Genomic DNA, 144,179 nt, shown 5'->3' with positions numbered 1-144,179 from the left:
ATCTGCGCGCTACAATAGAATCGGGCTTTGTGCGGGCTCGCGGTCGGAAGCGCCTTGTTTGATGGAACTCTTGCAAAACTCATTTAATTTCCAGAAAAACGAGGTTTTCAGCTATCAAAGATCTGCAAACAACATCAAAAAGCTAGAGGCGTGTATGTGTGTATGATGTGTACAAGGGACGGGCTTCTGCTTGGCGTGGGGATGTAAACTAAACACCGTTATCTCCCGTCGGAACTATGCTCGTTTGGATTTTATCTAAAAGTAGTTTAAGACGCCACAATCGCTCGTTAAATGTTGTGAAATTGTAATCGTCTGCTATTGTTACGGCAGAAGGGTACAGAAACTTAAAATGACACGTAGCGGAATGCAAACTTAAACGGAACGAAGGCAAGTCTAAAAAGATTAAATTAAACATAACAAGTGAACTTTAATTAAGCGAAGTTACCTCTTACACACTTTCGTATACAATAACAAAATGCAACCAAAGCAACAAATCATAAAAACAATAATTCAGAATATCTACGTTGTCTGATAAATAGAATACTCGAAAAGCCTGACGTATAGCTGATGAAAATAAAGATCAGTACCACTGACTCTGAAGCGATTTAGTCCAATAGGTTCATGGGGATCATAAGCCTGTCTCAGTAGTCTAGGGTGCAAGACAGAGGCCAAACCTAAAAGACAAACTAGCGGACACTGTCACACTCTCCTTAGACAGGCACTTTTTAAAGGGGTAACGGAGTAATCGGAAGCAAGTGCACAGGAGCACAGGGAAACCATACAGTGGTGGACAGATTTCAGCAAAACTTTGTAATTTGGTGAGGGCTTTAGCGTGAACCTCTGCACATAGCTAAGCAGGATGCTGCCCCAGAGGACCATGAACCCAAATCTGATTCCCAGCCTGTTGGAATTTGCACAATTTGTACACTTGTGTTTTGCACAAGTACACAAATTCCACTTCTTAATTCCCAAGTCGTGCACATTAGGTTAATTATTGTGAATAAGTTTGAGGGTTTGTATTCTGCATTGGACTGGCAACCTGTCCAGATCTGGTTCCTCGAAAGACTTTGTTTTTCAGAATATAAGTAAATGAATATATAGTGTCTTGTGCAATTAGACTTACATAAGCTAACTAAAAAAAATAAAATTAAGCCCTATAGTCATGTAATAAATATTTGTGTGAAAAATAGCCAACATAAATAAGAATGAAATGGATATTAAAATAACTGAGAACAGAGTAGGTACAACCAAACAGAAGAGACAAATGCATAAGCAACAGAAAGGAACTGACACATGGCAACAGCCTCTTTGTATACCAAACCCATGATACACAAACCTTTAAAAAATTGATTCTCGGACATCAAATGTTGAATCAAATGCCACTTTTGGGAGTTACAGTAAGAAATTGAATAATAGCAGATAAAATGAGCTAAATTTTAATCGATTACAGCTTGAGCAGGGGGATGGGTTTGGAGCATTCATTCTTGATGTCTCAAGTGAGCAAGCTTTTAAGTTGTGTTAATTTTATTTGATTTCTTTATTTGGTTTTCTGGCCTGGAGCTTTTCTCTTTTTCTTCCACTGGCTCTGCCCCACCAGGACCTCCTTGCTTTCAGTCTAAAGCTTTCAGGTGTGCACCCCTAGCCCCTCCCCAACACCCCAGGCCTGATAAGGACAGTACTGACCGGAGGCCGACCCCTTGGATTAATCCCTGGGCCAAATAAGAAAAGCAGCTGGGGGAGGCAGGGTGCAAGAAAAAGAGAGATGACATGAAACAAACAGATGAGGAAAACTGAACCAATGACAGGAGAGAGAAAGAATAAAGATCTGTGGTAGATTACATGTGGAACTGAAGAAAGCTGAATAAATAGTTGCAGGGAAGGTGTAGCAGGTATTGAAAGGGTAAAAAAAAGGATTTCAAGATAAGAGAGGCACTCCTTGGAGGCTCTTGTGGGCCGATATTTTGAATTTTTTTTTAAAAAGGAGCAATCTCTGATTTACAATGCACAATCCCCTCCAGTATGCCAGGTCCATGCCAGGCTGCACCTTAAAACATTGTTCAACCAAGCAGCATTTTAAAGATTGCCTACAGAATACTCTGCAAAATTATTTGTGGTGCCAATTCAGAGAACAGGAACTGAGTTCTGAACAGGTAATGTATGTTGAAGTTGTCAATGACAAGCAGAGGCTGAGTGCTGATGGGATCAGCTATTTTAGAAGAGGTCCATGAGCATAGATGTAGAAAGATTCATCTTTGCCTTTGGATGAACTTTGCGCACCTGCAGTGTCAGACATGGTGCTGCGTAAATCATATTCCTCCCTCTCATTCCTGAAGCTCGAGGGCTCTGCAAACAAACAGACGTCCCAAAGTGAACGAAAGAACTGGGAGCTGCCGAAAACAATAATCAGAGCTGACCTAGGGTGGGGTGTTCCAGGAGAAGAAGAAGGAAAAAAAAAAGGCCTCACGTAATTTATGGCTCCTCTCTGACAATGTGTACTAGAGCCCCAGACTCGCCAGGAAAAGCACATCCATTTGAAATCTGATGCAATGAAGGTCTTGAAAAGTTTTGTCGGAGCTCCTTGACTTGTTGAACTTTCTTTCCTATTTGGAAGTTTCCTCAGATTTCAAGCTTAGCAGCGTCTCCCGGGTTAGTGAAGAGGTAGAACAGCGAGACCAGATCTCTCTGAGTGAGAGGCCCGCCTTCGGCTGGGATGTAGTGCAGGGAGACGAGCTTTGAGAGAAAACAGCTCCACTTCAGAGTTTTAGCAGATGGTCAGAGGTCAGGGGACTGACCTGAGTCGGCTTTCACACCGCAAGATGCACAAGGTCAGTTAAAGGATGGTGATTGGAGGTTCACAGTAGAATTAGAGTGCCTTCAGTGCCTCTTATTGTTGGTCTTCCGTGATCACCAAGACCCCATGGAAGATCCACCAGAATCAGGTTCTTCAGACACAGACACATAACGGCGGCCAGGCTGGAGGCCGTCAGTCCTGCATCTTCTTATTCCTTGGCTCTCTATCAAGCACAACTTTTCTTTCTCATTAAAGTAGTTTTAATACTCATCTTGATTTGTGGATGCAAAGTAAATAATGAAGTTTACTGTTTTTTTTTAAAATAGGAACCAAAAGTGACTAACAGAAACCAACCATGGAGGGGACACCACTTAGCAACAGGGCGCAGGGATGATCCTGAGTCACCCAATAACCTAACAAGCTCATCTTTGGAATGTGACAGACACATGACAGTGATAAGTCTGGGATTTGAGCTTTGACACCTGCATTTCTGGGATAGAGGACTAACCACTGCACCACCCCTGAAGTTCAGCCAGATCAAAAGTGAAAATAAAGTCAGAAATATGATCAAGAACTATGTGTATTGTATTGTATGAATATACAACTTACATATGTGTGTATATAATTGTTAGGCTTTGTGGCAGAAATATCTTCAAGTTAGGGGGATTATGGTGGAGATAGTAAATCCTGGTCTGGTCACTGTCTTTGGAGAGTTTTCATGTTCTCCCTTTGTCTGGGAGGGTTTTCAATCCTGCATCTAACAATCTCTTTATATTGTTTTATTTATTCAAAAATTTAGAGCTAGCTAGTTCATAAAGAGGTGCATGCAGTAGTCTAGGAAGAGTGAGCCATCAGGGGTGATTGGGAAGAGGCTGCAAGAATCTTGGCCAAAGTGGTAGAAAGCTGTGGAACTGAACTGTCTCATGTCCAGAACTCTTGAAAGCAGAGTAATACTTCATCCGGTTTTTGATCCAAGCAGTCAACCATCTTCTACGAAGCCCGTGTAACTTATTCTGCTAGGGGAACATAGACTTTGCCGCATGTCTGCTGTGGCTGAAAGTTGGTTCCCTGAATAATATTCTGAGCTGCTGTTCAGCAGCAGTGGGCAAAAGATGCTGCCGCTGGCGATATAACCAAATTCTGAAGGTCATAGTGGAAACTGTCAGTAGAGGAATGAGTCACTGCAAGTGCCTCCACCTAGTCAAGAACACCATCTCATTAATGTGAGCAGTGGAGCAACTTACAACTGCCAGGCATGTCGCCTCTGGCCTGCTTAGAATCACATGAGACTTGTAGTCTGACCTAGGGAAATAACATAAGTTCCCAAAATCTGTCATAACAACATTGCTGTGGCCAGACATGGTGCTGCAGTTCATGAACACCAAGCAGGTAATCCTCTTAGAAGTTACCATCCACTGGGAAGATTAATCTGAGAAGGCCCGTGAGAGAACTGGTAGAACTGGTGGAACAGTGTTGTAGTAAAGGGTAGCGGGCAAGGTGTGAGCTGATCAAAGTGGAGTTTGCTGTTCAGTCACTCTGTAGGGTTTACCACATGCTGTGTATCACAGTGACCAGCAGGAGAAGGGACATTAGGGAAGTGACAGAAACAGTTGCCTCCATGTGGTTGTGGATCTGTGGAAGGGATAGTACTACCTGGATATGAGCCAAGGCTTGATCGACTCTGGCTGGGTCACCTGGGTTATAGTGCTTGATGTTGTGAGACCCAAAACACCCACTGATGTCAGAAAATATCACTGATGATGTGCCCAGGTGCATTGTATGTTTAAACATCCATCCGTTTCACAAACATACTTCTAATTCAGGGTTATATACACAGGGCCAGGAGATGGAGAATTAGGCAGATTATGGGGGGTGGGGGAACCCAGTCGCACAGGTTAGCTACTGAACAGTCGGTTGGCACATTAATAAGCTTGGGCAAGGGTGCAAAATAACCTAGCACTGGCACTACATAGAGCACACAGGTTTTTTCAGTATACAGTATGAATATTATGATGCCTTTTAATACAGTATATTACATTGTTTCTATCTTGGAGACAATAATCTAAACGTAACAAAAACTAAAATAGCAATTTTACTGAGCAAGTTCAGTTATCGCTGTTGTTTTAAGGTTAGTGGCATAGTTATTTGTGTTGTTTTGAGGACTAGGGTTCAGTTCACATTTTGCTAACAGTCTGTGTGATGTTTGCATGCTTTCCCAGTGTCTGTATGGATTTTCTCTGTTTCCTGTGGTAGGTTATTTGGTCACTTAGTTAGATTGTGTGTGTGCCCTCTGGCTGACTGCTCTATACATTTTTTGTTCCTGCCTTGTTCCCAGTGCTGCTAATATAGGCTTCAACTCTCTGGAACCCTGTAACTGGGTTAGGTGGTGTTGATAAATAATTGAATAGATAGCATTGTTTGGAATTTTTGCCTCAAACTGGTTGGGCCATAGTTCATATGCAGGTACTGGTATTAGTATTAACATTGTCATGTGCACAAAGCACATTGAAATTCCCACTTGCTTCTCCAACCAATATGCATCACATTAGGAGCACCTCATGAGTGTAGTGTGAATGTTCTTATTGGACTTGTGTGTTTTTCCTCTGGTTAGTTCAGGGTCACGACTGATAAATGTAAACTGATCCCCTATGTGTCTATGAGAGCACCTCAAGATGACCATCTTTGTGTCCAGGACTGCTTTCTGCCTTCCAGGTTTTGTTGCCTGGAATGGGAAATAAGAACAGATTTGCTTAAAGTTACTTTAATGGCTTTTTAAGTATTATTTATGCCTCATTATATATTCAACTTTAGTGTGTATTAAGAAGGAAGCTATGTCATTTTTTCATTATTACTTTTGGAATTATTCATAAATTAATTCTGAGATATGGCTGCAGTTTAGGCTTGTTTGAGACAGCTGATTATTATTATGGTGAACTGAGTTTAAGTTTGAGTAAATGATGATGCTCATTGTAACAGGAGAGGCTCACCCTTTTGGCACCTCTTCGACCTCAAAAGGAAGCTGAAAGAACATTTAACAAACACAAAAGTGAAGGATAAACATATGGCAAAGGCAAGGTACAAAGTAAGTGATAAAGTAAGAAATTTGACTCCTCTCTCAATCTTCCCACACAAGTCTATGTCAGGTTCCACATTTCTTGTTTTTTTAATCATTTTTCAATTTATGGTTCATGACAAATTAATTTAATGTTACTATGTTTCTGTTTTTCCCCACATATTGTCATGTAATTTTTAACACATACTTTCTGGGTTGCTAGGTATGCAGTTGCTGTTGCCTAGTGAGTTCTGTGCATGTATGAGATGATTATGTAGTTGACACCATCTTATATAAGCAGCAGGATTAGATATGTTACTCATGAGAACTTTCTTCCGGACAAAGACTGAATAAAATAATTTTGGAATTACAGGATATGACATTATTTAGCTTCTGACTTTGAGTTTTGGTTTCCAGCCTTTTCCTGTTTATTGTCTGATCAATCCATCAACCTTTTCTGCTTGATGAATACCATATTGGTTTCTGTTTAATCTACCTCTGACACTTACACCCCTTGCCTCTGACTACTAATGTACAATGGATGAATATATTTGGATGTTGCAGCTTTGAGTTCTTGACTGCATGATGGGGTGGCTCGCCCTCTTGTGCACCTACCAAGTACCATCAAAGAAGTCCATCCCTTACCTTACATTCCTCTCTTTTTCTTCTTTCAACATCCTAACTTCTTCATCCTGTGTCCTTACCTCAACTAAGCTTCTAGCCTTTCACTCAGTAAGGGCTGTGCTATGAGAGTTTAACCTTCTAGTTGGAGTCACAGCTAATGATAGATAGATAGATAGATAGATAGATAGATAGATAGATAGATAGATAGATAGATAGATAGATAGATAGATAGATAGATAGATAGATAGATAGATAGATAGATAGATAGATAGATAGATAGATATCTCTTCGGTGGAGGCTCTGCTTATGTATGCACCTTCAGTAGGAATGACGCTCCAAATGTGCCCCTACTGTGTTCATCTTTCACAAGGCAACCCATTTCCATTTTCAGGAACTATTGCTGCTACCCATCAAGCAGCAGGCTAATGATTTGCCTACTGCCAGTTCCCACCTTTAAATAAACAAGTTGGGCTCATTTCTTCTTGAAAGGGACCACAAATCATCCCTTATTGGTCATTTCAATCCTCAATGGACTCTGTTTCTTTGCAGTGGGCGAGACATTATAGTACCTGCTGGGGTGCCTACCCTTTAACATCTTACGGAAGCATGACACCTTTTCTCCCAAGCCATAACTCATTGTGTCCTTTAGCACTGCCCCTGTTTATTAATCTCTCAAAGCACCCAGTTCATGTAAAGGGCATTAGACCTCTTAGTAGACTCAGTCATTAATACCATGGCATGGCCAGTTGCTCTGTTCTTGCCAGTGTGGGGTTCTCTCTTTCTAGTGAAAAATTATTGGTGGACTTTTACCTTTGACCTGTGGCAATGTGAAGGTGCCCTTGCTTGTGATGGCCTCCTGCTAGCCAGGCACCTGTTCGCATAATGAACAAGGCACCTTTGGCACCTTTTGACTTCTTTAACCACTATAATACAGATAGTTACTCCACACTGATTTCTGCAGCTTACACAGCTCTGGATCTTTAAGTTCTCTCCACTTATACAAGTGGATGCTGGTAATCCTGACAATCAGGATAATGTATGTGAAAAATATTTTTAGGCACTGTTCTGCAAAGCCTGAAAATAACACTGCCACTTATCACCACAGCAGCTAAAAGCAAGTCCCTGCAAACAGAGGCAGAGAACGAAGGAGCTCTCACATTGAGAGACAGCGGGGTGGATGCTGTATCTGATTCTGAATCAGAGATTGGATACATATTCCAAACTCAGCAGGCTAGTCACTCAAGTTTAGTGTAGGCTGTGTGGCTTAGCAGATGAAGAATTGGATTGTAAAGCACAAGGAGGTCAGGAACATGTCATTTAACTTTCCAGTGGTCTCATTGTAGAAAAAAAGAAAACAAGTGTGCTTTTGTGATGTAATATTTGATAGATAGATAGATAGATAGATAGATAGATAGATAGATAGATAGATAGATAGATAGATAGATAGATAGATAGATAGATAGATAGATAGATAGATAGATAGATAGATAGATAGATAACATAAAAACTGTGGCTTTATCCAGAAATGTTCATTCACAGAAATATCTGGATTGAGAAGGAGATTATTTAAAACAGAATTAATGGTATACAGAATCAGGGTGGGTTTCTAGAGAGATATGCTGCCTACCATAAGCAGAGATAAAAGTTTAATTCAATGATTTTTCTCTTCTTTTACTAGCAAGGCCTAGTGGTTAAGGCATTAGAGTGTAAGCCCAAAGGCTGCCCTTTCAATTTCTGCCATTACCTCAGTAAGTGACCAGGCAAATGGTGTAGCTGCAAAAATATGAATAAAAAGTTTCATTATGGACTTATGATTTGTAAGTTTCTTTGCATTAAAGCATAATCAAAATAAATACAATATCTGTTATTAAGCATATTTTAATTCAATACAATGCATGCAGATGGACTGGAGCTAATTCCTGAATCATTGAATGCAAGACATTAACCATCACTGGATAGTGCATGAGTTCCTTACAGATTCACTTTAGAATTGGAATTGAACGTAACATACAGCAGACATCTTTGGGAAATAAACAGGGCTATCCAGATGAAAACCAACGCAGACAGAGAGAGAACATGCACATTTCCTACAACAGCTTAATGATGGACTTGATCCATGGATGTTGAATCCTGAGGCCAGCAGGACTAAGCACTGTGCCACCTCACCTAAATGCCTATGTGTTCAGTTTTCTGTAGCACACTTTATAACTATGGCCACTATAAAATGTAAATATATTGATACAACTGATTAGATCAACTCAATCATTATTGAATGGCATTAAGCACAAAGCAGCAACCAAAAGATATTAATATGTGGTTACTACCTCACAAGCAGACTGAGGTAAACAGTAATATACAGTACAGAATAGGATATTAGATGGTGGCCATTCTTTAAAAAATATATATAACACCACTGTAAAGGTCTGTAAATTAATCATATTTTATTAATAATAATACTGTAGAACAACAGTCACAAACAAATAGACAATTATGTTAACATATAAGGGCCTTCAAAATTAAGTTAAAAGGTTATGTCATTTTTCAAATTTGAGAAATGCCCAATCTAACTGCAGGAATTGGAGTTACTCACAAAAGTCCTTTAGAAACAATGAAGTCCATTCCTGGTGATGAAAATGAAGCAACTATACAACAGATACTAGAAATGACAATCCTTGATAGAACCCACATGCTTAAAAATCAATATGAAACATTTACTAAATCCTAGGAGAAAGAATGTTCCTTATTAGAGATGACACTTGACATGCAATATCTGAAGATAGCTGTGCAAAGAAATGATAAGAATAACACCTCAAGGTGACACAGTGCTGTCTCATAGTTCCAGGAGTCCTGATCTGAATCTTAGGCCTGTGAGTCAAGGGTGCATTTTCTCAAGTGTCTGTATGGGCTTTTCTAGGGTGTAAGTCAGTCTTCAACACCAAGACAAGATTTGCAAATAGTATTAATTTGTCTAGATTTGAAATGTCATAATAATAATAACAGCGTGAGTGAGTGTGACAGATGCCAGGATAGACTCCTCTTCCTCCCTATTACCCTCAGTATATGAATACACAGATAAAAATACATTGACTTAATAGTTGGATTTCCTTTAAATCTGTTAAATGTCTCTTTCCTCTGTTTATTTTTCTAAAGTGCATAGCTCTTTGTAACATTTAAAACAATCTCATATGAATGCTAGACCTAGATATTATGTGTCAAGTACAGAGGCTGAGGTGTAGGGATGCAATCAGTGCTGCTTGACTTACAAAAGCAGAGGTGTGTGACAAATGAGTTCCACTGTGAACTTTTCCAAAGATGCACTGCAGAACTCTAAAACACATTCATTTAGTTGTCTGCTTCACCTAATTTTCCTTGAAACTAACTTAATTCCGTCACGCAACTGCTGTCTCAAAGTATTGCTTATAGTATTTCTCTTGCATTTTAAATGGGCTTTCTTGCATTCAGTCTTAGACACAACATTAGGGGGCTTGTTCTGCAATCAATGAATCGCTTTTGGCATGATTGCTATTTTCCTCATTTTTACTTATAATTCTTTGGAAAAACACTGTCTAAAATTTGTCACAAAGAAAAGAAACTTTACTGTGCTGGCAAACTTTCATATCTTGGAGTTTTTCTATGTAATTCCTATTTGGAGATGCTGTGTCATTTCCTCATTCACGTCAGAAGCTTGTCTATATTGTCCACAAGAACCAACTAAAAGATAATGTATTTATTTCTTGCTGTGGCGAAGTGAAAGGTTGATGATCAGGTGTCAGTTTTGCAGAACTGTATGTGGATTGAACCTTACCTTTTTCACTCATCACAAATTGTGCATATCACTCTATTTTCTTCACAGAAGCTGCTCCGCCTAAAAAATTTACCTAACAAATGCCCTTTCCTGTTTCTTGATTTCTACAGAAGAGGTTGAGGATAGGCATGCTCCAAGCGCCATCTGTCTCTGATGCATCTTTAGAATTACAATCTTCAATACTGAAATCGTAACTGGCGAAGTGGGAATGACTCCACCCAAACATATTGGGCAGCTCAGCAAAATGTCTGTGTCTGACAAGAAATGAGTTTACTGACTCTAGTTTTTTCACTAGGGATCTTTATTTAAATACTCAATCACAGGCAGATGTATACAAAATTAATGCATCTCAATCCTTCCATACAGGAACTAAATGGCTTTCTCCTTGTTTCATCAGCAGTAATTTTTCTGGAACTGAAACAACATTTGTTTTAAGAACATTTTTTGCGACACAAAACATTCAGCTTTGATGCAAATTCAATTTTGTATAAAAAAATTTGCTCATCACTAGTATGCAAGATGTGATCTCATGGGAAAAAAAAATCCTGCTGGATATCTATACTGATATGGACTGGGTAATGTGATAGGAATGAAAGGATGCAACATTGTTTGATGGAAGTGAAAATTATGAACCTACAGAGGGCTGAATTCAAAAACATCCCAAAAATCAAAGTGAAAAAATGATGCGGCAGGCTAGTCCATTTTGCTGAAATTTCATTGCAGCAACTCCAAATCGTACTCAGTAGTTTGTATGGCCCCCACATGCATGTATGCATCTGTGCGTCCTTCCATGGATATGCCTCCCCAGACATTTACTGACCCACCACCAAACCGGTCATGCTGAATGAAGTTACAGGCAGCATAACATTCTCCACAGCTTCTCCAGACCTTTTCATGTCTGTCATATATGTTCAGGGTGAACCTGCTCTCATCTGTGAAAAGCACAGGGCACCAGTGGTGGACCTGCCAATTCTGGTATTCTATGGCAAATGCCAGTCGAAGTCCACAGTGGAAGACAGTGAGCACACGGCCCACTAGAGGAAGTCAGGCCCTCAGGCCACCCTCATGAAGTCTGATTCTGAGTTTTTGGTCAGAGACATTCACACCAGTGGCCTGCTGGAGGTCATTTTGTAGGGCTCTGGCAGTGCTCATCCTGTTCCTCCTTGCTTAAAGGAGCAGATACCGGTCCTGCTGATGGGTTAAGGACATTCTATATTCCTGTCCAGCTCTCCAATAGTAACTGCCTGTCTCCTGGAATCTCCTCCATGCCCTTGAGACTGTGCTGGGAGACACAGCAAACCTTCTGGCAATGGTACATATTGATGTGCTATTCTGGAGAAGTTGGACTACCTGTGCAACCTGTGTAGGGTCCAGGTATTGCCTCATGCTACCAGTAGTGACACTGACCGTGGCCAAATACAGAACAAGTGAAAAAGCAGTCAGAAAACATGAGGAGGTAAAAATGTCAGTGGCCTCCACCTGTTAAACCATTCCTGTTTTGGGTGTCATCTCATTGTTGCCCCTGTAGTGCACCTGTTGTTAATTTCTTTAACACCAAAGCAGCTGAAACTGATTAACAACCCCTTCTGCTACTGAACTGACCAGATCAATATCCCAGACGTTTCATTGACTTGATGCTATACCCTGATTAAAAAGTGTTCCTTTAATTTTTTGAGCAATATATATGTATCTTTTGAAAATCTTGAGACGAGACAAGATTATTGCCAAGAGATTTTTTCTCAACCATTTCCAGTTGATGGCCCATGGCCTTGGTCCTCTCATCTCTCATTCGTGTGAATGCTTTTGTCACCTCTCATTTGTGTGAATGCTTTTGTCAGACAGAAACAAAAAGGAGTGTGGCATATTTTATCCCCAAAAGATATCGAACAGTTTTATTTAAAATTGTTGTTACGTGAAGCGAAAGGAGCAACTTCATGTAAAGATGTTCTAACTATAGATGGAACTATGTACGATACTTTTCAGGAAGCGTCATGAGCAGCTGGATAATGTAAATCGGACGACTATATGTTCAAAATGATGTCTGATGCTGCTTCTGTAATGATGCCTGACAAAGTAAGACACTTCTTCGTGTACTTAATTATGACGGGTGAAGTTTAATGCTTTAAAATTATGGGAAGCGTTCAAAGGACCATTATCCGAAATGTCTAATGAACAAACGGCTCTTTCGTTCATCAAACAATTGTTAAAACCAGAAGATTTAACGATGCAGCAATTTGGACTTCCAGAAGAAATAGATGAATCAGAGGTAAAGAAAGAGATAATAGCAGACGAAGATTTAACTGTGGAAAGCCATGGAAAATTATATTGGGAAATGTACTCACAATTAAACATTAATCAAACAGCAGTTTTCGACACAACTCAAAAATGTATTCTCGGTGAAATTTGTCAGCGGTTATTCTTCATAGATGGATCTGGCGGCACAGGTAAAACATTTTTGTATAAGTGTTTAGTCCATTATTGCAAACACTTATGCAAAAATATTGCATCGATAACGTGGACAGGTATAGCAGCAGTTCTTCTTCCATACGGTAAAGTGGCTCACAAAACTTTTAACTTGCCTTTAAATATCATGAATGAAAATGTTGCATTGAAATAGAAAAAGAAGATGAAACAAGAAATGCAAAAGACCGAAATATTTATTTGGGACAAAGCATCAATGATCCCACAAACAGTATTAAATGTAATTGACAAAAAGTTTCAGGACGTTTTTGGCTCCGATCAACCGTTTGCGGGTAAAACTTTTATACTGGGAGGCAACTTTTGTCAAGTTCTACCAGTAGTCAAGAAAGGAGGCCGAAGGCAAATTTACGATGCATGCCTAAAGAGTGGGCCTTTAAGGTCTTTGTTCCAACAATTCAAATTACAAAAGACTATGCGAGCATATCAAAATTAGGTTGATTTCGCTATCTAGCTATTAGACATTGGCAACTTTAAAATTAAAAATCTCCCAAAAAAAGAAGACTTATGTCCAAATCTTGTTGAAGAATTTTATCCCGAAGAGTTATCAACAGAAGAAATGAGTACACAGGCAATCCTAGCAGTGAGAAATGATGAAGTCAAACGAATTAACGCAAAAATTGTCAATCAGTTACAGGGCAAATTGATTAAATGCGTATCAATAGACTATGCTGAAGCAGTTGGTGGTGATAGTGTAGAAGATGAAAACATCAGTTTACAATATCCCGTAGAATATCTGCAAGTGTTAACACAATCTGGTCTTCCACTGGCTGAATTACTGTTTAAAGAAGGATGTATCATAATGTTACTGTGTAATTTATGTATGAGTGATAGGCTATGCAATGGGATATGATTAGTTGTATTCAAAATTGGTTGAACAATTCTAACATGAAAAATTTTAACAGGCGACAACAAAGGTAATGTAGTACATATTCCGTGGATAACATTAGACACCAAAGGAGATCTTGATATGCCATTTGCATTAAAACAGTTATATAGTTTCCCATTAGAATAGCTTTTGCTATAACAATTAACAAATCACAGGGGCAAACATTCCAAAAAGTTGGTTTATTTATTAGGAAGAAAGAAACGATATTCACTCATGGGCAGTTATACGTTATGTTGTCACGATGTAAGTCCAAACACGGAATCAAAATTCAATGCGATATTGAAGAAAAAAATAATTCCAAATATTGTTTTTACTGAAGTTTTACAGTAAAAGTGTAACTTTAAAAAGTATTTGCGTGTTAATTTCAAAGCCAAACGGAACAAAAACATGTAACTCAACAAATACCTCTAATGCAACATGAAACATAATTTTCTTTCAATTAATTACGTTTTACTATTTTTACTATGGTTAATTACTCGCTGTAATGTAAAACAGTTAGTTTTATTATGCATATGTAACAGTTCCCATAAAAATAACAATCTGTTTAAATTGTACATCTGCTTACCCATACACGAGCGTCAGAAATGCAAAGTGGCTGGTGCATAGCGCCTGCCCGAGGGTTGGTAAGCAAAGTCCCCCTAGTATATATATATATGTATATATCCATCCATCCATTTTCCAACCTGCTGAATCTGAACACAGGGTCACGGGGGTCCGCTGGAGCCAATCCCAGCCAACACAGGGCACAAGGCAGGAACCAATCCCGGGCAGGGTGCCAACCCACCACAGGACACACACAAACACACCCACACACCAAGCACACACTAGGGCCAATTTAGAATCTCCAATCCACCTAACCTGCATGTGTATATATATATATATATATATATATATATATATATATATATATATATATATATTACAGTTTTCTTACTGAAAAATGTAATTACTAGCTGATGATGACTCAAGAAAAAATATTCATCCATACTCTGACACTTTTCTAATACAGGTTTGCGGGAAACTTTTTCTAATATTAATTAGAAATTTGCCATGGAACCATCATGATCATGGTGTTCCTTGCTGAAGAACTTTAGCTGGTATTAACCTTACTTATTCCTTTCAAAATTTAAATATTTTAGTCAACTTTTTTTGAGCCCCAAAAATGTCAATGTTATCTGCAGTCTTAGCAATTCTTCTTTGAAATTTCCCCGGTGCTTTATATTCTCCTTGTATGATGATGACTAATGTTGCACACAGTATTCCCAAAATACCATCAGAGGGTCTCAACAGAGTTTAAGCAGGATATCTTTTGGTTTGTTACCCAGTTTCCAGGATGACTTCTTGCAGATACTGTCAGGTTGTGAGCAGTGGTGTGACCGCTTTGACCTCCAATGCTTCTTTATAAGGTGCTTCAATTTCCAGACCTCTGATTTTGTAGTTACATCTAATTATTTTCATTTCAATGTGTAATACTTTACATTTATTTATGTATTTACCATTTTCCATACATTGGTCTAAACTTAAGATTTGCCCAGGTCTAGCTGTAGGTACTTGGCAAACCAACTAATTTAATGTCATTTGGAAATCTGATGATCTTTCTTAATGTTTAGATCATTTATATAAATTACAAAAGCAGCTGTCCCAGACCTGAGCTTAAAGCCATTTTGGACATTTCTTAACTAAAAGGAGAAAAATGCCCCATCTTTGGTCACTTTCTATATTTACGATAATATGCTCCTGTTTGCCCACAACATCCTGGATACCCACTTGTGGCACTTTGATGATAGCCTTGAGTCAAAAAGTGCATGAAAAGCATTTTAACAGTGAAGGTAAATGCTGTAAAATCATTCACTTTACTGTTATCAGTATTTTCGGGTTGCTTCCTCGTACAGTTCTTCTAAATAAGTGAAAATGAATCTTCCACTTAAAACAATGCTGTATACTTCTTTTACTTTTAATTTTACTTCTTCCTCAAAATATGTAGCCTCTTTCCTTATCATCTTCAAATAACAAAAGCACTGCAAGCATGTTTTCTGTAAGCTTCTATGTTTTACCCGGCATTCTTCTAACATGGGCCATCTTCGTCCTCTTCAGGAAGTGTCTGCGCCCTACTCTCCCAGCTGTTCCAACTTTAGGCTCTGCCTTTTGAACACTCACTCCATCACTAACAATACCTCGCTGATTAATGACCTCATCTCATAGAAGCAAGTGGACATGTTTCTTCTTACAGAAACTTGGCAACAACCTGGTGACTGTTTACATTTAAACTTGCTGTCTCCTTCAGGCTATAGCCACATATCTAAACCCAGGTTATCAGGAAAAGGGGGTGGCCTGGCTGTGGTTTATAGATCTACCTTGACAATGAAGGAACTCTCCTTTTTATGAAGTCACATCTTTTGAATATATTGCTGTTAAAATGGTTTCCTCCCCTCCTGTACTGCTGTTGTTAGTTTATCGCCCTCCCAAATCTGTGGTGAACTTTCTGTCTGAATTTAATGAACTTCTCACTGTAATCTCATCTCTTTGCCGTGCTGTAATTTTACTTGGTGATTTTAATATTCATGTTGATATCAAATGCTCTCTTACAGCTGAATTTATCTCAACTTTGGATTGTTTTGACTTGACACAGCATGTGGATTTCCCCACTCATACTCAGGGTCATATTCTTGACTTGCTTTGTTCAAATGGCTTGAATAGTGTCTCTGTCTCAGGTTCACTCTCTGGTATTTCTGATCATAAGATTATTGAATGTAACTTTAGCATTACTACCACTACATCTGTCAAGAAAATGCCTGTCTCCTATCGCAACATTAGGTCTGTTAATTCTGATTTGTTTGTTGCTTCCTTTCTGTCTTTGTCTCTTTCTGAATTGCATAGTCTTCCCTCTCCTGAAAAAATGGTTTCCCTTTATAACAGCTGTGTTTCCCAACTGTTAGATAACTTTGCTCCCTTAAGGACTAGGCATGTTCCAGCCTCCCGCTCTTTTCCCTGGTACACCGGTGAGCTCAGAGCTATGAAAGCCACTAGCCAGCGTCTTGAACGGCTTTATAAGAAAACGGGCCTCATAGTTCATTCACAGCTTTACACTGAGCACATACTTAAATATAAGGATGCCCTTAACACTGTTCGCTCCAACTATTATTCCTCTGTCATAAATGGTGCTAAGTCTAGGCCTAGAACTCTTTTTAGAACTGTTAATAAACTCCTCCAACCCCCTCCTCTAGCATGCCCCAATACAGCTGAACAGTGTCAGGCTTTCTTACATTCCTTTAATACCAAAATTGATCAAATCTATCACAGTTTCCCCTCCACACCACAGTCACTCACTCATTCTGATCTGCCATCTCCATCATCAAGACTCAATTGTTTCTCACCTGTTGACTCTCTTGCCATCTCTGAACTTATTAATAAGTCTAATGCCTCCTCCTGTCTGCTTGATCCTGCCCCCACTTCTCTGCTAAAGACATGCTCATCCATAATTAGTATTCCTATTGCCTCATTGGTAAATGCATGTTTCAGTTCAGGTTCTGTCCCTACTGCCCTCAAAACTGCTGCAGTTACCCCAATCCTTAAAAAACCTGACCTGGATCCTTCTTCTCTCTCCAGTTACAGGCCTATCTCTGATCTCATTTTTGGGCTAAGGTGATGGAATGCGTGGTTGCTACACAACTCCATGTTTTTCTTGTAGGTTTGGTAGGTAATACACTCTATGAGCCTTTACAGTCTGGCTTTCGTACACAGCACAGCACTAAGACAGCTCTTCTCCGTGTAGTCAATGATCTTCTCCAGTCTGCAGATTGTGGTTCCCTTAATATTCTCCTCCTTCTTGACTTAAGTGCAGCATTTGACACTGTTAACCATGAAATCCTCCTGTCACGTCTCTCTGCTGTAGGCATCTCTGGCTTAGCCCTTCAATGTCTCACATCTTATCTTTCTAATAGGCAACAGTTTGTCACACTCGGCCGATATAAATCCTCCACCTCACCTGTGTCGCATGGTGTCCCTCAGGGTTCAGTCCTTGGGCCATTACTTTTTCTACTTTATATCCTTCCTTTGGGTCAGATTATTCACAGACATGGCCTTAACTTCCACTGTTATGCAGATGATATACAGTTATATCTTAGTACAGACTCCCCTACAGATTCACCTCCCAGCACACTCATGGAATGCATCACTGATCTTAAGCTATGGATGGAAAATAACTTTCTCAAACTTAATGCCAATAAAACCGAAGTGTTGCTGGTAGGTCCAAAATCCCAACTTTCTAAGGCATTCAATTTCTCTATTTCTGTTGATGGTTCACTTGTCAAACCTGCTCCTGCTGTCAGAAATCTTGGTGTTTTGTTTGATTCATCACTTAACTTTGAGTTACACATTAGGTCTCTTTCCAAAATTTAATTCTATCATCTCCGTAACATTGCCCACCTCTGTCCATTTCTGTCCTTGTCTGATGCTCAAACTCTGGTTCATTGTTTCATAATGTCTCGTATTGATTACTGTAATTCCCTCTTCATTGGCCTCCCTGCAAAATCTATACAGAAGCTACAGTATATTCAGAACTCTGCAGCTAGAGTCCTCACCCACACAAAGCATTTTGTTCACATGTCCCCTGTTTTCTCCCAGCTTCACTGGTTACCGGTTCCATCAAGGATTACATTCAAGATTCTGCTTCTCACCTTCAAAGCTCTCTCAGGTCCTCGAGCAGTAATCTCCTTACTGTCCCACGTACCAGACTCTCCACCTTGGGAGGCAGGTCCTTCAGTGCTATAGCACCTCAACTCTGGAACTCTCTTTCTCAGTCTCTCCGAGATTGCTCCTGTTTTCTGCACTTTTAAATCACAACTGAAAACTTTCCTCTTCTACGAACTTTTGTCATCTGTGTAATTTTTTTTTTTTTTTTACTCTGTATGTAAAGTGACCTTGGGTTTGTGAAAGGCACTCAATAAATGTAACCAATTATTATTATTATTATTACACAACATGTTCATACTTCTACTGTATGGTCTTTTTTAATCAATGGTCTTAGTAGTTTGCAGGGCTTTTTATTAATGATGCTAGCATTTTGTTATGATGTCAGTTTTAAATCTGTGCAATGCTCATGTCCTATGGATTGTTAATTATATTCAGTTTGCTGTTGATAAAAAAGGAGAGTAGATATAATATGAAGTCAGGACCATCTGTGTGCAGATGGTGCAGACCTATAAATACCTGGGAGTGCAGCTGGATAATAAATGGACTGGACTGCCAATACTGATTCTCTGTGCAAAAGAGGACAGAGCCAGATATACTTCCTTAGAAGACCGGCGTCTTTCAAAATCTGCAATAAGATGCTGCAGATGTTCTATCAGACGGTTGTGGCGAGCGCCCTCTTCTACACGGTGGTGTGCTGGGGAGGCAGCATTAAGAAGAAGGACGCCTCATGCCTGGACGCCTCACGCCTGGTGAGGAAGGAAGGCTCTATTGTAGGCATGGAGCTGGACAGTTTGACATCTGTGGCAGAGCGACGGGCGCTCAGCAGGCTCCTATCAATTATGGAGAATCCACTGCGTCCACTAAACAGTATCATCTCCAGACAGAGGAGCAGCTTCAGCGACAGACTGCTGTCACTGTCCTGCTCCACTGACAGACTGAGGAGATCGTTCCTCCCCCAAACTATGCAACTCTTCAATTCCACTGGGGGGGGGGGGGGGGGGTAGGGTAAACGCTGACATTATTCAAAGTTATTGTCTGTTTTTACCTGCATTTTTATTACTCTTTAATTAAATATTGTTTTTTGTATCAGTATACTGCTGCTGGCGTATGTGAATTTCCCCTTGGGATTAATAAAGTATCTATCTATCTATCTATCTATCTATCTATCTATCTATCTATCTATCTATCTATCTATCTATCTATCTATCTATCTATCTATCTATCTATCTATCTATCTATCTATCTATCTATCTATCCGGTGCTGTAAATAATAAGGCTAAGGCTGCACTTGGCTGATGAATAAAAAAGATTCCTGTTGGTCACAGCACTTTTTGGTAGTATTAGTAAGATCCTACTCACTCTGCTCTCAGCCCTTTTGCTTATGGTTCTTGCTCATTTTGTTATTGTACTCTGATGCTTTGTTTATTTGAGACACTTTGTTTGGGATTAATAGTGCTTATTGTTCAACCATCAATGAAAAACAGCAGACGCAAACACATTTTGCACCATGACAGGGAGAAAAACAGAGAATCGATCTTTGAAACAGGCCAAAATCAAAAGCTAGGAAATTTATTTAAACCAAAATATTAAAGACAAATATGCAAAACAAAAATCAACATCAAGAAACACACAAAGTCTCTTAGTTTTTGAGTAATTAATCACATTGATAACATTGATCCCAAATGGTATCTAGAAACTTGGATGATAAGAGTAGCTTGTTGCTATTTAAATAAACATTTCGGGGGTGGGTGATATAATATGTCATGTGACAAACAACAGGCTTAGCAACCATAAACAAAATAGCCACTTCCCTGCAAAAATTCACAAAATAGTAGTGACAGTAATAAAAAATAAAAATCCAAAACAGACATGCAATAACTTATTAAACATACTGATAAAAAATATTCAACAGATGAAAACAAACAGCTTCACAAAAATAAGTGCAGAACTGAAATCACAACGTGTCAAAATCCCATCTCATTATATTTGTGTCTTTTGAGAAATTTTGTAATTTTGAATTTTCTTATTTTGACTCTTGCTTTTGCATTCAGGCAATATTTCTTGAATTAATGGCTTATCGTATGTGAATCACCTTTTTGTTTGTCATTAATTAACCTCACCTTTTCCTTTTAAATCTCCCTTTCCCTTTTCTTTTTTCAGTTTAGCAATTGAGTTTCAATAATTTCTTTTATAGCTGTAACTAAGTTTTAGAAATTATTCATTGTTTAATTATTGCTTTCTTGTTTTGTATAATTAAAATAATAAGTAAATAGATCCTGTTATGTCTTTGTGAGGATTCTTTACAGTGTTAGCTTTTCCATTTTGGACGTTTCATAACATATTAATTGTAATAAAGTGTCAATTGTTAAATATTTCTTTCTGATCTCTACACTTACTTAATAACCTGTGTTATTCTCTTGCTTCTGTTTTTTGGTAGGTTTTTTTTGTACTGTCTTAAGTATTCTTTTCAATCTTATTCAATCTAACAATTTAAATCAATTGAGTCCTTTAACAACTTGAGGTGCCAAAACACTGAAATATGTAACATTATGAACACTGTAACCTAACAGTTCAATAACCTCTGTACTCTGAACTCTGTTTTAATTATTACAAATCAAATCAAGATGGGTTTTTGCTTATATTGGTACTCAACATACTGAGTCACAAAATCATATTTAATCACTACTATTAATTCTTGCCCCCAAAATCCACTATTATGATTTTATATTTTACAGAAAATTTCAACAGTGTTATTCACACCAATCTATACCCAAAAAACAAATGCTATACTGAGATTAAAATCTTTATAATAATACAAAACATAAAGAACATGTTATATCATTGTCTGTTTTCAAAGGATAAGCTATATTTATCAAATACAATTTAAAATGTAATATATGCAGCTAACATTCAGCATTATTTAGCAGTCATACCTAGCGACGGTTCTCCAATTGTTTCTTCTATTAATTGGTTCACTGAGTTAAAACATTGGATGAGTGATAACTAACAATCTTTAAACATGAAAAAACAGAAATTCCATTAGTTGGTGAGAATGAAGCTGACAGCAACAAGAAAGTGTCGATTTTTAACCCAGAGAGCCTGAATTTCAGTTTTGGTGAACCAGCATGCAACTTAGGTGCTGACTTTGACACTCTTCTATCAAATAAACTTCACATTGAATTAGACCTGCTTTTTACAACTCAGAAAAAAAGGGAACACTAAGATATTTCCTCACTATGCATGATGTAGAAAAGTTAATTTGGGAAGTTATTTCATGCAGTATTGACTACTGATGTGCTTTATTTATTAGCTATTCAAACCTTTCTAGTTGTAGCTTTTTAGTTAAATAAACATGCTGCCGTAAGATCATTCCTAGGGCTAAAATCATATGATGATGTAAGTTCCGTTTTTATGTCTCCTCATTGGATCACTGCTAAGTTAAGAGCTGATTTTTAAAAAATCTTCCATCTAACCTTTAATGCATTAAAAGGCATGAACCCTATTTATTTAATTCCGCTTATTAAGGCATACATCCTGCAGCACAGATTGCAATAACAAGATACTATCCTTCCCAAACTTTACAGCAAAATTAAACCTACTGTACACTGGGAGGCCAAACATTTAGCTAAAGGGCCACCAAACAGTGCCTGTTAATGTGTTAGCCCATTGGTCTCCACGTTTCAAACCAAACAGAAGACTCTTTAGTTTTATCTAGCACAACCTTGTTTAGCTTCTGATTAAGCAAAAAAATAAAAGTTTGGCAATTGTTACCATCTGTTACTAACCCTTCACCATTCTGTTTTTCTTTTTGGTTTTCTGCAGTGGCCCTTGATGCCACTGCTGCTTTAACCAACATACAACTCCTGCCCATGGAATGTGACGTCATTGTGACTGGGAACCTTTGAATTGAACAGTTGTAGCACAGGATCATTGTGTTACACCTGAGTTATTACCTTTGGAGCATGGTGTATGATATTGTAGAATGCTTGAAAGTGGAAAATGGCCAGTTGATCTGCATCAGCAGAACTGTTTCATTGGCCTGGTGTAAATGACCATGGACCCCCTACCCAGAGGTTTATTTTCTTCAGGAATGCTGTTGTCTTGAGGTTTTGTTTTTCTCTTCTCTAGCCTTATCTTTAGTTAACTGACACTTCTACTAGCATTTCTTCAAATACAATTTAAACAAAGAATGTGATCTATGTAGTACTGTTTACTTAACTAGATATGTGTGTTTATGCAGGTAAATTTTGTATAATCATAGACCACACAGTTGCTTTATTAAATTTGTAAATCTATGCATGTCATGTAAGTCTGGACTCAGTGAATAGCGTTTTGTAAGATTTAAGTGAATCGTGAATCATGTTACTATGATGTGCCCACCTATATTTATTGTAAATAACATATTAATATTACTGTTTATATTGAGGGGGTAATCTATTAAACACTCCTAATGCTGTATCACACTCTATACAACAAACCTCAATAAGATTTGTCTCATCTCCAGTTTAAACTAGAAGTACTTCAATATTCAATTAGGTTTTTAAAGACATCCCTCCAGTTTTCTAAACTTTCCGGTCTTTTCAAAATAAAAAGGAAGACATCTGTAGCATGATGATTCTCGATTATTACGTTCAGGCAAGTTTGTGTTATTGCCATAATGTCCTTTTGATATAAAACCATATTATTCAAATGCTCCTTGTCTTAAAATAACCATATTTGGACTATTACTGATTCCATTATTATTTCTGATTCCTCCTTGCTAATAAGTAATTTCATTCATTTGTTAATTTTCCTTACACCTACATTCAATTCAATGGCAGTGGTGGGAGGAAGACCCCATCTTGATATCATCAACCAAAATGTATGAACCAACCCTTCATAGCATGGCATATTCAAACACACCCACACTCTTTCATGCAGAATCACAATAGTGTGGTCAATTAACCTAACACAAGTTTTTGGGGAATGTGGGGCAAAAACAGACAAAGTTGAGTGAAAACATGCAAAGTCTACATAGACAGCGACCCAGCTAGGCGGGGATTTGAGCCCACTCTCCTCAAGCTGTGAGGCAGCATGGAAAAACACTGCACCACCATACATTATTATGTTTCATTCCATTGCTAGGTGTCTGTTTCTGCAGCTATTTATTAGTATTACTGACTAGTACACTACTTGAAATGATTAAACTTGGACTGTCCTAAACTTCTACGACTGCATTGCCATTTTAAACAGACTTCGTCTGAACAGTGCATTGGAAAGTGACTGTTGATAGTGCTCAGAAAGTGTGGCATTTAACTGATTGATTGATTGATTGATATGGGGTACAACCACAGAAAAAGAGACTGAAATAGACTGAGATGCACAGAAACAAAGACAATGATGCTGCCTACTCCACACACTTCATCTTTTACTTTACAAAATGAGTAAGCAAAGTAGCAAACATTATGACATTGGGTATGTATTTTATTAGTTTGTATCATATTGTCATTTGTTACTGTTACCACTTAATATACATTTGTTTAAACTGAAAAGGTTTGATTCTTTCAATCTCTTCTCATAGCTCAAACTTCTTATTCCTGGAATCAACCTAGGTGCTCATCTCTTAACTTTCTGTAGCTCTGTTGTGCTTTTTGCAAAATGGAGACCACACAATACTTCGGGTGAGGCCTCACTAGTAAGTTATATGGCCTATAAATAACTTCTTTTGACTTCTACTCTGCATATCATGATATATAACCTAACATCCTATTAGCTTTCTTGATTATTTCTGTACACTGTCTTGATATAGATAGCGATGAATCCACTCGTCATCCTTCTCAAAAAGAGGATACTTCCAAATTTCAGACCTAACACTGCAAATTCAAATGTAACATTTTCCCTTACTGTGTGTAATACACCACATTTACTTACATTAATTTTCATCTGCCATAAATCTGTCTGTTGTATATAATGTCAGTAATGTTGAATATTGTATGTGTGGTTGTTTTCTGTTAGTATCACGATTGTAAAACCAAAACAAACTCCTACCAGCTTTGTTGCAATGGAAAGTTTTCAGTACAAATGTTTCCTAAAATACAGCAGAGACTCTCTGATGTAAATTGACTCTGAGGAGTAATACCTCAGAGAAGAGATAATAGAGAGATTGGACTCAGAGATAGACAGAGAAGGAAGCAGACATGTTCTCTCAAAAGGGTAAGTTAGATAGATAGATAGATAGATAGATAGATAGATAGATAGATAGATAGATAGATAGATAGATAGATAGATAGATAGATAGATGTTCTCTGTACTTTACAGATAACAGCTTACAGTATCCTCCAACTCTCTGCCAATGGTGTGTTATTAAATTCTGAAATTCTTCATATTCTAAAATATAGAATTTAATGCCATGGTACACATTAGACTTTTGTCATTTCTTAACTACGCCTGTTTATTAGTCTATTATTGCTGTTTGAGACTGTTCTGCATGTTCTGTGGGCCTTTCTCTTGGTTTTCCTTTCCCACCCCAAAACACGTATATGAAGTTAGAGCGAATAAGTGCATGAGTGTGGCCAATGATTGACTAGCATTCGCTGTAGGGTTAGTTCCTTCCTTTTACCCTATGCTGTGTGGAATAAGCTCCAGCCTCACCTCAGATCCCAAAGTGAGTTTAGAAAATAGATGGATGGATAACGCAATCAAAAAAGTTTCCAGCTGCAAATGACATTAATTTCACTGCAATAAAAATAAAACACAGTATAACATATTAATTCAGCCAAACAGCCTCTTCTAAATTTTATGTTTCAAAAGACTTTAAATGCACATATTAAAAATAAAATGAACAATGATCTTCCATTGCTAAAATACTGAAAGCCATAAAAGCTGAAGCAAGTTCAAAAACTTTATTAACACCAGCGCATACAATCTTACTCACAAATCATTGCCAACAACAGACATTCAAGGTGTCAAGGTTATGGCTGCTAAGCTCCAATCTGTAGTGGAGAGTTTCTCATGCTTTCAAACTTTTGTTTAGCACCAGACCACCAACAAGCTTATCACTCACCCATCTATGAACTGGTAGTGCCTCAAAATGACCATGCACTTCCCAAATCGTACAGGCCATAATTTGTACAGGCCATTGATTTTATAACTGCTTTGCAAAAAAGGTAGAATCTAAACAGCAGTGCGTTAGCTTCATTTTTTCTTTTTTTTAGTTATTAACTACTGAATTTAAAAATAATTCTAGCAAGCTAGGGTTTCAGATATTCTCAAAATCTGTGTGCCTTCAGTATGCAGGTCCTTCATGCTGGGGTCATTTGATTGCTTATCTAAAGTTTGGTCACTTCATATGTAAAGTTTCAGCTTATAAAAATTATTTTGGATTTTATTTAAATAATGTAGAATTCAAAACCCCTCCTGGCACTGTGGTGCTTTACTTGCAGTGCTGGCTCATATCTCCAAGTATCTAGGTTCATTTCAATCCTGTTGTCTCTCTGTATTAGTTTCACAATGTTTTCTTCCTGCTTCCTCCAATATTATAAAGCTGAGAGTGTTAGATTAGCTCATGTCTCTTAAATGGATAACTGCAGCTGTTTGTCTCTTGGAATGGAGTGGCATCTTATCTGGGGTTGATTGCTGCCCTGATCATTGTGTTGTTAGAATAGGTTCCAGCTCCCTGAAACACTGAACTAGATGAAAGATGGATGGACTTTTAAATCCCACGTCTGACTCACTCCAGCTTGAAGCAAGTCCCTCATCTGAACTCAATTAACTCTGTCTGTGGGAATATGGATCTCAGTAAGCTGAACTGCTTTTTGAAAATGCTTTGGGATGGTGTGCCCCAATGAAAAGTGCTAGATAAAAAAGATTGATTGAAAAAACTCTTTGATGGGGTGGTAGACTGGTGCATTAGAAACCAAGCATGACAGGCTCGCAAATAATGTTTCCTTTTCCAGATGATTTCTTCTGTGACACTGAAAGCACCATCACCATTTTCGCACCATGTAAAGCACGTGATGTCAGCAGACCATAGAGTTTACACATGTTTTGCTTTGCTGGATGTTCAGGAGGTAGCTTCTGAAAAGCGTGCTTTTGGCTTTTTGATTCAAAGGAAGACTCGCAAAGCAAGGGTGGAGAGCTTCCTCACAAAAGCTGGCCGCAAGCTGCCCTCATTAAAAAATGGCCTTTCTTTCTCAAATGTTCCTGAGGGACATGGCCTGGCCCCAGGCATTGCCAGCAGCATCGAGCCCCCCTGAGTGTCCCAAAATCAAAGCACTAAGCATCTCCGCCATATCTAAACTCTGATTACAGTGAAGGTTGTGAGGTGAAGCAGGGAGTAGCTAAGAGGTTACCAGCTGTGGGCACAGATCTGCTCGGGTTCAAGGTGTGTTGAGGTGTAGCACAAGGAATATCCCTGTTTGAAGAATTGAATGTAGATTTGTGAACAAACGCATAACATCTAATCAGTGAGCTGTGCGACTTACATCACTTCTTAAGAAATTATTTTGAAGTGAAATTTACAACCAAATTGGCACACAAACAATAAGTGTCTAGTACAATTACTTCTACAGTTCTGCAGCTTGATGGCTGGCACATTAATGGTCTTCCTTATAGGTGTACTGCCTGCAACCTTATGATTTACATTCTTACACCTTAGCCACTAGGCCACAGTGTTTACTGTACAAACTGATCCAAGTGTAGCTACAACAATTTTAAGGAGACACACAAAGTTGTACATATAAGATCGATGTTATTTATACCTTTGAATAACGAGCTACCTATTATTACAATAACGTTATAAGGTTTTACAAAGTAGATCTCATAACCTTAAACCTCTAACCTCGAAAGCAACACAGAACCAACTGGATATCTGCTAAAGCACAGGAGGTGCCTTGATATCCGTAATCCTAACCGACGAGTCCTATTAACGGAATTAGAAGGAACCGAAACTGGATTTCTTTCTCACGAAAACTGGCTTCCTTGGTGAATATCCCAAAGTATAGAGAATGTAGGCTTTGGCTATGCTTCTTGATGTTCGGACACAGGGCTCCTGTAAGGCATGCCTGCTGTGTGTTTGTAGTTAGCGGGTTCCTCTGACATGCAAGCCGGATGCTAATGGCTTCTTTTGGTCTCCGTGAGCGGCTCTCAATGGGTTAAAAGGCTCGCTGCGTGTATATTAGGCGATTTGCAATGTATATGCTAATTGATGTGCCGACTCCTCGCAGCGTCCATGCTAATGCAACCGTCTGCTCTCCGGACCATGCGAGAGGCTGGCGTTGTTGGAGACGCGTTCGGCCCCTCACATATAAAAGCGCATCTGGGCTGTCAGCGGCAGACAAATGGTTAAGAAGCCGCGGCACTTCCGGATCTGCTCATTGCTGAGAAGTGGGAAAGAGAAAGAGAGGGAGAGGGAGAGAGAGGGAGCGAACGAACGAACGAGCGAGAGAGAGAGCGAGAAAGAGAGAGAGGGAGAGGAGGAGAGGTGAAGGAGCTTCTCAGTGAAGAGCCTGAGCCTGAGCTGGACCTCCTGGGCTGACCCGCTCCGCTCCGCAGTCGTGTTTGCGTCCGATCTGTCTGCCAAGGGGACCGCCACTGTCTCTTCGCTGACCAGTGCCGTCTCGCAGCCTCCGGATCATTTCAGCTCTGACAGATTCAAGCGGCTTGATGGACAGCACGAGCAGCCAAAAGGCGCACCGAGCATCTGTGTCCGTATCGCGGAGAGGAGACGGCGCTGAGGGAGCCGCGGCTGCAGGCTGTGGAAGCTGAGGGCGCCGCGCCGGACACTCGCCTCCACCTTCTTCCCCTCCTTCTGCTGATCCTCCTTCTCCTCGATCGGCTCCGTGTTTGCATTGCCTTTGCACCCTGCGCTTCTGGACACGACACATCGCCGTTGGATCTGTTTTCTTTTTTTCTTTTTTTTTCCCTTCAACCTATTGAAAGCCTCACTGAAACCTAACCGGCCCCTCGATGGCTCAGAGGGTACGTTTCTTTGCCTTTTTTTTATGCGTGTCTTCCTATCCCTTGTGCATCCTCCTGACCCTCACCCGATCTCACCCCTTTGGTTGCCGGGGCCGATCTGCGAGTTTTTCGCTGCCCGGGAGAGCCTGCGGAGGAGATGAACTGCCCATCAAACCAGCAATATATAGGTCAGCGATAGTCGGGATAGAGCGCTCCTTCCGCGACGTTACCCTTAAAAGTGCATTCATGTCACTTCGAGGTTCTCCGGTTCGGAAGTGTCAGGTTTGGAGTTGTTTTGGTGTTTATTATTATTATCTTTATAAAGGATAACGATACCTGGTGTAATGCTGCTTTACGATTCTATTTAATATTTACTATGTGCTGCCTACCATCTTCTTTTAGATAAAGTTTTCTTTTGCGACACTCAGTTGTTGACATTTTTGCAAAGTGTCTGCTGTACTTTTTTTAGTTTTTAAATTATCCCTTGTTTAAAATGAAACGCAAAGGGTCGCCTTCATTCCAACATTTTTCTTGCTTGAAATCTCGACATTTGGAATGCATAGAGGAAAGTTCCGTTAGATCAAAACACGGCAACTTTTACTCGTTACTTTTGCAGAATCTACTTTTAGTTTATTCACATCATAAATTCCAACATAAATAATACTCATATAAAACAGAAATTAACTGCTGGAAGTCAGATAAGTACTTTTAGAAATACAAAGTATATATTTAAACAGAACCTAATGAAACATGACAAACATGTAATTTTTTAAAAGCATAGAAAATCACCAAACACATGCAGCAGAGGTTTTTGATATTCAGAAATCAAAGAAATTATTTTTCCTATTGCTAGGCTTGTTACAAAATGCTTGAAATTCATACTTGAAATGCCTGAAATTCAAACTTCAGCTGTGCAGAATGGCTGTTAGCGGATTATTTTTCTGAGTTGTCAGAGAAAAGTTTGTAGTTTGCTGATTAGAATTGTCAGATTAAAGACTTATTTTTATAATTGTTTAAATACGTCCATATCATAAAAGTGTATTGAACAATACTATAATTGATCATTAATGATCTGAGTGCCTTTAAGAAAGCGTGTGGAGCAAAGAAGTAAATGTAAATAATAATATAAGGCAATAATAATTTAATTCATTTTTAATGAAGTTTTGATTTTTAAGGGAACCTTTTGCTTTACATATATATGTAAAATAAAGAAAATGTAATTCATATACTATATTATTATATAGATGGAGTCGTGTTTTACTATAATTTTAAATGACAACATTAAAAGTTTTCTTTTACTAAAAAAACAAATATTACACGTATTATATAAGAAATGAGACAAAGTAAGGGAATCATTAAATACACATAATTAACTGAAAAAGATGCATTACTTTAATAATTGAACTGGTATTTTTTGACATTACATTTATCTTGTATATGCCCTACACATTTTACAATATAAATACGTTCAAGCAATTAACATAAATTAATTGCATCGTGAAAAACGCAAATGATATTGTAAATAAATGTTTGGTCCTGATTCTCATTTATGTCTTCTTGTGACCTTTTCTTTCTTTATTTTTTTAAAATACTAGTAATGTTGTTAATGGTTTTGTTTGACCTCGAAAAGTTTATTTTAGTTTCTTGTTAGTTATGTTAAAAATAACCGACAAGCCCTCGCTTAACTTTATCCGGTCCTGCAGAGATCTAACGGGATAATCGCTAACCTAACAGTATTCTGAAGTTCATTTCGGAAGAGTCAGAGGGCAAGTGAACATCGGCTGTTTGTAAATAGCTATTTTGGAGATTGTTGGTATTATTATTTGTATAACTGATATCCTGATTATTATGAAGCAGAGTTGCTTCCCCGCGTCTCGGCTTCCTGCTCACTTTTTTCTTCTCCTCGAGCATTTATTGTCCTGCTGTGTGCTAATTTAATAACGCCTAAACATGCTGATTTTTTCTTGCAGAAATGTTATTTTATTTTGTGATTGCTGTCACGCCAATATCCTTATACGGTATTTACTTTAAAACCTGGCCTTTTCCTCGCGCCCTGTGAGATGAACCCTCTACCTCCTGATCATGGAGTATCCCCCGGATTCACAGGGGAGAGAAAATCACCCCGAGAGATGTGTAGTTTTCCTAATGTTTGTTTTCTCCTTTCTGTCTGTATAGTATGATGAGCTCGTTCACTATCCTGGAATGGATGGGGTGCCCGTGCCAGGCTTCGTAGATCCTCACGGGAACAGGGCTGTGGCGCATCACCCTCTGACTCAAGGCTCACCGTATGGACATGGTGGCGGTCCCCATAGAACCGGGCTGCCAACAGGTCTGGGAGCCAGCGATCTTCTCAAGAGAGAAAAGGACGAGATATACGGGTAAGATCCAGTTGTATGTAGCTGGCATGGAGTTCTGGGGTGTATTAGGGAAAAAAAAAGTAAGACAAGTTTAAGAGACTGGGTTCCTGACACCAACACCAATGAGGCTCATTTGGTTTGACTTTAATTCTGTTCAGTTTGGGTACAACAGCAGTTTTTGTGAATTCGCGGTCATCCTTTCATATTGCACGATTTTTAAGATAAAATCATTTTCACACACTCTGATATTATTTGAGATATGACTAGTAAACTAATATTGTGTTTAGATAAAAAAAATAGCTAAGTATAAGGCTACCACTTTATAAATAATTTAACACAATGCGCTGCAAATCGATTACTCAGTGCGATACAATAATTTTGGAACGCCTCTTATTATCATTTCTGTTATTACTAATTAATACATTTTTTTCAGAAGCACCAATCAGCATATATTTTATCATTATTTGAAATGGTAGTTATTGTATGAGACACAAAATGACCTTACGCAACATGGGCCCCGCTTTTATATGAATATTTACTAACATTCAAAAACTTAAAAAAAAATAGCATCCCCTTTCATTTTTTAATATGGCTTGTATTTTATTTTTGAGAGTAATTGGTCGTGGACGGATTTGTAGAGAATACGCTGTTAATATATCGAAGAAAAAGTAACATTTGGAGAAGTCACAGTATGTAATTTTTATAAGTCACAGATGGAGAACTCTTCATTTGAGATTTTATTACAGTGGACCTGTTCAGAGATCCAAAAAAGTATTACGTTTGTTTTTTAAGTGCTAATCCATATAATTAAAATTCTAGCTCAGAGTCGCCCTGATGGTGAAAAAAAAAGAAATTTTAAAAAGTACATTGAGTAGAACCCACAGGTAAATGTTTTGGAGAAACTCAGCATATGTGCCCATTTTATGTATATTTATGAATGTTTTTTTGGCCACCACAACTAAACATTTTTGAACACTTTCCAATAAAGGCTTAAGATCTGTTATCTGTTGAGAATGCAAACCTAGAAATTATACCGCCTGCCTCGCACAGAGCTGTAGGACGCTGGGCTTAAATAATAAAATCGGAAAACGTTTAATGACGTGGAACGTGGCGTTTCCAAAGAACCTTTCTTGATTTTAGCTCGCCGGGTATGTTTATTTTTAAATTATTAGGCGTAATCGGATAATTGGAGTCATTTCTCTCAATATCCTTTCCGCTGCCGCTGCCCCTTTTGGCTTACGCAGCGGAGGCAATACCAGGCATTTGGAAATGGAGTTACCGAGTTGTCACTTTGTGCAGCGCTCCGCACGTCCCGAATGTATTTTTGAGGGAGCGTCTGTTCTGCAGAAAACGTGGGTCCAAGCCGTTTGAACAGCTGCTTCAGGATGTACCCGGCGTAGGAGTTTGGCTAAGTCTCCATCAAGACATAACTCCCCTCTTTGTGTATGTATTAAGGTATATATAATGCAGTGAAGAAAAGTTGCGCGTCAGAATTATAAAACAAAATAAAGGTGGCCGGAGGGTGTAAAATAAATGCCCTTTAAGCATGTCATTATAGATTTAGAATATACTTGGGGTTAAAACAATATTTTGTGTCCTTCATAAGCGAAGCACATCTAGGATATGGAAATCACAGTTAAGCCTAACAACGAATTTTACAATTTGTTGAAAGATCACAAGTTTGAGCACAAAATAAAAGTTTGTAGGTTTTTGTCGATTTATTCAATGCATTTTTAGGGTCCTGGAGAGACGTGTGTAGTGTGTGTGTTCAGCATAATTTATGTGTATACGTTTTTAAATCATGTATGTTTTAATTATAATTTTATTATTTCTTTATATCTGGCAACTTGAGCTTGTACTTACCGAGAGGCGCTATAGAAAAATAAACTGAAGTGAAGTTAACTGAATATACGGCCACGACCCCCTCGTAGTTGCGCTATATTATACTCAAAATGAATTAGCTACAAAACACTATGTTTTCTGTTTTATTTATACGCTATTTAAACATTAACTACATCACGTTGTTCTTCTGAAGTGTTTTAATTTTCCATTGAGTATTTGTACAGCATGTTGAAATGTACAAACACATATATGTGAGGGTGTGTTCTTAATTTAAATCAATTTGTTCCGCACTTTGAATAATTTAGAGCTACTCTTTGATGACGTGTTTAAACAGCAAGGCACACACTACATTTTCTTATTTTGTCTTTATTTTGTGTCCAGCTTTTTGCAAAAGTCTACAAGTCGGCGGTTTCACGAATAATGGAGATTTGTTGAGCAAAGAAGATGGGCGATAAAACGTGCTTAATTAATTGTACAGGTTGGCAGCAAAGCGCTCAGTAGACTTCCGTTACTTCGGGGTCCTAATGTGTTCAGAATAAAAAATTATAAATACGTGTAATGCCGTTCACGTTTGATTTTTATCGTTATGACCCTATTAAACTACTTGCCTGTATTAACAGGCGATGAAGCGATTTCTTTGTAGCTGTCGCACTGAGCTCAATGAAATATGCCAACCGTTTCCAAAGTAACAGTTTGCATATTCGGTTACTTTTTTTTTTTTTTAACGACGTTCAATTTAATTTATAGTTGACGAGCCTCGGCTTCTTTAATACACGTTTTACGATCCTGGTTTTGTTTGAACTTGAGAGGGTCGCGGGAAACGTAAGGTGCAGGGGTTTAGTCAAAAGTAGAAGAAGAAGAAATTAATATATATATATATATATAAAAGAGATTTTTTTTTGTAATGAATTTTGGATTCACTGCAATTAGTGCCGTTGGAAAATGATGTGCAGAGTGTAGCAATTAACCAATCGTCCCGCCTTCATTTCAAATGATTACATTTTCGGAATTTGATATAACAGAACACAAAATAATTTCAAATAATAGTGTGCAAGATTCTCTAAATACAAGAAGCTGAACGCTGGTGTTGATCCTAAGCGCTTCCCCTTGTGATTCGCAGCCACCCGCTCTTTCCATTGCTGGCCCTTATCTTTGAGAAGTGCGAACTGGCCACATGCTCGCCCCGAGACGGCTCCGGGTCCTTTCCTGGCGGGGACGTCTGCTCTTCCGACTCCTTCAACGAAGATATTGCGGTGTTTGCCAAGCAGGTTAGTCATTTTACATATCGCCGACCGAGCTGTGAAGTTCAGGACAGGTGTGATTGCACTTTTTACGTATTGTATCTTGAACGGCATCTACCAAGCTGTTTTAGGTTGAATGGTCTGACCCTCTCAAAAGTTTTCTTGTGAGGATGATGGGTAGTCATTATATATAGTGATGTAAGAGCCTTAGTAATTTGGGATGAGGAAGCTGGATTTCCCTGTCAGTCTATGATAAGGACAATGCACTGCTCTTTCTTGTCTGGGAGGATAAAATTGTGACTTCCTGATCTAAACTGAGGCTACAAGGCATCCTTGATGTTTTTCAGTTAGGATATGGTGTTGTCAATGGAATCAGAGATAAGGACACTAGTCAGTCTAGTCAGGGATGTTGCCAGTGAAAACGCATCCTTGTCTAGTAAATAAAACACTGACTGGTATTTGGACAGTTTGCCATGTTTAAGATAAGTGTTTGGATATATTCCTCAAGTAGAAAAGGAGGAAATATGAGATAAGGATATAGGACTGCTTATTCTTGTTAAAAGTCATGACTCGAAATTTGCGTAAAGAATGGAAACCGGGTGTAGACATTGGTGTATCTATAGCACAACGAGGTAAAGTTACTGGGTCAAAATACTAAACAATCAAACTTTTCTAAGACAGATATTTTTATATGATTTATTGCCTTTTCACAGATCCGTTCAGAGAAACCATTATTTTCATCAAACCCTGAGATAGATAATCTGGTAAGAGCCCATTACCTCTTCCACAGACATTACATATACAGTATTTGCTTGTTTTCTTTCAATCAACTTTTATTTTTCCCTTCTTTCCACAGATGATTCAAGCCATACAAGTTCTGCGATTCCATCTTCTAGAGTTAGAAAAGGTAATAATACTGAGAGCAGTGAGGAGGACAGGTCTGCAGATGGCAGGAGACCTGTGATGGTGTGGGTAAACCGGCCTTTGGCAGAGCTCCTCCAGGTGGCCACTATCACATTCTCCATTTAGGCATAAAGTCCTAATTTCAGATAAGGATGATAACTGTTTATATTGAAAGTAATGTCATGATTACAGTATTAGTGAATCTTTTTTTTTTTTTTTTTTTTTTTGATATGGTAAAAAAATAAGCGTCCAGGATTTTGAGGGTCTTTGCTAAAGGGATACTAAAAAAATTGATGGCTCTTTATCAGAGTTCCCCCTGGGTGACCAGTATCACATTCTCCATTCAAGAGTAAAGCCTTAAATTCAGATAAGGATGATAATAGTTTACATTGAAAATAATGACACATTTATGACATTACTGAACCTTTTCGATTTTTGGATATGGTAAAAAAGAAAAAAAAATGTGTCCATGATTTTGGGGGTCATTGATATAGAACCATCAATTCTGTAGTATTTCAAGTTAACAACCCCTGTTCATCGTGGCCCAATTTATATATGCACACACAGTTTTACAGTATATGCAGTGTATTGTACCACATTTATATACCACATTTTCTCATAAGCAATACAAAATGTCATTTGCAATGCATTGGAGACCTTTGTGTATTGTTTGCCTGTAGTGTTTTCCTCTTGTCTCACTTAATACAATATAGAGGATGTGCCATTAGCTCACAGTATTGCAGTTTATTCTGGCATAGCCTTTGTAGACAATGGATTGCACAAGAGGTTGAAAATATGCTTCCCTGTAGTTTGCATTTTGTGAAACATATATCTGACCCATCCAGCTTTAGAGCAGGCACATGTAGTTTTGTGATGCATTTTTCTCCATGGACTTCTTTGGTCAAAGCAAGCTGTGCGGTATTAGAATGTGTCTTTTTTCCCTTTAATTATGGTGACATTTTGCCAGTGTTTCATTATATCTGTTTCATTATCTTTTTTAGCTGTTTTTAGTTTCTGTTTTTTAACTTGAAATGTCTTTCTAGATACTGGTTCAATTGCCATTTGAAGTGTTTTTTATGTGCAGTTTGCATGCTCACCCTGTGTTCATGTGCTTATCTTCCTGCCACTCTGATAACTGGTGAAAATGCAGACACTAAAATTGTCCTTGTCCCAAGCTGATATTTTATCAGTAGGATACATTTGACTCCCTGCTGTGATCCTCACTAGGAATATATATATATATATATATATATATATATATATATATATATATATATATGTATATATGTGTGTGTGTGTGTGTATGTATATAAAAATACTATATATATGGCAACTCAACCCTCCCCCCAATAGCTTGTTTTGCTCGCTGTCGGTCTATGGGTATATTCCAGTACGGTCTAAACTCTGGCTCTAAGATTTATTTATAGTTATAGCAAATGCTAAAACTATTGGAAATTGTCGTCTGTGTAAGATGAATGGTAACTAACTTGCTGAAGTACCGCCAGTATCTAACATTAATACGCAGAAGGAATACGACTTCTCCTGCATGATCACTGGTCATGATTTTGTTAGTAATTGAATGTTTATGCAGTTTTACAATTTGTAAGCGTGTGCCATTACATAGGCTTTATTTGTCAAACCGCTAACACACAAATGAACTACTACTGTTCTTAATAAAGTTTATGAATATAGGGTATTTTGTTTGATGAATGCATGTTAAATCGGTTGTATTAACTTGAGAGTATCATTGTGGTAGTCTCCTAATGAAGATGAAAAAAATGATACATAGATGTATACTATATGACGTACGGTTTTGATGAAAAATGAGCATTGTATGAAAATGTCACATGAAAACGTTGCAATCTTTTTATATGTAAAGAGTAGATGATATATATAAGTGTGTGTGTGTGTGTGTGTGTGCATATTTGTGTATATGTATCTTATGTATATAAAATATTTTGCAATCACTGCAAATTGTGGGTGTACTGAGCTGTGTGAGGGTCTGCAGCAGCTGGCTTAAAGGTGTTATGCTTCAGAGTAGTTTTGCTGCATGGTGATAGGCTGGTGGGTCCAGTTAAAACTCTGCCCTTAGAGTCAGTAAATCACAAAGGGAAATTCCAGGCTGTCTATTTCTCTGTCCCGCTATTTCTTTTCTTCTCACGGGATGACACTCCTCTCTCGCTTTCTTGTTTTCAATAAGTGATGAAGATGAGAGCAATGGAGACGGGCTTTCTTTTCACTGAAGAAGACGAGAGCTACTGAGCATTATCTGTGTAAATTGAGCGAGTTCTAATTGGGCGGCAGTTCTTTCCTTGTTTTGCTTTTGTTTATAGTCGAGTTGGCCAGTCTGGTTCAGGCATTAAGGTTGAACTGGGAATCACTTTATGATTTTTCCATTCACTGAGCCAACTGTGTGACGGAGGTGTAAGAGGGTAGCTTTCCCTCTCCCTATTGCTGTATATGTGAGATGGCTGGTCTGGCTAAGGTGTAAATTTTGAGACTGTTTCTTTCTTTTATTTTTGGCATCTCCAAGAGTTTCTTGGAGTGTAAATGGGAGGCATTCCCACTGCTTTTACCTATTAGAAGTGCACTGGTCAGTCTGCGTGAGTTGTTAAGGGTAGAATAGAAAATTACTGTATTTATCCATTCATTTTTAAGAACTCTATAGACTGTATCAGACAGCCCAAATAAAAAGCAGAAACCACCTCTAGACACCAGGCCATCACAATGCTGACCAACTCCTTCACCTATTCAGCTGTTTTCTGAATCAATTTTTTCCATTATAGAGTTGCAGAGAATTTGAACAACATGAAATGCAAATCAGGAACCACCATTTGATGGAAAGTCAGTCTATTGCAGAGCACATGCAAATATTCACACAGTCACTAATGTTACCTGCACATCTTTGTGACATAGTTAGAAACTAAAATGACAGTAGAGAAGGTTCAAACTTAGCACAGACAGTAATCAGCCTGGCAATCGATCCCAGGTCTTTTGGTGAGTGAAATTACAGGGATAATGATTACGTCACCACACCACCCTTCAACAGAAACCAAATAGATAATGTGCTGGTCTGACATGGTTTAACTGGGAGGCATTTGTCTCCGATATTTGCTGTGAGGTGTAACTAGGAGTCATTTTATTTGCTTGTGTTTTCAACGACTGAGATTGTCGTAGTGTTGTCAACTGGTAAGGTTTCCATCTTATAGCATCCCTTAAGGTTCAGGTGGTCAGGTTTATGTGAAGTTATTAAAGTGGACTAGGGACACAAAGGGTGCCACCTGGGATGGTTCAGGTGTAACCTGGTGTAATTTTTTTCTCTTGGTTGAGTTCATCAAGGTGTAACTGGGAAGCTTTCCCACATACGTTATCCTTTAGAGCTGAGCTGGCTACTCTTATATGAAGTATTAAAGCTGAACTGGGGCATGGTTCCTGTGTAGGATGTTAGCATATTTTAGACAAGATTATCCAGCTCAAGCCTAAAGGATACCATATGTGGGAAAGCCTCCCAGCCAGGGTGTAACTGGGAGGACTGTCCTCTGCCTTTTTTGTTTTACATTTCAGCTGACTGGTGTGGTTATGGTGTATATGGAAGTCATTTACTGTCCTGGTTGTACTTTTCAAACTGGAGCTGAATGGCTTTACCCCACAAATAGTCTCTTTTAGAAAAAGTTTGGCTGATCTTCCGTGAGCTGTTTCAGTGGAACTGGAACATAGTAAGTAAGTCTACTGGGATAGTTCTCAGTCTGGTCAGGCTTTTTCATCTGTGGCTGGGAGGCATTCCTACATATGGTACCCCTTAGAGCAAAGTTGGTTACTTTTGTCTGAAGTATTAAATTTGGATTTGGGTACAATTCTTGTTGTGGTCCATAACTAAGCTAATTGGACTTCTTAGAAAGGTAACTGCAAGGCCTACCTTCTACCTTGATGTCTAAGGTGTAACTGGGAGTTGTTTTGCTCTAAGTTAGAGTATTTTTGGGCTTCTTGACTAGTGTTACTGAGTGTACACTGCCATAGATAGATAGACAGATAAAATAAACTATTGTTTTTTAGAAAAAATTGCTTGCAAGAAGATTTTACTTGGTTAGTCTGCCACTGATTAAGTAAAAACATCTAGACAGAACAAATGAAAAATCTTGAAATAAGGAATTCTAACATATATATTAAGCAGTCTACAAGGGTCTAGTTATTGAAGCAAGAAAATCCACCCTGGTCTGCTCTTAATTACAGCAATTTCTGTCATAGAGGTGCTTTTTTTAAATTTTAAAAATTTTCTTGGAATTAATATCTAAATCAGATTGCTCAAGACCAGTTATCTTGAATTAAAGGAGTAATCTACCCAAAAATTATATTTTTTAAGATGTTACTTACCCCACAATGTTTGTAGTGATATCCGAGAAAGAGTTTTATTGTCATGTTTTCATGCAGTTTGGAGATAACAAAGTTTCTGATAGAATAAGCATTTATGGTGACCAGTGGTGGACTACAACGAGCAGTATGAAATACATCCATGAAAAAATTTGATGTTAGTTGTGTTGCATAATTCACATGTTAAGTCCTGCAGTCGTATCCTAATAATAGGAAAAATGCATTCATTTTTTGCTAAAATATTGTTAAATAAATACTGCCGGAAAATCTGAGCAGTGTTCTTAGATGAAACACTTTCACACAGAATCGAGCTTGTGAACTGAAGACAAGACTCTTGACCAGTGAATGAGGGGAAGAAGCAGGTCATTAATTAAAAATCTCGCTCCTGTGTGAATGTAACTCCTCTGCGTGCACTGCTATCATTTTCCAGAAGTATTTATTAAACAATATTTTAGCAAAAAATGTATGTGTTTTGCTTGTTGTGAGCATATAACTGGATGACTTCACGTAAGTAAAATGAGTAATGTGATATTTTTTATGGACATTTTTATATTGTTTGCTGTGCTCCAGCATGGGTCTCCATAGACACCCATACTATCAGAAGGTTTTCTATCTCTGTTTTCTCAATCATTACCACAAAACACATGGAGCAAGTAACATACAAAAAAAATACATCATTATCTTGCATGTACAATGCTAGATTAGATATTTAAACTCATGTGGGAAAACAGGAGATACATTCCTTCAAAATAAGAAATTTATCCTTGTTAAGATATAATTTTTGGCAATGTAAACATGCAATGGATACCATTGTCATATTCTGTTGAATTTTGTTGAGTACCATTTGCCATTGTTTTGGCCCATGACATCAGTGACTCTACAGACATCTGAAGTCCAAGCAATTTCCACTGCCTTACCCCTGTCCTCTGTGGTCCTGTTGTTTGCTTGCATGAATTTATTCAGAGTACCTCACCAAACTTTGTTGTCTCCTGCAGGTCCATGATTTGTGTGATAACTTCTGCCATCGCTACATCAGCTGTCTCAAAGGGAAGATGCCCATTGACTTAGTGATTGAAGACCGGGATAGTGGTTCCAAATCAGATGTGGAAGACTTCACGGGTTCCTGCACCAGCCTATCTGACCAGGTAGGTCAAGAACATGGTTTGGGTTCTAAATGTTGGAATGGGTGCACTCATAGGTGGTGGTGTATGAATCATATTTGTGTACAGCTCCCTCCCCTGCCTACTCCCATTATGTTAAAACCTGCATGAACGGAAGGTCCATTCTTGTGCCAGTACCGGTGTGCCTGCCTTCACCCCCGCACACACAGAACAAGCAGCGTCTGCTTCTGGAGGCTGAATTTGCTCTGCTGAGTCTCCGCTTCCAGGTCACTTCTAATGCCGCCTCGGGGCGAGTATTAAAAATGCAGGAGAGAGAGACGCTGTATGTCGAGCCAGGCTGGCTGCAGCAGAGCCCCAGGGGAGGGGGGTGATTTCGGGGAGAGCCTCTGCCTCAGCATGCCTGCACTCTTTCTTCTTTTTTGCTTCTGTCTTTTTTCCTTATTTTTTGGGGGGGGGGGGTTGGGGGTGTTTTGGGCTGCTTATATGTGGTAGAAAGTGGCTGTCGAGAAAGGTTTATGGACAACTGGGGAAACGATGGGGCTAAAAAACATACTGTTGCCATGGTAACCCCTCTTCCTCAGTTACTGTACCTCCTGGGTGCCCACCAAATGCTGCGTGGGTTTTGCTCTCATCTCTCCTCGTGGCGACCCCCCACCACCACTACTGCCTGCTGTGTCAGGAGATTTATCGCCACTTGAGCCACAGGGAGGTCAAGTGATGGTCAAGCATATTTTAATAATGACACTTGACAGGCCTCTTCAGACGAGCTCTGTCTGCACCAGTATTACTTGCTGCCTCTCTTTTAACCCTTTTCCAACCAGGGGGCTGAGGCGTGGCACGTGAGCCACCGAGCCCTAGGGAAAAGGGTGTTGGAAAACACAGTTTGTCATCTTGCCGGCTTCCTTCCCCGATCCCACCTGAGCAGATTGAAATCGCAGGCTGTTATTGGTCGTTGGCAGGGAAGAGCACGGGACAGTCTCACAGGTGGGCCACGTGCTTTAGTATGTTGTCGGTTAAACTGGGTTTATTGTACCTCTGTGATACTGGATCCAGGTTAATTAGAGGGGTCAGCCCCCAAGTGGGGATAGGTTTCCCAGAGGGCACTGGGGTAAACATTAGCTGAAAGGTGAGACGCTGCCAGCGAGCACAGATGCATTGACGTTATGGCTTACCGGGAGTAGTATGTGAGAGGCCCGGCCTCTTTCCTGCTGTGAGGGCAGTGCAGTTAGGTTTGTTGACAGCTCGTCCCCGTCACTTTACTGCTAATCACACTTATTCTTGCTCCCTCAGAATCACTCATGGATCCGAGATCACGAAGATGCCACGTCCACGCACTCGGGCACTCCCGGACCATCAAGCAGTGGCCTGGCATCACAAAGCGGAGACAACTGCAGCGAACAAGGTGAGTACTGTTTATTAGCTGTGCCTCGTGCACTCATAAATCTGCCTGCTCGCCTCCTGCCGGGAGAGGGAAACGCTGCCTCATTAAACAGCAGGGGGTCCTCTTAATCGCAGAGTGCCTCCCTCAGCGGGCAGGACACACACACACACACATACACACATACACGCATACATATAGAGACACTCAGGTGAATGCCACGTGTGCAAATGGGGGGGGGGGGTAGTGTCTGAGACCCCACCCTCTTCTCAATGAATTATTTAAGTTCCCCGAGGGCAAGGCTTTTAAGCCAAGCTTTTTTTGCCTGAGGACACGGCAGCATGCAAGCGAGCGGAGGGCTCCTGATTTATCCAGCATGGGCATTAAGGCTGGGGCCTGTGAGCAACGCTGTTTAAGTTCAGATCACATTTCGCTTTCCTCTCTACCTGTAGCTCTGTCTACCACTTGAGCGACATGTCAGTGAGGCCAGAGGCAGTGGGCAGGCTTTTGTGGATGGCCTTGGTGGGGTTTAATTCTTGTGATGTCTGAGAATAAGGTGCATGTATGAGGGAAGACTGAGGGAGTCGATTGGCATTCCTCTGTAGGGGCAGGTGTGGCAGGCAGTCTTTTATTGAGAGGAGCAGAGCAAGAGTCACAAATGAGAAGAAGAGTAACCTGGATATCATTGGGCTGAGAAGTCTGTGGCTAGATATGGGCATAGGTGGACAGTATGCATTCTGCTGCTTGAGAAGTTGCTCTGGTCAATGAGATGTGACTTAGCCCTGGCTGTGTAATTGCACAGCAACTCCATTGGCTCTAAGAAGGTTTAGGTAGATCTGGGTGTCAGGTACAGAAATTCATTAGGTCTCTATGATGCAGGTGATGGGCTGGATAATAGCGTGGCTTCCCCCAGCACAGGTGACGACGATGACCTTGACCGGGACAAGAAGCGCAACAAGAAACGAGGCATCTTCCCCAAGGTGGCCACCAACATCATGCGAGCCTGGCTCTTCCAGCATCTCTCGGTAAGCACCCCTGCTATTCCGATTGGCAGACTTTACTCGAATAAAGTCGGCAAGAAAAAAGTTTGCAAGTGGAGGCGCAGAAATGCAAATCTCTACTTGCCAAGTGCCTGAGGCAGAGTCTGCCGCTGAGGAGCTGAAACCAATTAGAGATGCGGGGGAGGAGGGGGCTGAGGTGGGCGCACAGGGGCACAGCCATTCTCCGCGCTTAGTTAGACAAAGCCTGGTTAATGAGCGCGCGCCAATTAGGGGCTAATTGTATTTAGAGGATGGTAAAGCATAATCAATTCCAGGCAATTACCCACTCAGTATACTGGGGCAGCGGAGCGCGAGGCCCAGCCCCTGAGATCTGGTGCTTAGGAAGGCCTCAGCTGTGAGTGGAAAGGGGTGCCACCTGGAAGTCGGCCTCAAGGGAACCTCTGTGGTTAATGTCCATCACTGGACTCTTCCACAGGCCTTTCCAACTTCTGTGTGAGCTCCCTACTGATGGCTGCTCTTGCTGCCTCAGAGAGCAGCAGGTGCCCTGAAATACAAGTGATTTGACTTACTCAACAGTTTGCAATATCATTTTCTACAATGGCCTAAGATGCTTGTATCGCGTAGTGTCCTATAAACCCAAATTGGTTTCCACTCACACTTTGACCTAATTTTACCACATGATCCTGCCTTGTGGTGTTCTCTTTTTTTATGCCTAATACTTTGTTGCCTACATCAGGCTTGTCCTGCCTTATCAATGCTGTTACATGGTTCTCCTCGGCACTGTCCTTCAGGTCATTCTTCATAAATGAAAATGTAAAATTATAAAGGATCTCAGTTCACCATTCACCTCCTTTAGCTCTCCTATTCTTCAACTCTCTGTGCTGCATCTGGCCTCAATACTTCCTCTTCTTATTGTTTTAGCACCCTTATCCATCTGAGGAGCAGAAGAAGCAACTTGCCCAGGACACTGGCCTGACTATCTTGCAGGTCAACAACTGGTGAGTAGGACACCTGCTGGAATAAATGGTGAAGGCCACTGAACACTGTACCTCACACCCTGTGATGTTTCTATTTTTTGGTCCCAGGTTTATCAATGCCCGGCGGCGTATTGTTCAGCCAATGATTGACCAGTCTAATCGCTCAGGTAAGATAAAGCAAGAAGGACAAATGTGATTGGTGGTGATGGGCTGAGATGAGTATGGCTTGGGGTGCTGATAATATGTTCCAGGTTGCTGAATTATCTCTTCCTTCAGGTCAGGGAACTCCATACAGTCCAGATGGCCAACCAATGGGGGGCTACGTGATGGATGGCCAGCAGCACATGGGCATCCGACCGCCAGGTATGAGTGGCTACAGTAGTACATGGAGTGGGGAGGAGACATTAACAAGGGGCTGGCTCCACTTCAGACTGCCCTTAATGGCAAGGGCACAGCCACCCCCCACCCCAACATTAGCATCTCTTGATGTGTTTGTGTGGGTTTATGTCTTTCTCTCCAGGGCCGCTGGGTAGCATGGGGATAGCGATGGGCATGGAAGGGCAGTGGCACTACATGTAGCTCCAACTGCCTGTAAGTAAAGACCGCCCCTCTGTGTTTCACCCTCATCCTTGTCTCCCAAGTTAACCCAGCTTCATGGCATGACACTGGGTTGGGGGTGGGGTGCAGATTCTGGTCTGTGCATTATGCTGACAGGCAGGTGGTGAGCACCCCCTCCCTAGCCCTGCCCGCCACCCTGTTTTCTGCTTGTTTGATATTTGTGCCATGATTGGTGCTACCATGACTCTCTATGCATGGGCTGCTGAATGAGGTGACATTTTGAGGGTCATGTCGCTTTACACTATCTAGGATAATAGGTAGCTTTTCCTTCATCACATGGCATGCAACGTGTGGTACGCAGGACTCTCTGTTGCCATCTTGTACAATCTGAGCATCAACTCAAACATTTCTGTTTTTTTGCAGGTCTTCAGGGGATGGCAAGCCTGGCTTCAGAGTACCCTGGTGGTACAATGGGTCTAGGCCTGGCCCAGCCTGGGTATCCACCTCATGGGGCACCTTCCCTGCGTCACCCCCCTTCCCTGCACACCTACCACCCTCCACATGCAGCGATGATGCTGCATGGAGCTCCTGGCGCTCACGGTGCACACCATGTTCTCACCACGGCAAATCCTGGTGAACCGTTACTGGGGGGCCAAGGCATGGACATACATGCCCATTAGCGGCACCTTGGGCACCCGCCTACATATTTGGTGCTTTTGCGACAAGGAAGAGCAATGCTCAAACTGGCATCAACGCTGCACTGGTGAATGGAATGGCACAGCTACCCCAGCAGGGAATCACAGAATGGTCACTCCATTTTGAAAGACGGGGATCTGCACTGAAAAGGATCTGGCATCTCCCTCCCAGCAGGCCGGGGGGGGGGGGGGGGGGGGGGGGGGGGGGGGAGGGGGAGAGAAAAATTTGTGGCCCAGTTTAAGATGATGAGCCTCATTGTGCCAAGCCAGTTAGGCTGTCAGTGCCCACCCCAAGAGACACTAGGAGAATGGACCCCCCGATAACCCAGACTTTGCTGCGCTGAAGCCACCTGGACTTGCGCCTGCACTTCCCAGTCTCTGACTATGGACTGGAACTGAACTTTTTGCCAGATTTTTTGGCATGGGCTAACCTTGTCCCGCCTGCCCTGGTGAAAGGGGAAGGGGAACCCAAAACACAAACTGAAGACACTATTGTTTCTTATTTAAACTGGTACCATTTGGCTGTTGTTGGTTGTATTGTTTTCTCTCTGATTTTTATGATAAAAACAAAAACACTTCATTTGAAAATGATGTCTGTTTGCTTGAAGAATGGCCAGTGTCCAGAACCCCCTGTTGGTGAAAGAGCACTGGGGACCGTATCTGTATTTGAACTGCCATGATCTGTAATTGTGTACGGGCCGCTGTGGTCCACACTGGTCTGTAAGTGGTGGGCTACCCTTAATATGCAACGTCCACTGCCTGCTACACTCTGCTTCCCAATGCTGGGCTTCCCTCTTTCCGATTGTGTGTCCGCTCCTAATCCTGCAACACAGAGGTCACGCTGGAGACATGGAGTCTTTAACCCCTTCTCCCCTGGGAGCGCGTCCAATCCACGCTTCTCTAATCCTGTTTTATTTGTCCAGGGATTTTTACTGACCTAATCGGCTGGAAATTTCCATTTTGGAAGTGGTCATCACGGTGGCAAGTATCTCTCAAGGAATCTGTTGGAAAGTACATTGTGAGTACACGGGTGAGTGCTACAAGGGACCACAGAATTTCAGAAAGAAGAATATACCTGTGCTTACTGCTAGTTGTGTCCCTTGCGCAGAGTGAAAAACCCATTTATGGAAAACCTGACCATCTGTGGGACCTTTATTTTCTCAAGTACATTTACATTTGAATGTCTTCTGAGCTCACATGACTCCAGTCTCTAAAGCAGGGTTCACAAGTGAGGAAAGGATGCCAGGGAGGATGACAGCTACTGATCAGTACTTAGGTCACATATTTTTATAGGAGGCCTTTTATTGGATCCTTTTAATAGGGAGCTTTTTCAAAGAAGTGGTCCAGGAACCCAAAACTACATTTATCAACACATGATAATCCTATGAAATCACAAGACTAGGGTATAGACTTAGCTTCTGATCAGCATGGCCATCGATGGCCAAGTTTACTACCCACATCAGAAGGAATGCTGCTTAATGTAAACCACCTGGAGGAAAAGTCTAGTCTGCCGGGCATGAATCAACCACCCCTTATGCCCCTATGCAGTTCCACCAGCTGAGCAGCAGGGTTATAACATTTGGCACCCATGGTTTCAGGCACCAGCCACACATGGCATAGGCAGGCCAGGATTGCATCTTCCCTCCATGGCAGCTGCCCTTATCAGCCCAGTTCTCTCCCTCACTCATTCACACAGCTTTCTTCTCAACCAGTGATGGATGCTGCCTGGGGCAAAGGGTCAGGGTTGACCCCAGGGTCAAAAGGAAGTCAGCCTCCCTTCAACAATGACCCCTTAGATAAGAGGTGACTGTGATCGATTGGGGGGGGGGGGAAGGGGGTGCTGGGTTTCTGTTCTTTTGCCAAAAAATGCAGCAGGATCTGGTGCCATGAGAGAGGGACACATTGAGGAGAGCGGGTGGAGAAATGGGTGCAATAGCAAAGCAAGGAATGAACCGCAGGGAAGTTTACATTTTGCCACCCTAATTCTGCCCAACTACTGTTGCCCATATCATCCCCTGCTGACACTCGCAGGGTGAAAGTATCCATACGGACACTCCCAACTTCACCATCCAAAATGAATAACTGGCCAGGGTGAAATGCGGAAAAATGTCCTCCCAACAGACCTCCTGGCGAGCTGCCTTGTTGCCAGGGACCAGGAAGAGCTCCAGTCCCCACGGACCCCCTCTCACTGCTGCATGATGGATGACCCTGGCTCAGCCCCCAAGGACCTGCATTCGTAATCAGGGCCATTCATCACTCCCTGACAGGTGCCATTCAGTTAAGCACCACAGCCGCCTGAGCCCCTCGAGCAGAACCACATGCCCCCCGCAGGAGCAGGAGAAGCAGCCCACTTGCCCATTGCAGGAAAGAGCAAAGCCAGGCGCCCCAAAAAATATCACTTGAGGCGGCTGAACTGTGTACAGCTCGGCCAGGCAGCTCCTGTGCATGGGCTCATGTGTGCGCAGGCGCGGCTCTCCATGGGGGAGGGGGCGCCGCTGTAAGCTGCCAGGGGATCGATGGGGGAGGAGGGGTGGGAAAAAGAGCACATTAATCATCTCATTACACACCTGTCAGGCCACGTACAATGACAGGGGGCTGCGGCAAAATGAGGGAGCTAGAGGCCTGGGTCCTGATGGCGCAACACACACACAAACACACACCAGTCCAACATCCCCCGCCCCCTGGGCTCCAGGTTAGCGGGTACGCACAAACACACACATGAAGTCACACATGAAGTAGACATCGGCAGGCCTGCACTCCTAGAAGCACACATAACCCAGCCTTGGAGGTATTCATGTCTGCGTCCAGTTAGATGTGGTTCCCGTGTGTGTGATGTAGGTGTACACACACACACACATATCAGCCTTTGACACAGAGACAGATATATGCATGTAGACAGACATACAGTTCTGGTTTAGGCGAAGCACACACAAACCAAAATCATGGAGGTATATCCACAAGTGGACACAGGATTGTAAATAAATCCTGTCTTGATGAAGCAGGAACCACAAAACAAATCTTAGGCCCATGTGGACACACCTACAAGTCCAGTGTCCAGTGATATGGATACACCCGTCCTGGTTTTGGAGACGCACCTACAGGCCAACATCCAGGTCAAGTAATGTGGACACATGCACACCCACTGATGTATTCACAAGGGCACAAATGTGTTCTTTTATTGTCCAGGGCGCATGGACACACTAGTCATAGTGACACATTCCCATGTGGACAATCCCAATCCCTCCCGGCAAGTCGCCTCTATGAATATAGCAACACTACTTATAAACACACACAAACAATTTAATTCGGGGCTTTTTCATTTTTATTTTCTCACAACCAGTTTGAATTCCAAAAAAAAAAACCACCTAAGAACAATAAAAATGTGATGTCATCCTTGGGATTCTTAAAAGAATGTCTTCTCCAGCCTTGGAGAGTACTGAGACAGGGCAGTGAGGCCCAACAGAAAGCCCTCCGAGACGCCACGGCCCTCGAGTGCTTGTCACTCCAGGTAACGCTGAGACGAAAGTGGCCGTGGAGATGAGTCCCGAGCAGGTGACGTCAAGGATCTGCAGCGTAGCTCCGTCTGATCCTCTCAACGGAACTAAAGGAACGAAAAGTGACAGGAGTGTTTGACAGCTGAGACTGCAAGTGGTGCCAACGCACAAAAACACTGGTCGGCAGTGGGCGAAATGAGGAACCGCAATTCTCGTTCAGTCGAATGCCGGAGTTCCGCGGAGGGACGGCAACACGGTGCGGCGCTGCCCTCTAGCGGCCAGAGTGTTCAATGCAGACGGAGAGCGCTAAAGAGCTAAAAGTCGGCTTCGTGGCACCTGCTGCTAAAACCTGTAAAAACTGGAGCCAAATGGCAGGCGTTTCTAGTGCTTCCTAGTCTTCTAGCAAGGTAGCAATGGTTTTGTAATGGAGACAGATCATGCTTGTGACTTCAAATTGCAATAAATAACATTGGAATAAAATATGGCCTCACCCAGAGCAGTCTAGGGGCCATGGCAAAAATAGTGAATGAATGCTTAATCATGCTAAATGAGTAATGTCATGGGTGAAAATCAAACCCAGATTTTTGTATTGAAAGAGAAGCACGGTAACCTTCTCACCACCATCACAACCTGTGTGACACCGATTCTCTTCCAATTGATCACATTGTAGTATTTTTTGCCACTCACTCACAGCGTGAGCCAACCAAATTGCACTCCGGGGTCAAGGCCAACTTTTTCCAACAATGTTCACATGCCTCAGAGTATTTCACTTTTTATTGACTCTTTCAAAATTCCAGTGGGTCACAAGTTTACATGAACTTTGTTAACTGTGCCTTTAAGCAGCTTGGGAAGTTCCAGAAAACAATGTCAAGCCTTTAAGCAATTAGACAATTCACTTCTGACAGCAAGTTATCCTAACTGGAATCAACATGTAGATGTAAGTTAAGGCCTATCATCAATCTCAATGCCTCTTTGCTTGACATAATGAAAAAATCAAGAGAAATCAACCAAGAACTCATAAAATAAAATATGGACCTCCACAAATATGGTTTATCCTTGGTAGCAATTTCCAAACGCCTGAAGGTTCCATGTTCATCTATATAAACAATACTACACAAGTATAAACACCATGGGACCACACAGCCATCATACCATTCAGGAAGGAGATGCATTCTGTCTCCTAGTGAAGAACGTACTTTGGCATCAAAAATGCAAATCAGTCCCAGAGCAACAGCAAAGGACCTTGTGAAGATGCTGGAGGAAACAGGTAGACAAGTATCTATATCCACAGTAAAACAAGTACTATATCAACATAACATTGAAAGGCTGCTCAGCAAGGTAGAAGTCATTGCTCCAAAGCCACCACAAAAAGGCCAGACTGCAGTTTGCAATGGCACATGGGGATAAAGATCTTACCTGCTGGAGAAATGTCCTCTGATCTGATGAATCCAAGATTGAACTGTTTGGCTATAATGACCATTGTTATGTTTGGAGAAAAAAGGGTGAGGGTTGCAAGCCAAAGAACACCATCCCAACTGTCAAGCATGAGGGGGGGGCCTCATGTTGTGGGGGTGTGTCTTGCCTCAGGAGGGACTGGTGCACTTCACAAAATAGAAGGCATCATGAGGAAGGAAAATTGTGTTGATATACTGCAGCAAAATCTCAAGAGCTGGGCAAGGAAATTGATGCTCAGTCACAAATGGGTCTTCCAAATGTACACTGACCCTAAGCATACCTCCAAAGTTTGGCAAAATGGCTTAAGGACAACAAGGTCAAGGTATTGGAGTGACCCTCAAAAGCCCTGACCTCAATCGGATTGAAAATTTGCGGGAAGAATTGAAAAAGTTTGTGAGAGCAAGGAGCCCTACGAACTTGTCCCAGTTACACCAGTACTGTCTAGGGGAATGGGCCAAAATTCATCCATCCATCCATCCATCCATCCATTAACCAACCCGCTATATCCTAACTACAGGGTCACGGGTGTCTGCTGGAGCCACTCCCAGCCAACACAGGGCGCAAGGCAGGAAACAAACCCCAGGCAGGGTGCCAGCCCACCGCAGGGTGGGCCAAAATTTCAGCCACTTATTATAAGTAGCTTGTGGGAAAAAAAAAATTAAAGGCAATGCTACCAAATATTAACAAAGTGTTGATAATCTTGTGACCCACTGGAATTGTGAGATAGTCAATAGAAAGTGAAATACTCTGTCTGTGAACATTGTTGGGAAAAATGATTTTAGCCCTGCACAAAGTAGATGTCTTAAACAATATGCCAAATTTATAGTTTGTTAGTATAAAAATCTGTGGAGGAGTTATAAAGTGAGTTTTAAAGAATTCACCCAAAGTGTATGTAAACTTCTGACTTCAACTGTAACAGGTGAATTGAGAAAGCTTTCAGGCCCACTTTCTGCACACTTTATTGTGTTGTAAATTTAATTTTAAATGGGTAAATTATCAATTTCTGGCCACAAATCTACACTCAATAACCCCTAATAACTGAACTCTCTCATTTATATATGTATGCAGACCCTTTGCATTTGCACTCCATATTGTGGTCAGGAGCACCCAACCAGTGTATAGAAGTCCCCACAATTGTCAGGACAAAAACCAAACCATGAAGTCTAAGGAACTCTCTTTAGATCTCTGCGATAAAATTATGCTGAGGTACAGATCAGGGCAAGGGGATAAAACTATTTCTAAAGATTTGAGTGTTCCCAGAAGCACAGTGTCTTCAGTAATTGTGAACTTAAAAAAGTTTAGAACCACTAGGACTCTTTCTAAAGTTGGTCATCCAGCCAAATAAGGTAACTGGGCAAAAAACGCTTTGCCAAATAAGGTAACTGGGCAAAAAACGCTTTGGTTAGGAAGGTGACAAAGAACTCAAAGGTCACTCCAACAGAGCTTTAGAGGTCCTATGTTGAGATGGAAACACTTGTCAGAAGGACAACTATCTCAGCAGCAGTCCATCAATCTGGTATTTATGATAGAGATGCTAGACAGAAGCCCTTCTTGAGTAAAAAGGCATATGACAATATTTAAAGGATTCTGAGAGCATGAAGAAAAAGAATTGCCTGATGAGACAAAAGTTGAACCCTTTGAGAAGAACTCCATGCTCTATGTCTGCTGATGACCAAGCACTGCTCATCACCTGCCTAATATCATCCTTACAGTAAAGCAGGGTGGTGGCAGCATCATGCTATTTGGGTGCTACTCAACGGCAGAGACAGACAGACTGGTCAGAATTAAGCAAAGGATAAATGTAGCCAAATGTAGATAGGTCCTTGAAGAAAACCTGCTCCAGTGTACATGCAACCTCAGACTGGGGCAGTGTGATGATAACCTTAAGCATACAGCCAAGACAAAATTGGAGTGGCCTTGGTACAAGTATTTGACTGTCCTTCAGTGGCCCAGGCGAAGCTCAGATTTAAACCCCATAGAATATGTGTGGAGAGATCTGATGGATCTTGAGAGGATCTGATAGGAAGAATGGGATAAATTAACCAAAGCCAGATGTGCAAAGCTTGTAGGCTTGCAATTGCTGCCATAGATGCTTCTACAAAGAACTGAATTAAGGGTCAGGATGCGTGTATAAATAAAAGATTGCAGTTTCTGATTTTTAATAAATCTGCAAACTTTTCTGAAATTGTTTTCACTTTGTGCAGACAGTGAAGAGGTCTGAATGCTTTTTGAATCCAATATACATAGAATAGAACAGAACAGAATAGAATATATGGTACCCTATGATGTATGTTTCACTTTTCTAACAAATCTGTTCATCTTTTCACTTTTTGGTGTACTTATACCAGCAGCATCAGGCTCAAGGCAGGAACCATACCTGGACACTCAGCTTGTTCATTGTTGGACATGCTCACTCACACAATGCCAATTTAGAGTCATCAATCAATCTAATTAATATGTCTTTGTAATGTAAGACGAACACACAACACACAAATTTTTAGGAAAAACATCATAACAGTAAGGGTAAAACAATGCAGACTTCTCCCAGATAAAGACTGGTCCAGGATTCAAACTCAGCTTGGAGTTGTGAGGCTGCAGTGCCTACTCTAGGTTCACGTTTGTGTCAGTTGTGCCTATTGGAAGGCATATCAGTATTTAATGATCTTCAGTTTCAAGCTAACAGCTCCCATTTGTTTCAATTGTTGTCAAGGAGTTGAGAATAAGCCAAAATTTTTTGTCCTGCAGAGTAGCAGACTTACAAAATGGCCTTAATGAGGAAACAAAATGAGGAAATCTTTTAAACAGAGGCATCTCTTTGGGCATCTATTAAACAGTTAATTCTATTTAAAAAGACCATAACAAACACTTGCTTGATATTAATAAAAGACTTAAAAGACACCGATGACAACTTTAAAATAAGACAACTAGTAGTGCACCAATTAGTCACTTAACAAAGGCTTTGCTTGGATTGTAAGTATAGCAGTAAGCGATTAATAGATGTACTAAAATGAGCCCTTACAGCCTTTATTAGAATGTTTTACATGAATATTGAAAGCCATTTCAGTCACTGATGAGTTCAAAGAGTGAAAAGGCCTGAAGTGCTCAGGAGAAAAAATGGAAGTGTTATTAAGTGAGGATCTCAGGTGAAAAACTGAATCAGTGGAACAGCAGATCTTCACAACTTAAGGCAGATAGATATGAGAAAACAGCTCACAATCCCAATTTTGAGTGTCTTTATTTAATGGATTGGCCTGCTATCCTAGCAGTTCATGACATCTGATCTTCCGAGCCCTGACTGGCATAGCATGCAATATATGGATAAATAGGCACCCGGAAGTGTAGAGTATCCTCTGTTTGGATAAGAGAATGACAGCTTACATTCATATCATAAATTTTACTTACATATAATACAGATTACAAGATTATGGAGGTTTGCCAAAGCACCCAGGAGAAGCCATAGTTGTGAAAGTAATTTAATGCATCACATTGCTTTTTCTGTTTCATGGACATAGTTGGCGAGTTGTCGTCTTGTGATATTTTGCCATCATAATTGGAATAATTTTCACTACATTGGAACACTTTAAAACACTGCTGAAAACACATTACTTTAACATGGCTTTCTCATAGCTTCATTTTAGTTTAATCCTGATGCTCTGTATATTCAATTAATTATCATTATTATTCATGGTGGCTCCAAAATCCGTACTAACCCCTACTCTCTCTTCTGTTCTTTTTCCGGCTTTCTGTGGTGGCCATCTGCGCCACCACCACCTGATCAAAGCACCGTGATGTCCCTACATCGATGGATTAAAGGCCAGAAGTCCACGTGACTGTCATCATCAAGTCCTTCCATGAGAACCCTGAATACAAAGAGGACTGATTGATGTCATTTATGTTAGGTAGAATGCCAAGAGGGGGCTGGGTGGTCTCATGGCCTGGAACCCCTGCAGATTTTATTTTTTCTCCAGCTATATGGAGTTTTTTTTTGGTTTATCTGTCCTTCCTGGCCATCGGACCTTACTTTGATTCTATGTTAATTAGTGTTCTGTTATTTTAATTCTTATTTTGTCTTTTTTTCTCTTTCTTCATCATGTTAAGCACTTTGAGCTACATTATTTGTATGAAAATGTGCTATATAAATAAATGTTGTTGTTGTTGTTTTGGTGGTCCTGTCATGATGAGAGTTAAATTATTTTGTTTCAATATTTATTTAAGCTACCTTCATCTAGGTCAACTTTAAGGATATCTTACACCCCCAACAAACCCCAGCAGTCAATGAAGAGTAGAGTAGATGTGTTCGGAAGAATTAGTGATTCCCTGACCCCTTGCTGCCAACATATTCCCTACCTTGTCTATCTCAATGGTGAAGTGTCAAGTAGTATTGTTGCAGAACAGATCAAGCAGTGACTAAAACTATTCCTGACTCTTTAGTGTACCCATCCTTCTCCCACATCACAGCCTCTACAGTTTGACAGACTTACCCTCAGCCTTCTGAAAATTCTGTTGAACTGACGTACAATTTTGGGGTACAGCATTGGTCCAAACAATTCATGTAAATAGGATATGAAGACAGAGGTCCACATGACTACATGTACCATCTGGCAGAAAGAAAGACCATGAGTGAGTACTCTTTAGATGCCCTGCCAATCTAGCTGACCACAATTAGATAGATAGATACTTTATTAATCCCAAGGGGAAATTACTATATTACTAGCACAATTACTTGGTAACCTATACTCACATTCGCCAGACTGAAAAGAAAGTTCTCTGATAAGGGGATCCCATGAAGGCGCAACACAAAATGTAAGGTGTGCTCACAGTAGGTGGTGTTGTCAAAGCCTCTAGAATCAGACAATGTAAGAGAAAGAAAGAGAGATATTACAGGTTTCTTGAAAGGAAATTTCCCGATCATGATTAGTTTCTAGATGCCTGCTGTGGGTGGAATTTGCAGTCAATTCCATTATTCTCTTGGATCAATAATGCAGCGTACCATTTTTCTATGTTGTTTGACGTAATTGAGAGAACCCCATACTCACCCCCAAGCCCATATTTCAAGGGTTTGGGGTTGCAGAGCTTCCTAGGTACTTATTTGTTCTGTAACCCATGCAGTCTCCACCAAATCCCAAATCTTTTTTCACCTTAGCTATTTGAAGTCAGGGACAGAAACCTGCTTCATTTAATGCTCACTCTGATAAATTAGGTCAGGTCAGGTTGTGGAGCTTGCTGTGGTACAGCACGTTGCTGCACCCATCACACAACAAAATAACTCAGAACCTCTGTTGGCAAGTCCCCAGGCAAACATGCGGTCCAGTCCAACCCTCAGGAAATGACCATCTATCTGTCACAGGCAGGTGTTATGTTGGCGTCCACTTGGCCTGGTCCAGCGGCTCGGGTCCTCAACAATGAGAATCCTTTGAGCTGGGTCACCCTCAGGGAATCGCGCCACATAGCCGTAGTGCCATAAATGATGTTCCCTCATAACACAGGTAATGTGCCTCATTCGGGACTCCATGAGCAACTGCTCGTTTGACACAAAGTCAAACCAGGGGTACCAAAGGATTCTCCGAAGAGACACAGTACTGAAGGAGCTCAGTCTTTGTCTCAGGCCACTGGATAGCATCTATGTCTCACAACCATATAGCAAAACAGGAAGCACTAGGACTCTAAAGATTTGGACCCTCGATCTTTTGCAGAGCTATCGAGGGTGCCACACACCGTTTTCCAGCGACCTTATGACCCCCCCATGCTTTCCCAATCCATCTACTGATTTAGAAAGAATCACCAGAGACACGAATGGACAACATTCTCTCCACAGACCAGGACGATGCTGATGGCTGTGCCAAGAGGTCATTAAAGGCCTAGATATTGGTTTGTATCCAGAACACTCATAAGGCCAGACACTCAGCTCCTCGCTCACTCTCAAGAGCCCCAATCAGAGCCTTCATTGACTCCTCGAAGATCACAGCATCGCAGCATCATTGTCAAAATCAAGATTGGTAAATCTTTCTTCATCAACAGATGCCCCACAACCGCTGGACTCCATGACCCTGCCCACAACCCAGTCCATGCAAGCACTGAACAGAGAAAGAGCAAGAACACACCTCTGACAAACCCCAGAATCAACTGGAAAAGCACAGAGGTTCTGCCTCCACTCTGCACAGCACTCACGTACCAGTGTACACGCCAGACATGATATCCAGCAACTTCAGAGGGATCCCACAAAGTCTCAGGATGTCTCACAGGGAAACTCGATCTACTGAGTTGAATGCTTTAGGAATATCAACAAAGGCTGCCAAGAAACTCTGCCAATATTTGCATTTGTACTCAATGAGAACCTGCAATGGTAGACTTCTTTGGCGTAAAACCAGACTACTCTGGTAGGTAAGCAAGTGATCACAGATCCTATTGAGGATAACCCTAGTGAGGACCTTAACTGGCACCAAGAGCAGTGCTATCCCCATGCAGTTGCCGCAATCCAGGCAATTGCCCTTCCCTGTCCTGTTTTCCAGTCAGTTGGGATATGCTGGTCACCCAGATGGAAGCAAAGATTGCTTGCAATGGCAGGAGGACAGCTTTATCACCAGCCCAGAGAAGTTCACCCCCGATACCAGAGATCCCTGCAGCCTTCCCTCAGCTGGTTCACCACCTGTGCAATCTCAGTGAGACTGAGTGGTTCACAGATAACTGGAGGATCAGCCTTATGAACCATGGACCTGGAGATGTACAACTTCTTAGATGGAGGATCAGATTTAAAAAGCTGCTCAATGTAACCAGCCCAGTGGGTCACAACTGCAGCATCATCTGTAACAACTGTTCCGTCACACACCCTAACTTCAACTCTCCGAGGAACAGATTCCTTTGTAAGCAGGACATGGGTCACTAGACCATAGATGGTGTGTCACTTGCTCACAGATTCCTCTAACAAACACCTCCTTATCTGCCCTCACAGCCTTCTCAGACCTTCTCTCATAAATTAGGTGAACATTTTATGAGGTTTCATTGGAGGTTTCAATGGAAAAGTCTTATTACCATTGTCAAAGAGCTCCTTACCTGGTTGACACTTCAATGACAAACAAAAACTCCAGTGGTTCTGTTCCTGTTGGAACAATATCCCCACATGGCGAGTGAGGCTGGCACAGCCACCTGCAGAGAACAGTAGTGTATTGAATGAAATAAGTAGTCAGGGTACCAGTGTTTTAAAGGGTGAAGCAAGAACAATTACCTCACAGTGTTGACAGTGTCCTTAAAAATGACAAATCCATCGTCAGTTGTGTTGATTTCATCAGGGCTTAGCGGTGTTTCCCAAATGACAGCTTGCTGAGCACTGGCAAGAAAGGGAAAAGGGCAATTTGTCACCACAGAACTGCAGTGTATTCTTAGACACTCATAAAAGAAAAGCAAAGACCAAAGGGTCTGGACAGTTGTTACATACCCTCCACTGTCAGTGTTATATAGCTTGATATGTTCAAGATCATAGTATACAATGTTCTCCTCATGATGGGGCCCTCCGCCTATCACTTTAAATGTGTAACTGCAGATGTCAAAAACAGTGTGTGAAAAAGCCCCAAAATGCCTCCTTCCACATTCTCCAGGACCCTGATACCAACCTGCCTAAATAGGGATCTGAACGGCTGAGCACTGTGTCCTGCACAATGAAGAAAGGCCAAAAGTCTGCAAAGGAAAGAAGGGTGCCCATGAAGATAAGATGTTCCTACCTATGCATTCTGATACAAATCCAATTCTGGAATGAGGTAGGCCTTACCATCCTTAAAATAAAAGCATGGCTTCAGAGGAGTTACGATAGGGCAATCCCGGTGTTGCTTCTTGTTCTCTTCCATGTACTGGACAGTGCGCTCAAAGTCAAATGCCAGTCTATGATCTGGACGGCAGCCCACATACAAGGGAACGGATATTTGGTTCTGGCATGAGAAAGAAATGCACATAGACCTTTTGATGCAATGAAGAAAAATGCGAGCAGCAGTCATTACAGAGCAAAGTGGCCTCCATAGAAAAGCAAAACATGAGTTAAGGTTGAGGGAGAGCAACATAAAGGTAGAAAAAGAGTCACAAATTTATCCACAGTCTGCCAAGCCTTGAGGGATTTAACCCTTCTTTTTCTGCTATCAACTTTCAAGACATTGCTTTTATTTTTAAATTTGATAGCAACTTTTTGAAATTTGATAACAACCTTTTAAATTTCATGTCAACTGTAACATTTTAGTTCAGCATAACAGACACCTGCTGCAGACAATCATAGAAAACTCTCAGATTTCTGTGCTTCTCGGGTTAAAGGCACAGTGGTGTTACAGATAGATATGTACATTAAAACATAAAGAAATCTGAGCATTTTAACAATTAACCATACGAGTCCACATTGAATTCTTATTCAGCAGTCATTACTGATAACTATAGGCAGAGTCAGCCTCTTCTGTATTTGTCTTGAGAAAGACAAATAGTCCCATGATTTTGAGTTGGATGATTTTGGGTTGTAGATTTTTTTTTTTTTTGCATTATCAGCTCCTATTTTATTACTTTATTAAATTAAGTGAAAAAAAAATAAAATGAAGCATTGTTAGTAATGTCAGACCAGAATGCACATATCCCAATGAAAATTTCATATATTTATTTTCATATTTTCACAAATTAAGAATCAGGATGATGTTCAGTTTCAGAGGTTGAACATATACCTGTTTCCTAAACCAGTTTCTTTATTACAAATCAACCAAAGTACCCAGTATTGTTCAGGTATATTTGTATAATAGGTTAAGGTATGAAAGGAAATATTGATTTATTTTTTTTATATGTCGACCCTTTTGTCATTGCTACCTGAAATGCACTTGTCCTATTCGTCGTCTGCACTACCTCCCTATCAATTTCTCTACTCCCTTTTTGAGTATAATTGGGTTCCATAATTCTGGTAACTCCTTGTTGGGTTAAAACCATGAACGTTACTTCTTTGAATTTTGTGGTTTAGTGTGATTTTTTGAATAGATGTTGAATCCCACATTACTAAACTGGATGGCTTGTTGAATCATTGATAAGGCATGTTGGCTGGGCAAAACTATCAGTTTCATGTTACTCCCTCTTTTGAACCCCTAATCATTATAAACTTTTGAAACTTCATAAACTCTATGTTGAGTTAACCGTAATGTAAGTGCAAACTTCAAGAACATTCAACCAGCTGTTTTGGACCAATGTATATTTTTTGAGCTTGCCATTACAACTATTCCAATGGTACTTTTGAAAGGACTTTTAGATTAGATTTTAAACTGCTTCAACAATAATATGCACGCAAAACTGTTTTGAAATGCCATTTAGCCTGCTATTGGTTTAGCTTTATTATACATGCAAAGTTTCATTATGATCAGCTCAGCTGTTATGAAATAATGCACAGTTTTTGGTTTGCCTATCCCTTCCTAATGATATTTTTAAAACACCATATAACCTGTCTTTTAAGTTGGACCAACAGTAAGCTACATGAAAAATTTCATGAAAATTGGTTAAGCCATTTTTGCATGATTGGTAAACCAACAGAAAAACAGCTAGACAAGAGGTAATGTAAAGGCTGAGTTAAGGTCCACAGTGTGCAAAACGGATAAGTAACATCAAATGAAGCTGAAGAATTCAAAAGACAGACACTGCAATTTTATTTATTTCACTCACACCATCTACTCACCTTTTGTGTCACACAGGGCTGTGCCTAACAGTTGTATTCAATGGGAAAAGGTCACATACAGTTTGTGTAGTGTCTTGTGATGGTTCACCGTGGGCATTTTAAGCAATCAACATTGTTCTGCTATGACTATTCACAGCATTTCTCCAAGGGGGAAGCGCTATGACTGAGGGTGGCGATTCTCTAGGGACTAGGCCTTGAAGACATTAATAAGGGCAAGATTAGGCCTTAAACAAAAAAAAAAGCTTAAGAACCACTGATATTGATAATGCAAAGCTTGAAGGAAACTAATACAAGAGAGAAACCAATCCTGTATGGGACGCCAGGGCATTCATACCCAGACAATTCAATTCAGAGTTGCTTATCAGCCTGACTGGTGCTAACTCCTGCCTTACTGTATGCCTGATTGTGCTATAATACATTCTTGTCTACTATGATTCTAAACAGGATTAAGCACGCATGTATCACACGAAGGAGGAAGCTGAAGAAAATAATGCATAGAAATAGGAGAATATGTAAACTCCATGTTGATATTCCAGGTCCTCCCTGCGTTGAGTTTGCATGTTCTCCCCGTGTCTGCGTGGATTTCCTCCGGGCGCTCCGGTTTCCTCCTACAGACCAAAGACATGCAGGTTAGGTGGATTGGCGATTCTAAATTGGCCCTAGTGTGTGCTTGGTGTGTGGGTGTGTTTGTGTGTGTCCTGCGGTGGGTTGGCACCCTGCCGGGGATTGGTTCCTGCCTTGTGCCCTGTGTTGGCTGGGATTGGCTCCAGCAGACCCCCGTGACCCTGTGTTCGGATTCAGCGGATTGGATAATGGATGGATGGATGTTGATATTTGTCTGGGTTGGACTCTGAAGCTATGAAGGAATGTCACTAACCAATGTGCTGGACTAGCTTAGCCATCTTGGTATCAAATTAATTAGTAACATTTTTTAAAATGTGGATTTTCATCATTTTGAAATCTGAGATAAAAATGAAGAATTATGCTAATATTACTTATTGTACCTGTCTGATATGTCTGTGGTTCATATTGTAGGTTGCAAAAATACAACTGGAAGAAAACAGTTTGTGGCAAAAGTGTCGTAGCACTCCAAAAAATAAATAAATGGAAGGAAAACTTTGAGGTGGAGACACCGGAAACAATTATGGAACAGGGCATGATGTGATTGTTTGTGTACATAGCTCCCCACAGCAGCATTTTAGTATTACTTCAGTTAAGTGACAAGTAACTATGATTTTCCCATCTGAAGTGTCTTGCACATCTCCAGACTGCATTGTAACTTATATTAGCGATCCAATCATTTATAAAAGTGGACTGACAACAGGATACAATACACCAAACAGGAAGATGGTATGGATGTCACAAATTAAAAGAGTTCCAAAACTGGTACTTGTAGTAACTGAATGTGACTGGGAGAGGTAGAGCAACAAAAAAAAAATACAGGAGAAAAACAGCTATGCGGTTGAAGAAGAGTGTGAGCTTACGGGAAGATAATTTCACTTCAGGCCAGATTGAAAGAAATTTCACCCTCCAATTCTCTGTATTTAAGGTAAAACTAAAACATTCCTTTCATTTCAAGACAAAAGACTATTTGGTAGAGAAAGCACTGAAGTCATAATAACCCTATGCTTGATAGAATCTCTAAGCTTTACAGGAGGATCTACCAATCATACGTTTCCTCCCTTTTCCAGTTGAAATACATTTTCTGCCATGTTTCACAGTCTCATGATTCCGAGTTTATTTTCCTCTTGCTTATTTTGTGTTCATATTGACAAATGATAATTTGGGGATTATGGTTTCAGAATTATTTTAAAATTATTTTGGTGATGTCATGATGGTGCCATTTTAAGTACACACTAGTGCAAACTACCATTATATTGTTTATGTCAGCAATACCCATTGTTAGTCACGTGATTACCGGTATAGCTACACATGACACCATCAGGTAATCAGTATTTAACGTTACAGTCTTGTATTTCAGACATCCTTGTTTTGTTACTTTTCTTGTAAAACTCATCTTTGCACAGCAATCATGTTTTAAATATATTTGTTCCTAGTTACTGAACACCCATGACTTTGATTTTTCACCTTTTACTTTTAGGATTTTTCATCTTCTGATCAAATCTTGCCATTCAGCATCTGTCCTTTTTGAAGAAAGCAAGATTTACTCTGAAAGATTTACTTTATACCACTCATTTTGCATTGTTTTAATGCATCTCTTCTACCATTCCCAGGGGTCCAAGATGGTCAGCACATCATTGCATCACAATGGATGTGCTTGCATGATGATGCTGCCATGGTTATTGAGTGGATGTAGTCACATGTTCTTCTTAGCAGATATAAGCAAGCATGGCTGCATCAGATTGTCAGATTTTCTGAATTTTCTCTTTGTCCTACTTTTGCTACTTTGAAGCACTTTTTTCCATCTATACCTGTGACTTTGCACATTACTTCCATTAGAGCTTTTGAGCAACCTTTTTTGTTTTGTGCTATTGTGTGTATGGTTTGTTTTAATGGTTTACAAAATTCTGCACTTCATTACGAGCTAGTTAGAGTAGGCAGACGCCCGCACTGATTGTATAGAAGGGTGTGTAGTAAGAGCTTGCAACTTCTATGAAGTTCTGTCATTTAGCTTTCTTTCCCTGGTTATTGAAAGGACCTTGTAGAACTTTTGTACTATGTGCTGTGTTTAGTATACTTTAATTACTGCTAATAAACCTTGACGAAATTGCTGCTGATCATAGTGTTTTCTTCCTTGTGTTAAAATCACATTTTTGTTTAATTTATTTTGAGTTACCGCAGCATTATTTTTGATTGTTTCTGGTCCATCAATATGGGGTATCTCTTCATACATTGACATTTTTTTCTACATGCATTAGGTTTATTTCTGAAATCATTTCATGTCATAGATGTTTTTATTATGGACATCACCATCTGTTACTAGAAGTGTGTGGCATATTACATTAGTTGCGCAGCAGCATGAAGGTCAGTGTCGTTTACTTCCTGGTATCTAAGACAGTGGATATTGAAAGAAAAAAAAAACTCTCTTTATTAGTGTGTGAAATGTCATGAAACTGATTTTACAATTCAACCCAAGCATTTTCAACTTTGATATTGCGGTTAATGTTTCGAATTTTTGTGAAAGTAGGACTGATTTTCTGGCAGCAACCTCTAGATTTGTTTAATAACTGTTGTGATGTTTTGAAGATAGAAACCACTGTCAGAAATGATTGAGGATGTCGGCAAAAATAATTAAACCAGGAAATTAACAGCTTTCTAAGGGAGAAACCAAAAGCAAAGTCATTTGTCAGGCATAGGTACATCAAAACTATACTCCACCTAAAGATATTTTTTAAATGTTATATACCAGTGTAGTTTGTAGGGTTGGGCAAGAAAAATTTTGGATCTTCAATTTAAAAAGCACAGTGTGATGGGAATGCACATTTCCTGTTTATGGTGTACACTGAATTTTCCAGAGATAAACATTTATAATATTTTAGCAAAAAAATAAATGTGTTTTGAATGAATTGACAATACAAATGCATAGTGGACATGTGCATTAAGACACGAGTTACATGAAAATGTCTTCTTTTTTGCTTGGACTTTTTCACATTGTTTGCTGTTGTACAATGTTGGCTCCCATTTTATATGATTATTTGCTATGTAATTTCTCCACAAAAACATGAAACTGAAAATTTTTCTCAGCCAACACTACAAACTGCATGAGATAATTTACATAATAAAATAATTTCCTGTCTTATGGAATGCATTTTTCGGGGCAATATTCCTTTAATGTTTTAGTCAAATAAGCCAATCAGCAATTCCAAAACAAAAATCAAAGTTTGTTGTCAAAAGAATGAAAAATCCTAACCCTGTCGATTGCCTTTCCCCATCTAGCCTGATCTGAAGACTATAGAAGTTTATGATGCATAATGCCACCTCGTATAATGGCTGTGTGATGACATCACACATTATGTCCATACAATGTCATGTACTACACCCACGGGATCAGGCACTGATGTCATAAGTAAGAACAATATTGATACATACATAAAATATACAAATAACACTGCCATTAAGTAAACTACAATCAATATAATGACGTGACCAACATGTTATCAACATAACATTAAATATAAATAAGTATAATAATACTGATAATAACATGTGCAAGTACAAAGGCAAATGTCACAGAGCCCCACATCCATCTGACCAGTCCCTGAAAATTTAGCTTGGGTAAATATTTCTCTTGGCATACAACACTGCTTAGGCTTCTATTTATTCCCGCATTTTCATTGCTCAACATATACCTGAGACAGCCAGCCTGCAGGTGAAGCAAGCATATATTTTCAATTGATTAAGCAGACTGGTTATTTTAAGGCATATCAAATCTAAATTATAGCAGGAGTAAAATCTAAAAGAAAAGAAGCTAATTCTAAGTATAAAGCAGTGTAAAGTGCCTTGAGATAATGTATTGCTGGTTGATCGAATGCTGGCGGGACAGTTTCATATACTGTGTCACACATGTGCATAGGGAGCAGTTTAAAGGCTCTGGTAATGGTAATTCTCCACTGCTCCTGGTGTTAGTACTCTGTGATGACACCTTTTCTTTTCCTCCCTCTGCAGACTGGAAGATTGATGGTCTGTTCATCAAGGACGACACTTCTGGTGTCGGTCCCACCTGGACCAGCCTCATCCTTTCACCAACCATCATAAGTGGAAGAACTGCCATCTTGATCAGTCAGAACCAGACTGAAAAGATGTAGCCCTCAATGCAATTTACTCACATTTTCCTTATCTGAATTAGCAATTTTTGCCTACAGGTGCCCCAACTCCCTTTACTGTCTCTGTTTTGTTACTGCAAGTAGTAAATCAAATGTTAATTATTTGTTTTCAAAAGAAAGATAGGTATGATCAGTTTGTTTATTAAGTATCAACTTTTTTTCTTAACTGCAATCTTCATTAAAAGATGTGTTGGCTCATTTGACTATTTTAAACTGAGAAAGTTGAGTTTCTACCACTTCACTGCACGCCTGGACTAAAGTTCATAACTCTCGATTAAAAAGCAAATAACAATCCATACAATCAAATCAAACTTAACAAAGTTCAACAACCACCCAAAAAAAAGAGAGAAGAGCCAAAGAACAAAGTAAAGCTTATAAAGCAGAAAGAAAGGAAGAGTATCCTTTTCCCTGATATAGGAGCTTACTCTAAAATGTTATTGATTATATCCTGCCATATATTTAAAAAGTTTTGAACAGATCCTCAGAGTAATAGTTTGATTTTCTCCAATTTCAAATAGTGTAGCACATCAGTTACCCACTGACATAAAATTGGTGGGGTGGTATTTTTCCAGTTGAGCAAGGTAAGTCTATGTGCTAGTAGTGAGGTAAACGACTTTACGTTCATCTGGGAGTCCACCAAACACAGCTGTTAGTGGGTTAGGAGTGATTGAGATGCCAAGGCTGTCTGATAGGCATTTAAAGTTTTTTGGCCAAAATGATGTTCATTTGGTGCAGGCACAAAACATGTGGCTCAGTAAGGCTAGAGATACATTGCAACATTCACAGGTTAAATTTTGCCTTTGATTAATGTTGGATAGTTTAAATCCAGATAAATGCACTCGATAGAAAATTTCAAGTTGAATGATTAAGTGCTTTGTGCCTATGGAACTACAGTGTATTCTGTGCATGGCTTCCTTCCACTCCTTTTTTGAAATATTAAGTGAAAGATCCTTTCCCCAATGTACTCTGGGAACTTTGAAATGAGGGGACTTTAAAATGTTTTTATAAATTGTAGAGATACTATCTGAGCCTTCAAGACTGGTCAATATTTCTCCTGGAATAGAAATAGGTAGAAGGTGAAGAAAATTGGGCAGGTTCTGTTTAGCAAAGTTTCTAGCTTGAAAGTAGTGGATTTTTTCCCATTACTTTCAAGTTTGGTTATAATTAAATGAAAAAAATTCTTCCCCAAAGTGTGATTAGCACTTATGCTCTAAAAATCTGCTTTGTGAAAAGGAAACATTTTATTACTGCTGAGTGATATCTGAACACCTGACAGTACAACATCTGTTGAAGGATCAAGAACAATTTGGTGTTTATACATTTGCTTAAAATGTTAAGCAAATTTCCCTTTAGCAGAGACAGTTTTTAGCTATCTCAGTGAAATTAAAAAATACACTTGAATATATTTTTAGGAGAACATTTCAGTGTTACACTGTTAAACACAGTAAACAGTATAAATATTTCTTCACAACATATGGTATGGCATGGTAAATGCAGAATGCTATATTATACATTATAAGGTGGCTTGTAACTATTACAAGAATTTATAGCCAACTTTTGCTCTAAATAAATGTTAATGGGATGAAAATTACGCCATGCATTTTCTTTCTAATTTCTCTAGGTGCATTCACAAAAACACATTTTCTTACTGGTATAAAGGGTCACTACTGTCACAGTGAGTACAGTGGAATTTTTGCTTGCATGTAAAAATATGCAACACATTGCCACTCTATGGTGCCATGATTAGAACTACCTTACCTTTCATCTTGAAATTAATTCCTTCTTTTTTGGATTTCATATTATTTGAGTTTACATCTGGTTAAAATGGTACTAGCACGTTACAACTAAAAGACAGACGTTATGAGAAGATTTGCATATTCAAGTGATCAAGGAAATATTAATCTTTTTAATACACAATCAAAAAACAGGCAATTATAAAAAATGTCAAAGAATTGAATTAGTACTAGTTGTCATACACATGTGAACCAGATGTGTCCACAGAGGCATGAGCACACAGTATGGCTCCCAAGATAGCACCAATCTGGGTGAGCTATAGAACACACAGACATGAGGATAAAGTAAACAATGTTTGTTTTAATAAGTCCTTGATCCGGAGGCTAGACCAAAAACCCATTGGGAAATAATACATAGAAAAGCAGTAGATAATGACACCAACCTAAACATAGGGCAAATTCAAAAACAGGAAAAATGTCATTAACAATCCAAACAAGAACCAAATCATTAAACAATATTTTGAAAATTGAATAATAAAGCCAAAGATCAAAAGGCAGAGACACTTGAAAAGAAACCATTACAACAAGGGGAACTTATAATAGTGGCTGTTGTATTTGCATATGCCATGCCCCTTCAGCATGTAATGGCTTCATCAGTAAAGTCACTACAAAATGAATACTGTCTTGGCTGCAGATCTCCAGCCACAGACCCCTCCTTGGTTGCTCCAGCCAGAGGTGTGAAGTGGAGAGTTTTGGCACAGGGCAATGTGTGCATGTAAAGGTAGATATGGATGTGAAGTATATATAAATAAATTAACGTAGCTGCCTTACACTAAAAAAGCCTAATATCATAAGTAACAGAGTGTGCAACTTCAATAACAATAGAGAGTTTACTTTTTCTGCATTTGTTACTCTTTATAGTTACATTGCATGTGAATCAAAAAGCTAATATCTAAAAGTACTTACTTGTTAAATATGCTATATTACTTTTGGGAGATGACAACACAATTTAATCCATTTATTTTAACATTTACATTGCATGATGATACAGTTTAAAACTTGCCTTGTAAAGTTTGGTGACTAATATTTTCATAATAAGGTGCTTTAAGAAATAATAGGCAAATGCTTCTCCGAAAAATAAATAAATAAATCAAGTTTAGCTAAAGTTAGGTCCATAAATATTTGGACAGATACAACTTTTTCTAATTTTGGTTCTGTACATTACCACAATGAATTTTAAACGAAACAACTCAGATGCAGTTAAAGTGCAGACTTTCAGCTTTAATTCAGTGGAGTGAACAAAACGGTTGCATAAAAATGTGAGGCAACTAAAGCATTTTTTAACACAATCCCTTCATTTCAGGTGCTCAATAGTAATTGGACACATTAAATAACTGGAAATAAAATGTTAATTTCTAATACTTGGTTGAAAACCCTTTGCTGGCAATGACAGCCTGGAGTCTTGAACTCATGGACATCACCAGATGCTGGGTTTCCTCCTTTTTGATGCTCTGCCAGGCCTTAACTGCAGCGGCTTTCAGGTGCTGTTTGTTTGTGGGCCTTTCTGTCCAAAGTTTAGTCTTCAACAAGTGAAATGTATGCTCAATTGGGTTAAGATCAGGTAACTGACTTGGCCATTCAAGAATTTTCCACTTCTTTGCTTTAATAAACTCCTGGGTTGCTTTGGCTGTATGTTTTGGGTCATTGTCCATCTGTATCATGAAACGCTGCCCAATCAATTTGACTGCATTTAGCTGGATTTGAGCAGACAGTATGTCTCTGAACACCTCAGAATTAATTTGGCTGCTTCTGTCCTGTGTCACATCACCAATAAACACTAGTGTCCCAGTGCCACTGGCAGCCATGCACGCCCAAGCCATCACACTGCCTCCACCGTATTTTACAGATGATGTGGTATGCTTTGGATAATAAGCTGTTCCACGCCTTTTCTATACATTTTTCTTGCCATCATTCTGGTAGAGGTTGATCTTGGTTTCATCTGTCCAAAGAATGTTTAGCCAGCACTGTGCTGGCTTTTTTAGATGTTCTTTAGCAAAGTCCAATCTAGCCTTTCTATTCTTGAGGCTTATGAGTGGCTTGCACCTTGCAGTGCACCCTCTGTATTTACTTTCATGCAGTCTTCTCTTTATGGTAGACTTGGATATCGATATGCCTACCCCCTGGAGAGTGTTGTTCACTTGGTTGGCTGTTGTGGAGGGGTTTCTCTTCACCATGGAAATGATTCTGCGATCATCCGCCACTGTTGTCTTCCGTGGACATCCAGGTCTTTTTGCGTTGCTGAGTTCACCAGTGCTTGCTTTCTTTCTCAGGATGTACCAAATTGTAAATTTTGCCACTCGTAATATTGTAGCAATTTCTCGGATGGGTTTTTTCTGTTTTCGCAGCTTAAGGATGGCTTCTTTCACCTGCATGGAGAGCTCCTTTGACTGCATGTTGTCTGTTGACAGCAAAATCTTCCACATGCAAGCACCACACCTCAAATCAACTCCAGGCCTTTTATCTGCTTAATTGATAATGACATAACGACGGACTAGCCCACACCTGCCCATAAAATAGCCTTTGAGTCAATTGTCCAATTACTTTTGAGCCCCTGAAATGAAGGGATTGTGTTAACAAAATCCTTTAGTTGCCTCACATTTTTATGCAATTGTTTTGTTCACCCCACTGAATTAAAGCTGAAAGTCTGCACTTCAACTGCATCTGAGTTGTTTCATTTAAAATTCATTGTGGTAATGTACAGAACCAAAATAAGAAAAAAGTTGTCTCTGTCCAAATATTTATTGACCTAACTGTACATATCTATACCTTCCATGTCTACTAAAGTTGCAGGAGCCTGACATTGCCACACTGAAATAATCACAGTATATTTAAGATAAGATTGTTTTTAGATATTAAATTGTGAAATTGGTGCAGGACCCTGGGATTGTCTCATTGACATAATCACATCCATCCATCCATCCATTTTCCAACCCGCTGAATCCGAACACAGGGTCACGGGGGTCTGCTGGAGCCAATCCCAGCCAACACAGGGCACAAGGCAGGAATCAATCCTGGGCAGGGTGCCAACCCACCGCAGGACACACACAAACACACCCACACACCAAGCACACACTAGGGCCAATTTAGAATCGCCAATCCACCTCACCTGCATGTCTTTATGTCTTTGGACTGTGGGAGGAAACCGGAGCGCCCGGAGGAAACCCACGCAGACACGGGGAGAACATGCAAACTCCACGCAGGGAGGACCCGGGAATTGAACCCAGGTCCCCAGATCTCTCAACTGCGAGGCAGCAGCGCTACCCACTGCGCCACCATGCCGCCCAGACATAATCACAGTATATTTAAATTATATGTTAAATTCTGCTCCGTACTGTTAAATTCTGCTCTGTACTTCTAAAGTTTTTATTTATTTATTTTTTTATTTTACTTCTAAAATAACTTTTTATTTTATACTGTATTGAGGATTTGTTCTGTTCTGTGTATTGTATTGTATTGTATTGACCCCCTTCTTTTGACACCCACTGCATGCCCAACCTACCTGGAAAGGGGTCTTTCTTTGAACTGCCTTTCCTAAGGTTTCTTCCATTTTTTCCTGCAAGGTTTTTTTTGGGAGTTTTTCCTTGTCTTCTTAGAGAGTCAAGGCTGGGGGGCTGTCAAGAGGCAGGGCCTGTTAAAGCCCATTGTGGCACTTCCTGTGTGATTTTGGGCTATACAAAAATAAACTGCATTGTATTGTATTGTATTTAATGTAAGTGTTTTTAAATATTAAATTGTGACATTGTTTCATGGAAATACAGCAACCAGCTGCCCAGCCGATAGTCACCTCTCACACATGCTACATGCAGCACTTAATAAGAAAAGTCTTGGGAAGGTTCATGCACTATGATGATTCAAGAACCAATGCAGGCAGATAAAAGAATAAATAGCAACTCTGTGTAGAAGATGAACATGAGAGTACAACAGTATAAAGGGCGACCAGAGGGTCTATACATCATGGGACAGGGAAATAGTAGTTCTATCAAGTGCCAAGTGTGCATTTATTATTTAATGAGGCATCTCCCATTGCCGAGAACAGCAGCAAAGTGTGACTAGTGATGTTTGGCATCTAAGGGTACATACAGTCAATTTGTCTTTGTAAAAAAACACTGCCTTTGCTGTGCTTAATTACTATGCAGTGGGTGTCTCAAACAAACAGACATGGATGGAGAAGCCTGAAGATAAAGACTGGCAAAATGAGTGTCTTGGCACTGGTGTGTTTGTTAGGAGCTTCTAGAAATTACTGTAGTTAATAAAAGTGTTACTTCACTTATCACTTTCCTTTATACAATGTAAACTATTGGTTGCATGCAATTTCAGTATAGAGAAAAGGACCCGTGATAACGGGTTATTAATTAACCCTGCCACAGGGGATGCACAAGCCAGTGTGTTTCTTCGTGCCAGTCCCAAGCTCGGATAAATGGGGAGTGTTACATCATGAAGGGCGTCCAGTGTAAAATTTTGCCAGATCAATATGCAGACGACAATAAACATTTCCATACCAGATCACTTGAGGTCTGGGTTAACAACAGCCACCAACAGTACTCTTAGCCAACAGGGTGCTGGCAAAAATTGGGCTACTGTTGGCCAAAGAAGGAGATGAAGAAAAGGGGGGAGACGTGACCGGAGGCAGGAGGAGAGGAGGAGGGGAGGATGGTAAAGAGAGTGGAACTGAGGGTAGGATCTTTGAATGTTGGTAGTATGACTAGTAAGGGGAGACAGTTAGCTGATGTTATGGAGAGAAGGAAGGTTGATATATTGTGCATGCAAGAGACTAAATGGAAGGGGAGTAAGGTCAGGTAGATCAGAGGTGGATTCAAATTGTTCTATCATGGTGTGGATAGGAGGAGAAATGGGGTAGGGGTTATTCTGAAGGAACAGTACGTCAAGAGTTTTTGTCGAGGTGAAAATAGACGATTATGAAGCTCGAAATTGAAGGTGTGGTAATGGATGTTGTTAGTGCATATGCCCCGCAAGTTGGGTGTGCGATGGATGAGAAAGAAGATTTCTGCAGTGAGTTGGATGAAGTGATGTGAAGTGACAGTGTACCCAAGGGACAGAGAGTGGTGATTGGAGTAGATTTCAATGGACATGTTGGAGAAGGGAACAGAGGGGATGAGGAGATGATGGGTAGGTATGGTGTCAAGGAGAGGAATGAAGAAGGTCAGATGACAGTGAATTGTGTGAAAAGGATGGACATGGCTGTGGTGAAAATATATTTTATGAAGAGGGAGGAACATAGGGTGATGTATAAGAGTGGAGGAAGATGTACACAGATAGATTATATCCTCTGCAGAAGGTATATTGAAGACTGCAAAGTGGTAGCAGGCGAAAGTGCAGTTAGGCAGCATAGGATGGTGGTCTGTAGGATGACATTGGAGATCAAAAAGAGGAGAAGAGTGAGGGCAGAGCCAAGAATCAAATGGTGGAAGTTGGAAAAGGAAAACTGCAAGGTTGAGATCAGGGAGGAGGTAAGACAGGCACTGGGTGGCAGTAAAGAGTTGCAAGATAGCTGGGAAACTGCAGCAGAAGTAGTAAGGATGACAGCAAGAAGGGTGCTTGACGTGACATCTGGACACAGGAAGGATGAAAAGGAAACCTGGTGATGGAATGGGGAAGTACTTGAGATTATACAGAAGAAGAGGTTGGTGAAGAAGAAGTAGAATAGTTCGAGAGATGCAGAAAGTAGACAAGAGTACAAGGAGATAAGGCACAAGGTGAAGAGAGAGGTGGTGAAGGCTAAAGAAAAGGCGTATGATGACTCGTATGAGAGGCTGGACACTAATGAGGGAGAAAAGGACCTGCACCAATTAGCTAGACAGAGGACCCGAGCAGAGAAAGATGTTCAACAGGTTAGGGTGATAAAGGATAAAGATGGAAACGTACTCACAAGTGTGTTGAGCAGATTGAAAGAGCACTTTGAGAGATAGTTGAATGAAAAGAAAGAGAGAGAGAGAGAGAGAGAGAGAGAAGGTTGGATGATGTAGTGATAGTGCAACAGATTAGCAAGGAGGAAGTAAGGTCGGCTATGAAGAGGATGACGAATGGAAAGGCCTTTGGTCCAGATGACATTCCTGTGGAAGCAAGGAGGTGTTTAGGAGAGATGGCAGTGGAGTTTTTAACCAGATTGTTTAATAGAATCTTGGAATGTGAGAGGATGCCTGAGGTGTGGAGAAGAAGTGTACTGGTACCGATTTTTAGGAATAAGGGGAATGTGCCGAGGTGTAGTAACTACAGGGGGATAAAATTGATGAGACTCAGCTTGTTATGGGAAAGAGCAGTGGAAGCTAGGTTAAGAAGGGATGTGATGATTAGTGAACAGCAATATGGTTTCATGTCAGGAAAGAGCACCACTGATGCAATGTTTTCTCTGTGGGTGTTAATGGAGAAGTATAGAGAAGGCCAGAAGGAGTTGCAGTTTGTCTTTCCAGACCTGGAGATAGCATATGACAGGGTGACTGGAGAGGAGTTGTGGTACTATATGAGGAAGTGGGGAGTAGCAGAGAAATATGTAAGAGATGTGCAGGATATATACCAGGGAAGTGTGACAGTGGTGAGGTCTATGGTAGGAGTGAAGAATACATTCAATGTGGAGGTGGGATTACATCAGGGGTCGGATCTGAGCCCTTTCTTATTTGCAATGGTGATGGACAAGTTGACAGATGAGATTAGACAGGAGCCCCCGTGGACTATGATGTTTGCTGATGACACTGTGATCTGTCTGAGAGTAGGGGACAGGTTGAGGAGACCCTGGAGAATTGGGAATATGCTCTAGAGAGGAGAGGATTGAAGATCAGTAGGAACAAGACAGAATATATGTGTGTAAATGAGTGGGAGGTCAGTGGAATGGTGAGGATGCAGGAAGTAGAGTTGGTGAAGGTGGATGAGTTTAAATACTTTGGGATCAACAGTACAGAGTAATGGGGATTGTGGAAGAGAGGTGAAAAAGAGAGTACAGGCAGGGTGGAATGGGTGGAGAAGAGTGTCATGAGTAATTTGTGACAGGCAGATATCAGCAAGAGTGAAAGGGAATGGCTACAGAACAATAGTGAGACTAGATATGTTATATGAGTTTGAGATGGTGGCACTCACCTTTAAAGAGGAGAACTGGAGGTGGCAGAGTTTAAGATGCAGAGGACAGGAAGATATGGAAAAAGATGATCTGCTGTGGCAACCTTTAACAGGAGCAGCAGAAAGAAGAAGAAGAAGAAGACAGTCAATTTTAGCTAATTTTAGCATGTGGAAATTGGGTTCAAAGAGTGGAACCATCCATCCATTGTCAAGACTAGCTTAATCCAGTACAGGATTGTAGGGAGAAAAACCTATCTAGACACTCACCAATTAATGTAGCACATACCTCCTTGGAATGTTTGGAAAAATCATTATACACAGGAAATCAGGGAGTATATGTAAGATCCAGACACAGTACCCAGAAGAGAACTCATAGGTAGAGTCTGGAGCTGTGAGGAAGCAGAGCTACCCACTGTGCCATCATGCTGCCAACATGAAAACACATAAAAATTGACTATTGGACTAACAGCTTGACTTCCTACAGCTCTCCTAAAACCTTTAAATCTGAAAGTGCAGAGGCAAGCTACATTAGGAGTTTCAATTTTACAACTCTGGTCATCATTGCCTTTACAATCGCAATTGATTTTTGCCAAGCCATTATTTAAATCTCAACTTGCAAGATTAAGTAGGGGTTTGCGCTTCTCAAATCCATTTCACTGATTTTCAAGGCTGTTTCTTCAGCAATTTATGTGAGTGGTTATACAGAATGTCACCCATCATTCAAATGCAAGTGCTGGAGCCTCTACTCTGGATTCTTTCAATACTGAAAGGTGCATCTTTTTGATGACACACTGGAGAAACATGGGCCTATAAGACTCCAAAAAGTAATGAGCATTGGGGTAACCTTAAAATATAAGATAAGCTTCTTAGGTTTCTGAATATCAATTTAGCCTAACTTGTCACAGAGGAGGAGGTACTTTTGCTTCCCTTTAAGTTATTAGACTCTGTGTAGCCTAATAATAAATGGATTTAACTTGAACATACACTACTTGATGAACTACTTGTCACACTCATTTGTGGTGACGTGGTGTAGGGGGTATTCAAATGAATCCATCCATTTTCAGATTTGCTTAATGCAGTTTCATAATCGTAGGGCCAAATCCTGTCATAGCAGAATTAGATACAAGGCAGAATCTAAGTTTGGACAGTACTACTAGTATTACTACTACAACTACAAAGTGTTAATCCATTGCTGTGCATACTTAGGCACACACCCACACTTACTCATGCAAGGCCAGTTTAGAGATGCATGCATGTCTTTCAGATGTGACAAAAGACACACAGAAATGGAGAGAATATGGAAACTCACCATAGGCAATGAATGGATGTGGCAAACCAAAATTCTAGAGCTGTGCAGTGAGGAGAAATGGCAGCAAAAATAAACAGAAGGAAGAATTACATTTTAATTGTGTTAACCCTTGGGGTCCAGCTGGTATAACAGCAAATAGATGAAATAGAGAACTATCCAAGGTACTGGATCATGATCAGCAGCACAAAGCACAAGACACACACATGCTGGCTTTGCTGACAGAGTATGGCTTTGGCTTTGTTCTGAAAATGCTTTTACCACATAGAAAAATGGAAAGAAAAATAATAAAAATCAAAAAATAGATCAAATGAGGGTTTATGCAGGAATAGCATGGTGTAGCAGTGGTTGGCACTACTGTCCTGCAACTCTAAGAGATTTGGGGTTGATTTCCAACCTGATCATTGTTTGCATGGAACTTGCACATTCTCCAGCCTTCTCCCATTGTTTTTTTTTCATGTAATCAGTGTACTCCAAATGAAGTGTCTTGAGTGACAGTCTATGTGATGAAGCTACATGTCGCAGGAGAGTAAGTGCTGGTACATGCAATATATTGGCTTGCAATATACTGAGGTCCTAAGTTTCCATCAACACTGAAATGAAAACTCAAGGCACTCAGATAATAGATGAAATGATTTTTATTTGTAAGAGTTAGCTTCTCCTCCAATCCAATCATCTTTGTGGTTGTTTTTATTTATTGGACCTTCACATTTTATTGTGCCAACAGTTTTATGTGAATAATTTAGGCAGTGATATTTATTTTTCAGCTCTACCTTGTTATGTTTCTATAGGGCATAGAGAAAATGCAAACATTAATTTGTAATTAATGGTAAACAGATATGGTAGGAAAGAGAAAGGGAAAAAATAGAAAGAGAGAAAGATAGATGGAAACAAGAAGATAGTGGGACATGTCACTTACCTTCAACACAATACCAGACCTGGTGTCTTGAAAGCAAAGCTGTTCAAAAATGTTCACCTACAAAATAATAAAAATATTTTAGGGAAACAGAAACAGTGACATTCAAAGAGATATATGGCAGAAGTCCCTTATTTACTAGCACCGATAGGAAAGAACATAAAACAACAATTTTTTTGATTGTTTGTTAATTCAGTGCTCTAGTTTTAGCAGCACAAAGATGATAAAGGACAGGGTAAATAACTTACACAGGAAAATAATCAAATCAGTACTAGCAAATGGAGACCACTTTTGTATCATCTATCTATCTATCTCCCTTTTCTATACACTCCTTTATTCTGTTTGTTTTCTCAGTGTGCTCTAGTTCCAGGTTGCTTTCCTGTCCATGAGAAAGACAATCATGTACTGTATTCTGTTGGCCTTCTGTTCTAAGGGTGCAATATGATGTCATACTAGTCTGCTCAACACAAATGTTTACCATAGACTTTCCAAGAGAGGGTGGGTGGCCAGTTGGCTTAGATCTCCAGAACTGTGACTGTGTCTGAGTTTGTCTTTTGACTTGTATTATTGGCGATTGTGGACAATGGCACAGCACAGACTTTGTGGGTCCCCCAATAATAGCAGAGATGGGGCCCTAACCCTCCCAAAAAAGTATTTACAGCAGAACCCCAATATAATGTCCCCAAATGTATCATTTTGCTGAATTAAAGTTTTTGGGATGCTATTGTTAATTTAAAAATCTCTCACTTGAACAAATGTAAGTATTTTAAGGCTACATGAACATCACAGCTGAAACTGAAAGTATCCTCCTTTTTTTTTTGATTTCTCAAATTAATTTTGCAACTGATCCAAATCTGGTATGGGTGTGTATAGTCTTGGGTAGCACTTTAGTTTAGGTACTGCAAAAATGTATCTATACTCAGTTATTATTATGCAACAAGATGTTCATAAAGGCTTCTTTTTGTCTTCATAACATACAACTTAGATAGGTTATTCATCTCTGTGCAGTGTGGCAAATTTATCGAAATAGACAATTAGGCTTTTTGGTTTGGAAGTATTCGATCCATATATACGGTAGACTGAAGAGATCTCGATGTCCGATTTAAAGTCTTCTCCTGTTATTTTAAATAGTTTGGACTAGGTTTTTGGACCTTGTTGTTCCTTCTAAATCTATCTTCTAGCATTCCCAGTTTGTTAGCAAGCACTTTACATTCTGATTTCAATTCGGGTTGTAAACATTTGCTCAAGATCTTCAAGCTGAGCAGCAAGTACTGTAATTTTACTCTCTAACTTTTAAACTTTTACTCTCTAAATCTTCCTGTATTTTTTCCTGTATTTTTTCATGAATTTTTCATAGCATTTCTGTAAAGGTTGTAGTAAACTTAGTACTTAAATGTTTCTCCAGGCCTTTTATATCCTGATGCTGTTTCTCATTTTTCTTGTTTAGGACCCTTATTTCTTTCTTTATTTACCTACTGTCCTTCTTTATATCTCGCTTTATATAATTTATGTCCCCCCGAGCAAGGTCCTGAGCGAGGCGATCATTACCTTCAGCTCAGAGAGTACATTTTGATCTTCCCTGACCTTTTTTATCCCTTATACCCCAATAACCATTAGTTACAACTTAACAATAACTCCATAGCTGTATTACTTGGCAATAATATGAAATCTATGTCAAAGCTATCATATGTAACAATGTACTATGTTAACCTAAAGGCCGGTTTACAATTCACGCTCAGAACGCATAAGTGCATGCATCATGGCTGCCACGCATTTTCAGCGTTCATTTGACGCGTCCTCTGAGCACATCCTCAGAAATTAACGTAACACATGTGCAAGTTGCAATACCAGTAAAAAGTCGGGAGGTGCTGTGATCAAGTTGGAATGTGACGTCCGAGTTCCTGTTTACTATCTACGTGTGACAGAAAGCAGCTTTGCGGATCCTACAGGATCAATGTGCGTGGTTCGATGTTTTGGTGAAGCAAAATGCCAACATACAAATGCATTTGAGGTAATTTTATATTCAAGTGTCACATATTCCCCAACATAATGACACAATACATTTTAAAAGTCTCACATACCATCTTCTTTTTTTTTTTTTTTTGCACCTTCACAACAGCATCAGAATGTACAGCAGCGTATTTGAGCCACACAGAAAAAAATTAAGGACAGAGTGAAAAGGTTTATTTTGTTATTAAAGTGGAAATTTTGGCTTTAATCTCAAAATGTTCACTTTAACCTCGTAGTTTATTTTATCATTAAAGTAGACCATCGTAAATGTGATCTTAAAATTGACCCAGTTGTTAATCGCTACATGCTTCTGGGGCTTCCTCCTAATCTGACAGCAGCGGCAAGCAGCAGTCACCACACAGAACACATTAAACCTATGATATTCCAGCTCTCTGCACATTTAGAATCCTTAGATTTATACTTGATATCACTTTCATAATGCAATGCAATAAAGTTTGTATGTTACATTTTACAGATAAGTTGTTAACTTCATTTAAATAATGAATATTGTTAATAATTACACACCGGGGTCAGCACAGTGGCAAAGCATGAGTCAAGTCCCTGGTGCTCACTGCCTGGAGTTTGCATGTTTTCCTGATGGGTTTCCATAGTGTGCTCCTGTTTCCTTCCAAAGACATGAAGGTTTGGGGATTTGGTGACGCTAAACTGACGCTAGAGCAGGGGTGGCGAACTCTAGGCATCGAGTGCCGCAGTGGCTGCAGGTTTTCATTCTTACTATCTTCTTAATTAGTGACCAGTTTTTGCTGCTGATTACTTCATTTAATTAACTTGACTCAGGCCCCATAGTTGTTTATTTTTCTTTAATTATCAACAAAATGATAATGAGACACAAAACCACCCACCACATGACCAGCTCCCCTGTGCCCATCACACAATATCTGAAATTAAAGAGAGGTAATGGTCTTGGTAAGGTTGATCTCTCAGGTCACCTGTTAGCTTTTTTCACATCTCATTTCTGCTTGGCTGTCATTTAATGAAGAAAGGAATCAGTTCAGAGGGCTGAACTCTTCTAACAGGGCTATTAAAGTGATGGGCAAAAAAGTTAATTAGCAGTGAAAACTGGTCGCTGATTAGGAAAAGGGTTAGAATGAAACTCTGTAGCCACTGCGGCACTCCAGGCCTGGAGTTCACCACCCCTGCACTAGAGTATGTGTGTGCTTGTGTTCACCTTGTGATGAGCTGATGCCCCGTCCAGGGATTGTTTCTGTCTTCAGCCTGAGGCTTGCTGGAATGGGCAAATCCCTGGATTTATGGATATAATCATTAAACATCATTTTCAGAGATATTGTAGCAAGGTGTCTCCGGAATTTAATAGATGTTTCGGGCAAATCACAACACAGCGAAGCTGAACGTTTTCTCACTGTAATGATACAGTGCATCCGGAAAGTATTCACAGTGCATTTTTCCACATTTTGTTATGTTACAGCCTTATTCCAAAATGGATTAAATTCATTTTTTTCCTCAGAATTCTGCACACAACACCCCATAATGACAACGTGAAAAAAGTTTACTTGAGGTTTTTGCAAATTTATTAAAAATAATAAAACTGAGAAATCACATGTACATAAGTATTCACAGCCTTTGCTCAAAACTTTGTCGATGCACCTTTGGCAGCAATTACAGCCTCAAGTCTTTTTGAATATGATGCCACAAGCTTGGCACACCTATCCTTGGCCAGTTTTGCCCATTCCTCTTTGCAGCACCTCTCAAGCTCCATCAGGTTGGATAGGAAGCGTCGGTGCACAGCCATTTTAAGATCTCTCCAGAGATGTTCAATCAGATTCAAGTCTGGGCTCTGGCTGGGCCACTCAAGGACATTCACAGAGTTGTCCTGAAGCCACTCCTTTGAAATCTTGGCTGTATGCTTAGGGTCGTTGCCCTGCTGAAAGATGAACCGTCGCCCCAGTCTGAGGTCAAGAGTGCTCTGGAGCAGGTTTTCATCCAGGATGTCTCTGTACATTGCTGCAGTCATCTTTCCCTTTATCCTGACTAGTTTCCCAGTCCCTGCTGCTGAAAAACATCCCCACAGCATGAATCTGCCACCACCATGCTTCACTGTAGGAATGGTATTGGCCTGGTGATGAGCGGTGCCTGGTTTCCTCCAAATGTGATGCCTGGCATTCACACCAAAGAGTTCAATCTTTGTCTCATCAGACCAGAGAATTTTGTTTCTCATGGTCTGAGATTCCTTCGGGTGCCTTTTGGCAAACTCCAGGTGGGCTGCCATGTGCCTTTTACTAAGGAGTGGCTTCTGTCTGGCCACTCTACCATACAGGCCTGATTGGTGGATTGCTGCAGAGATGGTTGTCCTTCTGGAAGGTTCTCCTCACTCCACAGAGGACCTCTGGAGCTCTGACAGAGTGACCATCGGGTTCTTGGTCACCTCCCTGACTAAGGCCCTTCTCCCCCGATTGCTCAGTTTAGATGGCCGGCCAGCTCTAGGAAGAGTCCTGGTGGTTTCGAACTTCTTCCACTTACAGATGACTGGGGCCACTGTGCTCATTGGGACCTTCAAAGCAGCAGAAATTTTTCTGTAACCTTCCCCAGATTTGTGCCTCGAGACATTCCTGTCTTGGAGGTCTACAGACAATTCTGTTGACTTCATGCTTGGTTTGTGCCCTGACATGAACTGTCAACTGTGGGACCTTATATAGACAGGTGTGTGCCTTTCCAAATCATGTCCAATCAACTGAATTTACCACAGGTGGACTCCAATTAAGCTGCAGAAACATCTCAAAAATGATATGGGGAAGCAGGATGCACCTGAGTTCAATTTTGAGCTTCATGGCAAAGGCTGTGAATACTTATGTACATGTGCTTTCTCAATTTTTTTATTTTTAATAAATTTGCAAAAATCTCAAATAAACTTTTTTCACGTTGTCATTATGGGGTGTTGTGTGTAGAATTCTGAGGAAAAAAATGAATTTAATCCATTTTGGAATAAGGCTATAATATAACAAAATGTGGAAAAAGTGATGCGCTGTGAATACTTTCCGGATGCACTGTATCTCGCATTGCCATCTGGTGGAATCTTCCAGATTTATGTGAAGTACACACACAAATATAAACAACAGCAATGCTTGTGTAGCAGTAGCATTAGGTGGAGCACGCATCACATGGTATGAAGTATAAACCCAGCCTAAGACCACAAAATGTCAACAAAAGTTCAAAAGCAATATTTCTATGACCTAATAGTGAACTTTGTGATTTGGAATGTCAAGGGTCTCAATCATGAATTAAAGAGAAAGAAAGTACTCTCACACTTAACAAGTCTAAATGCCAAGATAGTATTTTTACTCGAGACTCTTTTATTAAGCAAGGACCAATTTTGGTTGCAAACAGAGTGGTCTGCCAAATTTTTCATTCCAGGTATACAAAGAAAACCAGGGGTGTGGGAATCTTAATACACAGAACTATTCTATTCGCAGTGTCATATGCAATATCTGATTCTGAAGGGCAATATGTTATAGTGACGAGCAATTTATCTAATACTAAAATTAACAGAGGAGGAAATAGAATATATAATTATGGCAAAATTCTAATTGCAAATGAACCAAATAGCAGGTAAGTTCTTCTTTGCCTTGCCAGGAAACGATTTGACTCACGATTGTATTTCAAAAAGTCAGTCAGTTATTATCCAACCCACTACATCCTAACACAGGGTCACGGGGGTCTGCTGGAGCCAATCCCAGCCAACACAGGTGCAAGGCATCTGGATAAATTTTGTTAGCTCTGTTATTGCTTCCTCCAGAGAACTACAAATGTAGAACAAATGGCATCTACCACTGACGGAAAAGCAACGGATGCAAATTCCGAATGTAAAGTGCTTGAAGACAGACTAGCTGCACTGGAAGATGGATACAGAAGGAATAATATCAGAATAGAAGGTTTCCCATGAAAACAGTGAAAGTGCAAACCCAGTGAAATTCATAGATGAACTATTTTCTAAAATAATTGGAGAGGACTTCAAATCAGACAGAGATATCAGCAGCTTACCACATACATGGATTGAATGCCTCAAAACCTAGAAGCTTCATTGTGCATTTCAACAAATTACAATGTAAATTAAATGTGATGTCACTTCTCAGACTGAAACAAGGGATTAAATTTGAAAATAACCGCATTCATATTTTCCCTGATTTCTCACCTTCAATAGCTGCTACATCCTAACACAGGGTCACGGGGGCCTGCTGGAGCCAATCCCAGCCAACACAGGGTGCAAGGCATCTGCATCAATTTTATTAGCTCTTTTATTGTTTCTTCCGGAGAACTACAAATGTAGAACAAATGGCATCTACCACTGATGGAAAAGCAATGGATGCAAATTCCGAATGCAAAGGGCTTGATGACAGACTAGCTGCACTGGAAGATGGATACAGAAGGAATAATATCAGAATCGAAGGTTTCTCTGTAAACAGTGGAAGTCCAAACCCAGTGAAATTCATAGCTGAATTATTTTCTAAAATAATTGGTGAGGACTTCAAATCAGACATATATGGATTGAATGCCTCAAAACCTAGAAGCATCATTGTGCATTTCAACAAATTGCAAACAAAAGTCCCTTCCTTTCAAAGACCCAAGAGTACATTGAGGAAAGGATCTGCAACTTAACTTTTCAGAAAAGGGGTGGAAGGCAGCCATGCACAGAATACACTTGAGCTCCATATTTGCAAAGTATTCAAAGTATTCAACTTAAAATCTTTTATCAAGTGCATTTACCTCATTTAAAATTGTCCAAAATGTTTCCAGGGCAAGATTCCACCTATGAATGTTGCACTCTAGCTCCAGCCTCACGCAATGGGTCACATGTTCTGGGTGTGCAAATTAAAAACATTTTGGACAAAAACCTTTGCGTGCCTATCAGGCACCCTTGGTGACACAATCACTCCTAAACCATGAACAGCTGTATTTGATGGACTCCCAGGTGGGCTTAAAGTGGAGAAGGACAAGCAAACTATAATTGCCTTTACTACACTAATATCACATAGACTTATCTTGCTCAACTGGAAGAATCCCACCACAACTCTTTAAAGTCAGTGGGTAACTGATGTTCTATTATACAGTACTTGAAATTGGAAAAAATCTAATTCTCACTTAGAGGATCTGCTCAAAACGTTTTAAAAATATGGCAGGATATATTCAATAACATTTTAGAATATGCTTTCATTTCGTGGAATAGGGTACCCTTTTTTTCTTCTTCCTTTTATAGAGTAGCTTTGGTTACTGGCTCTTCTCTCTTTCTCTTGGACGTGGGCTGAATTTTGTTTTGCTTTGTTAAGCTTGACTTGATTGCATGGAATGCTACATTTAAATTAATAAAAAATATGAAGGATTCACTGTTCTTGCACTAAATATGTAATATAAAGAGAGACATGTCTCAGTTAGACTACCTCAGATCACTCCAAAGTGAAGTTTTGTTAATAAGTCACACTGCAGAGTTGAAGAAACACTTTACTCATTCTTTTGTAAATGTTATGAAAACCCAAAAAACTGTACGTTTAGGTCTTGTTACATATTAGTAAATGAATAATAAATGCTTTTTTACAGTACCTAAACTAAAGTGTTACCCAGATTTTATATCTTACAAAAGCCCTGCATAAATAAAATTAATTAAATAATTTTTTTAGATGGATGTATACTAACAGAAAGGTCCTGGCTTCTGCACTACTTCATATTGCTCCAGGGTAGGATGCCCACAAATTTTTAAGCTTATGATGGCAAGGGAGAAAAAAGATAAAGAAAACATCATAGTTGTTGGTTTGAGCCTGTCGATCACTGCCAGCGTTCTGTATATAAATACAACTAGTGTGGCCCAAAGGTTAGGAAACAGGACCAGGTGAGAGTGTGATGTAGAGGGTTTGGATGTAAATCATTTGTTACAAGAGTATTAAAAATCCTTTCTGAAAAGATCTGATTCCATGTCGTTATTTTTGCTAGTTACACTTCCGCAAAAACAACAGATCTGTGTCACATATGAGTGAAAAAATGGGGAGTGAGCAACAGGGTAAACAGGGTAAACATCATGCAGCATTTGGGTGTCGGGCTCTGATGGTTTAACACCAGATAACTCTCTAAAGCAACAAAAATGACAATAATAATCCCAAAAATTAAGTAGTGGAAATCAGAACACTTTCAACTTAACCAAAATTATTAACCATAAACATAACTGCAGTGAAACAATTAAAAAAATCTAAGCACAGCAAACCCAGACCTGGGAGGGATCCTGACAAATCATTGACAATTTCTTGTATTTAACACTTTTTTCTGTCAGTACCTTAAAAAACAGTAAATGAGAGTTCTACTTTATGTGAAACCTGTCTGCCATTATGCTGTATTCAGAAATAATTCAAGTAAAAATGTTTTTCTGGAAAACAATTTAAATTAAACCAATGCTGTACATGGCCAGTTTGTTGCAATTGGGGGAAAATCTCTGTTGTGTTAACATAATAATAATGAAGATCTCAAGAGAAGTCTTTTTTTGTCACGCTCACAATGATGCTCGTTTCAACTGGTGTTCAGTAATATGCTCTGTGGATGACACTTGTAGCATTCGTCAACTCCATCTTTCACTAATGATTTAAATGTATGTTATCGCTGGTAAATTGGCAATGGCTTGTTCTCCCAATTGCTTGCTTTGAGCACTAATTAAATATTTTCTTTTTCTTATAATGATGCAACTCTTCATTGTATATCAACTAATTTATGCAAATTTCAAGTAGTATTACGCCCACACATCTGATGCCTATAATATCATGTCATACAACACTCCAGTTTCTCACTGTTTTGTTCAGCTTAAAAATTAATAACACATTTTTTTCTTTTATCTAAAATTAAATGGCTTTTTTGTGGCTGATTTTGTAGAAGTTTATTGAGTGGTACCTGTTGTTCTGTAGGCAGCCCTGCCACACAGAGGCTGTGGTGGTATGCCCTACAACAGTGTTCAGAGGTTTAATTTCTCCAGGGATGCTGCTGAGTTTTTCTTTTCCACATCTAAGCTGGCCATAGTTCAATGATAATGTTAATGGACAGATATTATTAGAATTCAGTTATGTTAAACATTTTGAAATTGCTTTGTTTTATTGTGAATTTAAATGATTCACTATATTTATACAGTATGTATGCAGTATGCAATTAGTAAATTCTACAAGTTTGTAATTGAAATATAACATTTCTTTTTTTTAAGAGCATATGCAAGAACTGTGAATGGATTCTTTGTGAGACCTGTCTACAAAGTGAGTTGCTGCTTCCTCCTTCAATCAGCCCTCTGTGTGTTTTTGGTGTGTGCCACAGAATGTTATTACAGGAGTATTCAGGAAGCCCATCTTAAATTGATGATGTCTGCCTGATTCTTGCTATTTATTATATGTAACAATAAATAAAAATAAATAAATAAATAACAATGATTTATGCATGGACATAGAAAATGCAGTTTTTTTAGTCAATGTCCTGCTACAACATTCTAAGAATGTACTCAGTGAATGCAAGGTCTATCTGGACTGGCTCAATGATCAGAGTTGCAAAGCCATCCAAAGTCAATAAAGACCACCGTATTTTGATGGCCAGGAGATTTAGGAAACCAAAGCTTAACCCTAAAACCAGTCCTGAGATAGCATTAAGTAGTTCCCTTCCAGTGAATTAGGTCTAAAGGGAAAATGGATACAGGCTTAACAACAAAAATTAAGAGAGGCGACAGAGTGAGAGATGAAGTGGAGATAAGGAGAGTGCTAATTGTGTTGGTGAGAAGGTACAGGAGGCACTCCATAATGTAGACATACCTAACAGTGCTATTCTTTGTCTTCTCTTTGTTTTCATGCATTTCTTTCTTTTTCTTTGTGTACTGTCCACATCAAAAAAACTTTAAATTGGGCCGTTTGGATAAGAGAAGTTATGTCTGACTGTGCCCTGTGATTAAGCTGTTTTATTTGTACTTTATTTTGTTTTGAAGCGACCCCTAGTGGCATACACATTTGCATATTACAATTTGTGTTATATATGGTTGCATCTATAAAATTGTTTTTTCAATTTAAACAGTTTAGGCCCCCAAGCACTGCAGATAGAGTAAGAATGGAAGGATTTAACCTTTGACACCACAAAATGCTTGTGCACTAAGTATCCTATATAAACCACAGAGATAAATAAGGACTTCTGACAGAGGGCTACATGCTGCACTCTTTGATGAACGTTAATTTCATTTGGTGATTTCTACGGTTTGGTTGTACATAAGACTCCATCAGCTAAAACATTTAGTTTAAGGTTATGCCATTTGTTTTCAAACTTGTGGACATGTAGGCTGTTCAAATTGGGGCAGCCAAATGTATTCTGTGAGTACTGATTTTTCGGTATTCATTTTATTGGCAACGTCATATAAAATTTATGGAAATACACAATTACTTATATACAACTTTGAATTTTAAAAAAGCTTCAAACACTGATATTTTTTTTGCAATGGATAAGCATCTAATGTGACTCAACACCAGTGCTGTGTGGCATGCAGTGCACTTTTTCTGAGCCTTTGAAATTCAAGTCTGTGTGTTTGACCAACATTTAAAATGACATATTTTAGATGTTAAGCTATTTTAAAAGGCTAAAACATTAAAGTGACTGTGGAATGATGGTAAAATGAACAAGAGAGTGCTGAGGAAGTAGCACACCACCAAGCCACTACAGGACCAGATCTGGGACGCATGTCTCACCTCGTCTAAATCAGACTTCCTGTCAGGAGGCTGTAAAAAGTGTGGTGAGGTTACAAATACTTTTCAAATAGTTTCCATTTCTATACCATTTTATCTTTCAATGTAAGTAGGTACTTTGAACTTAGCTAAACTTTCAAACATTTGATTAAATGTTATATACAATATATAGTGTATCTGGGATCATGGAATCCATTTGTTTGATATACTGTAACTCATATTTAGAGTTTTTGTTTTTTTTTCAATATATGTTTTGTTTTAAACACATGTTCTCAGTGTTCATGTGTTGAATTCAATTCAGTCCATTGATATGCTACATGGAAATAAGTAGAAGTTACAATTTATAAGAAGATCTCACCGTGATGGTGACAACTTAATGTGTAAAAAGTGAGGGTGCAGGTTGGGCATAAAATTATAGATATTCATAAGATTTGTCTACAGCATTAAAGAATATGAAAAATTCCATTACGGCCCTGTATTAGAAAACAACCAGTAGAAGCAGTCTCCATTTATTGTTTTATTGAAAATGGAGTTGAACTGAAAAAATGTTTAAGGCCAAATGAACTAGGTTAAAGAGCCACTGTTTCTGTCTTGTGTTCTAGTAAGGTTTTGTCCAATCAACCTTTTGAAATACGGTGTTTTAATGTATATTAGTTTCAAGTGAGTTTCCACACATTACTTCCATTTATCTTCAGTGGCTAGCACTGCTGCCTCACAGCTTCACGAACTGGCCAGGTCTCTGCATTTCATAGTCTCCAAGTACCCACAATCTAGTGTTCAAATAAGAATGACTTAAAACAGATTAGAGGATACATTATATTTTTCTTCCTACATTTTGAAATGTTGTCAGCCAGTCTTTCCAGATCAGTCATTCTCCAATTTAGGGTGAAGTTGCCAGAACCTACTCTGACAGCACTAGTGGCAAGATAGGACATAGCCCTGGACCCTGCCTGTGTCATACAAAGTGTCAAATGTAATTTAACTAAAATAAATCAGTCAGTCATTTTCTAACCCGTTTAGTCCTGAAAAGGGTTGTGGGTGGTGGCGGAGCCTATCCCAATTAGCACAGTCAAAGCAGGGAACAAACCCTGGACAGAGCGGCAAATCATTGCAGGGCAAACACACATACACACCCACACCAAGCACACATTAGGGCCAGTTTAAAATCACCAATTCACCGGGGCACCTGGAAGAAACCCACACAGACACGGGGAGAACATGCAAACTTAACACTGGGAGGACCTGGGACGGGAACCCTAGTGTCTGTACTGTGAGGAAGCAGCACTGCCACTGCACCATCGTGCCACCCTAAGCAAAATAAGTAAATTATTTAAATAAATAAATAAATAAATAATAAAAATAAAGGTTAAATACAAATTAAATTTCCTTGGCCTGGGCAATTTTTTAGTCTGAAATATTGCATTTTATTAATAAGGTTTAGCCTTGTGCCATGTTTTTATATCTGCTTCTGTCCTACTTCTCTGTCCAATACCAACAGATTCATATTTTTACCAGTAGGCTGCTGCCATTTTTTTTTACTTGTTTTTGCCTTTGTGCCATTTTTGTACACCAATTACATTACTTTTCAAATCCCAGTTTGTCTCTGGAGAGATACCAATTTGTCTTTGTGCTTGCATGAGTTTTTCTTGCCGGGGACTACAATTTTCATTCACAGAACTCATTACGCAAATACAATCAAAGGGCTACTAAAGCTTATGAGTCTGGTTGAATTATTCAATTAGCACAAATAAGACTCTTGTAAATAACATATAAGGACAGGATTTTCACATCCCCGGTGTTACGTCAGTTGTAAGTATCCAAAATAGCTTGGCTGGCCCACAGCATGGATTATGTACACCTGCTTTTTTAGTTTAGTACCTGCTGGCAATGCAGACTGAGAGCAACTTCACAGGAGTGTTAAAGTGGACCAGGGAGACGTGCATGTTTTCATAAAACTGTTACTTCTTTATTCAAGTATAAAGTTTTATGTCTACTTTCATTTTTACTTCACTACAAATGCAAAGGACTATTTTTACTTGAAAATATTTTGCTGGACACATTTGTTTCTGAAATAATAAACCAGAAAAGAAATAACCTATGTAAATATTCATGTTTTACTAAGTGAATTAACTGTAACACAGGCTTCCTCTGCTTCTGTACAACTGTTTTAGAAAAAATGGCATATATGAAGAATCTGAGACAATTTTCAAATATTTCAATGTTTCAAATAACGCCTGATTATCTGTGCTTTCCAAATAAGTCTCACTGTAGCCTACAGGATAGTGCAGGGCTGGACATTGGTGATGCGCAATCCCAGTCTCCGTTATTTCCACAGCCGATAGTGCCACGTTTAGATACCATCCTAATGGGAGTCTGCCAAATGGGATGTAGTTGGATGTTTGGGGTCGGACTGGAAATTGGAGATGTAAAACCCCAATCTCGGTTATTTCCATAGCTGGTGCTGCTGCTCTGGGACACTGGGCAGGGATGATCTGCAGGCTGCAGCGAGGTGGACTAATGCGTTCACATGCTGTGGTTTACTCATCTTGTCACAGGTGCTATTCATGTGATCTCCAAACCAGATTGTGAAAAAGTGCAAAAACCCAAGGGGGAAAAAAGTCCATTCTTTTGAATGTAAAACTAGAATTGAGAAAGTCTGAATGAAGCACTTTTAAAACATTATTAGGGTTTGTTTTGATTACTAATGTTACTATTAAACAAATTGTGTCAATTTTCATGTAATTAAGTGTTATTTGAGAAAACATGCAGGTCATGTTTGGGGTCAGGGAATGCCTGAAAATGTATTCTATTTAAATAACCTATAATTACAAGTTGAAGTTATGAAACCTCACTTTTCAAAAGGTTTAACAGGCACTGATTATCTCCTTCTTAAAGCCTGCAAGCCTTTCCTAAAAACACTCTGCCCTGTGAATTCACTAAGATTTCCAGATCGACTTGATGGCCACTGATGCTAGTTTTAGCTACTTGGCTCATCCTTTAGAAATAGATTTTAATAATATTCACACGCAAAAAGAAGTTAGCCTTAATTACTTTAGGTTTGTAATAACTTTTTTCACTATAAACAATCGGGGACATCCAACATTTGCTTGTACTTTTTGATACTTAAATATGCTTAATATCAGCTACTTTAAAACTTATAGTTGAGTAGTTTTCTAATGGGCAACGTTTACTTTTACTTGTGTCACGTTCCGTAAAAGCACCTCTACTTTTACACAAGTATAACTATTGGCTACTTAATGAAATACTATTGCAGAGTGATGAAAAGATTTCTGTCATTCCTTTATTTACATTATAAAACAATTCTTTATTTGGATTTTATTGATTTAAATAACAAATAACATTACATACAAATAAGTCAAGTTTTACAAGACTTGGTTCAAAACAAATCAACCCCCACCCATGTGAAAGAGAGCTAGGCCAGCAGAGTAAAACTTTAAGCTAGTAAAATAAGTAAATAGATAAATTAATAAATAACTAAAAATAAACAGAGTAAAAAAAGAATCTGCTTACTCAATTAAAATGCTTATATTTAAAAATGTTATTGATTAGTTCCTGCCAGGTTTTGAAAAAATTCTGTACAGATCCTCTAACTGAATATTTGATTTTTTCCAATTTCAAATAGTTTAAAACATCAGTTACCCACTGACTTAAAAGAGGTGAGTTAGGGCTCTTCCAGTTGAGCAAGATGAGTCTACGGGCCAATAGTGTAGTAAAGGCAATCACAGTTTGTTTATCCTTCTCCACTTTAAGCCCATCTGGAAGAACACCAAACACAGCTGTTAATGGGATAGGAGGGATTGTGACACCAAGGCTGTCTGAAAGGCATTTAAAGATTTTGGTCTAGAATGATGTTAATTTGGTGCAGGCCCAAAACATGTGACCCAGTGAGGCTGGAACTTGATTGCAGTGTTCACCATTTGGATCTTGCCCTGGAAACATTTTGTACAATTTTAAACGAGAGAGATGTGCTTGATATATAATTTTAAGTTGAATAATTGTATGCTTTGCACATATGGAGCTCGAGTGAATTCTGTGCATTGCTACCTTCCACTCCTTTTATGAGATGTTGAGTGAGAGATCCCCCTGTACTCTGGGATCTTTGAAAGGGAGGGACTGTAAAATGGTTTTATATATTATATAATAAAACAATTTCATTCAATGTAGAGCCACTGGGAGCAAAAGTATGAGCTGTATAGAGAGGAGAACACCATCAAAGGGTACATATATTAGCACCAGAGTTATCAAGATTTGTCAAAGAAGTTAATTGTGTGGCTTTGGATTATACAAGGAAATCAAAAAACTGAGAAAATCAACTTAAAATTGCAAGTCAATCTGATACTAAACTCTACCTGCTATACCTGCATGAGTGTCTAACAAAGATGTGTTCTGACTTAATATTATATATATCAAGTAGAATTACAAGTCATTTCCAAAAGCATTTCCAAATATTTCTTTCAGTTTAGTTCTATCTAAAAAAGATATGGGAGAATTTTTTTTTTCTTTAATTTCCCCTTGGAAGTAATGTTCCATTTCATTGACATCTATTCAACTACACCATTAAAATGTGAAGGTATACTAAGTACTACTGCTTGTTAACAGATTCCATGTATCTATTTTTCTCAGTGCAATGTTAAGTGCAAAAGTTACACTTAACCATCTTCTGATTGTGCCACCAAGTTTTTGTTGCATATTCTTTCAAAATATTTGTTTTTATTGCTATAAATACTAAGAAATATGTTGGGTCCAATCTTATAAAAACTGGAATAGTGGTAATACATTTTAATGCCAGTATACTCTTTGCAGCATGATCCTGGTCGAGTCTTGTTTTTTTCACTAATTGAGAGCTTCATTTTACTGGTATAATCACTATGATGTCATTTCTGTGAACACCTCCGCTGACTTATCAATGCAAATGTTCATCCACTGTACATTCTCTGATCAACACAAAATATTTCCATCCATCCATCCATTATCCAACCCACTATATCCTAGCTACAGGGTCATGGGGGTCTGCAACACAAAATATTTGTCACATCTAATGGTGGAAGGCAATTGGGTGTATGTACATGCAGTACAAAAGAAGTTACAGTACAAAAGTTAAAATAACAAGCTCTACCCTCAGGACCAGCATGGTCTGTATGAGACTGTTTCCTGGTCCAGCATGCTCTGTATTGATTCCACCATCTGAGATCCTGAGCTGAAGTAAAAAAAGACACAGCATTTCATGATACAGAAAGAAATGAAGAATTCGTGTCCTTCAGAAATACAGTTACTCTTAACTATTTGACTATGCCAATGCCTTTATTCAGTAAGCTTTAAGCCTCTGTATCTTAACTATTCATTTTCTCTACTTCTCTGCATGTGCTTCTCACTTTTCTTTTATACTCTAGATACTGTTATATTGATATTGCTAATATTATTTACAGTGTTTTATTGTTCTTTTGTCCATATTTTTTTAAATCCAATTCTCTATCATACTACTATATTAATGCCTGTATTAACTGTTGTAAGTCCCTGAACATACATTACAGATAATCAATGTATCATTGTCAATCTCGGTCACATCCATGTTCATTGGCATGGTACTCTTTAGTGAACTAACTGAGTGCTTCTCACCTTCTGGGTACTGTCTTTCCATTTTTGTCTTAAGTAATCTCTAAAAATTCAGTTTATTTTTCATCGTTTTCTGTCCACAGTTTAAGTCTTTAATTTTGCATCTCAGTCCTTATGCCACTTGTGACTCCAGTAATGTCACCCTACCTTGCGTTTTCTTGTCATTCTCAATTTATCCATAATTGCCACTTTGCTTTTTACCTTGTATGTCATACTCCTGCTGCCCACATTCACTGTAGTAGTCATGTTGATAATGACGCCACTTTGTTTGCTGACAGTTGCTGAAATCCCAAGTTCAAATAACTTCAGCATTGTGACTTCGGCATCTGAAATGGACAAACTTGTAAAGTGTTTGTTGGAAGTGTGTGAGGCATTAAGCATTCAAGGACTTAAACAGGAGAATATAAGAAAGAGTATAAAAAATGTATAAACAAGAGGAGACCATTCAGTGCATAATGTTTATTTAAGTAGTTAATACGTCATCAACATTTTTTTTTTAAATCATCAGGTTCATTTTTTCAACTACATGATCCAGTAGTTTGTTTTAGCTTTCCACAGTCCTTGAAGAAGTGCTTCTAGGATTCTGTCTTGAATACACTTCCTTGTAATTTGAACTGATTTACTTCAGTATGTGATTCATTGTTTAAATAATAGAATTCCACTAGACCAAATTTCTCGATATCCCAGAGAACATGTTCAAATCATGGATTAGGTATCCATGAGTCAATTTCAAGACTAAAGAGGTTAAATTTCCTCCGCCAATGTCGAGTAGGAAATCCCTTTAGTACAGAGATGCACTTGAGTCCTGTTAGTGCCGCCATCTTTTCTATAACATGGTAACTAAAACTGCAGAGTAAACTAGTTATTAAAGGGTGAAACTCCGACCCTGAATGTATATGAAGTAGGGTTATCTAGCACATTGTCTGCTGGTTGCTTGATTTTTATTTATCCCCCTGCTCGCTTTGCTCGCCAAGCCCTCCTCCCCACCCCACCCTTGCCTGCACTACATGCCAGCCACTTTGCATCTCTGCCGCTTGGGTATGTGGATTTCACTTTCACCAAACAACAAATCTTTTGATTCTTGCGGATACACCTCTTCATTGGGAAGAAACACTGCTTTTCCCTGATGGCAACACGAATTAAATGATCTACAAGTCTTCGAGTTAAAGTTTAAATCCGAACAATATATGCGATCTCTTTTCACTGTTCTGTTATTTAACCAAGTACTAATTTCCATTTGTTTGTGCTAATGTGTTCTTTACTATCATTTTTTGAGACTTTTAGCACTTTCATTATCTCTAACCTGCTCTGCATGTGTATTGTGCCACCATTTTTGAATTCTTTATGATGTTCTACTTTGTCTTCTACTCTTTGTCTTTTATTTCCGGCCCCGGCCGTGGTTAAATCTCTTGGCACAAAGTCTTATCTTGCGGGAAGTGAAAGTATCTCTCTGAAAAAGTCAAGTCTCGTCCCAGGCTAAAAAGTCTCATCTCGTCCCAGGATTTTTTTATTATAATAGAGAGACATATTCCACTTTTATCCAATTTTAAAGTCTGTCTATATTTTTTAAAATTTGTTTATCTGCCTTCTTAATATTTGCTATAGCTCCACTTTTAGTGCCCTCCGCAAATTACACAAATGAATATAAATTAAAAACTGCAATGGTCCTGGTGACTAATTGTACTGACTGAGAAAAGTACAGACAGTTCAAAAATATAAAAGTCAGAGCTAAACTGTAAACCAACAATTAGGAGTCAAAAAACAGAACTTTGTTTCAAATAACCAGTAATCAAGAGTACACAGAAGTAAATCATTACTTTCGGCCCAATCCTGGATAGTGGAGACTGTTTGGGGTGACCGTTACACTTGTTTACGGTGTAAAAAGTGTAGCTCTAAAGCATCATAGGAAAATCCCCATGGAAACAAGCAACACAAAAGCCACAAAATGGTGGTATCTAAAGACAAAATAAGGAAGGAAGGAAGAAAGACAGGCAAGCAGAGCAGAACAAAGCAGAACAGAAGAGAGAAAAGCAGGGAGAGCTGAGACGGAGAAGAGCATAAAGAAATTGACAAGCAGCTCTGCACCCAGATTTTAAAAGACTTACCTTCCGTCACCTTAAATTTTCTGCATATTTTTAAATAAACCTCTTTCTCAAATACATTTCTTAACCTTTAAAATATTTTTTTCAAACACATTTCCTACTTTTGCTAGTTAAACATAAGCCAAAAAAGGGTACACATAACAAGAGCCAAGTAACAAATATTGAAAGAATGTACAATCAAAAACAAACAATATGAAATGATAGTTTTTTTTTTCAGGAATTCAATCCTGGATAAATTATGGTGTCAAATTTGAAAACATTGTACTAATGATGTCATGATGCATAATCTCAGAGAGCTGTCTCCCAGCAACCAGTGCTCCACACGGTGGTGTCCACAGAACAAGACCCCACTGTGGAAGAATGTGAATAATTTTTAAAAAAAGATGTAAACTAACAGTAGATTACTTGGTCTCAGAAACCCCAAAACCCATGCTCAGATAATTTTGGAGGTCAAGGAGCAGTTGGAAAAAAAGAAATGCATAAACCAAATTATGACACTGCTAAATTTACAGAAACAGAGAGTGCATAAAAGAGAGAAGAAGAACACAGTATAGGAATTAATTCTGAGATATGTTCCGTATTTCTCACAAGTACTATGGCTAAACTGATTATAGCACCTGATGGCTGTATTGGCCTCACCCGTCACCATCTTAATACCATAATTGTTACAATACCTGCACATTAAAAATTGTTTTTCACTTCAGGTAAGTTTTTCTTGCAGATGTTGAAGAATGTTTTGGTGCGTTTTGAATGCTAGAATGTGAATTTCTAGAATGTGTTTTCATTAAAGTCATTTTTTTTAAGTTATTATTTTATGGTAAATATCACAATGCTATTTTGCGTACAGTTGGGTGTTATTGCGCAATGATTTGTGACGAACGCAATAGTATGAAAGCCACTGTTGCATGCATTACTTCATCCTAGATTACAGATAATTGCAATTCAGCTTTAAAAAAAAAAGCTCTTTTTAGCTTTCTTGGATTTCTGACTTCATAGTTATTATCCTTGTCTTCAGTTTGTCAGCTTTATTTTGTTGCTAGTACGTTTGACCTCCTGGTTCAGACTTTCTCTTTTCTTTTGACTACATTTGTTTCATGATCCTTACATATTCTCGGGAGCCTTTTTGGCCTGTCATATTTTCTAATCTTGTCTGTACAATAGTACCATAATTACCAAGACACAGACAGGAAATTAAACTGGAAAATGGACCAAGGTTATATAATCAACCATTAAATAGCATATAAAAGAAAAAGGGCTCAACAGAACAAATTAGAAAGAGAAAAAAGAAACAAATTAACAATGCAGAAAAAAAAACAACAAAACTGTAGGACATGACTAATATGAAATCATGGCAAACAGTCAGTGAGATTAATCCTAATGGCCCCTGAACTTCAGAAGCCACTTTCTGTTATCTTATACTTTTTCCAGATATTTACATCAAATTTCACCCCAGTTCGCCAATTCACTCTAACACACACAACATATTTATGAATGTACTAGTACCTTCCTGCTCAAAGTCACCAGTCACTTGTAGCTGAAGAGCAAAATCATAGGAGCCTCCCTTGTCCAAATAGATAGCACTTGGCACTTCGCTCTCCAGGATGGCAACAGAATCTTTTCCATAGCTGTCCATGTCTACATATATCTCTTCATTGTACATACGATGTCCAGCTAAGTATCTATAGAAATCCTGGCAAAAATACAAACAAGTTGAAGAATCAGAACAGCCGCAGGCTCTACCAACTGGAGTCATTTCTTCAGAACCCCATACTTATGGGAGGTCAATGCACCGTAGTCATGCCTTCTTTCCTAACCTCATACTCGGCCGTCTTTAACCACCAGCGGTATGTAGGGTCATTCACGGGGTCTGCATACAGCTGCAGGCAGAAATAAATACAAAAGCATAGGCTATGGTTACAGGTAAACCTGTAACCTATATAAGATAGCATGTATACAGTTCTTGCTATTTGACTAGTGAAAGTTACTTACCCGCATGCTGTAGTCTGTGTGCAGCCACATTAGATGGTAGGCAAGGCCCTGGTAAGCAACAACTGAATTAAAAGAATGAAGTCCAGACTGTGCCAGGGAAACAGGAGGCTCGGCATGGTAGTACATGATGCGACTGTAGGACTCCTGGCTTGGTGTGCTTTGATAGAGTATTCGGGCAAAAGGACAGGAATATTTATACTGGATAGTGCTGGGGAAAAAGTCAGAAGGGGGTAGAGGAGCATGAAATTCACATAGAGAAATCCAGTTGAAGTGTGAGACAAGGAACAGAGCAGGTGGGACAGGAGGGTGGCTATTTAAATCAAACTATTCAATCACTGTTAATTCTATATTGCAACATTCTTAAAGAGCACTGTGCTTTAAATATTTTATTTAGCCTACTTGTTAGGATAAAAAGTCATCGTAGAAAGAGATCTCTGCTTTAAATATTTTATTTAGACTACTTGTTAGGATAAAAAATCATCGTAGAAAGAGTGAGTGAGAGAGAGATAGGAAAGCAAGACAGTAAAGAGCTGCCATATCAGGATTCCAACCCCCAATACTCACCTATCAGTACTACTTTTCCACATAGTATAGAAGTCTCTGTAAGAGAGAATTTCAGCAACAGGTAACTTTCTCTTCACTAGGGAGCCCTCACCACTACTGTCCACTATGTAGAGAAGCTAGACCAAGAAAACAGATGTAACAGCATCAGAGTGCGACAAAACATTCAATAGGTGTGGACATTTAGACACCAACCACTTAAGAACAAACAGAAAAGCCAGGCTTTTCTGGGATTTCAATAAACATAAGCTGAAGCTAACATCTCACCTCTTGTAGATCTTTGTTTAAATCATAAAACAGGGTGACCATGGAATAGTCTTTTATACCCTGTGCATCTTTATGTTGTAAAAACCATAAGCTGTTGAAAATATTCCAGGCCTTTGAGGGACGAAGCTGGATAAGAAGGGACTGCCTTTCTTTACCGCACCAAATCTGTTGAGCACAGCATTGAGAAAGTGAACACCAACATCATCCCCTCCATCATCAATAAAAAGAGAGTTGAGAATACCTGTTCATCTTGTGTGACAAATGTAAACTCTCCATAAGAGGAAAGAGTAAAGTACTTGATGACAATGTCCTTTGGAAGACCTGGGAAGAGCACAAAAGTATCCCCATGGTCGAACCTGGTGGGAGAGAAGGTGGGATGTGGTAACCTGGGTCAAGTATGGACACGTCTGCTGGCAACTACAGTAGGTACGTGACAATAATGCAGCAATAAAATGGGAAAGACAGTGATACGATCGATAGATAGATAGCTTCTAAGCTCCATTCCCGTGGTCCCCAAAACCACCAGAGCGGTCGCCCCCTCAAGGTCTGGAGGAGATGCAAGCCCTCCTCCGTTCCTTCTGGGCATCCCGGCTGGGTACCACCCCCAGCCACTCACCACAATAGATAGATAGATAGATAGATAGATAGATAGATAGATAGATAGATAGATAGATAGATAGATAGATAGATAGATAGATAGATAGATAGATAGATAGATAGATAGATAGATAGATAGATAGATAGATAGATAGATAGATAGATAGATAGATAGATAGATGTACTGCAGGTAGCACCCCACCATTTAAACCACCATTTACTCTCCCTTCTTCTAAGAATCCACACAACATGATCTTACGAGGAAAGCAGGGTATTGCCCCATAGGAACTTCTGCTGGCTAAGTGGACTGAGAATCAGTCCACTCAGGACCACTGGTCGCTGAAGGTCATCCTTCAGTCCTGGAAGAGGTGCAAAATTGTCCAGCGCATCATCTGCAGAAAAAGAAGACATCCTTTTGAGTCAGACAGTGAACATAATCAAAGTCATAAAGGAAAACTGCCATGCTCACCAATGGGTAAATATTTGTGCACAGAGGATGGCTCCCTGTTTTCAGGACCTGAAAGGGTAACCAGACAAAATTACACATATATTTTAAAAAAGGTGGATCCAACATTTGTCCTAAATGTAGCCAAACTTTGTATGGTGTTACTTTATTAATTTCACAACAGACATTATTGATTGCACACATGTATTAATTCATTGATAGAAAATTATAAAATAAATATTTACTTTTTTACATGGAATTTCTTTGACAAACATTATTGCAAAATTGAGATTAATGGGATAATGCTATTGATAAATGTTGGTATACTCAGTTGCAGCAAGAACAAAAATATACAAGTTAATGCTAAAATAATAAGTTTATATTATTGTACAACTCTTGTGTTAAACTACATTTACCTAATTTTTAAGTGTATACGGAACACTAGAAATGCCCCTTCTTTTTTAACTGCATTTATTTTCCACTATCACTTATAATATATGTGTGAAGGATGTGAGGAGTTACATGAGTACCGAAGAATTTATGGGAGTACCTCAAACAAAATTCCAAACTTTATAGTGGATTTCCTACTTCGGGAACTCTGTAGCTATGAAGACTGCATGCTTTTCATTCTGGCTATTTAATTTGCTACTTTTGTATTAGACTTAAATTGCATTAACATGAAACTCTATGGATACTGTGAAAAGGATGGGATCATTCAGCTGTGTAAAGCAGTATATAAATTAAAAATTAAATTGTTATTTTTGTTGATATTCCGTACTGTTTGAAATCTAAAGTCAGCACCTTTTTCAACCCAGAAACCTTTAAACCTTATTGGGTTCACTCAGAGGAACGTTCATTAAACTATGGGAGTCATGCAGTTTATTTACATGCACTTTAACAAACTGGTTGTTCGCAGAAAGTGACATGTAAAAATGTAATGTGGTTAGAGAATCTGGGTTATTTTTGTTTGAGAAACCATATTAACACCTATAGATTTCTCCATGAGTAACCTGGTTATTTGGCCATGTAAACCCTTAACCGTGTTGCATTTATGGATTTTGTAGTCTTTCAATGTCCTTGGCCACCAGTCTTTGCTTTGCATACATATCTGGCAGCCACAAAGTTACATTTTTTGATGAAAATGCTTGGGCAATAGCCATTATTCTTTCTCCTGGTTGACATAATCTGTATCAGTATTTCAGAAATCCTTAAATTTATGTTAATGAACTGAATGTACAGTGCTAAGCTCAGCAGTGCTGGGGGTAGCGCATTAAAAGTGCTGTAGGTTACATAGTCCAATTACTTTTTAAAGTAAAGAATAACCTAAAACAATATTTATTTTATTGAAGTAAAAACACCTATTATTATTATCCCAGCAGCCCTGGGTGCAAGTCAATAAGCACATGTACCAGTATGCTGCCACTTTGCGGAGTTCATATGCACAGCCAAGCAGAAAAGAGTGCTGCAAGTAATATACATAAGATATCTGTTTAGCTGTAATCCAGATGTTTGCAATAGATATTGTCACACACGTGTGTTTAGGAGACAACTAAAGAGCTTGAATACATGTGATTCCATGCCAGACCAGGGGGTGGCGAAGTGCACTAATTTTCCCTCTCGATCTTTTGCAAACCATTCTAGGGAAATCCTGCCCGGCTCTGGGGCAGCCAATGACGTCACTTCCGGTTCCGGTGTTGATGACATCACTTCCTTCGCTGGCCTTTAAAGCCGCCATATTGTCTGAAGAGGATCAGTTCTGTTTTGGACTCAGTTGAATGAACATGTCTTTGTTTATTAATCACCCGGGAACAATTATATGGGTGGCTGCCCCAAACCTTCGCAACGTCTTATGATCGTTTTTGTGACAATATGTTGAAACAGTGAGGCCATGTGATGTAGCAGCCGGTGTTCATACATTGAATGTTCAGTGGCACAGGTCATGGATGAAAAAATAGGATGGATGTTATTTACTTTACAGCACATAAACTAAAGAACTAAATATATTCATAAAACAAAAGAAAATTATCACACTTGACTGTGTTTCTCATCAGTTTCATAACGGTTCTTATAAGGGCTTAGGATTTACAAATGCTGGCCAGTCAAATGTGCAGGTTTTCATACAAAAGATAAAAAGTAATGTATAAGTAACACACTGTTTTTTAACCCATAACATTTTATGATAAGCAACTATATAGTGTTTTTTAGTTGTTTTTTTTATAAGTAATAAGTAATATAACTAAGTTACTTTGAAAGTAACATTCCCCACACTACTTGAGAGACAAAGGCTCTGTGCTTGTTTTTGGATTCACAGTGGCTGTTAGTGATGGTTAATTTTTTCTGCATTTTTTATGACATTGAGCGTTTTCCCAAAGGTGAACTCCATAAGTGAACTTTGCACTTATATATGGAGGTTTATATGAACCAAGTTTTCTGCCTTAACCGGGTTACTTGGTACAAAGACATGCAAGTCACTTCAACTGACGATTTTAATCGGCCCTGTACGAGCATGAGAGTCACAAGTACCCTGCAATGAGCTGGTGGCATGTTCCAAGCTGTTAGTCATCTTGCACAACACTGTCAGGATGGGTACTGGGCCCACCAGCCCTGAACTGGATTAAGCAGGTATCAGAATATACATATGCAGAGCTCTTTAAAGAAAGTGCCTGGTGTCACAGTACCTGTAGTACTGTGTAGTAGGCTACAGTAGCACTTTCATTGCAATTGTTACTTGTTAGAATCACATTTGTAAATCTCCTGATTAATTGGATTTAATTCTTGGAATTATGATTCTCTCTTTCTCTTATCATAACCTTTCATGGGTGCCATTCTGACCACATGCAATACATCATACCTGATCATTGTGAAAACAAGGGAAAGGTTCAGGCATGTACCACACAAGAGCATTCCCTATAACAGGGCCTTATGTATAAAACTGTTGAGAGTTCAAGTGTACAGAGTTCTTCTTGTTAGATGAATGCTCTCTAAAACAACTATGGCCTGAGTTGGTTTTAAATGGATATAGCCACTGCAACTAAATTTAGTTATTTTGGTTATTTTGTTCTCGGCCCTCAAGTCAAAACAGTATTAGACTGATTCAAAACCTTTTTGTTCAACTAGATATGAAGTATATTGTTTGTCACTCAGATGATCTGATCATAAACATTGTTCAAAAGAAAGTAATGATCCATAAATTCTATGACTCAGGCAGATTCTATACACTAAAGATAGCAGACAATTGCAAAGACTGCAGACGCATACCCTTAAATCAACAACTAGTGATATCCTTTTACAATCTGCAGCAGTTTAGTACAGCAGAGCCTCAAATGACTCCACCAGGGAATTAGCAGATTTGGACTGTTAACTAACTGAATTCCAGCTGAGCCTTGGATTTGAGGAGGTCTTCATCTTTTACAGCTTCATTCTTGACTCAATCCCACTATAATTTGGATTTGATCTATCTTTGGAGTTAACCCCCCATTAGATTCTGTCTTGACTAGATCTCAACAAATCAGGGTATTCCACTTTTCTTGCACTCAGCAAAGACAGTTTTGAATAACGCACTGACAATAAGGCAACTGAATCTGAACTGTTTGCATTTTGCAACTGCACAAAGATTTGAAGTAAAAAATCAGTGCCCGCTTATAAACCATGTTCATTTAGCAGCAGACATTGATTATAGATGATGTAGACATCATAGTGAGAGGCATCCACTAGCTACCTCAAATTCCGTACAAATACTAATGTTCTTATATTTCAGAAATCCATTCATCACCCTTGTGCGCAGGGCTGGCCACAAGTATGTGGTGTCATGTCCGCAAGAGATAATTTATCTCAGCAAACTAGGATTATCACCAGACATATTTTCACATCATATTCTACAGCTGGTCCAAGTAGTCCTGTATCAGATTCTGAGCCTGTGCTTTAAACAGGACAAGATGACAGTGCAGCATTTTCTTAAGTTAACCAGAATTTGCAAATGTAGTAAAAATAAAATATAAAACACCAAGCTACTAAAAAGAATATAACAAACAGAGATCTTCTCAAGCACAGGTCAAGTTAAGTGCAAAGCTTTAATATCGGCCGCAATAAGAAACCAAGCCCTGACTTTACTCTCTTCAGCTTTGAAGGAAGGTGAATCTTTCAGATGTGATTTGTGCTATAAATTTACATTTTGGACTTACATGGTTTCATTTATACCACTTTTGGAATCTCAGCTTGTTTATTTCTTCATATTTATTCATGTTATCGTTATTCTGGAAAAGTCATTTTGTTTAGTATGCTCACCATCATAATTTACAATAACATCCCACTGCTAAAAACATAAAATCAAGGTTATTATCATTAATTAAAATGTAGAACGACTAAAACACTGGTTAATCAGAATAAAATGATACTAAAAGCTGAGTGAAAAATGAAAACTAGACTGAAATTAAAATCCCACACTTGAAAACTTACTCAAATACAATTAAATTGGGTGGAAATGAAAATGTGTTGTTTCTATGTTTTAATAAATCAATTGTCAATAGCTTACTTGACTGTCTTAACATTTCCCCTGACTGGCAACACACTATATGGCTATGTAGCCTACTGAGTATAAGATTGGCAGGTATCGAGAAAGAATGTGTTTTTGAACAAGTATATATAACAAACATCTGGTTGTAAAGGGGATAATATTGTCTGGGAATATCCATCCATCCTCTTCCGCTTATCCAAGATTGGGTCGCGGGGGCAGCAGCTTGAGCAGAGATACCCAGACTTCCCTCTCCCCGGCCACTTCTTCTAGCTCTTCCGGGAGAATCCCAAGGCATTCCCAGGCCAGCCGAGAGACATAGTCTCTCCAGCATGTTCTGGGTCTTCCCCGGGGCCTCCTCCCAGTTAGATGTGCCCGGAACACCTCACCAGGGAGGCGTCCAGGAGGCATCCTGATCAGATGCCTGAGCCACCTCATCTGACTCCTCTCGATGCGGAGGAGCAGCGGCTCTACTCTGAGCCCCCCCGGATGACTGAGCTTCTCACCCTATCTTTAAGGGAAAGCCTGTCTGGGAATACTTTTGAGGATTTAAAATTTGTAGTGAGTGTAGTATTAGATAATAATATTAGATAAGTTCTGGTGTTATTTTCACATTTTGACTTGAATTTTAAAAGCTCATTTTCATTAACATATTGTTTTTCATTATTTAGCAGTGGCGGGCCGTCAGGGCCTTCAAGGCCTTCTCTGCTGGCCTAAAAAAATATCTGAATCACAAACTGATGTTAATTATATTTTGTCCATGAATACTTATTAAATAATTCCAAATAGTCTGTCCACTTCCTTTCATAGCTTTTCCGATGGCTGTGCTGCTTCCAGACATGTATTTTCGTATTAAAGCATTTAACCAATCACATTTCAGCCATCATTTGTTGCCAGGCAGGGTCAAAGACAAAGAAGTCTGCCAGGAGGCCTTCACAATCCGTTCTGCAGGCCCTCTAACACAAAATAGATGTCGATTAAACCGTTGCTTCAACCAATCAGATTTTGAGTTGGTTTCACTAGGGCCCTCTAGCAGGCGTATAGCAACGTTACCGTATTCAGACCCGTTGATTGGATAGGATGGTGTAATATAAAAATCTGAATGAGAGCATCATGGGGCAGCTATACACATTGGTATATTTGGCGGTGAGCATTCCCGTGTCCACTGCTTCTGTCGAGCGGACATTTTCAGCCCTAAAGCGAATTAAAACTTATGCCAGAAATACGACAGGGCAGGTTTGACTTTCAGCATTAGCTTTGATGGCGATAGAAAGGGACTTCGTGATGGAACTGAAGCGCACGGATAATCTGTACGACAGAGTAATTGAACTGTTTTTGAGGAAAGAGAGGAGGATGGATTTTGTTTACAAATAATCCGAATTTTTGGTGAGTAAAATGTTTTCCTAAATAATATTGCAAGTTTATGAGTTATTATTGATGTTTTTTATGTGTGTCGCGGGCTGTAGCTGCAGTAGAAAGGAACTTGTTCACCCATGGTTTGTCTATTCAATAAAGGCATTTATTGTGGCTATAGGAGTTATCTATCTGCGATGCAACGGCTCTTTATACTGTATTTCTGCATATTAAGATGGTTTTTATAAGCATAAATTAGTTTTTGAGGGGCGGGTTGATTCAGACGGAGCACTACTGAAGGCCTAGGTGTGAAATGCATGGTCCGCCACTGTTATTTAGACAACGCTGTTTTGAAGATCAAATGATCTTGATCCCCACAACAATGAAGTATGAATGTTACTCCATAAATAATAATTTTGATGTCACAGCTATCACCCTTGCTTTGTCTGACTGCATCTTTTTTCTTGTTATCATCTCCCGATATTTTTCAGTGTTCACAATAATCTCCAGGCATTTCAATGTGTCCATAACAGTAACTAGAGCATGTGAATTTTCAAAGTAGGTAGTCAGATTTGTGGAGATCAATTAAAGGGAAACAACCTGCTGAATTTAAAAATAAACAAAAAGTGCTATCACAAAGATCTGTATAAACAGTTTAAGAACTGTGATACATTGAAAGAATATACACCTACCAAAAGAAGGTAAAATGACAGACTATTTTGTTCAACAAGCTTTTCCTTTATATCTACAAAAAGCTGCTCTATGGTCACCTCAGTCAAACAAATTTAAAAAGAGATTGCACCACTAGGTTCAAGTTATAGAATCAGTCAGGTATAGCAGGTTGTGTGAATTACTTGCTTTCCTAAGGTACTGTGAAGAGCAATGTTTAAAAGTAAACACTCTGCTCCTTCAAAGGTGAACACTGCTACAATACGAGTGAGACTTGTTTTACAAAAACTCAGAAGATAACTCTTTATAAATGACCAGAACCAAAAGGGATTCATGACATACTTCATGGGATTATCTGCAAGTTTACACAATCCTAGCACTATGAAGACCCAGCATAAATTTCTTAATCTTCATTAAATTTCCCTCATTTACTGTAAGCTATAATGAAAACAAAACTGAAATGTTTCTCTCAAAATAAAAAAAAAAACAAAAACAATTGAGGTAAGTCACCTATAATAAAAACTAAAAAAGAAATTAGCAAAAATTCATGTAACTAAATTGAAACCAAACTGAAAATGAACTTACAGGTAAAACAGTATATACGTATAAACTAATCTTAGAAAAAGAACTAAAAAGACCCTGCACAGAGCACAACTGAACATATAAGGCTAGGGAAAAACAAAAAACACAGAGTAAAAATATAAAGTGAGGCTAAGCACTAATGTAATCCTAATAGATGGCCTTGGTAAATCTATTTTCTTTTATATGTTGTCATATGCTGCCAAGCTCATCCAGTCTTGACTATCGACGGTGTCAGGTTCAAAAGGCTCCTAAAACAGGAGTGGGAGCAAGTAGCCGACCTGCACTGTGACAAAGTGAAAGCTGGAATCTCTGCCATCTTTGGCAGTTCTGTTTGAACTCACATCTGCAGAGATGATTCCGCAATAACTGCATAATTTTTTTACTTTTTCTGTATCCAGTTATACAGGTTGTCCGTCTTGGCACCCCAGCTCCTTATCGTTATTCTGTCTTTCTTTTACAGTGTGTGCAATACCACTCATGAAGAAGAAGTTGTGTAGTTTTTGGCAGCAGCTGCTAGTGCATGTATCACATGAATCCAAGTCACAGAGCAAAGCAAAAAAGGTCTGAAGAAGATACCAGGCAAAAATAAGTAAATAAAAACAATACATAAAAGTTTTTCTTCCTCATTAACACAACGCCCTTCTAAGTGAACATAGGAAAGATGAAGCTGATGCCCATCTAAAACAGTCATATAATTACTGATATTTACAGAAGTTAGAAGTGTGTGATTTGTTTCTTTTTCAAAGATAATCTCACCATTGTAGCATATGACTCAACAGTTACTTGTTCCTATTTTTCTTGAACAGTCCATTTCTATTTTGTAAAAAAGTGCTGTTAAAAATGCAAATGATTAAATCATCAAAGTGTTTTGTCCCAGCTATGCCATTAGACATTAGATATAAACTGATAATTATTTCAGTACCTCTACAATGCCGTGGTTTAGAGAACTTTCCTTTAGTGGCACACAGACTTTGTCTTTAACTTTTCATTCTAGATTGCTTAGTAACATACCAAGGTATACAATAAAGAAGTCTGGTGGTGAACTGCCCTTGGGACTCCTCTTGACAAGCACAATGTCTGTAACCCGAAAATCAAAGTCCTGCGTTGCCCATAACACTTCGCAGCTGTCTGAAGAAATATAAATGAAGTAAAAATTACTATCTGAAATATCAGGGAGACACACAAGCAAGGTACTTGGATCGGCAGAAGTCAAAAATTTCAGAAGTTCAGCACTTGAAGCAACAATTTTACAATTATATTTAGGATAACTATAATTTAGGTAGTAACACTATCATCTGGCTGGGGCAGGACTCAAAACTACCTTAACCAATGATACAAGATAGAACAAAAATTACTGTATTTTTGTTTCCCATTCAAATAAAAATGTTAACAAGTATTAGCAAATCCAGTGGAAACTATAAAGCTCAAGGTCAGATTTCAGATGTCCAGTAGGGTAGAGGCTGTTTTAGTGAAACAAAGCATAAGATGTATTGAAAAGTGGGATTCTTCAAAAATCATCATGAAGGACACAGAGTAGATGGGATACCTAAATACTGCAAAAAAAAAAAAAAGCATCTAGAAGCTGAGATCCATAGAGAGAGCATACCAAGAGCCTCACGGCGGATGAGGTCACAGGGTCCTTTCCCATCTCTGACCAACTGGACAATTTCTACTTTGCCATCTGTGAAGAGAGAAATACTATGAAAGCAATCCTTGGGAAGAGTGCTGTGCAGTGTGGGTTCTTTTACACGTATGCATGCCATTTACATACCCTTGATGGTTGCCTTATAGATTTGACCCTGGTGCTGACCACCTCCAATAATGTAAAGGTGTTCTACCTGCTGATAGGCCCAGGGAACAGGCACTATTTTCTTGACACACACATTCTTCAACGCACATGTCCAAGATGCTGTTGGAAGAACAGTTTACCTGAGAGTTACCCTAAAAATGTGCAGCAAATTCAGTGTTAAGACATAGACATCAATTACGTCAAAATATTGAAACATGAACTGCGCTAGGAGCGAGGCAGACATTAAAACAATATGTGGAGTCTCATGTCTAGTAATTTAGAACAAATATCAGATGGCTAATCAGTGTTTTTAAGAATTCAATGCAAGCAAACTGCTGCTAGAAGATAGTCCTCCATTAGATGGAAATATTTGTATTCTTATTAAAGCTTAAACCGCTGCAAAATATGCACGTAAATATGTCAGTCTATTTGAAACTACATATTTAAGGAATTCTTTGGAGGTGAATTTGTAATCCATTTTATTTTGGTACCAGAAGGCTCAACATCTAATGGCAGAAGTGAAAAGTTTCCAGTGAACGTGTAGAGCATCCAGTTGATTCTAACGAAGAGCGTGCTTTCAGTTGCAACAGCGTAAGTGATGGTGTCAGAGGATGACTCATATGGGCAGATACTGAACACTGACCAGCAGTTATCAGGGGTAATCTGGGAAGAAAAAGTAGGAAATATCTGGCAGGTACAAAAAAATGGTGAAATGTGGTTGTTCAGTGGTACAAGGTGCTCTAGTTTTCTTACCCCAATTAGGAAGTACGAGCTGAACTCTGTGGATGTCATAATTACAGCCTTGACGTTGATCAATCCACCCAAAATCAATACAGGTGAGACTTCTTGGACAAACAAGAGAGGCCGGGAGGGGTCACCAGTGTTTAACATTGAGCGAAGGCTTGAGACCTGAAAGAAGACACACAGGATGGAAACATAGAAAACTAACCTGGGGTGATACTGATCATTAACAGATTATGATCTGGTTTGATGCTTCTGTCAACTCCTTTCTCTTGACAACACAGCACAAAGACAGAAACACTTGATTGTTCAAATATCTGAGGCAGAACCAATGTAAGTGTGTTTTAATGGGCTCTGTACTGGACTGGAACAATATCCAGGGCAGATTCACCCTTGTGTCAAATGGTGTCAAGTTACACTCCACCTAACCAGAATTCAATTCATTTGGTTTAATTCTGTCCTACTCTGTCATGTCATGTTATGCAAGAGAAATTCCTGGGGAGGAGTCCTCAATAGTGTTGATCAACAACGTTCACCAAAGCATTTTTCGCTGTGAATTTGCTAAAATCATCGGGAACATTGTTTGCCAAGGTTTTCTCTGAAAATTTGTCATGGAGACGGTTTGGGTGAAACTTTTTTCCTGACATCACAGAGCTATAGAAACCAATTATGGACAAAACAGCCTCAAGCAGTGCTTGAAGTGGTAAAAAATAGCTGCTGGTATTCCCTGATTTTTTGGATTCTTTTTTCTCCTTGTCATGTGTTATACACAATATATAAAAAAATGTCTTCTCACATCTTGGGGAGGTTTGAGCACACTGTGCCAGTATGCACCAGTACAAACACATTAACTGTGCTGTGATGATGCAAAACAAGTACTGCTACCAAGTATATAGTATGTAGATCCCTTGTATCACATGCTCTCTGGGTGTTAATTGATGTAGTGATAGGAGGTTGGGGAATGTACTGAGAAAGAGAGAGAGAGAGAGAGAGAGAGAGAGAGAGAGAGAGAGAGAGAGAGAGAGAGAGAGAGAGAGAGAGAGAGAGAGAGAGAGAGAGAAAGAGGACTGTGCTGTGGTATTATAATTTGGTTTTCGGTAGTTGATCAGTGTTGCTGTCTGATTTTTTCTTTACTCATTGCTAGTTTGTGGACATTTGTTCTATGTTCATCTTTAGTTGTTTAAGGATGATTGTGAGGGTATGGAATTTGTCTGTGTTGGGAGCATGGTGGCTCAGTGGTGAAACAGTGCTGCCTCACAGCATAGGACACATTTTTGGCCACATTAATAAGTCCATCATAATCAACATTTTCTTAGCCATCAGGAATACTTAAAAGACCATTGCACCAGAGTGAGTGAGATGCGATTGAAATATTAGCCTTCATGTTAATGAAAGTGGAGTAATAAACTGAGAAAAAAGATATTGGAGGAGTTGTCCTATGCAGTTAGAAAAACTGCATTTAATTAATTCAGACCATTTTATTGTGGAATTTAAATTGAAATGGATACCATTGTAGTTTGGACAGCAAACTTATTTTAACTGCAGCAGCTTACATTTTTAATTGGACAAAGAAAAGATAAAGAAGAATTTGAAATTGCTGCTTAGTAAACAATAGGCTTGTTAGCTTAACAACAAAACATGTCTTTTATTTATAAACCAGTTAGGCATGTTAGTCTTGTGTCTTTTTGATACAGTAATCAACTTATGAACATTTGATACACCTATGGCTTTTTTAAAGATTTTTACTGTGTTTATTATTTGTTGCTGTGTGTCATACACCATAAGTGTAGGTAAGGAATATGTACTGCATTAATAAAATGGTAATCTATATTTATAATTACATCTAAAAAATTATGAATCGCTAGTTGATTCACCGAGGAAAAAGACACCTGCAAAATTATAGTAATTTATTTTGACAGTAAAAAAGCTGTAGTGCAATTAATGATTTAAAATGATTAAAACCTATAAGTGCATGTATATTTACATTTAAGCAGTGTTTAATTGCCAATATCAATTGATTGTGTGAGAATATGTATATCTACGGCCTCCAAAAAATCCACAAGACCCCTTTAAAATTCAGACCTGTGGTCAGTCTAATCAATTTACACTTACAATTTATCTAAAAGACTTTTTCATATGCTCAAACACTTAACATATGATTCAGATTATTCCGTTAATAGTGCTAAAATGGCATTACAGCGCCTGAAGAATATATCCATTGCCGATGATGAGATCATGGTTTCTTTTGATGTTGTGTCGTTATATACCACAATCCCAATTCATCTGGCCTCAAAGACTTTTCTGACAAAACTAAACAACGACACCACCATAACGGCACAAATGAAGCTGACAACTAAGAACATAAGGCATCTAATATCACTTGGCCAAAAAAACACATCCATTTTAATGGAAAATACTATAGACAGAAAGAAGGCATGCCAATGGGATCTCCATTATCCGGACTCTTAGCTGAACTGGTTATGCAATGATTTGAAAGAGCAGCTCTAAGTCAGTTCAGACTCAGACTTAAACTCTACATCAACAACACATTCGTCAAATTTAAAACTAACCAGCTGAATGAATTCTACAGCTACAACAACTCAGTATTCCCTGCAATCCAATTCATGATGGAAAAAGAAATGAACGGACGCATCAATTTCCTTGACATTTATATTGAAAGAGATAACCACTCCAGTTTGATTACAAGTGTTTATTGCAAAGGATGTTATGCAGAAAAAATACTACACTTTTCCAGGTATAACCCTTCTTCACATAAACAGAGCTGTGTTAGGACTTTGTTCAAAATGATTAACACCCATTGTAAAACAATGGACACAAAAAAGAATGAAAGACATTATCTTTTTCGTCTATTCACATCAAATGGATACCTCAAGACATTTATTAAACAACGTCCATATCGGAGACGCTCCAGATCTCAGCTAACAGTCGACTCCAGCTCGGTCCCCCACTGCACTTACTACATCCAACTTTATCATTGCGGCATGTCAGAAGGTACAGCTCACATCCTGTCCAGATCTGGGATCAAGATAGTGTCCAAAACGGCAAACACTTTACAGACTGTCCTTTTCAATGCCAAAAGCAAAATGTCAACCATGGAGACAAGAAATCCATTTCACAGCATTCCATATAATGCAAGCCCAGCAGTATACATGGGACAAACATTTAAAAGACTCACAACACATATACAGGAATATCACAAATGATGTTATAAGGAAAGACCCACGGTCACTGATTTACACACATACAAGTTCCACTGGACACACATTTAACTGGGACACTGTGAAAGTAAAATTCATGGCCTAAGTAATTTGTGCCTAAGAGCGCCAGAGAGCTGGCTGAATCGTGGTTCCCTAATGAAAACGCCTTTAAAAGACACTTGGACTTGAACCAGCATATGCAGGCTTAAAAAGAAGAACATCCAAATAATAAAAAATACTTTATGATCAATACCTTCTGATCCACACCTTATTAATCACCACCTCTCCTTACAACCTCCCCCTCCATCCCCACTCTTCACATGCTATATATTGCCTTTGATTCCTGTATGTCTAATCATGCTCCTCTGATGATGACACCTGTTAGGTTGTCGAAAGCTTATGAGTAAAAAAGAATTTTAAGATACGTGACTCATTTTCTCCCTTTGTTGATCTCTAGCTTCAAATATGCATAAACATTTTAATATGCATGGCATATCACGATCTCCTTTGGTGTCTAATGTTATTCGTGGAATATATACATTACCTTACTTGTTAAAATTTGCATCGCTTCTCCGTCATCATATATACACCTGACCGAATTGTGTATTCTTTGAAATTAAACTTGTCGTTGCTTTAACTGTTGTGGGATGACCTTGCTTTGTCCTGCTATTTTTTCAATTACACCTGTCTCTGATGATTAATCACCTTTTGTTTGTGCTAATGAGATCTTTACTATCTTTTTTTTTTTTTTTGATACTGTAGTGACTGACGTAACACAACTGTCTAGCACCCTCTCCGACCCCTCCTCCCCCGGGTCTTGCCTCCCCCTTACCACATCAATCAGTACCCCACTATCAGTCTTCTGTGCTGTACTCTGCCCCCCTCAATCGGACCTATCAGTCACTTAAAACAAAAAGGCTTCAACCTACTGGTGAGCTGCCTGTTCTGCTTGTTTTAAGAGCCGGGAGCACATTGTGCGTGTCTGCCAAAAGCAATCCAACGACTGCTTAGTTAGAGGTCTGTGGACTCGTTTTTAAATGATGGCTCACTGACTTATCTTGCGTGACGTTGTAAAAACAATAATTGTCCTTTATTTCCGGCCGGGCGTGGTTAAATCTCTTTCTTGCAGGACATATAATGCTGCTCCCGTTTATGAAGTTCTAATTTTTTAATTCTGAGCCCTATTGGACGTGTTTTGTTTTCAATTCCACTTGTTCTGGGCTGATTATCACTTTCCTTATTTTCTAAATTTGCACCTAGATTATTGTTTTTCTTTTTAGCATTTTTTTCTCTCCACCGCATTTGGGTCTCTTTTCTCCGCGCTTTTCTTTCGTCTTCGTTTGGTCGTCGACGTTTCATTTCTACCCGTTTCATTTCATTTCTACCGTATTGACCTTATACACTTTATATGCACTGAGAGCCATGGAGCTGTGTGTGCTGCGTGACTGCCTTTACACTACTGATTTTTTTTCTGCCCGTGGTCATATGTTGTAAGTAGGGCGTGTCTTTGGTCTCGCGGGTCTTTAAAATTGTCTTCTGAGAGGATCACGTACCGTAGCCTTGCATTTGCTACGTGCATTTGCTAAGTCCATCATACAAATCTGCACCGGACGTCCGATCGCCACCAAACTGGGCATGGGGCTGCTTTGTGACTAGGAGGAGGTCATGGGGTATGTTTGGTTGGGAAAAATGTCCTTGGTCAAGCGCAGGACACTTTTTGACCGACACAACGTTCGCAAAAAGTCCCTGTACTTATCATTGACAAGATGGCCGCACGTTACAACAGACGTTAATGGCAGCACCATCTAGCGGCACATTTGGTCTCTGTGCATCCCTCTTTACCAATGTTTCTTTAAATTGCCAAGACATTGTGGAAGTGTCCAAATATGAGAAAGCCGAATGCTTTCATCGCATGAAGGGGAACTGCCGTATGGATGTAAAACGTAAACGACCCAGTGCGCGTGACTGGCTTTCCATATTTGTGGTGCTATTTGCTCGCTTTCTGACTCAAAGTAAGATTTCAGTCTTGGTCTTTCTGACTGACTGATGCTATTTGTTCGCTTTCCGACGTATTGTAAATAACGTTCATTCATCTCACTCTGGTGCTTATAACGTACGTAATACCATGTGACACATTATAATTGTCCTGCTTTTCGCTAATATACCCATGCCACCAAAAAGAAGACATAGCATTAGAAAGTCCACTTCTGATGCCACAAAAAAGTCTATTTCAAAGCCGTCTCAAACATTGCGCAAGACATCAAGATGTTTTCATACCAAGAATTCCGCTGATTCCAAATGATTTACCCTTTAATTTCAAACATCTACAATTTCCTGTTCAAAAAAGTCTATTTCAAGGCCGTCTCAAACCTTGCGCAAGACGTCAACATGTTTTCATACAAAGAATTACACTGATTCCGAATGATTTACACTTTGATTTCAAAAGGCTAGAATTTCCTATTCGTTTGCATTTTGCTATGTGAATTACTGAGGCTGAAGGGCAATCACTCCAAGTTAAAGACATCAATTTGGAAAATCTATGCTTTTCACACGGACAACTCTACGTTACATGTTCTACAGTGGGCAATCCTCACAATTTGTTCATTTTCGGAACCCCAGGACAACACAAAAAATATACTGTATCCAAAGCCTCTAAAATGACCACTTATATTACCTATTACAATAAAATGTCAATCAGAAAAATGTTTGTTTGATTTCTATGTACTGTTCCTTTTTTTTGGGAAATTCACCAGCTATAGGTTCCCAGGCAATGCCGGGTACTCCTGCTAGTATATATATATATATATATATATATATATATATATATATATATATATACAGTGGGTATGGAAAGTATTCAGACCCCCTTCAATTTTCCACACTTTGTCATATTGCAGCCATTTGCTAAAATCATTTAAATTATTTTTTTCCCTCATTAATGTACACACAGCACCCCATATTGACAGACAAAAAAAAGAATTTTTGAAATTGTTGCAGATTTATTAAAAAAGAAAAACTGAAATATCACATGGTCCTAAGTATTCAGACCCTTTGCTCAGTATTTAGTAGAAGCACCCTTTTGAGCTAATACAGCCATGAGTCTTCTTGGGAAAGATGCAACAAGTTTTTCACACCTGGATTTGAGGATCCTCTGCCATTCCTCCTTGCAGATCCTCTCCAGTTCTGTCAGGTTGGATGGTAAACGTTGGTGGACAGCCATTTTTAGGTCTCTCCAGAGATGCTCAATTGGGTTTAAGTCAGGGCTCTGGCTGGGCCATTCAAGAACAGTCACAGAGTTGTTGTGAAGCCACTCCTTTGTTATTTTAGCTGTGTGCTTAGGGTCATTGTCTTGTTGGAAGGTAAACCTTCGGCCCAGTCTGAGGTCCTTAGCACTCTGGAGAAGGTTTTTGTCCAGGATATCCCTGTATTTGGCCGCATTCATCTTTCCCTGGATTGCAACCAGTCGTCCTGTCCCTGCAGCTGAAAAACACCCCCACAGCATGATGCTGCCACCGCCATGCTTCACTGTGGGGACTGTATTGGACAAGTGATGAGCAGTGCCTGGTTGTCTCCACACATACCGCTTAGAATTAAGGCCAAAAAGTTGTATGTTGGTCTCATCAGACCAGAGAATCTTATTTCTCACCATCTCAGAGTCCTTCAGGTGTCTTTTAGCAAACTCCATGCGGGCTGTCATGTGTCTTGCACTGAGGAGAGGCTTCCGACAGGCCACTCTGCAATAAAGCCCTGACTGGTGGAGGGCTGCAGTGATGATTGACTTTCTACAAGTTTCTCTCATCTCCTGACTGCATCTCTGGAGCTCAGCCAAAGTGATCTTTGATCCCCTGGTAGCTCAGCTTGGCCGGACGGCCAGCTCTAGGAAGGGTTCTGGTCGTCCCAAACGTCTTCCATTTAAGGATTATGGAGGCCACTGTGCTCTTGGGAACCTTAAGTGCAGCAGAAATTTTTTTGTAACCTTGGCCAGATCTGTGCCTTGCCACAATTCTGTCTCTGAGCTCTTCAGGCAGTTCCTTTGACCTCATGATTCTCATTTGCTCTGATATGCATTGTGAGCTGTAAGGTCTTATATAGACAGGTGTGTGGCTTTCCTAATCAAGTCCAATCAGTATAATCAAACACAGCTGGACTCAAATGAAGGTGATCTCAAGGATGATCAGAAGAAATGGAAAGCACATGAGTTAAATATATGAGTGTCACAGCAAAGGGTCTGAATACTTAGGACCATGTGATATTTCAGTTTTTCTTTTTTAATAAATCTGCAACAATTTCAAAAATTCTTTTTTTTGTCTGTCAATATGGGGTGCTGTGTGTACATTAATGAGGGAAAAAATTATTTTAAATGATTTTAGCAAATGGCTGCAATATGACAAAGAGTGAAAAATTGAAGGGGGTCTGAATACTTTCCGTACCCACTGTATATACACTGTATATATATATATATATATATATATATAGTATATATATATATACAATACAATACAATTTATTTTTTGTATAGCCCAAAATCACACAAGAAGTGCCGTAATGGGCTTTAACAGGCCCTGCCTCTTGACAGCCCCCCAGCCTTGACTCTCTAAGAAGACAAGAAAAAACTCCCAAAAAAACCCTTGTAGGGAAAAAATGGAAGAAACCTTGGGAAAGGCAGTTCAAAAAGAGACCCCTTTCCAGGTAGGTTGGGCGTGCAGTGGGTGTCAAAAGAAGGGGGTCAATACAATACAATACAATACACAGAACAGAACAAATCCTCAATACAGTATAAAAATAAAAATTTTAGAAGTACAGAGTAGAATTTAACAGTAGATGATATCACATAATAAGATTTGGATTTGTTTAGAGTCCTGGAGACCTCATTCATCAAGCTGCCTCCCCCATTTGGCCATTCCACAGCTGAAATAGCGCTAATCCGATGAAAGGACCCCTCTCCATCAGGGATGACTTTATCTTTGGCAGGCAAAACAACTTGGCAGGTGGGCCGTGGCACCAAGTGCCACATTTGAGTACCAAGAAGAGAAACAGAATAGGTGAGGGTTAGTAACAAAATTATAACTATCATGTTATTTATGTTTTAGTGCAATTGACTAACAACAGAGATGCAGTCTGTACAGTTAATCAGCAGCTCTAGTCAGGATATGGTAAACTGAAGTAGTGAGCCTTCAGCCGGGATTTAAAAGCTGAGATCGAAGGGGCATCTCTTATTGTAGCAGGCAGACCATTCCACAGTTTAGAGGCCCTGTAACCAAAAGCTCGACCTCCCACCGTTATTTTATTAATATATATACATTGTCTCACACACACACACACGAATAGGGGACAGCCAAAGGGCTTGACTGGGCGTGAAAGAATAGAAGATAGTGGGTTGAAACGGAATGCTAATACCTTTCTTTCCTTTTCATCAACATAAAGACTGAAGATCAAAAAACTCCTGCCTGACACAACGTTCATGTCTCCACGTACATGGCACTCACTATACAAGACTTTTCTTCTGTCTCTACCAAATTAGCTCACTTGTAGTATCATCATGATGACTTCAGTTTCGTCCCCCGATTTTGATATCGTCCCCGGCTTCTATAATCAACATCACCTCCATTTATCTCATTTTCTACCACCAATTGTACTTCTTGAAAACCCTCTATAAAAGCTTCAAGAAATTATTCTATAACTGGAAAGACTGGACCTTCATCCAGAATACGGGGAAGCTCCCCAACTCTTGATCTGCTGTCTCTGTGTTCTTATTTTATTGTAATTATATATGTATTTGTTTCCCATTGTATCACCGTTTAAGAGGGGGTTTCAGAGGAGCAACCATGTCTCCTTGGGGTGCGTTCAGCCCCCCTCTTTACAACACAAGCAGCAGACTGGCCGCAACTGGGGGCTTGCTCCCCTAGTATGTATATATATATATATAGGGTGGCACGGTGGCGCAGTGGGTAGCGCTGCTGCCTCGCAGTTGGGAGACCTGGGGACCCGGGTTCACTTCCTGGGTCCTCCCTGCGTGGAGTTTGCATGTTCTCCCCGTGTCTGCGTGGGTTTCCTCCGGGGGCTCCAGTTTCCTCCCACAGTCCAAAGACATGCAGGTTAGGTGGACTGGCGATTCTAAATTGGCCCTAGTGTGTGCTTGGTGTGTGGGTGTGTTTGTGTGTGTCCTGTGGTGGGTTGGCACCCTGCCCGGGATTGGTTCCTGCCTTGTGCCCTGTGTTGGCTGGGATTGGCTCCAGCAGCCCCCCGTGACCCTGTGTTCGGATTCAGTGTGTTGGAAAATGGATGGATGGATATATATATACTGTATAGTTGTTAGGGAAATGCTGAAAACTACTTGTTTTATAGGTACACTACAGAAAAAATTAAATATGTCAGGTTCTAATTAATGAGATGTATTTTATTTTCTTTTATGCCATACATATTATGAAAACATATTTTGTAAATATTACTTTAAGTATTTATTTTAGTATTTTTATGGTCACTGGACAATAAGCCTACAGAATTTACAGTTAATACATATGGTCTACAGTTGAATTGTAAAAATACACTTTAGTATAGGACATAAAGCTTGTATGCGTCTGGTTATGCAGGAACTTAGTGTAAAAGTTTTTAAAATAAAATTAAAATAATTGGAATCTGTATTGGAATCAGCTGATCAAGTAACATGAAATCGGTGAACAGTAATTGGTATTGCCAGTAAAAAACCTGATTAGAGCATTTTTATTTGCATTGAAAAATTTTGTCCTACCTATAAAAAGTAAGTTTATTTTTGTGACAGATCAGAATACATTTTTGTCCCTCAGTCTTTAATGAAATGAAAGCTGTATCACAATGTATGAACTGGAAACAAGTAAGGAAAGAATCAAAGTAGTACTTTTACCCTTACTAATAACATATGTGAAAGGAAAGAGTGACTTTGTTACAAAATTAGTTAGGAACTTTATCATTGGACCCCATGTTTAATTGACAAAAGTCTTCCTAGCTGGCAAGAGAAGAAATTTAGATCAAACACTTCTAAGATGGAAAGTACCAATCACTAATGGTCAGTTAGAAATACATTTCCATGCAAGTTCTAATGAAATACATGATGCAAAACTGGAATTGTCATTGGACTATGTTAACATCAGAAAAATAATCTAAGGAAGAGAAGTTAAGAAAACTTAAAGAAGAAAGCAAGAAAACATCTGAAAATGTTTGAGTGAACCAAGACATTTATTTTTGTGGTACATGTTAGAATACGCTAAACTTTAAGTTTAAGGGTGTGGTAGGAGGAGTCAATTCTGGTACAGAGTGAAGCCAGTAGGTGGCAGCAAAGTGCCATAGTACCAAAAGGCAGTGCCCAGGAGGTGCCAACCAGCTTAATGCTGCTTTTCCAATAAAACCAGAATTCACCAGGAGCTAGAAAAAGGATGGTGGTCCTTTTTGCTTGCAAGCATGCAGAAAGTCTAATGCTCTTTCATTGATTAGATTAAAACTGCAGAAAGAAACATATATACAGTGTTTTCAGAATGTATTCAGACTTCTTGACTTGTTAGACATTTTGTTATGTTGCCACCGTAACACAATTTTGGATTTTATTTTCAAATTTTACAAATTTATCAAAGATAAAAAACCGAAATATCACATTAACGCAAGTACAGTAGAACCCTCATATCCGCAGATGCGGTTTCTGTTTTTCGCGATTTACCATGGCCCGAAAATAATAAATGGATATTTCCAGAAATAAATGATTGCTGCATTCCATGTGTAGTCAAATCCCAGAGGCGTGCCAAGTTAAACTACAAACCAGCCTTAAGCCTTTTGCGTTCTCACTGTCCACATTCGCTTCCATGTTATCATAGTGTTGTTGTAAAAATAACCCTTAATTCTCTTTTGCCCAAAGCACCAAAGTATATGTAGTGATGTTGGCAGTTCAGCAAAGCATAAGAGAAACAGTAAAATGCTTCCCATCAGTGAAAACAATGAAGAATGGTGAGTACACACAATAGATTAAGATATTTTCTAAGAAATAAATATAAAAATGTGTTTAAATTGTGTATGTGTGCAAGATATTTTTCATTTCTCCATCATCCTTTGAAGGTTAAGCTAAAACATTAGAATCCTGTTCATTCGAGAGAGATAGAGAGAGGGAACGCACAAGTATAATAATATACAATGTATTTTATTATTACTATTTATTAGAGGTAATGTCTTATTGTGCATTAATTTATCAATTAAACTTTATCAGAAGTATTGTACAATATGTAAACAACTGACTTTTCAGGCTATTTTCAGGCATTCACAGTAAGCCTTATGTCATGTCATCCATGGATATGGAGCTTCTGCTGTATTCAGACTTTGTTTAAGCACTTTGGGTAGCTCTTACGTTTAAGTGTCTTCTTGGGCTTCACACACTGGACTTGGGGAATTTCCACTATTTTTCTCTGCAGATCCTCTCAAATTCTATCAAACTAAATGGTTACCTTTGGATGGCTGTCTTCTGCTCTATCCAGAGATGTTCAGTTAATTTAAGTATGGGGTCTTTTGTCCTTCTGGAAGTTCCTATCATGTCCACACAGGTTTTCTGTAGCTCAGGCAGAGTGGCCATTGGGTTCTTGGTCAAGTCTTTTACCGAGGCCCTTCTTGTCCAATTGCTTAGTTTGGCTGAACTGCCAGCTCTAGGAAGAGTAGTGGTTGTTCAAAAAATTCTTCCATTTAAGATTCATGTATCCCACTGTGCTCTTGGGAACGTTCACTGCTGCAAAAACTTTTTGTAGCCTTCCCCAGATCTGTACCACAACACAATCCTCTCTCCTGGCTCTGTAGGCAATTTATTTGATCCTCATGGCTTGGTCTTTGCTCTGCTACACCTTCTATAAACTGGTGTGTGCCTTTCCTAAACATCTAAAAATTGACCACATGTGGACTTCAAACAACATGTAGAAACCTCTCAATGATGATAAATAGAATGGGATGCATCTGAGCCAGATTTCAAGTGCCATAACAAGGGTTCTGAATACTTGTGTCAATGTGATTTTTCATTTTTTTTATTTTTAACAAATTTGCAAACATTTTGAAAAATCCTGTGTTGCTTTGAGAGACAACATTCATGTAATAAAAAGAAATGCAAATACTGGTAGAGAAAACATTCTGGCTTTGAAAATATGTACTTATTTTATTTTGACTTTTGATTATGGCTGGCAGTTTGATTTGGTAAATGATTCTTGTCTGTTCTGGGTGGTCCTTTGTTGTAGAACCAATAAAAAATAATTGAACATCTGTCCTGCAACTTAAATAATCTCTGTTTTGGTTTCCCTTAGTCTAACATGAATATAATACATATGAGTCATCATTCTGAAATAAGCAGTAACAATAATCAGTGATCAATACATCACTGTAATTTGTATGCTAATGAATTTCCTGTGTATATACATCTGTCTGTGCTAAACTGGCCCATTTATATGTAGATATACCTTGCATTTATAACATATAATGGGAGAATAAGATGATTTCTGAAAGTATAGTATGAATGGTTGGACTGAGTTCAGGAAAAAAGAATATAGTAAAAAAATTAATTAATCAATACAGTTACTGGTCTAAAATGTACTGGTCTAAATGAGCTACCGACTAACAGATAATGATGAGCTCTGTATTTAATGCAAGTTAAATGCAAGTGTGTTCTCTGTCTATCAAGGGTATGTTTTTATGTTGTGTGTACTGTAGTATATGCAGCTTAGGTTCTCTGGCTGGCAGTATAGATACCTTCACCTGCCAAAAATGTAGAGTTAACTTAGAGTTGGTCAGAAAAGCAGGAGCTTTGGAGGGCAACACTAGGAAACGGATAGCAATTAGGCAAACTGAAAATTGGATTGACTTGGATTGTTTTCTGATTCAGCTTCAGTCTCTCCAGTGCCCACGGTAGTCAACAGCACTAATTCAGCCACTGGGTGAGTGGATACAGTGAGATGTGAGTCTAAGAAGTCAAAATGCATTCCCTCAGCACCCAGGACAGCAGTTTGGACCTAGAAGAGATACTCAGCACTAAGCAGCACTTTTGTCAAAGCTGACAGCAACAACATGTTTGTAACTAGTGATTCCATTTCTCAGAATATTAAAGTAATAATCTAACAGGTAAAGTAAAATACCTTTCAGGGGCAAAGGTTAAATTAGATTTCCTGGCCAAGGATGAAATATCCACCTTATTGCTGTATGTCGACACTAAGAATAATGTTTTGCAGTAATCTGAGGTATTATAAGAACTTCATTTCCTTATTCACCAAGGGTAAAAGAAAATGTGGGAACCAATTGTGAAATCTGACAGCCTTTTATAAGATTTAGCTATAAACTATGATCATGTAGTGTTGATGGAGGAATTATAAAATCCACACTGATGTGGAAACTGAAATTTCAGCAAATGATTTACTAATTTGTTAAACTCAGTAGGGTTTTCCAGATTATCAATGCCCAACTCATCATCATAGGCACACATTAGATCTAGTTAATCCTCACAGAGTTGAGATTCAAAATTTAAATATTACTCCATTAAATTAAGCTATTTCTGATAACTACCTATTCACATTTGATTTGTTTTTGCCCTTTCCAATACACTTGTAGACACTTGTACATTAAAAGTAGGGCAGTGCAACATCTGGATTGTAATGGATACAGTAGATCTCATTAAAACAAAAGTGATTAAAACACATAGATACTCTCTCTGGTTTAATGAGAGTATTCAGGCTCTTAAAATTACAGTGGCGAAAACTGGGAGGAAAGCAACAAAGCTGAAGGTCTTCCATACTACATAGACAGAAATGTTAAAAGTATTAAAATCTCACTTATGGCTTGCTCAGACAACTATTCTAGATGAATAGGTGACAACAGAAATAATCCTCATGTACTGTTTAGGACAGTGGCTAATCTAACAAATAAGTATTCTGAACTGCAATGCAAAATTCCTAGAAACATTAGCAGAGCACATAATATGAACTTCTTTCATCATAACATTGACAATATAAGGTCCCAGATTTCACTGTTACCTCTCTTAATACTACATAGGCAAACCTATCTAGCCTTGCATGCACCACTGTAGTAATTTTAATTTGATAATAGAACAGGAAGTCATAACTTGAATTTCTAAAATGAAACATACTACATGTCCCTTAGACTCAATCCAAGCTAAACTACTGGAAAGCTTAATGGCTGTACTGGCAGCACCCAATCATAGCCTTAAGGTTGGGTCTGACTGGGGAGCATGCGCTGGTACAGCACATTGCGCACCCGTAACACAATGAAACAGCTAGAATTCCGGTTGGCAACACCCAGGCAGACATGTAGTCCAGTCCCAACCTTCAGAAATGACCCTCTATCTGCCAGAGCCAGGTATTACGTGAACGTCCCCTTGGCCTGGTCCAGCCACTCGGGTCCTCAGTAATGAGGATTCTGCGAGCCGTTTCACTCTCAGGGAATCATGCCACATGACCGTAGTGCCATAATTGATGCTTCCTCACAATGCAGCTAATATGCCTCATTTGGGACTCCATGAGCAACCACTTGTTTGACACAAAGTCAAAACAGCAGTACCCAAGGATTTTCTGAAGAGACACAGTACCAAAGGAATCCAGTCTTCATCTCAGGTCAATGGATAGTGTCCATGTCTTGAAATCATAAAGCAACAAAGGGAGCACCAGGACTTTAAAAACTTGGATCTTCATGCTTGTGCAAAAATATTGGGAACACCACATACCCCTTTCCAATGACCTTATGACCCTCCTTGCTTTCCCAATCCGTCTACTGACTTCATAGGAACAGTTATCAGAGACATGAACGTCACTGCCTAGGTAAGTACACCTCTCGAAGAGATTTACAGTACATTCCCTCCTCAGACAGACACACTGCTGATGGCTATGCCAAAGAGGTCATTAAAGGCCTGGATTTTAGTTTTTATCCAGGACACAAGATCAGTAAATCTGTCTTCACCAACAGATGCCCCACAGCCGCTGAACCCCATGACCCTGCCCAACACCCAGTCCATGTAAGCATTGAACAGGGTAGAAACATACCCCTGAAAAATGACAAAATCAACTGGGAAAACTGCAGAGGTTCCACTTCCACACTGCACAGCATTCGCGGTACCAGTGTAAAGGCAGGTCATGATATCCATCAACTTCAGGGCGATTCTGTGAAATCTTAGGTTGTCCCACAGGGCAGCTTGATCAACTGAGTCGAACACTTTATGAATATCGACAAAAGCTGCAAAGAAACTCTGCCGACATTCACGTTTGCACTCAGTGAGAATCCAAAGTGCAGGATGTAGATGATGGTAGACTTCTTAGGCATAAACCCAAACTGTTCCAGTCGCTGGGAGGAGAGCAAGTGATCACGGACCCTATTGACGATGACCCTAGCAAGGTCTTTGCCAGGTTCCTGAAGCAGCAAAGTGTCAGTAATCAGGCTATTACCTAAAAGTCAGAGCTAGACCAACAAACAGTAATTATAGATCCTGAGTTGTCATGCAGCACCAGTCTCACCTTACACAGCACAAAATTCCTGTCTGGTTTCTGAAATGGTCAGAATACAGGAACTGCACTAGCCCATGTTGTAAATGACATGTTAGTATCCTTTGATGAAGGAAAACAAACTTTAGTGCAGCATTTGACACATTTGACCATTCTATTTTATTACATAGGCTGGAAAACTACATTGCACTGTCAGGCAGTTTCCTTGCCCGATTTAATTTTTATTTATCAAATGAATTTCATTACATACAGTAATGTGCTGATAGTACTCCATCATTATACTCAGAAGTTAAATAAGGTGTCTTGCAGAACCTGGCATTCTGACCTTTACTGTTTTGACTTTATATGCTTTCATTATAAAAAATAACATTAATTTTCAGTCTTGCACTTTGAATGGTATCATTAATTAATTATGTCAGTGAGATAAACGAGTGGATAAATGTGAACTATTTATCTCTAATTACAGAAAAAAAATGTTATTGGGTAGAATGGTGCAGACTGCAACTTTAAAACTCAGCTGTAATCACCATTAATTTTATTGAATCAGCAAGCAATTTAGAAGTTAACTTTTTTCCATCTTGCAAAATTAAGACATTTTCTTAATATTCAGCATACTGAGAATATATTTCATGCATTTACTTATAGCAGGATTGATTACTAAAATGAATTATCACAGGCTTTCCAAATCAGCTTACAGTTAATTTAAAATACTGCTGTCAAAATCATTACAAGAACTAGAAAGTATGAACATGTACCTTAAATCATAAAATTGGCTTCCAGTTAAGCTTAAGGCTGATTTCCAAATCCTTCTTTTAAAATACTGTGTAAAGCCTTAAATAGCCAAGGAGCTGTTTACCTATCTGACCTTATCATTACTTACAAAACAGAGCACACATTAAGAGTTCAAGATGCCAGACTGCTTAAGATTCCAAGGGTTAATAAAATAACACTGGGAGGTTGTACTTTTAGTTTAAGGCCTCTGAAGCTGTGGAATGATCTGAGAGATGTCCCTTCAGTCTCAGCCTTCTGAAATCTAAGCTGAAAACTCCCTACTCCTTATTAATGTCTACTAATGTTATACCCTGACTAGAGCCGCTGATTAGCTGTGCATACTGCATTTCTGTTTGTTAGTCATTTGTACAGAAATATAAATAAAACAATATTTATAAACTGTTATCAAGTATTACAATTATTATAAACCAGTACTAACCCTTGTCTATCTGTTTCTCTTCTTGAAACCTAGATGTGGCACTACTCTACTGTCAAGCTGATCTCCTGTGTAAGGAAAAACCATCTCAGATAAAGGAGCATTGGAATTAACCAATTTAAATTTTCTGTCATCAGATTAGATGGCACAAGAGTGACTGTGTTTGATTTTGTCTTTGACGTTTTCTCTTACAATTGACCATGGACCGTCCAGAAGTTTCTTTCCTCCATAAATGCTGCTGACTGGTGTTTTTGTTTTCCTCTCCTCTGTTGTCATCTGGCTATGGTTCAATAATTATTTAATGGACAGAAATTGTTGGTTTCCATTTATGTTAGTCAGTTTCAAACAACATTTTTTTCATGTATACTAGGGGGTTTGCACCCTGCTGGCTTCGCTCGCCAACCCCCCCTCACCCTCCCGGCCTGTGTTATGTGCCTGCCACTTCGCATCTCTGCTGCTCGCGTTGTGAAGAGGGGGGCTGAACACACCCCAAGGATACACAGTCGCTCCTCCGAAACCCCCTCTTAAACGGTGATACAATGGGAAACAAATACAGTTTTTTTTTACCTTCTCTTTGCTTGATCAGCTTCTGGCTTGCTGCTGCTGCCATGCCGTGTGATCTACATCTCTGCTTCGAACATTTAAAAGCCTGTACAACAGCTGTCCTTTTGTCTCACTGCCTTGTCTCTCTTCTCCCCCAGACATCCTCTGCTCCTATGGGGGGGTCCTGCTCCCAAGGCGCGCCCCAAGAAGAGGAAGATTTTCTATTCTTTTAATTGAGAGATGGGGCTATTCCTTCCGACTACACATGGAGCTCGACTCACTCCTAAAAGAGACTTATGTTTGTTTGAAGTGTTTGAATAATGTTTCTGTCTCTAAAATCTCCTGTGTATCTGTGCAACTCTGTGACCCAAGCGTGACAGCGTATGTGGATTTCACTTTCACCAAACAACAAATCTTTTAATTCTCGTGGATACGCCTCTTCATTGGGAAGAAACACTACTTTTCCCTGATGGCAACACAAATTAGATGATCTACTAGTCTCCCACTTAAAGTTTAAATCCAAACAATATATTCAATCTCTTTTCGCTGTTCCGTTATTTCATCGAGTAATAATTTCCGCTTGTTTGCGCTAATGTGATCTTTACTATCATTTTTTGAGACTTTCAAATTTTAGTACTTTTATTATCTCTAACCTGCTCTGCATGTGTATTGTGCCAACATTTTTGAATTCTTTATGACGTTCTACTTTGTCATCTACCCTTTGTCTTTTATTTCCGGCCCTGGGCGTGGTTAAATCTCTTGGCACAAAGTCTTGTCTCGTGGGACATGAAAGTGTCTCTCTGAGAAAGTCACATCTCGTCTCTCCTCCCAAGATTTTTATTATACAGAGATTTAAATACATCTCTGTCTTTATGTGTACTAAGTCAACGTGTAAGATTTATACTTGCATTTTACCTGAGAACTTGTCACAGTGCTCTGGTCCTTCACTCAGTGAAGTGAGCTATACAAAAGTAAACAGAACAATTGTTGTACTAAATGTCAAAAGCACTGCTTTCCAGCATGTCAACCGTTTCAATATTTTCTCGCAAGCTTTTATTATCATACTTTAATTTAATATTGTTTCCTTATCAGTATGCTGCTGCTGGAGTATGTGAATTTCCCCTTGGGATTAATAAAGTATCTATCTATCTATCTATCTATCTATCTATCTATCTATCTATCTATCTATCTATCTATCTATCTATCTATCTATCTATCTATCTATCTATCTATCTATCTATCTATCTATCTATCTATCTATCTATCTATCTATCTATCTATCTATCTATCTATCTATCTATCTATCTATCTATCTATCTATCTACAGCTCTAAGTGGTCTAACAAATATATCCTGCACAGTACCAGTGAATTGAAATGTATCTAACCTCTTGAGAATAGAATTAAATAAGGAATTCCTCCTTGCTGAGGCACATTAAACTTAATATAAAATCATCTTTCAGTTTTGTTATATACTTGGATTTAATATACCTGTAATGGTGAACATATATTTTGGCATCAAGAAGTTGTCCAAGGCCACTAAAACAGTATTTAGAATACAAAACTGTCACTGTTCTGCCAAGAGGTAAATCACAGAGAAATTTTAGGCAGATGCTGTTCAAATGAACCAGAAAATTAAACATTGTCAATAAGAAAGGCTAAGATCAAAATTGGAAGATCAGAAATTAAGCACCAAAACCAATATGCTAATCAATCTCATAGTAAAAAGCCATAGCCAAATTTTCTTTGTCCTAAGTACATTAACTGAGAAAAATAAACACACAAAATCTTTAGTTGTGTGTCCATAATCTTGAACAACCTTCAAGTACACAACACTGATCTTCACAATCTCATTATTCAGAATATCATCATATCTTCATGCCACATTCATTATATAAAAATATTTAACTTTTGCTACAAAAAAGCATTTCACTTGATGTCAGATACTACATGAAAGAATGGAGTGAACTTTTCAAGTTTATAGATAGGACTGTTCCTAAGTTTAAACATCACACTTCTTCAAAAACAGATTAAGCTGAAGGTCAGATGCAAGATTCTGTTATTTAACCAACAACTTGCAAGAATTGTCCTCTTCCAGACAGAAGTAAGGACAAAAAGGTAAAAAATATTTGACAAATTTCTGTAAGCAACAAGATAAAATGATTAAAAGAGAATCAATCAAAACTTGCTACTGTCTATCAAAATAGTTTAACACTCAACTGAGATCTGATTTTCCCTCTACCCTTGGGCATCTTTTCTCCAAACCAAGTCACCAGGAAACAGTGGCAAAGACCAAAATCATAGCTACATTCAAAGATTTTGCCAGTGCTTACCCAATGTTCCTGGAGATTCTTGCTCCGATTGTGATAGTATGTAACTAGTCAGAGAGGCTGTCTGTTTCTAGATGTCAAACCCACTTTAAATGTTATGGTAAGGGCTGTTGTCCTACAATGTTGAGTGTTTTGTTCTTAACTGCCTCTATTGAGTTTTGCTTGTGTGGGCTCTTAGCTATGAATATCAAAAGAGCCTATTTTTGTTGGAGCATATATACACTTTGGTCTATTTTGAAATGGATACACAAATCATACAATATCCTCACCTTGACTCCTAGCACCACTTCTGGCTCTCTGTTTGGGGTAAGGGATGGAACTATGTACCCATTCACATTCAGCGTATGCCTGTAATTTTTAATAAAATATATGAGGAAGGAGACACTCAGAGAAGGTAAAGAAAATGCTAAAAGAACACAGTAATCTCACATGCTGTCCGTGATGTCTAGACCGAAGCCATTACTTTGAATTATAAACAGATACACTACTGAGCCATTGATGAAAGGCAAGGGGAAATACCAGCCAAGTAAGCACATCTCACTGGAACAGGCAGGTGCTGAGAACGAAAGACAAAAAGTCAGCTTCCATTGAGGAGTGTGTGTTGCATTTATGCTGCATGGCCTCTACCACTTATATTTCCCATGTTAAATTTATATACAATCATTGAGAAGCACATTCCTGCCGGAATCAGTCAATAAAATAGTCCTAAGAAGACTAAGAGTTTTTGAGTGAGTCTTATGCTTAAAACCGGCATAGTCCAAATATTCAAGAGATATCTGTGGTTGGATCTGATGCTAGTGCCCATCTTGGAACTCATTTACATTTTTGCAAAAACTGACTTGTGTTTTTGCCTGGGTTTAATTTGTTTATCATACTCTTATGGTTTTTCAGAATCAGTTCCATACAATTCAAACCACATAACTCTAATTGAAACCAAATGCACAAAAATATGAATTAGCCTTAAATAACTTAGCCTGAATTAGTCAAACTCTTTGGATGCTGACTAAAGTGGAAGCCACTTTGAGTACGTAGTTATACCCAAAAATCCTTACTGTCATCCCGCAAGGTAGCAGCACCCAATGTCAGTTCCAGGCTCATGTGAATTCCACTGGCTGGATTGACAGGTTCTTTAGCAATCATAGTCACATTAGGGCTCATCCCAGTCAGGAATGCCTGGCGGGCAATATACTCTGAGGCCACCTATGAAGGAAAGAAGGAGGTAATAAGAAACATGACTGACTGTTAGAGGGATTTTGACAGAAAACAGATAAGAAATGCATGCTTACCTTGGTAGAGCAGGACAGGATGACTTTCAGGTAGTAGGGGAAGCCAAAGTATATCTAAGGGGTGTGGAAATAAGTAATACTTTGTAACAGGGGAGAAAAGCTGCATTTCGTATTTCTTACCTTACAAATAGCCTGTCAAAAAACAGATCTGGTTTACTGGGTTTTCCAGTTCACACTCAAAATGCTTCAGCAATTTGTCTAACTATCTAGGTGGGTGAATATCGCCTGACTTACCCTCTTTGAAGATACTCTTATTAACCACCAGGGGGTGCTATCATCATAGTAGGCAATCATTGAAGACCCTGTAGATAGCAGCATAAGCTCTATTGTGGGATATGAGGCTTCCTGAGAATGTATAGGGACAATGTGGTAGCATCAAAAGGCTGCTGGGTTCTATACTACAGTCATGATGTTTTTCTTTGGTGTAGTGATGGCACTGTGCTGAAAAGGGGGACTAGAACACAGAAAGAGCTCAACTTATGTCACTAGAAAGCACTCTCCACTTACAGCATTCAGAAACAACCTCTGCACGGTTGACTAATGGAGTTCACCTATTAGATCATGCTGCAAGGAGATCAGTTCTAAGTCAGACATTGTAAAGTTTGTGAGAGTTCTCCACAGTACTAATCTTCAAACTGAGATGCTTTGTAGTAAGAATCCAAGGAGGTTAGACCCGATTTCTGTGCAACAGGAGAACACACACACACTTTCAGACTAATCAGGCCATCTCAGAGTTACCAGTGAATACAATCTGAATGTCTCTGCATTGTAAGTGGAAACTGGACTGGAATGCAAAAATGGTAAAAATAGGAGTGCTTCACAGGTGATGACTAGGCTACGGATCAAATTATTGTTCCTTGGACCATCAGTGCCACCTTGTTGTTTAATTTCTTTTTTTCTTCATTTGATTTTGATCTAAATAGCTGATCTAGCTAAATGTTCAATTAATAAACAGCACTACTCTAGAGAAAAAAGTGATATTAGCCGTAATGCAAACATTGGCATGTTCAGGGCATAGTCACTGCAGTCACAATCCAGTTCAAATAATCATTAGTTACCATACACAGACTAGCTTAGTTACTCTCACCACTTCATTTTCCTGAGGATCCACAGCTTGTTCAACCAGCAATTTCATGATTTGCTGAATCCCATACACCCGCTGCTGCTTCCACAGAGTGTTGGACACAGCCTTAAAAGTCTCGGTTTCTAGGACCTGAAGTTGCCAGGAGCACTGCTCTGCCAGGCATAGTGATCCCAGCAGAGCATGCAAAAGAAAGATGGCCTGCACCACTGCAGAAGAAAACAGGATACAAAAAATGTAAAAAAGGAAAACATGTTATTTTAGAGCAAGTCTCTGCAACCTTGTCTTCACCTCATAATTTTATCATAATTTTATGGTGGATTTGCTTTCAACATTTAGAACTGGACCAATGTAAGTGTAGCCACTTTTAACCTCTAAATTAATTTGGACTGTGTGCAGTAAAAATGAGCTTTCTGATTTAACTTGTCTCTGTGAATGTGTTATAGCCATTGGATAATTAACCATGTTGTCATGTTGTTACAAAAAAAATATGCATAAATGAAGACAATGCAATTTCTTACTTCTTTTTAATCAGCCAATTTGGTAATGTTACCAACTAAAATAATTTAAATAGTTGCTCACCAAAATGTACTTTTAACAAATGGCTGCCTGCCCTGACAACACAGAACAAGGGCCCATTAAGAAAATCAAACTCCTGTGCATTGACCATGTCCCTTGAACTTCATAGTATCCTGGCATACCTAAATAAAGCCAGACCACTATCCACTATATAGACTACAGTGTTTACTTAACACTGTTGTACCAACCATACTGATTAGCAAGCTCTTACACCCCATGCAGTTGGATTTTGAACGTCCTAACTGGAAGACCCCAACATGTGCATGTTGTTAGCATTACTTCCTCCACATTGGTCCTCAAAGGAGAAACCCACAGAGGAGTGTGCCAAGCACCATTCTGTAAACCTTTTTCTCCTATGATTGCGTGACCATGCATAACTCCACATGCATCATTAATTTATTGATGAGACCCCCATTATGAGCTTGATTAGCAACAATGAAAGGACAATTTAAAGAGGAGAGGTTTGCCTTGTTACACAGCAGTCCCAGGACAATACTGTCTTCCTTAATGTTGGCAAAATGAAGGAGCTGGAGAGAAAAAGAAGCAGCAGGCAAACCAACCTCAAATCTATACTGGAGTATATGACATAGAGAAGGTCAACCGTTGTAAACATCTAGGAGTCACCATCACTGACAACAAATCTTGACTAATGTCAAGTGTTGTGATTTGCCACTTTAAAACTCAGAAAGGGGTGCAGTCCTCAAAAAACAGACATAAAAACACAGGCAACCTACCCCCAAGCAGGCGCAGACCCAAAAATGGGATTAATGCTTTTAAATGCCCACAATGATGAGGACAGTGAAACCATTAAACTGTTGATCCTGAAGGACAACAAAACCAAGGTGTATTTCTATTTATATTTAAAGAAAAATGTCAAAATATAGTAATTGCCCAAAAAAGACATACTTAACAGTAAACAACTGCAAATAATCACAAACCAGAAAAAACATCTTTTAGCAAGAGCCAGGGTCAAATCTAGAAAATCCAAATGAAGCAGAAGAAAATCACACAAAAAATGAACTGTGGTCACAAATATAATGCTGAAGCTTCAGTAAAATCTGAGCTTTAAATATTAGCTGCAGCAGTATTACAGATTCATGAGCAGGTGGCCCCGCCTCTTTGTGCTCCACATGCTGGTGACAGGTCAAATAACACAAAGCATCTCATATATTCTTAACAAAATGTATAATAGAAAAATGGTTACTACACACAGCATAAACAATGATAATTGTACAAAGTAATAAAATAAAACCAAGAATAGAATACATAACACAATATATAACATGAAACTTGAAAAAGAGCAAAAACATTATTTATTTATATTTTAGTTTCAAAAACCAGAACATTACAATGGGATGCTACTCAGTCAAGCAAATAATAATAACTTAACAGGTACAACCATTTAGTTCAAAATGAATACAGAGTACAAAAATGATGCGAAACAAAACAGAATTTTACCCCCACCAAAGAGAAAAACAAAATGAAGAGAAGCATGAGCAAAAAAAAAAAAACAGCTAACTTTTAAAAATATAATAAAAAGATTAATAACATGACAGAGTTGATCACAGGCTCAGCATGTGTATTCAAAAATAATATTAATGGATTCTTGTTATGTTTTTAAAAAGTTTTCTACATTTCCTGTAAGAATTCAATTTTTCCTAATTCAAGATAATATAGGACATCGCTTATCCACTGAGTTATGGAAGATGGGTTAGGATTTTCCATTTGAGCAAGATAAGTCTGCAAGCTAATAGTGTGGTATAGGCTGTAACAGTCTTTTGTACCTTAATCCCATCTAGGAGTACACCACATATTGCCATTAATGAATTAGGAATGATTGTAACACAAAGGCTATCTGAGAAGTATGTAAAGATTTAGGTCCCAAATTATATTAATTTAGTACATTCCCAGAACATATTGCCTAGTGATGCTGGAGCTAGATGGCAACACTTGTAGATTGAGTCTTGCTCTGGGTACTTTTTTGGACAATTTTAAATGAGACTAGGGGGCTTTGCCCCCTGCTTGCTTCGCTCGCCCACCCCTTTACCCAAACCCCCACCCCGGTGTGCTATGCGGCAGCCACTTCTCGTCTCTGCTGCTCGCTTTGCTTCAAACATTTAAAAGCCTGTACAGCGGCTGTCCTTTTGTCTCACTGCTTTGTCTCGCGGGACGTTAAAGTGTCTCCGAGAAAATCACGTCTCATCTCCTTCCAAGCCTTCTAAGATGTTTTTTTTAGAATAGTGAGATAAACGTGATCTATGAAAGAACTCAACTAGCTGAGTTAGGGAATGCTTGGTGTGTGTAGTACAAGAGTGTATTCAATGTATAGCTGAGTTTCAATCCTTTTCACATGATGTTACCATTTTGTCAAACTCCATGTTTATTATAGAAGATGGCACTGCACAGCTATTTAATATGCAAGCATTTCATCAACCTTGAAAAAAGAATTCTAAACAAAATACTTTCCTTTAAAAGTAAAAATAACACCCTGCACACATCCCCATCTTAGATATTCATTCGAAAATGGTACAAGACCATCTGCATTCACACCAACTATTTGAAGGAGCAGTCCTTTTTATCCTCTGGTTATAAGACAACTGAAAAGCCACTCGCACTGTTAACTATGGAGTGTTTCTTGTATACATCAACCGATGTTGCATTTAATGTCTAGTGTTGTATTCATTTTCTGATGATGGCATTGCACCATTTTCACTAGTCTGTGTACAACATGCAGGTTCAAGTGTCAATGTGCCTTGCACACATGATAGTAAATTTGTACTTCAACTTGACATTTAAAATCCCATTGCATTTTATACAGTATTGAGAGCAGGTATGTAGATTGCTTGTTTGTGATTGTCAATGAATGATCATGGCTATGGCAATGCTACAATAACAGTCTGTTGCTACTGTAACAGGCATTATGGAGGCACTGTACTCCCTCATGGATGTCCTTTTATTTTGAAATGCTGTTACAAAGACAAATCTCTGAGAATGTGCACACTATATTTGGGTACATTTACTGGTGAGCTGTTAATATATTGCTGAGAAGACAGAGGTAGAGTTGATTGAAGGAAGAAGTAGAAGGATGATACAGACAGCCATAAAGGATGCTAAATATTATTGACTGATATTTTAATGCCAACAATATTAAAACAATATTATAGTATAGAATAACAAAGTGCATAAGAATAAAAACTACTAATGACAAAAACAATGTCTTACTGAGTGATTTAAGTACTCAGCCAGAACTTTCCCCAGGATTATTTAAAGCCCAGAGAAGGTTGTGCTTTAAAGTATGACTGACTGATACATTACAGTAATCATTATGTAGTAAACGCATCCCAAGTATTACCAGTTAAACAAAATCTGCACCATTATTTACCCAATAATCTTAAGAAAGGTGAAATTTAGGACATAATCTAAATGAAAATGCACAATTTTTATATTGAAATACACATAATTTGTATTAAAATGTACTCACTGTAGCAAAATGTATATAAATGTATATCTATCTGCTGTCACTGTCCTGCTCCAGAATGAGGAGATCGTTCCTCCCCCACACTATGTGACTCTTCAATTACACCATGGGGGGGGGGGGGGGGGGGGGGGGGGATAAACGGTAACATTATACAATGTTATTGACTGTTATACCCACCTCACACTCTCCACCGTGCACTTTTTAACTTGCACTGTGTTTTTATCACTCTTTAATTAATATTGTTTTTATCAGTATGCTTAATAAAGTATCTATCTATCTATCTATCTATCTATCTATCTATCTATCTATCTATCTATCTATCTATCTATCTATCTATCTATCTATCTATCTATCTATCTATCTATCTATCTATCTATCTATCTATCTAAAGACTGAAGAAAGAACTGCTGACAAAGTCTTGACAATACAGATGGAATAAGCAAAGACAGAATAAGTTGCTCATTGCAATGCTGGAGCAGAAAACAGAATCTCAGTAGAGGAATACTAGCTAGTGCCTCAAGAACAAGTAGTCCAAAAACCAGGTTTAGGGGGGATGTAGTAATTGTAGTAGTAGTATTGTCATGTGTACAGAGGTCAGTGAGATGCTTACCAGCATGTCTAACACACATGTAACAGTTTGACACTCTCCAGGTCAGGTTGGGGAGCATGCACTGGGACAGCGTGCTACTGCACCCACCACACGACAAAACTGCTCACGATCCTGGTTGGCAGTTCCCCAGGCAGACACGCAGTCCAGTCCCACCCTCAGGAAATTACCCTATTATCTGCTGCAGCCAGGTGTTATGTGGGCGTCCTCAACAAATATCCTCAACAAAGAGGATCCTGTGAACTGGATCACCGTCGGGGAATCACGCCACATGACCGTAATGCTGTAACTGACACTCCCTCATAATGCAGGTAATGTGCCTCATCTGGGACTCCATGTGTAACTGCTCATTCGACACAAAGTCAAGCCAGCAGTACCCAAAGATTCTCCGAAGAGACACAGTAGCAAAGGAGTCCAGTCTTCATCTCAGGTCACAGGATAGCGTCCATGTCTCGCAACCATATAGCAAAACAGGAAGCACCAGGACTCTAACGTCTTCGACCTTCCTCCTTTTGAAAAGATATCAATAGTGCCACACACCTATTTCCAGCAACCTCATGACCCCCCATGCTCTCCCAATCTGTCTACTGACTTCACAGGAAGAGTCACCAGAGACATGAATGTCACTGCCAAGGTAAGTAAACCTCAAGCAGTATGTATCCACTCTCCAGTGCCATGATAAATTAATAAAATGTAACAATGAGACACCTTAGCTACTAGCTAACTAAATTAGCATCTCCTTTCATCTATAAAATGTATTTTGTTCTTATTAAAAACATGGTGGAAGTTTGCAGATAATTTAAAAGATGCCCCCTCTCCAAATAGTTGCACTATAGGGCAGACGGGGAGGGCTTTGTGTTATCTGTGGACCCCTGGTGTCTACTAAGAATGACACCTTACCTGAGAATTGCCCGTCCATTTAAAGGAAACTGGGAACTGAGGATGGAAGGAGTGTTTGGGGCTGACAGAGAGGAGCTCCAGGAGGACAACTACAGAACTCCTCCATCATAGGGGACCATCTTAGAGCGGCCAAAAGCTTTTTGGAATGTGGAAGAAAATATGGAGTAGCATTAGGAAGCATCCACAGTTAGAAACACCAAAATGCATTGTGTCACAATGAGGATGAAACTGATACATTTTACTTTTAAAACTCTATTTTAAATTCTAAAATTTTCAATTTATAAACTCTATACCGTAATATATGATCCTAAACACATGCACACGTGGCAAGGTTTCCTCACATACATAGAGAATTACTTCATAAAGTGACCAACTCCAATAAAATCACTTACTTTAAGAGAATAATCATCATTTTGATTTGATATGCTTTATGAAATTGTATTTTTCATATGACCTTTGGAGGTCAGAGCAAAGGGTCAGCCATTGTACAACACTCCTGGAGTAATTTTCAGGTATTATGTTACTGAATGTGTTGTTATTTAAAGAATTGAAAGTTCTGCAAGGTGTTCATTTTGTGACCCAAATTCCAAAACAACTTTAATTACTATTAGGTGCCTTTAAGATTTATAACTAAAAGCAACCATGTTTGTTTTAATACATAATAAGGCAGTCACTTGAGTGCATGAATTAGGCAAGATGCATGCAATTATCATTTTTTTGTAATCTACACCATGTGCTATCTCGCCCATCCAGTTCCTCTATTTGATTTTCCCATAAACAATTGCAAGGAGTCTGTCTTGTAAGCACTGAGTAGCCAAGGCAGGAAATTGTAGAAGTGGAAGAAAATATGTCTTTTGTTTATCTAAATGTAAATCTTTCAATTTTGCAAAGCATTAATTTGTCAAATTTCTACTTTCGAAATGTTACAGGGACTACAATAAAATGTTTTTCTTTCTCCCTCATTCTAAGTGGAGATTAATGAAAAGGATACATGATATTTTAGTAGTATGAATGCCTGTATACATCCATCCATTTTCAAGCCCAAAGCTCGGGGTTGAGGGGATTTTTCTTCACAGGACTGTTCACACAGCATCACACCGCAGCCCCTCTTACACACACACACCAGCACTGACTTGTACAGAACCCATGTACAGTCACCAAATAAACTAAAATATGTTCACTACTGAGTGAAAACATTTCACTATTCTGTGCACACCACAAGTGTTAAACTGCGATCCCGAGGAGCCTTAGTGGATGAAGGTTTTCATTCCAGCCATTTTCTTAATTAGCATCTTTACTGTAGCTAATGGAGCAGACGTCTTTGGCCACACTTTTAATTGACTTGCTTTTTAACATTCTGAACCCTTAATTGTTTCATTTTCCTAGCCACAGCCAAACCATAATGAAGTGTAAAGTGGTCCTCAAGGATCTCAGTTTGACCTCCCCCAAATCACCCCACCCCCCTCCACCAATAAGCAAGCAGTGCTTTTGTTTCAATACAGACGGTTTGCTTACACTTTGGAGTTCACTATTGAACATTTGCAGTTTCAGTAAATTTAGAGAGGGCTGTTTTACAAGCTATTCTGTTTCTATTGTACAGGTTACAACAAAATAAAAAATAATCAGAGCAATAACAATATACAGCAGAAAATCAAGTGCCAAAATGATGTCAACATAATAAACAGTGCAACACTTACTGGATTTAAAAAACAAGTATATTCAAACCGGAAAAACATTTCAGTCACAAGTACAAGTGTTCACTGATAAACTGTCACTTCTGTGTGGTACTGGCGTGATTTTAGTATCCCCTAATTTCGAAGTGACTGCAATGCCATTGTGACTAATGGATTATGTCCACAGTGAAGTAAATAAATAATAACAGGACTGAATAATAAAGATAGGTTAGTGAAAAAGACAGCTTGCTTATCATATTTTGTGAGTTAATTAGTATTTGTTCCATAATGCTTTTAACTATATGCAAATTAGTCTTCAGTCAGTATTGCTATAGGTGTATAGGATAGTAAAACCTTATTGTGAATAGAGGTGATCTGTGTTTATCGTTGGTGTGTTCCAATGCATATTTTTATGGTTTGATGAAGATACAATTTTTATTTAAATTTTTTTCCTGATGAGGGTCAGAATGATAACATAGCTGAACTGAGGTGACTAGAATTATCTATTCCCAGTAACATCTCATACTGAATTCTCCCAGGCCAGGTAAGATACATTTTATTTGTCCAGAGTGTGCCAAATTTGCATACATATCACCTTTCAGCAGAGTCGTGTTTTATAAAGTGAATTTAGGAAGTATTCAGACCCCTTCTCTTACTGTACACTTTATTGTGTTATAGATTTAACTTTAAATGGATACATTTGCTATTTTTTCCCATTAATCTACACTTAATAACCTATGGTGACAAAGTGAAAACATGTTTTAAAAAATGTATTAAATAGAAAAAAACAAAATCTCTCATTTATATAAGTATTCAGACCATTAATTCTGCACCTTATAGAAGCCCCTTTGGCACCAATTACAGCTTTGAGTCTTCGTGGGTAAGTTTCTACAAGCTTTACACACTTGGACTTGGGCATTTTTTTCCCATTCCTCCTGACAGATCTTTTCAAGCTCCATTACTTTGGATTGAAGTGTCTGTATACTGCCATCTTCTTGTTTGTAATGCCAAATTGACATTATTGGTTGATTCCCCTAATGCCTCAGATGTCTCCTCTCAGTTCATAACAACATAGGCTCTAGGCAGTGATCATCCTGAATTGCATGAATCCAGCCTGTCTGAAAGTGAGATCCCATCAATCCTGCAGAGCCACTTCATTTCATCCCCTTGTAACCCCCAATTTAATTTTTTCAGTTTTTTCAGTCATCAGTAACAGTTCATTGGGAGAGATAAGGATGGGGAGTGTTACTCCTCCAGTTGGAACAGTTGCTCCCATTTTCTCCAGCAGAGAGAAAGGCAGTCGTTTCCAGGATAGGACTAAGACCCCTCATTGGGAGAATGTGATCTTCAACCTATATACTTCACATTCAGCAATAAACTACTTCAGTGCAGGTTCTGAGAGGTCAATCAGATGAAACCAAAATGCCAAATTATTCATAAAAATATAAAACTAATGGAGACATTGAAAGGGCAGAGCCAACATCCAGTAGTCTTCCTCTTTTGTCTGTTTTATTCACAGTGAAAGAACACACCCGCAGAAATACCCTCACCTTAGTTTCAACTCTTAAATGGAGCCTCCATATAGAAAGACTTATTTAGATTCAATAGAGTAGATTAAATATTAGACAGAGCTTTATTTGTTCCTAGGGGGATATTTGGCTTTTTACGAAAGCTCCTTAAAAATAAATTCCTAAATAGGAAGAAAAATAAATACATATATAAACATACACCAGAATAACTAAAAGCAAGAAAATTCAAAAGAAAGAAAATTTCTAACTTGGCTATCAGTGAGACATTATGCAAGCATATTGCTGTTGGTATGAAGAAGCCCCAGATTATTGACACACTTCTGCTGAATAATTGGCTGAAAGTACTCAGTGTTAGTATGTCAGAGAGAGGATGTGCAGCATTGTTCATAATGACACTCAGTTTTGTTTTAATTCTCTCCTTTGCTACGAACTTCAGGTGGTCCAGAGTTCATAACTGAGCGTGCCCTTTTAATTAGCTTGTTGAATTGGTGGGCCTCTCTTGATGTGATGTTACTGGCTTAGCACACCAAAGTATAGAAAATCGCACTTGGCCATTACGGAGTTATAGAAAATGTGAAGGATGTCACTTCCCACATTTAAAGAACACAGTCTCATAAGGAAAAAGAGCCTGCCCTGCCCTTTCATATATACATCCTCTGTGTTCTGAGACCAGTCCAAACTGCCATTAATGTGGACCCCCAAGTACTTGTAGGAGTGGACCACTTACTTCTACATTCATTATTGAACAGTGACTGGACATAGAGGCTCTTTGGTGTGTTGAATGTCAATAACCAGTTCCTTTGTTTTGTTGATGTTAAGATGCAGACAATTCTCTTTGCACCAAGAAACAAACTTCTCCACCTGACTCCTGTACTGTCTCATCCCTGTTATCCATACACCCCATAAGTGCAGAATCATCTGAGAATTTCTGCCAGTCACATGACCTAGTATTATATTTATGGTCTGAGGTGTACAGAGTGAAGAGAAAAGGAGACATGATGGTTCCTTGTGTTGCTCCAGTGTTACTCACATCCATATCAAAAACTATTTCCTTGAGTGTCATAGACTGCAGTCTGCCTGACAGGTAGTCCATTATCTTGGACACCATTGGCTCATGCCCCTGCATATCTTTTCAGTTTATCCCTTAACAGAGATGTCTGAATGGTATTGAAGGCACTGGAAGAAAAAAAAAGCAAACATAATCCTCATAGTGCTACCAGCTTTGTCCAGTTGAGAATAAGCCTTGTGGAGCAGACAGATAATTGTATCCACCTCTCCAGTCTTTGTATGATTGGCAAACTGCAGTGGGTCCAGGTAATCTACCAAAAGAGAGCTGAGACAGTCCAGGACTAGCCTCTCAAAGGTCTTCATGATATGAGACACAAGCGCCACTGGTCTCTAGCCATTAGGTAAAGGGGCACCTGCCCTCTTTGGAACAGGAGCAATGCAAGATGTTTTCCATAGAAATGGCACTTTCAAAGCCTTAGGGACAGACTGAGCAGGTGACAGAGGACGCCACAAAGTTGGTCAGCACATTCTGTAAGAACTCAAGGACTGACTCCATCTGGTCCCGCAGCTTTTCCTATGTGTACCTTCCTCAGTTGTCTCCTTAAATGGTCTTCAGGTATGGACCACCCACACTAATGATCAGAGGTGGAAACTTCACTGGCCATTCCAGTTCACATGGTAGAAGTTTTTGTTGTAGTAGGGATGGAGGTGGGAAACTGGTTATTAGAAGAAGATGTCATCAGGTGGGAGAATATATTAAAAATGTATCAAGTGAGACAGAGATAGTGAGCTATGAAGAAGACCTTCAGGGATCAATCTGCTTAATTGCATCTGCTACATAAAACAGCATTTCCACACAAGTGAAAAACTTAATACTCTTCTTTCTACCATCTTTACAATAAATAATGACACAGATATCCTCACTAAACTTTGTCTATCTCTGAATGTGTTTGCACTGTGGTATGTTTTAAAGCAGTTTCATAGGAGTATCTTTGAATATTTCACATTAATGCAATATGATTCCATGGGACTGAATGGTGGGTGGCACGGTGGCGCAGTGGTAGCGCTGCTGCCTTGCAGTTAGGAGACCCGAGTTCACTTCCCGGGTCCTCCCTGCGTGGAGTTTGCATGTTCTCCCTGTGTCTGTGTGGATTTCCTCCCACAGTCCAAAGACATGCAGGTTAGGTGGATTGGCGATTCTAAATTGGCCCTAGTGTGTGTTTATGTGTGTCCGGCGGTGGGTTGGCACCCTGCCCGGGATTGGTTCCTGCCTTATGCCCTGTTTTGGCTGGGATTGGCTCCAGCAGACCCCCGTGACCCTGTGTTCGGATTCAGCAGGCTGGAAAATGGATGTATGGATGGATGGGACTGAATGGTAATGAAATGAGAATGAAAATGATACAACCACATATAATATAAAGAGTGTATCTTTCAATGCAACATTATCTTGCCAGTAAAAAGGAAGAAGGGTAAGAAGATGGTAAAGCAAAAATCAAAATAAAGAAACTAATACTGAGCTCAAAGAGTTAAAAAAGGGTTAAAGTAAACCAAGACAGCAAACCCCAATATGTTAAACAAAGGCAAACTGCCATTACAAAATCTGAAGACCTTAAAGTATTTTAATCCTACTCCTAGCACTTTCTTAGAGAATCAAAAATATTAGGGACTGGCTGCAGTGTGCTGCCATCCGAAATATCCTTTGGAAGACAACGTCACTGTGACCGCCGAGAGTCACAAAATGGTAGCACCAGCAAATAAACAAAAATGGCAACCAAAATAAAATCAAAACAACACAATAATATATTATAATTATAACTAAGAAAACCATCAGAAAAAATTCCCCAAGTACAAAAAACATCTTATAAATCATTGCATAAATGACCTAATGTTGAAGCATTTTAATAACTAGTTTGCCATTATTCTCTGTTCACACAGCTATTTTCACACATTTGTAATTTCCTTCAAAGTAATTTTTTGAATCTGCAGCTGGTATTTGAGGTATTTCTCTTCCTTCAGATTGAATGAAAACGATGTAGGCCTCCAGAGATACTGAAAGGCCACATTTTTCACAGAGACAGATAAAAGATACACTTGAGTAAATGAGTCATTTTCATTTTTGTTAGTGGACGTGGTTCTTAAAAATAACGAGGCAAATATCCCATCATGATTTACTGTAAGTCACATAAAAAAAAATCTGGTTTGCACATGAGGCTACATTTGCACTAGTACTTAAGCTGAGTTGAATGATTTTGCATATGTTAATGCAAGTTTTTTTCCAAATGTTTTTGGTCATTGAGGTACTTTGGTTTATGTGTTTATATTTGCTATTATTAATGAGCAGGAAGGTGACAATGCACCACAACTGCAACGAAGAAATTAATGCCAGAGTCATCAAAGCCAACTGAGCCTTCAATTGCTCAAGCCCATCTGGAGATCTACTGGCTTCAACATCCACACTAAGCCTTGGTGCTTCAAGAATCATGTCTTTGATGTTCTTCAGCATGATTCTGAGTGCTTACAGACCCCTGCCACCATCAAGCAGAAGTCAGAGGTGTTCCAGAGCAAATGTCTGCAGTGTATCCTGAAGATATTTTGGTCAAACACCATCTCCAATGAAGAACTGTGAAACAAGACAGGGATGGCTGCCAAGACAGAGACGATACAGAAGCATAAACAGAGTTGGCTGGTACATGTGTGTCATATACTTTACAGCTCAGTACTAAGAACAGCCATTTGATGGACACCACAGGGAAAAAGAAACATGGAGAGACCTAAAGAGACCTGGTGCAGGATGATAGAAAAAGAACTGAGGAGCAAAGGGGTCAAAACAGCCCCCAAAACAACAGCAGAAGAGGCGTATGGAAGTCTCTTGTCATAACCTCAAGCTCCAGATGGCTCAATGAGAACTGAGGAAAAGAAAGAGGGAGATGTGTTATTCTGCACGCATCTGTTTGCTATGTTCTAGAAATAATGTACTCTAAAAACTTAAAGGCAGCACTGTGGCGCAGTGGGTAGCGCTGCTGCCTCTCGGTTAGGAGACCTGGATTTGCTTCCTTGGTCGTCCCTGCGTGGAGTTTGCATGTTCTCCCCGTGTTTGCGTGGGGGTACTCTGGTTTCCTCCCACAGTCCAAAGACATGCAGGTTAGGTGCATTGGCAATTCTAAATTGTCCCTGGTGTGTGTGTGTCCTGTGATAGGCTGGCTCCCTACCCGGGGTTTGTTTCCTGCCTTGCACCCTTTGTTGGCTGGGATTGACTCCAGCAGACCCCATGATCCTGTAGTTAGGATATAGCGGGTTGGATAATGGATGGATGGATGGATGGATAAAAAATTAAATGTCACATGTACATATTTTACTGAGTTGTGTGAGGTATGTTATAGTGTATGTCTTCTGCTAATACAATGCCTGCTTTAGTTTTTGAGGTTTTAGTTTGGGCTGTTAGATGTGACCCCTAATGTGTAGTCACAAACATGCAGCAAAGCTATAATTTTCATGTGGTATAAATTATGCTACATGTAAATTATACATTGGAAGACAATGTGCACATAAAATTTGACCACATATGGTGAACATATGGGTAACTTTATATTCTATTGTTGGCTTATGAAAGGTGAGGACTAAGAGGAGAAAGCTCTCAGCACACTCCACAGGCTTACAGCACACTGCACTGGATTTTCTTCACAACACCTAAAAGAGAGCAAGTGTGCAGGTGATTTGCAGGGAATGGGCAAAAAGAAAATACAGTTGTTGGGAATGGCAAGGGACTGACATTCTGCGTTGTGCTGTTTCCTGCTGAGAAGGCATGCTCAAATGCAAAATATTTATAGTTTTGCATATCTACATTGGTTTCAATAGGCCCCTTCCACTTGCAGATGTATTGAGCATACAGTATGTAACATTTTTTAAAATGCACTGCACTCATCCATGATAATATGGACAGAGGCCTGTAAATGAATATGCAATTTTGATTTCTCAATAATATTTTGATTAATTTTTGTAATTTTTCATTTGTTTTTCTGGTAGTCTTAAATTTTTATTCTTATTCTGGCAACACCATTTTGTTTTTTTGTCTTTGGTGCAGTCCCCACCATTGTTGTGGATACTTGCATGGCTACAGTCATTTTGTGCATTGTTGTCTTAATCACCTGTCTATTTAAGCTGGCTGCTCACAGCTCCAGACACCCAAACTTTTGGATATCTCCTAGCAACACACTAGTGTGCTTTAAACTTTACTGTTTAGTGTTCTATTGCTCAAATGAAGACAGCACAATGTTCAGATTTCATATGAAAACCCCTTTACTTCATGCACTCTGTTTTTCCAAAATTGCAAGGGCTTTTTCACATGTGAAAGACAGCACAAAGCTGTGCAGATTAACAATCACTCTTTCATTAAATAAAAAATTCTTTCCCCCCAGAAACAATCAGATAATACAAGTACAGAACAAGAGAACTATAACAGCTTACTGACTTTTTTTTTAAATCACTAGAAGGGATTATTTATATTAGCAAAAGTTAAAAGTCAGTGACATAATCCTTGAGGTAGTCCGGACAGAATTGAGTTTTTACTGGTCGAGCAGAAAGTACAGGTCGTTGTTTTGTCTGCATATCCAGTGGAGCCAAAGAAGGCGAACAGACATCCTCCAGACAGTCCAGGTCTAAATTGCTTTCTATATCAGCGCTAACTGGTGGAGGCACCTTGCAGAGGTGACTTGTATGCCACCATGATCCAGAAGACAGCAGGAAAGTATCAGGGCCGAGCTTTTTAAGAACCTGTAGAGGTGAAGACCAGAAGGACTGTGGCTTGTGGTCACAGTGGGGACAAAGAACTCTTACCAGTGGAGGGACCTTAATTTTGAAACCCTCAACTTATACTTCCGATCAAAGAGTGTCTTCATCATTTGTTGGCGTTCGAAGACTGTATTTCACTGCAGTAGTGGTGGATTATGGGCAGCCTTGGGTCACAAATGTTGTGGAGGAAGCTGCAGCTCATGCCCTAACATAAGACATGCAGGGGAGCTGCCTGTAGAGGAATTTTTGTTGCTCTGTAATGGAAAAGAGTATGGAGAATAGCAGTTGAGAATGTGCAGC

At 39.2% G+C, this 144,179-nt stretch overlaps 2 protein-coding genes across 6 annotated transcripts; one reads left to right on the top strand and one right to left on the bottom strand.

The window, feature by feature from the left end:
• The first annotated feature begins 27,531 nt into the window (after positions 1–27,531).
• Positions 27,532–45,288, top strand: meis3 (myeloid ecotropic viral integration site 3). 5 transcript variants are annotated; one of them, XM_028807773.2, is made up of 13 exons: positions 27,532–28,288; positions 30,443–30,645; positions 33,587–33,734; positions 34,421–34,471; positions 34,564–34,614; positions 39,974–40,123; positions 41,390–41,501; positions 42,357–42,502; positions 43,400–43,476; positions 43,564–43,622; positions 43,732–43,818; positions 43,976–44,046; positions 44,437–44,574. In XM_028807773.2, exons 1-12 carry the CDS (start codon positions 28,277–28,279, stop codon positions 44,032–44,034), a joined length of 1,155 nt encoding a protein of 384 aa, XP_028663606.1. In that variant the 5' UTR covers positions 27,532–28,276; the 3' UTR covers positions 44,035–44,046; positions 44,437–44,574. The 5 variants fall into 5 exon arrangements, with proteins under 5 accessions (XP_028663606.1, XP_028663585.2, XP_051776439.1 ...); XM_051920479.1 differs by lacking the exon at positions 27,532–28,288 and adding an exon at positions 28,496–28,549; XM_028807752.2 differs by lacking the exon at positions 43,976–44,046 and having other exon boundaries at positions 27,586–28,288; positions 44,437–45,288.
• Positions 45,289–48,300: 3,012 nt separating this feature from the next.
• LOC114651745 (cation channel sperm-associated auxiliary subunit gamma-like) lies at positions 48,301–139,191 on the bottom strand. Its single transcript, XM_051925622.1, has 30 exons — positions 139,110–139,191; positions 129,324–129,526; positions 128,471–128,581; positions 128,237–128,290; positions 128,003–128,150; positions 127,380–127,506; positions 127,220–127,298; positions 107,173–107,328; positions 106,911–107,082; positions 106,402–106,539; positions 106,237–106,311; positions 105,642–105,791; positions 97,541–97,588; positions 97,331–97,463; positions 96,716–96,830; positions 96,475–96,639; positions 96,208–96,326; positions 95,647–95,854; positions 95,472–95,534; positions 95,161–95,347; positions 91,757–91,881; positions 91,059–91,139; positions 57,420–57,576; positions 57,265–57,328; positions 57,090–57,188; positions 56,880–56,981; positions 56,708–56,800; positions 54,399–54,498; positions 54,139–54,255; positions 48,301–48,309 (listed from the first exon to the last, which is right to left on the bottom strand). The coding sequence occupies exons 1-30, from the start codon at positions 139,189–139,191 to the stop codon at positions 48,301–48,303; spliced, it is 3,480 nt and encodes a 1,159-aa protein (XP_051781582.1).
• Positions 139,192–144,179: the final 4,988 nt, after the last annotated feature.

The sequence above is a fragment of the Erpetoichthys calabaricus genome, chromosome 1 (assembly GCF_900747795.2).
Source record: "Erpetoichthys calabaricus chromosome 1, fErpCal1.3, whole genome shotgun sequence".
NCBI classification, from domain to species: domain Eukaryota; kingdom Metazoa; phylum Chordata; class Cladistia; order Polypteriformes; family Polypteridae; genus Erpetoichthys; species Erpetoichthys calabaricus.
Note: the sequence above shows the minus strand (reverse complement) of the source record. Positions and strands in the feature narration are given on the sequence as shown.

Bases quoted from the DNA above. Each gene is read 5' to 3' on its own strand.
- meis3 (XM_051920465.1), top strand. From the start codon at position 28,514: ATGTCACTTCGAGGTTCTCCGGTTCGGAAGTGTCAG. The intron at 28,550-30,442 runs GTTTGGAGTTGT...CTGTCTGTATAG, and splicing joins CTCCGGTTCGGAAGTGTCAG to TATGATGAGCTCGTTCACTA. The intron at 33,735-34,420 runs GTTAGTCATTTT...GCCTTTTCACAG, and splicing joins TTGCGGTGTTTGCCAAGCAG to ATCCGTTCAGAGAAACCATT.
- LOC114651745 (XM_051925622.1), bottom strand. From the start codon at position 139,191: ATGGTGTCCAAGATAATGGACTACCTGTCAGGCAGACTGCAGTCTATG. The intron at 95,348-95,471 runs GTTAGGAAAGAA...TATTTTTGCCAG, and splicing joins TAAAGACGGCCGAGTATGAG to GATTTCTATAGATACTTAGC. The intron at 91,882-95,160 runs GTACTAGTACAT...TGTCCATTTCAG, and splicing joins TGGTGACTTTGAGCAGGAAG to ATGCCGAAGTCACAATGCTG.